Here is a 144,179-nt window from a genome sequence, read left to right on the forward strand (position 1 = left end):
TCAGTTTTATCGATGTTCATCCTAAGATCTTCAGAGCCAATGATCCATTACAGTAGAGATTGTTCCTGTATTTAAACACTTGGCTGAAAAATATATTGGCATCAAAACAGGAAAGAAGAGATACTCCTTTTTTAACCAATCTGAATTAATGTTGGAGGAAAAAGTGGTTCATTGAACTTTCCATGTTAATTTAGAAATAGAATTGTCTTCATTATTTGGACATGTAATTGTTCAGTAAATGATTAGGACCTAAGGTTAGCCAACGAGTCATACAGTTTTCTTACTGTTGATTTCTTACTATCACAGAATTTTCTGAAGGCAATGAAATTGCAATAAAGCAAATGAAATTAAATACAGTAAATTAAAACCAAGATCAACACTCAAGATGTTGTTTCTTTGTTCCTATGCCACCTACAATTGCTAAAATATCTTTAAAATCCTAACCATTTAAATATTCTGGGACTTTAAAAACTAGCACCATGTCTAGCATCCAGCAGGTATTGAATAAATGCTGAATGAGTAAATTAATGAACAACTGAATAACTAAACTCTAGGACATGGAAATTATAAATGTCCACATTTTTCAATGAAGATATTGAAGCACAATAAGTTAAAATAGCTTGTTTGATACCATCCGGCAAATAAATATTGGTATTATGCTTTGAAGTAAAATTACCTGACTATAAATTCACTTGACTAATCTCCACAGCTACTCTAATATATAACATTAGTTAAGTTTATGAAGGTTATTTAGATTTGGGAGGCAACATGGAATACCAGTTGACTCTGTATTCAGGTCTTGAAGTGACAGACATGAGACACAGAACTAGCCTCACAAATTTCAGGAAGGTTAAAGCCAGATCAAGCATATTCTCAGAACAAAATGCTTTGAAATAAAAAACAACTAAAAAAATAAGTTGGAGAAACCTAAATATGTGAGTCAAAGAAAAAATAAAAGAAAAAGTCAAATAGAGACAAATTAGAAAGACAATATGACACATCAAAATTTGAGGAATATATATAAGTTAATATCCAAAATTTATAAAGAACTTAGACAATTCAACACCAAAAAATTCAAACAATGCAATTAAAAACACTTCTTGAAAAAGAATATACAGATGGCCAATTAATAACTAAATTAAATAATTGTGTATGAGTTCTACTTAACTACATGAAGTCATTAGGCAAAGATGTGACAAAACCAAAAAAACTTGGTAGTTTAAAATAAATTTCAACTTAATTTTCCCATCACCACCAAAAGCTTTTAAATTACTTTTAAATTTTAAATATGCATTATACCTCAATTACCAGAAAACTATCATAGTGAGATATTTTTTAAATTAAGTAAAATAAGGAAAGCATTCTTATTGAAATTTTGACTAACATTTAATAATCACAGGGGCATATTTTATATACAAAATTCAATTTAATCTTCAGAACAATTTTATCATGTAGAATTAAAACTACCTTATTTTGTGAATGAGAATGTTGGCACCCAGGTGATTAGTTGTCTATACAACATACAGCTAAATGCAGAAGGGAGTTGGGATTCCAATAAGGTTACCTGGTTTTATCCCACACACATCACTAAACTATTCTATAACAAATAGAATAGTTTTGCATACTTTTCTGACTGCAACTCAAAGACATAATTTACATAACTCAATATATATATAGTATATATATATATATATATATATATATATATATATATCGACATGTACAACCATAAAATATTTCTTGAAAAATATATGTAATGCAATCTGATGTTTTCTTTTTGATTTTTCTCTAACCACTCTTTAAATAATGTTTACAACAATGTAGATTGATAAAACAAATTACTGGGGCTACATCCACACTTCAATAAGTGCTATAATTAAAAAGTACACTAATTAGTTAAGCTATTGGAAACCAATTAGATTTGAGGAGTAAAATAGCACAATGGGAAAAAATTCAGCCCTATCTTAAATATTTGTTCAAACTTAACCAAGTTAATTGACTTCCCTATGATTCTTTTCTTTAAGTAAATTGGCAATAACATAAATACAAGGGTTTATTGTGAGGATTAAATGATGTAATCCACATGAAGTGATTATCACATAGTCTAGTACATAGTAAGGACTCGATAAATTATAGGTCTTAGAAAAGAAAGTATAACAGTTGCTAGCATAGGAAAACTTTTCCTCAACTGAATACATTGAGCACATAAGCATAAATATCTCAATACCTGGATTTATTTTAAGTATAAAGCTATCTGATTTACTATATCCATTTGCCATAAATAAAAAATAGGTTATATAATTTTCTATACATTCCATCTTTGCTAAGCTAATGTATACTGTATTCATACATATTGTTCAGGTAATGGACATAACACCATATACTTACAGAACCCAAAACACCTTGGAGTGTTATCTTACCCTTTAAATATCTAGTTATTCATTAGCTACAAGTAAATTTATTAAACAATTTTTATATTTTGAATAGCTTAAAAGCCTGTTTACAGAACCTTTCAACAAAAAGATATCTAATTTTAAATAAAATTACATCTAGGAAAGAAATATCATATTAAGAAACTATAAATACTATGTTTACTAATTCTCACCCTCCCATCATGAGATCTTTTTTCTTACTTTCAAAATTGAGACATGGCATTTATTTTAACTTTCTCTATATCCCATTTTTCAAAATTCATCTTGCCAAATAAGCTAATTCTTACAGTATTAGTAATTATCAGTTCTGAAACATATGACTAGACAGGAAAAATCTCAGGAACCCACACTACTTTACAGCAATGGTTCTCAAACAAGATTATGTTTTGTGAACACTACAGGGCAGTTTTCAAAATACTGTGCCTGTTTTCTTGTCCAGGTAATTTTAATGTCAAGTTTGAAAACCACTGCACTAGACCATACTGTGTGCTTTCTCAAAGTCTGCTGGACAGTGATTGGATCACAGTTCTGTGGACAAAGTTGCCAAACTGGCAACTGCAACTGTCATTTCTTTGTTTCGGTAAAGAAAACCCAAAAGAGTACCTTCCATCAACCTTTCTCTAGACTCCAATAAAAATCCACTTGAAGATATTTAAGAAGGAAGATCTTTCAGTGCAAGTTCTTTTTCTTCTTGCATTTTCAAACTGTGGCTATGTAAACTGGCTATCTGGCAAAAGTAAGATTATAAACAACAGTTTGGTTTTTCCAAAGAAGAATCTCCAGCCAGGGTATGTATTAGAAATATAGATGTAAAGATTTTGACTTTGAAGTTTAAATTTTTGCTCATATTCTTGTTCTCACATGTGATAAAATATAATGAATATTATTCAGCCTTTAAAAAGAGAAAAATCATTCATTTGCAAGAACACTAAAGAAACAAGGGAGCATTTTGCTAAGGAGAATAAGCCAGGCAGAAGGAGGCAAATATTGCATGCATGCTTTTACTTACATGTAAAATCTAAAATAAAAAAAAAAGTAATCAAACTCTTGGAGGGCAGAAAAGTAGTTGCCAGAGGCTGTAGCTGGGGACATAGAGTTTATTTAGTAAAAGGTACAAATTTCCCCAATTATAATATGAATAAAGTCTGAGAATCTAATGTATAACATAGAGACTGTAGTTGAAAACACAGTATTGTATAATTGAAATTTGCTAAGAGAGTAGAACTGAAATGTTCTTACCTAAAAATACAGGAAAAGAGTAAATATGTGAAGTTATATATGTTAATTAAGTCACTGAAGGTAATCTTTTCACAATATATACAAATATCAACTCACCACATTGTACCCTTTAGATAATCTCACAATTTTATTTGTCAATTATACCTCAGTAAAGCTGAAAAAAAAATAGAAATAGCCATGTTACCTAAAAAAACTTAGGTGAATTTTAAGAAAAAATATTGTGTAAAGATCACCAAATCTTTAACATTTCTGAAAGAGTGTGTCAGGAAGAACAATCATGTTGAATGGTTGCACAATTTGCATCCAGTTTCATAATCTATTCACTCTTTTCTCTGGATATATTTGGTTTCTAAAGCAATTAAACTCATGGGTAGAAGGGTTTTGAAGACACATAAATATAGATATTCATTTTTTCTGTTTTTATTTGAATTGGGTATTTTATGTGTTTTTAAATGCTCTTCCAAGACAGCATATTTTAAAAAGGACTTTTAAGGGGGTGGTCTCATGAGCATGCCCCTAGAGAATCTGTGGACCTCTCTTCTATGTCATTTCCAAAGATGGTGCAGATGATTAAGATGCCATACTGACTCTATGATGGTGATTAAACTTTGCTTTCCCAGAGCACAGGTTACCATGTACTTGTGATAAACATGCTGAAAATTATAACCAAATTAAGGACAAAACCTCTTTTTTTCTTACTTTAGTCACAGGTAGACAATAGTTTGCTTTTGGGAATCACTTGGGATAAATAGGGCAATAGTACTTTAGTAGATTGATGTTAAAGGAAAGATACATGGTGCACAATTCTTTCCCCTGCAGATAAATCTAACTGAGGACTTATATTTTTTCCTTTTAAAAAATATTTTTATTAAAAAATTAGGTTTTATAATAGTTCAGTCACGTTGAAACTATATAGATCATGAATCTACAGAAATCTATAAGTTTTGACTAATTTTAACAAATATTCTCAAAAGAACAACCGAATTAATTATGTCTATTCAAACTGGTTACCATGGGAGTCTACAAGAATTTTCCCAAAAGAAAGCTTTGATTTTTTAAAATAGATTTAAAAAATTATCTGGAATTACCTTCCATAAAATGCAAGTCCCATCATTTTGTTGTAAACAATCTAAAATATAACAATATTACCATGCAGATATGTTTCTTTCTTTCCCCAAGATTCAAGCATATATATTAAGAGAGTGCTGTGTTCTTCTTTTGTATATTATGTAGCATGTACTGGAATCCTTTCTAAATTTTTATTTTAAGTTAAGAAAAATAATGTTATAAATTTCATTAATCACTGGCAATTTTGTCCTACTTTCAGGGGCAACCTTAAAAAATGAAAAACTTCACTTTCATCTTCAGCCTCTTGGCTCTTATTGCATGTTTCATGGTAAGTTCCCCCAGTCCTAAATTTTCTTGATATACTTTGTATTAATTATAACATCAAAGTTTAGATACCAATGATGTCTTCCTTCTTTATATAACTTCTTGATACTATATAACAATATAATAATATAGTGTCAAGATGTCGATAGGTACAGACTTGTTCCTACTTTCTTTTTACTTTCTCTTTTATATATGACTCTGGTCAGTGTTGGGAGCATAGGGGTTTTAGAAAGGTAGAATCTGGGAAAGCTCTCTCTTATCTAAGAACATCTCTTTTTCTTCTTTTCTTTTTCAAAAGCACTACAATCAAATTATCAGAAAAATATTATTGAAGCTTATAAATGTTTTAAGGCAATAAGAAATGGGAAAATAGAAAGTTCAAGATAAATTTTCTGAAAGGAAAAACAATACATCATATCACTGATTGTACAATTATTTTTATTAAAAATATTTGTAAAGACTTAAAAATTAGAAAGCCTTTATGATTTCTAAAAACACACTGGCTACAGTTAACAAGATTTTGTTAATTGAATGAAGAGTAAAGTTCTACTTTACTGTTTATTCTTTATATTTTCACTCAAGGAAAAAGAAAAACTTTAAAAAAAAATAAAAGGTCATTCACTCTAAAAACATTTTCATTGAAACTTTTGAAAAGCATCTGGTAGGCTCCAAAATATATAATTCAAAGAAGGAAGTGATAAGTTCCATAGCCAAAAACATCAATAGATTAATATGAACTTCAGAGAAAGAACAGTTACCCTACTGTATGTTGGTACTGAGGTGGGAGTGAGGAGAGTATATTTTATTTTTAATAATTACTGACAATCCGCAGGGTGCTGACCCTAGTGTTGAATGACACAAAAGGTCCCAATGTTCAGAATTAAGAATTCAGAATTAAGAGCTTCATAGTTTGATTTTCTGAGAGAAAGTGTTTAGGAATTCATCAACATTGCACAATGAACAAATACATGTCAATAGAAACTAGCAATAATAATATAAGTAAATAAAGTAGAATTATTATTCTGGTACATTTAATGACACCTATATAAATATTCTTGGACAAGTGGCTCATTTTCATTGAGCTCAGTTTCTCATCTATTATTTTGAAGTAGAACAATATTTCATTTCACGAGATATCTGTATCAGAAATACCTGACCTAATTATTTAGAATGTATGTTTTCAGTCCATATCCCAAAACAAACAAACAAAACCACCTGGCTTTTGCTTAAGAACCTGCGTTCTAGAATATTCTTAGCATGTCGAAGTTTAAGATCATTCAAATACCTTTTTTCTTAATTAACTTCTTATACTATTTTGTTATAATTACATGAGGTGTATAAAAAATTAAGGTAAATTCAACTGAAATCAATACACTAAAGGAAATTTTTTTTTTATTTTTTATTTTATTTTTTTTTTCTGAAGCTGGAAACGGAGAGAGACAGTCAGACAGACTCCCGCATGCGCCCAACCGGGACCGGCACGCCCACCAGGGGCGATGCTCTGCCCACCAGGGGGCAATGCTCTGCCCCTCTGGGGCGTCGCTCTGCCGCAACCAGAGCCACTCTAGCGCCTGGGGCAGAGGCCAAGGAGCCATCCCCAGCGCCTGGGCCATCTTTGCTCCAATGGAGTCTTGGCTGCGGGAGGGGAAGAGAGAGACAGAGAGGAAGGAGGGGGGGTGGAGAAGCAAATGGGCGCTTCTCCTATGTGCCCTGGCCGGGAATCGAACCCGGGTCCCCCGCCCTCCAGACCGACGCTCTACCGCTGAGCCAACCGGCCAGGGCGAAAAATTATTAGGTCAGTAATTATAATTAATTATCAAATATATCATGCCAAAATGAACTATTTTTTTCACCAATATGTAACAATATGTATAACACATATGTTGTAATAAATATGGCTTCACTGACCTCATCAATAAACTTTGCTTCAGACTTTCTAGAAATGTTGGCATTAGAAGACAAAGGAAGTTTCCTAGACAAACAAACCAAAAATGTTAGGAAAATGTTATCTAACTTTGTTTCGTAGAGCAATTTTCAGAGACAATAACAAGAAAACAGTATTTCTGTTCCCTTCCTACCTTCTGTTTTATATTGACAATAGGCAACATCTAAGGAGCCTTATACAAAGCATCCATCTTGAAGATTCTTATAAATTGATGGCACATTTCTGTTCCAGAAGCCTGAACTGCAAGACTAATAATGCAACTTAAAAAAAAAATTCTTCTGGTTCATAAAATAATAGAATCCCATTTATATAAGAAGCAGAGAGTTTTATGTCATTTAAAAAACCCATAAATTTGGTACGTGGATTTTCTCATATTAGAGTTAAACTTTGCTGAAGGCCTGGCAGGCCAGTGGGGTACTTGGGACGCACCGACACGTAGCACGGAGCAGAAAACGAGGAGCCTCGATAGTGAAGCGCATGAGTGAATGCGCTCCTGTGTAGTTGACCGCATGACTAACGAACAGGTTTCTGACTCATACTGCTAACTCACGCCAGTTTATAAGATATCTAGGTGGGGTAAACTAAGCTCCAAGACAAAGGGTCTGTTTTTAACAAGAGATATCTGCCAGAGCATCGTATTCTGGCCACTAAAGTGCTTGAAAAAAAGCAGTCAGTCTGGCAATTCTAATCTCAAACAAAAAGCAGAAAAAAGTAAAAGACTGTAAGAAAAAAACAGTGATAAAGAATTAGCATAAATGAATCAAAGCCTTAGTCAGAACTGAATACTCTCTAAGCAGTTATCAAATAACATTGGCCAGCTGGTATTTTTAAAATTCCACAAATTCTAACAGGCACACAAATCACCTGAGCGTTTTTATATAAATGCAGATTCTGACCCAATACACTGGCATGACATCCAGGAATTCACATTATTTTTAATAAGCACTCAGGTAATGCTTGATGTTGGTGCTCTTGGTCTCTGCTAACATTTTGAATAGCAAGACTTTGGCCAACAGAAGACATAAAGCCAAACTGAGGGAAAAAATGAGAACTTCTAAGTATTTGATCCTTCCAGATATCCTCAAGGGAAGATCTTTATGCTCCTGACCTTGTGCAAGGAAGGAATTAGCCGTCCATTTGAGTAGGGCATATTTCTGCTTATCACTAATTCATGTAATCCATTCACCTCAAATTATATATTGAACACCTGCTATCTACCAAGCACTATTCTAGATGTTGGATAAATGGCAGTGAGCAAAACACACAAAACCTTAGTAACACCATGGTGCTTATATGCAATGCAGAAAAGGGAAGACGGAGTGTTGAATGTTAAGGAGGACTGGGGGTGGGGAACAGAACAAGTTTGCAATGTTAGATAGGATAGCCAGGTAGACATTTGATGAAAAACCTGAGGAGGTGGGAAAGCAAACCATGCAAGCGGAGAAAGCAGATGTCAAAATCTGGAAGAGGGGCCTGCCTGGCTGGCATGAGGAACAGGTTAGTAGGCCTGGTACAGAGGGAGAGAGGAAGACAGGCTCAGGAAGGAGACCAGAGGGAGGGAGGAAGGCTGGATAGCATAAATTCTCATGAGCCTTTGACTGGCTTGGGCTTTGACTCAGTGATGTGCAAAACCAGTGCCTGAGTCAGAGCACACAGCCTTGGAAAGAGTCTCTCCCCACTCACCCTCACTTCCCATATTCAGTGAGGTTTGTCAAAAATGAACTTCTAAAATATCCTAACAGTACCCATAAATATTTATTTAATGATGCTCATTGATAATGGTGTAATAGTGATATAAAAACTTGATAAATATGATCTCTGACTTCAAAGGGCTTAAATCTGTCTGAGAATATGGGATAAATTGGCAATAACAGTCAGGAGTTCACAAAACTTTTCCAAATATTTCCAGGCAGTAAATACTTTAGACTTTGTGGGCCATACGGTTTTTTCACCAACTAATCAACTCAGCCAGTGGAGAACAAAAGCAGCCACAATAAACAACTGAATATGACTGTGTTCCAGTAAAATGTGTTTTACCAAAGCAAGCAAGCTGCACTTGGCCCAACGGTCTTAGTTTGCCAACTCCTGAGCTACAGAGCCGATTACCAAGGCAACAGGGCGTGTAAACGCCTAAATACTTCATTTATAAAATAGTCATAAGACTAATTAAACATTATTAAGAAGTTTACAAAAAGTAACATTAAGTTTTACTGACAATCAAAATAGGCCCGAGTCTAAGCTAAATTCTTTATGTATTTTCAAGTCAATGCTTATATTTGTAAAACAGATTAAGTTGTGTGATGGGGATAGAGTCCAGATTAAATAACAAATAGGATATTAGGAAGTAGAAACAGAAAATCTACTCTAGCCTTCCCCAATATCTGGCTAAGAATGGAAACCGATGACCTAGTGATAACAGTGCAAGGGTAGACTAGGTGTGGCCAATGGGCGACTTCAGGGTATGAGATGTAAGTTGTTATTACATAGACTGAGATCATAGAGCCAGGAATAAAAAGAGGTTAAAGGGAAAAATAATAATTAAGAGAGGAAAGGCCCTGGTGAGGAAGAGGAGATTGATCCTTACAGAACACAGGTGAAGAAGTTTATTGTAAATGGTGAGCATAGCGGAGCAACCAAACAGTACCGCGATTGGCCCACCATGAAAGCTGGAACGCCCACTAGTGGGCGGGAGGGACCAGGTTGACCAGCACTGCAAAAGTGGGTGGTTTTTATAAAAAGGTTCACCATCACGGTCCTAGGGGGTGAACGGAATAGCGGTAGAGAAGGAGCATGAATGTTTAGAAGATAGCCTTTAGGGGAATTACTGGATATGCACAGATGAGGTATAGCTTTGTGGTATCCTCTAGCAATGTTCACCAGCCTGGAAATAAAAACTGAGAAAATAGTTTGTATACAGTTAACCTAAAAGTTTGATGTTTCCTTAAGTCAATGTGGCTAAAAGACAAAGGCAAGAAGTTGAAGGTTGCAAGAGAGTGACTAGAGTCTTGCACCTTCCTGAAACTTCAGTTCAAACTGGTGCTGTGACTGTTTCTAGAATAAGATTTGTATTTTCCTGACCCTGCTCATTTGCTTACAACATTCATTAATTTGAAATCCTTATTTCTACTCTTTATTTAAGCCACATTTCAAATTCTATCAGTTCTACTAGACAATCTTTAATCTTCTCTTTTTCCAAAAATAAACTTTCCCTCCAAATTGTTATGACATCTGTAATTGTTTGCACATTTGTCAGTTATTTTTTGAACTGCTACCATATCTACAAGCCACATTTTATATACTCAATTGCAGAGTACAAAATAGCTTCAATTTAAATTGAGTCCTTAACCTTATTTATCATGTCTAAGCACGTTACATAGATTATATGTAATCCTATCAACTAATATATAAGATAAGAATTATTTGTAGAACTATTTTAGAAATAAGGAGACATACGCAGAGAGAGTGTAAGCATCTCTGCTAGCTTGCTATTGCAGAAAGATGGCTCTGGCAATTGAGAACTCCAGTGTCATTGTCTTAACCAACACACTTTACTACTTCTTACAGACTTTTTGTTGTATTTCTTTGGATTGTAGTTTGGGATTGGGGGGCGAGTATCATTTCAGCTAGATTTCAAACTTATATAAGGATTTATATCTTAAATATGTTTCCTTTAATCCCTAAAAGATGGGTTGTATATAATACTTTCTCAATGAACATTACATAATTAGTTAATGGTTCAGATCCTGGAATCTCACTGATTTCTTGGAATGAGGAGTTAGAAAGAACATTCCCAGGTAGTTCCATTGCCTTTCAGAACATTTGGTCCTATGCAAAATATCCACAAGGACATTTGGTCCATGCCAAAAGATTTTTGGAATTTAGTTTTGTCCAAACCATCCACACCTAGGGAATGTCCCTGAGTAAAAACAGACCATAAGACCTATTTATACTTTTGGTTTACAGGATTAATACATTTAAAAAGGCTCATGCCTTATTGGTTCAATAATTGTGTTGTGGTTGCATTGCCAACAATAACCTTTCTCATCATGGGAGCCTAGCTGGTCATGGCAAATGGTGTGAGATAGATGGGTCGGCATGGACCAAATGTCTCTGTAGACATGTTGAAGAAAATGAAATGTATGCTAGTCATTTCACTGGAGCATTTATTTCCATTTGAACCAACTTCTAAAGTATCCTTTTTCATTAGGCAATCAAGGTAATTTCGTCCCCTCTAAAACCATTAGGTCAGAGAGTAAGGTGTCTTTTATTTCGTTTTGTTTTTGCATTTCATATAACCCTACTTTTTATTGAGTACTCTGAGTTCCAGAAGGAAAGGAAATATTTAGTATTTTATTCTTTCTTTTAACTTATTTTTAGTGAAATATATGACTGTATGACTTTTTAAAGTACATATACTGTTTGAACTTTAAGAGATCAAATTTAAAACCTTGGTTTTTTGTTTCTCTTTGGTTTTTATCACCACAGTCCAGTGATGGACACAGAGGTCCCAGGAGACCATACGGACCTGTCCAGCTGCCACAACCCCAGCTACCCCACCAAAGGGTTCCACCACACCCAGGATTTATTCTACCACCTCCTCCTTTTCGTCCACCATGGAACGTTCTTCGTCCTTTTCCTCCTCCCTTTCGACCAGGGTTCATTCCATCTCAACCCCTTCCACTGAATCCTCAGAGACCACTCTTTCCAGGTTATCCATACTTTCCTTTCCCACAAGGACCATACCCTCCAAGACCTAATAGTGTGCCAAGACCCTTATATCCTTTCCTTCCTGATCCTTATCACCCCCACTTTAAACCTCCAACTGCAAGTAAAACAACCACCACATCTAAACCCACAACCACTACCACTACAAAACCCACCACCACTACAACAGAATCCACCACAACAGCAGATGACACCACTCTCACAGAATTCACCACCCCTGCAGAACCCACCACCACCACAGCAATCACCACCCCTGAAGCACCCACCACCACCACAGCAATCACCACCCCTGAAGAACGCACCACCACCACAGCAATCACCACCCCTGAAGAACCCACCATCACAGCAATCACCACCCCTGAAGAACCCACCACCACAGCAATCACCACCCCTGAAGAACCCACCATCACAGCAATCACCACCCCTGAAGAACCCACCACCACCACAGCAATCACCACCCCTGAAGAACCCACCACCACCACAGCAATCACCACCCCTGAAGAACCCACCACCACCACAGCAATCACCACCCCTGAAGCACCCACCACCATCACAGCAATCACCACCCCTGAAGAACCCACCACTACCACAGCAATCACCACCCCTGAAGAACCCACCACCACAGCAATCACCACCCCTGAAGAACCCACCACCACCATAGTAATCACTACCCCTGAAGAACCCACCACCACCACAGCAATCACCACCCCCGAAGAACCCACCATCACCAAAGCAATCGCGACCCCTGAAGAACCCACCACCACCACAGCAATCACTACCCCTGAAGAACCCACCACCACCACAGCAATCACCACCCCTGAAGAACCCACCACCACCACAGCAATCACCACCCCTGACGAACCCACCACCACCACAGCAATCACCACTCCTGAAGAACCCACCACCACCACAGCAATCACCACCCCTGAAGAACCCACGACCACCACAGCAATCACCACCCCTGAAGAACCCACCACCACCACAGCAATCACCACCCCCGAAGAACCCACCATCACCAAAGCAATCGCGACCCCTGAAGAACCCACCACCACCACAGCAATCACTACCCCTGAAGAACCCACCACCACCACAGCAATCACCACCCCTGAAGAACCCACCACCACCATAGTAATCACCACCCCTGAAGAACCCACCACCACCACAGCAATCACTACCCCTGAAGAACCCACCACCACAGCAATCACCACCCCTGAAGAACCCACCACCACCACAGCAATCACTACCCCTGAAGAACCCACCACCACCACAGCAATCACCAACCCTGAAGAACCCACCACCACCATAGTAATCACCACCCCTGAAGAACCCACCACCACCACAGCAATCACCACCCCTGAAGAACCCACCACCACCACAGCAATCACTACCCCTGAAGCACCCACCACCACCACAGCAATCACCACCCCTGAAGAACCCACCACCACCACAGCAATCACTACCCCTGAAGAACCCACCACCACAGCAATCACCACCCCTGAAGAACCCACCACCACCACAGCAATCACTACCCCTGAAGAACCCACCACCACCACAGCAATCACCACCCCTGAAGAACCCACCACCACCACAGCAATCACCACCCCTGAAGAACCCACCACCACCACAGCAATCACTACCCCTGAAGAACCCACCACCACCACAGCAATCACCACCCCTGAAGAACCCACCACCACCACAGCAATCACTACCCCTGAAGAACCCACCACCACCACAATAATCACCACCTCTGTAGAACCCACTACCACCACTACTTTTGCCGAACTGTCCACCACCATTTACACAGAAACCACCACCACAACAATCATCACCACCCCTGCAGAACCCACCCCCACAGAAACTGCCACCACCCCTGCAGAAACTACCACATCAACAATCACCACTGCTGCAGAACCCACCACCACAGCAACAATCACCATCACTTCCACAGAACCTACTACAACAAAAAGCATTAACACTTCAGTAGAACCCACCACCACAACAGCAAGCACCACAATTTCCACAGAACTGCCCACAACAGCCACCATCACTTCCACAGAAGTTACCACAATACCCATCACCACTTTCACTGAACCCACTACAGTAGCTACCAGCATCACGCCAAGAGAAGCTACCTCCACAACAGCCATTATCAGTTCCACAGAACCAACTGTGACAACCACCAGCAGCATTTCCACAGAACCAGTCATTACCACGACAGAAGGCACCACCTCCTCAACAGTAGCTACCGCTGCATCAACAGACCTCAGTGCCACAACAACAGCAACAGCCACAGCATCTACAATGGCTACTACTCAAATTACCACTAGCCCTCCCTCCACTGTATTGTTCAGCACCACTATCCAAGTGACAACTCCCAATCAAACCACATCAAGCGGTAGAACTTGGAAGCAACTGTGGGATAGATTCCTTTCAATGTTTGGTTGAATACAAAAGAAATGATATTTTCCAAACTTCTCTGAGCTCTTAGGAAAAATGAATTTCAATTATTTCAATAGAACCACTCCTGATCTAACTAGCATACCAAATCAATAAAGTACTATTTCAGCAACAATATGCACCTATTGTTTCATGATGACTACCATTCTATCTTATATTTTATTACCTACCAACAGCTCATTAGTCAGTTTTCCAGAAGAGAACACAGAAATACTATTTTTTTAAAAAAGATATTTAATACAGAATTTACTTAAAGAGAGTGGGCAGGATTAAGTAAACCTACAGGGAATGTTGAGGCATTCAGGGTCTAGCACAGTGGAGCTGGTACTGTGTCTAGGTTTTCTGGGCAGAAGGATCAAATACCAGTACCAGAGCCTGAATGAGGTTGGGGACAGTGGACAAAAGACTACCCAGTGGGACCTGTGGCTGAGAAGGGATGTAACTACTACAGGATAATGCAGCACGGAGACAGCAGGGTAGAGGCCCTACCTCTCTCCTTCTCCTTCTCCTGCTGCTTTCATCACTGGGCTCCAACCAAAATCTCAAGGCCAGGGAGCCATGGAATTAAGTTTGTGTGGTCGTCCTCCCCTGGTAAACAGTTAAGCAGAAAAGGCTGCATTGCTACTAAGAAACTGGTTCAGCATCTTGAAGCCAAATAAGTAGGCAAGGAAACATATGAGAGTTCCTGGCATCCTGCACAGAAAGGGGAAGGGATGGCAGCAGGATAAACTATGAAATTATATCACTTTTAGTGCCTTTTCCTGGAAATGCACATATCTATGGGGAACTAGGTAATTAAAATATAAACAGAAACATAATACAATTGAAAAGAAATATGAAATAAAGTTTAAATGGAAATAATATATACATAAATAAATCGATATAAAAACAAAATAAACATATATTAAGAACTTTAGAGATGGCCTCTTAAGTATATAGCAGAACAACTAATATAAAACATTAAATACTATCTTAACCCTTTGAGCAGTATGAAAGTTCATGTACGTCCTCATCCTTCCTGACCATCTAGAGTACAATCCATTTATTTTTAAAATGTGCTAGGCAACATTAAAATAAGGCAAATGTATGTTCTTCTTGTTTCTATAAATTAGTTATCAAACATGATTTTAAGTTAATGAAACTGTAATTGGAACTAATTTTATTTTTTGGAAAAAAAACTCACTCCCAGGGGTCAGTGAGCATGAAAAAACTCACTACTCAAAGGGTTAATAAATTGACTATTTTACCTCCTTCAAAATATCTCTCAAATTATATAATCAGTTTGTATAATGATGATGTCATTGATTCATTCATTTCTGGGTAAAAAGTCCATTCTATCTATTCTAGAAATCTAAACATCTGAATGAGGCATGAAGCAGCATTTGATTTACTTTATTAAAGCATAATTAACATGAATTCTGATTATAGCAGAAAATTACTTTTCAGAATGCAACCAGAAAACACAGTTACAGCCTTACTTGTGCATAATCAGCCTAATAATACCAGCCAGGTATGTTTCTGTCACTTCAAAATTTTGTCTCTGACTCTTGTTCTTTGATTCTTTTACACAAAAAGATTGCAGCAACTCTGTATGGCATATAAGAAAAGTCAGAGTTATATGTATTTGTATCTATGTTTATGTGGCCTTTTAAGAAGAGCTCTAAACAGCTCTAAGATACTACATCCCAGATTTCCTCAATGTCCTTGTCAGGTGTCCTCACCATAATCTGGTTTCTAAACTTTTATGCTGCTTACACATTACAAATAAACCCATATGCCGCTAATTTTCCAGCATGAAGCTATCAGAGTTTCTGGCATGATACTGGACTTTTTCTGGATAACATACCAGAACAACGAACAATGCAATCAAACTCTGTGGTTTGATTCCACAAACATCTTCAAAAGTACCAAGGACGTTGTAAGTGATCTCAGCAGTGCCCTACTGAGGATTAACATCTCCCAAATCACAAAAGTTTTGTATGTCTTACAAACCACCCTTGTGCAACTTGGGATATTGTAGCTGCACCCCTGATTAAGCTGCTAAATACCACACTATATATGGGTGGACCAAACATCTGGACCTACTTGGCCAGGTAACAGAACCAAGAATTTTTGCTGCCAAAACCAAACTATAGACCTTCTATACCAGCTCTTCTGCAATCTGTTCTGCTCTCACAGATTGACAGGAAGTATGGATACTGACTAAAATCATGAAATATTTCAGATCCTAGAAATTATAGATTTCACTTTAACCTGGACTATAAACCACACTGGTCTTTTTATTTTATGTGACAATATAGCGTATAAAGGGTTCCCATCTAAATGCTTAGAATGATATGGACTTGGATACCAAGGTCCATCTGTCCCCTAAACACTCTGCCTTAAATGCCACCCAAATTACAAATTTGGGCTCTTTTTTTCCTAAGTTGTGTCACAACAACATGTCTGTCAAGAAATTGTAGAAAATCCACTAGTGAGTTCTTTTCAGCATTGAGGGTCTTATTCCTCAGATTTGGAGATTATGAACCGGAAAAAGTGATCTTGAATCCCTTCATGGTAGTAGAACAAGAGTTCAATACCACTATGGAAATTTGGGTAAGATCCCAACCCAAAGTTAACAGCTTAGCCTTTGTTGTACTCCCATTTCCTCATAGCCTGGATATACTGAGAGCCTAGCAAAGAGGAGCCTGTGCAATCAGGGATGAAGAATGTGGCTTCTGTGTAAACCAAATGGGACCTATAGCATCTAATTCAATAAAAGAATGGATTAATATTTTCCACTCAATAAATAAAGACAAAGACATTGTCTTGGACTGACCTATTCCCAGAAATGGGAGGTGGTTTACTAGGCTACATGAAAATATGTTCCAGTTTGTCCTTTTCTGTTTGTTCATCCTCGTTATATTTTATTTCTCTCTTTGTAGATCTTTTACCAGTCAACTTTTAACCCATTTTCTCTCTCTACAGCCTCCAGCCCAGCTTCTAATAAAGAAAATTTCCAGGGAACTTTTAGAGGAGGAAATTTTTAGGGTTTAAGACAGGCTTCCCCAAATTATCCCATAATGACATATTGATTACTTTAAATTAAAATTCCTTGAGAAGCAGCTGGTGCCAGAAGAGTGTCTTGACCATCCCTTGTTTCATTTAATGAGAGAAATAAACCTCCCACATAAAAGATGTCCTCCCCACACCTGGAAGCCACCCCTTACTACTAGAGTTCGACAGCTCAGAGCTGAAAATTCCTTTTCATCAAATCTTACTGCCTCTTTTCTATTGTGCTACTTGGTTTAAATTCTTCATTAATAAATACCCAAATCTTGCTTAGATTCCTTTCTAATATTCTTTGTCCAATAAATTTCTCAAAAAATTACTGTTTCTTTGTCAAAAAGAATAAAAGTACCTAATTCTCTCATTTCTTTGGACCTCACGCTGTGATCTGAGCATCTTACTGTGATTCCTCCACCCACAGGTATTAAATTGGATTTTCTCCTGTTAATCTAGACTTGTGTCAACTTCATTATTTTATTACTAGTCCAGCCATAAAAACTAAAGAAGGGCTGTGAGGGGGTTCTCCCCCTTCTCAGCATTGGGTACTGAGTCAAAGCATGCCTGCATTCTGTAAAACGGAGCCCCTTCTGAGAGGGTCTGTACTCTCAGCTGGCATCATAAAGTGTTCGGCAAGCCTTTCCACAGTCCTGGTTGACTACCCGCTTCTCTGCCAAGGAGTATGTAGTGAGAAGAATAAATTCAACATGCATGAACTCATTCCATAATCTTTTCCTGGGAAATAAAACATTTTTCTTTTTCTTTCAATTTTATTTTGTCTTGATTTCAGGTATACAGCTTAGTGATTGATTAGACAACCATTTTTTACATAGTATACCCTCGATATATCTAGTATCTCAACTAGCACCATACATAGTTATTACAATATTAATGACTAGAGGGAAATGAAATTTTTGATCTGAGATAAATTGTGGTAGAATACTACTAGAGAATATAGCATCCTGTAAGTCCATAGTTTGGGGCTATAGCAGAAGTATCATGGAAGGAAAGGCAAATTCATATTCAGGGGGGGTGTTGGCTCCAATGCAGGCTTTTCTCCTCAATGGGTAGGGTACAATTTAGTCAATGTGATATGAAGGGTCCAGAAAATGTTTCTCAAAAAGGCATTGGTTATGCCTGATGAAGTGGTGGTGCAGTAGATAGAGTATTGGCCTAGGATGCTGAGGACCCAGGTTTGAAATCTCGAGGTCAGCAGCTTGCGTGCAGGTTCATCCCTTGAGCGCGGGCCCATCAGTTTAAGTGTATGGTCTCTGGCTTGAGCATGAGATCAGACACATGACCTCATGGTTGCGAGGTTGAGGCTAAAGGTTGCTGGCTTGAGCCCAAGGTTACTAGTTTGAGCAAGGGGTCTCTGGCTGTAGCCCCCCAGTCAAGGCACATATGAAAAAGCAATCAATGAATAACTAAGGTGCCGCAACTATGAGTTGATGCTTCTCATCTCTCTCCTTTCCTGTCTGTCTGTTTCTCTCTCTCTTTTTTTTTCCCCCTCTCTCTCTCACACAAAAGTATTGGTCATTTGTACACAGAATCTATTTTCTTCAAGAAATCTAGTTCTCACTATAATTTTGCTGTTGTTTCATAGAATATCTTCATTTGCCACGTTTTTTATCATTGGATCTACTGAATCTTAAAAGGCCCAAGCTACCATCGGCTGGTACTATACTCTGAACTTTCTATAGTTTCTTCTTGTTTTAGCCCCCACTCAGAACTGGCAGCTTGATGTGTTACTTGGTAAACTGAGACCAGGGGCAGCTCATTCAAATATGTGTTGAAATTTTGACAAACATTTACTAATCACATGAGTCAGACTTTAATATGGCAATTTTATTTAATCTTCAGAAAAATTCTATCAAGTAGAATTAGACTATCTTATTCTATAAATGACAGTGTTGACACACATGTGATCGACTAGTTGTCCATACAACATACTGCTAAACAGAGATGGGAGCTGGGATTCCCATCAAGCTACTTTACTTCATTCCACACATACACCACTAAACTACACTATAACAAATGGCTTTATATTTATATTTTCTGACTGCAACTCAAAGACATATCATTTCCATTTAACCAAATTTATCCACATATATAACCATCCAATAATTCTGGAAAAATACCGGCATGTAATACAATCTGATATTTTCTTTTCTATTCTGTCTATTTGTTAAATTCTCTTTGAAACTCTCTAAATTGATATAACAGATTGCTAATGGGTTGCACTATACTTCAGTAAGTGCTATCATAAGAAATGTATGCTAATTTAGTTAAGCTGTTATAATACAGTTGGATTTGAGAAACAAAATAACACAGTGAAAAATTTCAAGCTCTGAATTGTGTCAAATTTAAAGTTAATTCCTATCTTAAGTATTTGGTCAAGCTTAAATACATTAATTGACTTCCTACAGTTCAATTTCTAATCAGTAATCTAGCAATAATACAAACTTCAAGGGTTTTGTAAGAATTAATGATCTAATCCACATGAAGTGATTATCACAGTCTAGGACATGGTAAGAACTCAACAAATTATAGCTGTGAGAGAATAAACGATAACATTAAATACATAGCATAGAATAGTTTTTTTCTCAACTGAATAAAATGGTATTTCTTATATGTGTAAATTTCTCAGTATCTGGATTTATTTAAAATATAGTATTATCTGATTTACTATATCCATTTACCACAAAGTTATGTAATTTTTCATACCTACCATCTTTGATTAGGCTAGTATATATTGGATCCATTCATATTTTTCATATAATGGAGATAACACCACATACTTACAGAATGCACCATATCTTGGAGTATTTTCCTTACCCTTTAAGTAGCTATCCATTAGCTACAAGAAAACTTGTTAAGAATTTCTGTGTTTTATATATTTTAAGTAAATCAAAAGCCTGTTTAAAGTAGCTTTAAATAAAATTATATCTAAATATTAAAATAAGATTAAGAAAATATAAAGACCCTGTTTCCTACTATGAGATCTTTCTTCTTACTTCCAAAATCAAGACAAGGTATTTATTTTAGTTATTTCCTTTCCCATTCTTTAATATCCTTCTTCCCTAATAAGTCAACTTTTACTGTGTACATGTCTGTCCTGACACATACGCCTAGACATGTGGAAACTCCAGAATCCACTCTATTGTATAGCAGTGGTTCTCAAACATGGTTTCATTTTGTGATCACTGCAGGGGAGTTTTAAAAATATATTTACTAGTCTTTCTGCCCAGTAGATTCCATTAAAATGGTCTGAGATAAGGCCTAAGAATTGAGAATTTTATAAAAAGGCTGCCCGGTAATTTTAATATGCAGTCGAGTTTAAAAAACACTGTATTGGACTCCTCTGTGTGCTTTCCCAAAGCCTGTTAGATAGTGATTGGATCACAGTTCTATGGATATAGTTGCCAAACTGGCAACTGCAATGGTCATTTCTTTGTTTAAGTAAAGATAATCAACCCAGAAGAGTACTTTCCCTCAACCATTCTCTTTAACTCCAATAAAAATCCAGACACAGGTATTTAAGAAGGGATTTTTTTTCTGTGCAACTTCCTGAATTTTCAAACTGTGGCTATGTAAACTACCTGGCAAAAGTAAGATTAAATAACAGTTTGATTGTTTCAACGAAGAATCGCCTGCCTGGGTACGTACTTAGAGGTATAGATGTAAAAAATTTTACTTTGAAATTCTAACGTTTGCTCATATTCTCAAATTTGTCATTTTCACAGTATGATATAATAGAATATTATTCAGCATTTAAAAAGAAAGAAATCCTGTCATATGCAACAGTATGTATGAACCTAGAGAGCATTATGCTAGTAAAATAAGCCAAATACTGCATGGTATTACTTATATGTAGAATTAAAACAACAGAGTCAAACTCAGAGAAACAAGGATAGAGAAATGGTTTACAGGGGCTGGGAGTGGGGAAACAGGGAGGGGTTGGTAAAAGGGTACAAATTTTAGTTATAATATGAATAAGGTCTCAGGATCCAATGTATAAATCTATACTACAATGACTATAGTTGATAACACTGTATTGTATAATTGAAATTCACTAAGAAAGTAAAACTTAAATAAAGTTTAAGTAAATCTCACCAAAAAATAAAGAAAAAAGAATAAATAATCTGCTCACAAAAATTAGGGAATGTTTTATAGCTTCATATTCCTTTTGAAATATCCCCTAAGTTTTGTGAGCAGTATATGTGAGGTGATGTATGTGTTAATTAACTCAGAAGAATCTTCTCACAATAGATACATACATCAAGTCATCATAATGGACCTTTGAAATAATCTTACAATATTATTTGCCAATTATACCTCAATAAAGCTGAAGAAAAAAATAGAAAAAGTCATGCTGCCTAAAATACTTGTGTTTTTTTAAGAAAAAAAATATATTGCCAGTAGTAAAGCTCGTCGCATCTATAACATTTCTGAAATTGTATCATGAAGAACATTTGTGTGGACTGGTTGCACAATTTACATCCAATTCCATAATCTAGTGACTCTTTTCTGCTGATATAGTTGAATGGAATCTAAAGTCAATTATGAGTTGAAGAGTCTTAAAGAGGCATAGACTTGCATTTCTGCTGGTTTTGTCTGAGTTGGGTTAATTTTTTATGTGTTTTTAAAAGATCTTCAAAAAGAGCATATTAAAAAAGGCACCTTAAGGGGGTGGCCTTATGAGCATAACACTATAGAATCTGTGAATCTCTTGTCTTATGCTATTTTTAAAGCTAGTACAGATGATTAGACATCACACTGACCCCAAGGTAATCTGTTAGTATGACAGCGCTTGAGCTTTGCTTTCTCTGAGCATAGGTTGCCATGTACTTGTGATATATTGCTGAAATCTATAACCAAATTAAAGACAAAACCTTTTTTTCTTAATTCAGTCATTGATGGAAAACAATTCATTTTTGGGAATCACTTGGGAAAAATAATATCAGGGTAATAATACCTTATTAAATTAATGTTAAAGGAAAGATATATGTTGTACAATTCTTTGTTCTTTAGATAAATCTAACAGAGAAATTACAATTTTTTAAAATAATTTTATCTCATTGTACTTTTGATTTGCATTCCCTAATAGCTACTGAATCAAAGCATCTTTTCACATCTCTATTGGTCATTTGTATGTGTTCTTGGGAGAAGGCTCTGTTCAGGTCTTCTGCCCATTTTTTAACTGGATTGTTTGGTTGGTTGTTTTTTTGTTGTTGTTATTGTGTTGCATGAGTTTTTTATATATTTTAGATATTATCTCTTTATCAAGAATGTTGTTTGCAAACATCTCCTCTCATTTGCTTAGTTGTCTTTTCGTTTTGCAGTTTTTTACTTTGATATAATCCCACTCATTCATTTTTGCTTTTACTTCCTTGAATTATTAGGTCAAATTCATAAAATCTTTTCTAAGACCAAGGTTCATAGCTATTACCTATGTTTTCCTGTGTGTAATTTATTGTTCAGATCTTATATATAGATCTTTGATCCATTTTGTCTTAATTTTTGTGTATGTTCACAAATAGCAGTCTGGTTTCATTCTTTTGTATGTGACTTTTCAGTTTCTTAGCACCATTTATTGGGAGGCTTTCTTTTCCCCACTGTATGTTTATGGTTCCTTTGTTGAAAATTGTTTGCCCGTATACATGTAGATTTATTTCTGGGCTCTGTTTCATTGGTATGCATGTTGGTTTGTATATTAATACTATGTGGGTAAAGGGAGCAAAATATATGATTGCTGAAGGAGATATGATTTTTGGGTAGTGAACACACATATAATATACAAATTATATATTATAGAACTGTACACTTGCAATTGACATAATTTTATTAACCAATGTCACCTTAATAAATCAAAAATAAATAAATAAAATAACTGTCCTGTCAAAAGAAAAGTCATATATTAATAAAGTATTTGAATTTCTCTGGAAAAAAATAATTGTGTTGAGAAGTTACTTTGTACAATGGTACAATCACAGTAACACTATCCAGGTCATTAATTTACAGGGATTTATATAATTTGACTAATTATAACAAACTTATTAAAAGTAACCCAAATAAATTATTTCTCTCCAATGCAGTCACCACTGGAGGCCAAAACTTTTCCATAAATGCTTTTATTTTCAAAATTTATTTGAAAATAATATAGAATTACATTTCATAAATACAAAACAAATCCATTTTGTTATGTCATTTTGTTAGAGAACATCACAAACGTAACAATATTGCTATGCATATATGCTTCTTTCTTTCCCCAAAACTTCAAGAGTATCTTTAAAAAGCTGTTGTGCTTTTCCATTGTCACATTACATAATATGTACTAGAATCCTTTCTAAATTTTTATTTTAAATTAAGAAAAGTAATGTTATCAATTTTACTAACTCTGAGCAATATTGTCCTGCTTTCAGGGGCAACATTAAAAAATGAAAAAAATCGCTTTAATCATCAGTCTGTTGGCATGTTTCATGGTAAGTTCCCAGCCCTAAATATTCTTGATATAATTTTTTTTTGTATTTTTCTTAAGTTGGAAACGGGGAAGCAGTCAGAAAGGAGAGGGGGAGGGGTGGAGAAGCAGGCGCTTCTCCTGTGTGCCCTGGATGGAAATCGAACCCGGGACTCCTGCATGCCAGGCTAACGCTCTACCATTGAGTCAACTGGCCAGGGCAATATAATTTTAATTATAACTTAAAACAGCCTGACCAGGCGGTGGTGCAGTGGATAGAGCGTCAGAATGGGATGTGGAGGATCCAGGTTAGAAATCCCGAGGTCACCATCTTGAGCACTGGCTCATCTCGAATGAACAAGGCTAGCCAGCTTGAGCCCAAGGTCACTGGCTTGAGCAGGGGTCACTTGCTCTGCTATAGCCCCCTGGTCAAGGCACATATGAGAAAGCAACCAATGAACAACTAAGGTGCCACAACGAAGAATTGATGTATCTCATCTCTCTCCCTTCTTGTCTGTCTGTCCCTATCTGTTCCTCTCTGTGTCTCTCTGTCTCTGTGACAAAAGAAAAAAAACACTTCTAACAAAATTTTGATACTAATGATGTCCTCCTTCTTTATGTAACAACATTGTGTCAAGATGTTGATCACTATAGACCTGTTGTTATTTTCCTTTTTCTTTCTCTTTTACATATGACTCTCTGGTCAGCACTGTGGGCATGAAGGGATAGAGTGCAGGTAGAATCAGGGGGAGGTATTTCTAATTAGAAATATCTCTTTCTTTGTTTTCTTTTTCAAAAGAACAGCAGTCAAACTGTCAGAAAAAAATATCATTGAACCATACTACATATTTTAAGGTTACAGGAAATTTAAAAAAAAAGATAAGTTCAATATAAACTTTCTAAAAGGACTGCATGATTCATCAATGTTACACAATCTTGGAAAATACAATCATTTTTATGAAAAGATTTGCAAAAACTTTAAAATTAGATAGCTTGTCTAATGCCTAAAAACACACTGCTTACAGCTAAAGTGTTCCTGTTAACTGGCTGGAGAGTAAAGGATTACTTTACTCCATCCTTTACTTTTTCAGTTAAGAAAAATAAAAACAGAAAGGTCATTCACTCAAGAAATACTTTTATTCAAACTTTTGAAAAGCATCTGGTAGACTCCAAAATATATATTGCAAGGAAGGAAGTAATAAGTTCCATAGCCGAAAATATCAACAGAAAAATACGAATCTCAGAAAAAACTTGTGCCCTAATGTATGTTGATACTGGAGTGGGAGTTAGGAGAGTTTACACTGTGTGCTAGGAGGGTTAGATCACTCGAAAAATCCCAATGTTGAATTCAAAATTGGGCGCTTCATAGGTTAAGCCTTCATTTGATAGTACTTGCCTGAGGGAAAATGTTTAGGAATCCATCTACATTACACAATGAACAAATGTCAACATTTGTCATCAGACACATAAGTAATACAAGCAGATAAAATAGAATTATTATACTAGTTCACTTAATGACATCTGTATAAATATTCGTAGACAAGTGATGTGTTTTCACTGAGCTCATATTCTCATTTATAATATGATGTTGAAGTGGAAAACATTTCATTCCATAAGATATCTGTATCAGAAAGAACGGATTTAATTTTTACAGTGTATATTTTCAGACCCAATTCTAGAACTGAAAAATAATAAAAATCTGGCTTTTTGGTCTGGGGAAACTGCATTCCAGAAGATTCTATGCATGCTGAGGTTTGAGCCCACTCAAATACATTTTCTTGAAATCAATTTCTTATACTATTGTGTTATAATTGCATAAGGTCTATAATAATGATTTCAAGGTAAATTCAACGGAAATCAATACATCAAATGAAAAATACTTATATCAATGATTATAATTATCAAATTTATCATGCTGGAATAAACCACTGTTTTGGAAGCATTCCCCTATATATTGTGCAAAATATGACACTTCTGGCCACATTAATATATTTTGCTTCACACATTACAAACATGTTAATAGATTAGAAGATAAAGTAAGTTCCATGAACAAACAAAGTTGAGAAAGTTAGGTAAAATGTTGTCTAACTTTGTTGACTAGAGCAATTTTCAGAGACAATAATAGAGAAAATGGTATCTTTGTTCCCCCTCCAATGACCTCATATTTCATACTGACAATCTGCACCTTCTAAACAGCCTTATACAAAGCATCTATCTTGATTCTTACAAATTAATGGCACATTTCTGTTCCAGAAGCCTGAATTGGAAGACTAATGCAACTTAAGAAAAATTTTTTCTAGTTCAGAAAATTATAGAATTCCATTTATAAAAGAAGCAGAGGATTCTATGTCTTTTAAAAAAAAAAAAAGCAGTGAATTTAGTACATTGATTTTTCTCACATGAGAGGTAAATCTTGCAAAACCCCTGAAAGGTCAGACAGGTACTTAAGAAGCTCCAACATGGGGCACAGAGCAGCAAACAAGGAGCCTCAATAATGAAATGAATGAGTGAGTGGGCTTCTGTGTAGTTGATTCCTTCACTAACGAATAGGTTCTGATGCCATTTTATTAAAAGAATGCCATGAGACCTTGGGATGGATTATCAGCCACATCGAAGCTCAGGAACAAAGGGTCTATAATTGATTACATGTCTGCCAGGTACACAGACAGGATGGTAAGGGCAGCACCTCTGTCAACAATTGCCCTTCTAACACAGAGAATCCTTTGTTTGCAGCACAATCCGCTCTGGTTAAACTGTCAGCCTGGCAGTTCCTAATCCCTAAGAACAAAGGGTAGAAATTTTTTTAAAAAGTAAGAAGAATTTACTAAAAATATACCAAAACCCTTAGTATAAGTCAAACTGACTGTAAACAGTTATCAAAAAAAACTAGACTAGTCAGTAGTTCTCAAAACTTTAAAAACATAATAGAATTGTATACAAATGAAGATTTGGATCTAATAAATCTGCATGGGCCTAGAAATCTACATTTTTTTACCAGCTCTCCAGTGATACTAAAGCTGCTGGTCTGCAAACAATATTTTGAATAGCAAGGTCCTGGTCAGTGGAGGCCATAAAACCAAACAGCAAAACTAGGACTCAAGTATTCCTTCTGCTCAAATGGCCTCAAGTGAAGAGACTTAGGGTCCTTACCTTGTGCAAGGAAGGAATTAGCTGTCAATTCGAGTTGGGTAATTGCTGTTTATCACTAATTCATTTAATGTATTTAGCTCAAAATATATATTGAACACCTGCTATCTACCAAGCACTATTTTAGATGTTGGATAAATGGCAGTGAGCAAAACACACAAAACCTTAGTAACACCATGGTGCTTATATGCAATGCAGAAAAGGGAAGACGGAATGTTGAATGTTAAGGAGGACTGGGGGTGGGGAACAGAACAAGTTTGCAATGTTAGATAGGATAGCCAGGTAGACATTTGATGAAAGACCTGAGGAGGTGAGAAAGCAAACCATGCAAGCAGAGAAAGCAGATGTCAAAATCTGGAAGAGGGGCCTGCCTGCCTGGCACGAGGAACAGGTTAGTAGGCCTGGTACAGAGGGAGAGGGGGAGACAGGCTCAGGAAGGAGACCAGAGGGAGGGAGGAAGGCTGGATAGCATAAAGTCTCATGAGCCTTTGACTGGCTTGGGCTTTGACTCAGTGATGTGCAAAACCAGTGCCTGAGTCAGAGCACACAGCCTTGGAAAGAGTCTCTCCCCACTCACCCTCACTTCCCATATTCAGTGACGTTTGTCAAAAACAAACTTCTAAAATATCCCAAAAGCATCCAAAAATATTTATTTAATGCTGTCCATTAATAATGGTGTAACAGAGATATACAAAATTGATAAATATGATCTCTGGCTTCCGGGACTTAAATCTGTTTGAAGATACAGGACAGGTTGGTAATAATAACCAGTATGAGGATTAACAAACTTTCTGAACAGTGCCAGATAGTAAATAGTTTAGACTTTGTTGTCCATTATGGTTTCTTCATCAACTGATCAATTCAGCCAATAGAGCTCAAAAGCATCCATAATAAAAAAATAGGTATGGATGGTTGTGTTCCAATAAAACTTTATTTAACAAAGCAAGGAAGCTGCAATTGGCCAACAGCTTTAGTTTATCAACTTCTGAGCTACGGAGGCAATTACCAAGGCAACAGGACATGTAAAAGCCTAAATACTTCTTTTATCAAATAATCATAAGATTAACTCAGCATTATTAAGGAGTTTACAAAAAGTAATATTTAAGGTTCATTGAGTATCTGTATACACCAAATTCTATACTTTCATTCATTCATATAAAAACTTTTTGAGGAGCCTGACCAGGTGGTGATGCAGTGGATAGAGCATTAGACTGGGACATGGAGGACTCAGATTTGAAACCCGAGGTCACTGGCTTGAGCACAGGGTCACTGACTTGAGTGTGGGGTCATAGATATTAACCATGGTAGCTGGCTTGAGCCCAACGGTCAGTGGTTTGAATGAAGCCTTAGGTCACTGGCTTGAAGCCCAAGGTTGCTGGCTTGAGGAAGGGGCCACTCTCTCTGTGATAGCCTTCCCACACTTACATCAAGGCACATATGAGGAAGCAGTCGATGAACAACTAAGGTGCTGCAACAAAGAATTGATGCTTCTCATCTCACTCCCTTTCTGTCTGTTTATTCCTTATCTGTTCCTCTCTCTGTCTCTCTCTCTGTCTTTGTCACACACACAAAAAAAAACACTTATGAGGTAAATATTGTAATGTTTTCTGTTTTATAGATGAAGGAACTAATGAATAGAAAAGTTAAATAATATACCCAAATTCACACATCTTGTGAATGGAGAAGCCAGTCTTTAATCTGCCTTAAACTGGGTCCATATATTCTGCTTTGTGTTTTATTAATTGGATGAACAGAAATCCAGCATGTTATAAAATTAACTGGTGCACTAGATCTTACTTCTTTCTCCTGTGCAAAGAGGTTCTCCCTGCAATTAGCTACTCTAAATATAGTAATAATCAGTTTCTCCCTTTGTCTATTGGTTATCCCCAAACATAAAAACATTGGTAAACTCACCTGCATATTTTGTTTTATTTTGTTTTTAATTCTGCACTGATCTTGTATCACCCACATATTACTATAGAACACCTTGAAAGGGGGTCCTCAGGTTATGACAGCCTTGACATATGTTGTTTTTTCTTTTTCTTTTTATTTTTTTTTGTATTTTTCCAAAATTAGAAGCAGTCAGACAGACTCCCACTGTGCCCGACTGGGATCTACCCGGCATGCTCACCAGTGGGCGATGCTCTGCCCCTCTGGGGCATTGCTCCATTGCGGCCAGAGCCATTCTAGTGCTTGAGGGAGAGGTCATAGAGCCATCCTCAGCACTGGGCCAACTTTGCTCCAGTGGACCCTTGGCTGAGGGAGAGGAAGAGAGAAATAGAGAGAAAGAACTGGGGGAAGAGTGGAGAAGCAGATGGGCGCTTCTCCTGTACGCCCTGACCAGGAATCAAAGCCAGGACTTCCACACGCCAGGCCAATGCTCTACCGCTGAGCCAACAGGCCAGGGCCCTCAACATACGATGTTTTGAGTTTACAACGTTCACTCTCATAAAAACTTAAAAATATTGAGACTTGAGTGTTACAGCTTATGCAGTTAGCATCAATCACACAGACTACGTGGGCAGCCTAGTTTGGTTGCACACAGCAGAAGAAGACACAGTAACGCAGCATATGAGTGAGGAAATTGGCATCCCCCAGTACGCTTACCTATGCCATTTTGGACTGTTAAAAGTACAAGTGTTCCATTTGTATTAGGCTAGGGTGTGTTTCGACTTACACCAAAATTCAGGTTATGTCACTGTCATAGGAATGGAACTGCGTGGTAACCCGAGGATCCCCTGTACATATTTATTTCTTCTCCAATTCTCTCTTAAACTTACTCCATGACAACTTTGCCCACATTTTTTCATTAAACTACTCTTATCAATTTGTATTTCAAATGACCATGCACAATGGTCAGTTTTCAGTCCTCATTAATAGCCATGTTTAAATGCCATTTGGCATGATCACTATCCTACTTAAAAACGAGTTATTTTTACATGATGGAATATTAACGACTGTGAAAAAGAATAGAATCTTACATTTTTCAATGGCCTGGATGGACCTGGAGATTATTATGCTAATAGTTAGATTGCTATAGTAGAAAGATTGGTTCTAGCAATCCAGAGCCGTTGACTTAACCAACACAGTAGACTGCCTCCTGCAGACTTTATATTGTATTGTCTTAGATTGTAATTTGGGAGATTGTAGTTTTCACTAGATTATAGACTATAAAGAAGGGTTTGTATCAAAATCAACCCTTAAAAGTTATGTTGCATATAATAATTTATCAATAAATAGTTACACAATTAATGGTCTGACCCTGCAATCTTTCTGAATTCTTGAAATGGGGAAAAAGAAAGAACATTTTCAAGCTGTTTCTACTGTTTTGCAGGACATTTGGTTCTGTGCAAAACATCCACGCTAAAGATCCTTAAAATTTAGTCCTATCCAAAATATTCATGCTTAGGAAACATCCATAGGTTTAAACATCCACAGTCTTCAAAAAAGGTTATCATATTTTATTGGTTCAATAATTGTGTTGTGGCTGCTTTACCAATAATGAACCTTCTCACCTCAGGAGCTTTTCCGGTTATGGCACATGATGTGGGGTAGATGGGTCAGCATGGAGCAAATGTCTCTGTGGACATGTTGGACAGGACCAAATGTATGCCAGTCATTCTACTGGAGCATTTGTTTCCATTTGAAATTAGTTTCAAAGGTGGATTTTTTTCATTATGCAATCAAGGTAATTTGATACCCTTAAAACCCACAGATTAAAGAGTAAAGTTGTCTTTTTTTTGTTTTTCTTAGTATTTCATACTATCTTACTCTTATTGAGTGCCCAGACTTGCAGAAGGGAAGGAAAATTTTGTACTCCTTTTGTTTTTAACTATCTTTTCAGTGAAATATGTGACTATCAATTTCAAAAGGAGATATACTAATGCTTTAACTTTACATGATCAAATATATATAGATATAGTAAATATAGATATATGATAGAGAAATTATTTTTTGTTTTTTATCTCCATAGTCCGGTGAAAGCAAAGCAGTTTTCCAGAAACAATATCAACGCGGCCAGCTGTTACAAGTCTCTCAGCTGCAAGTGCTAAAAAGGGTTCCACGTTTTCTTCGCAATGGCCCAGGATATAACCCACTACCTCCTATTCCTCCTCCTGTTGGTCCAAAGCACGTTCTTCAAATTAATCCTCGTATTCCACCAGGAGTCAACCGTCGTTGTCCTCTTCAACCCTTTGGCCAAGCGTGTTTTCCATCTCAACCCCTTTCATCAAAAACTATTATAAAAAATAAATACTTTCAAGGCTATCCAAAGCCACCTTTCCAATCAAAACATTACCCTCCAAGACCTAATATAAAGCAAAATCTCTCACATCCAATTATTCCTAATTCTCCTCTTTATCATCCTTTCCCTAAAACTAACCCCTCAATTAAAACAATCACCATTGTAGCAAACAGCCCAGCATCTACAATGGCTACTACTCAAATTACCACTAGCCCTCCCTCCACCGTATTGCCCAGCACCACTATCCAAGTGAGAACTCCCAATCAAACCACATCAAGCAGGAAAACTTTCGGTATTTTTTGGGATAAACTCCTTTCCACATTTGGTCAAAGATGTCCTAAATGATATTTCCTAAAATGCTCTGAGCTCTTAGGAAAAATAACCTTCTGTTATTTCCATAGAACCACTCCTGATCTAACTAGCATACCAAATCAATAAAGTACTATTTCAGCAACAATATGCACCTATTGTTTCATGATGACTACCACTCTATCTTATATTTATTACCTACCAAAAGCTCATCAATCAGTTTCCCAGAAGAAAAAAAAAAAACCATTATTAAATTTAAAAAAAAAACATTTAATAAAGTATCTACTTAAAGAGAGTAAGTAAACCTACAGGGAATGTTGAGGCATTCAGGGTCTAGCACAGTGGAGCTGGTACTGTGTCTAGGTTTTCTGGGCAGAAGGATCAAATACCAATACCAGAGCCTGAATGAGGGTGGGGACAGTGGACAAAAGACTACCCAGTGGGACCTGTGGCTGAGAAGGGATGTAACTACTACAGGATAATGCAGCACGGAGACAGCAGGGTAGAGGCCCTACGTCTCTCCTTCTCCTTCTCCTGCTGCTTTCATCACTGGGCTCCAACCAAAATCTCAAGGCCAGGGAGCCATGGAATTAAGTTTGTGTGGTCGTCCTCCCCTGGTAAACAGTTAAGCAGAAAAGGCTGAATTGCTACTAAGAAACTGGCTCAGCATCTTGAAGCCAAATAAGTAGGCAAGGAAACATATTAGAGTTCCTGGCATCCTGCACAGAAAGGGGGAGGGATGGCAGCAGGATAAACTATGAAATTATATCACTTTTAGTGTCTTTTCCTGGAAATGCACATATCTATGGGGAACTAGGTAATTAAAATATAAACAGAAACATAATATAATTGAAAAGAAAAAGAAGAAAATAAAAATAATACATATAGTAATACATAAATATAAATACATTTTAAAACTTAAAGGTATTCTCTTAAGTACAGTTGCACAACCTATAAATATGAAACAAATGAATATCTTAATACATTGATTACTTTTCATCCCCTAAAACAGTGGTTCTCAACCTTTCTAATGCCGTGGCCCCGCAATACAATTCCTCATGTTGCGGTGACCCCAAACCAAAAAATAATTTTGGTGGCTACTTCATAACTGTAATTTTGCTACAGTTCTGATTTGGAATGTAAATACCTGATATGCATTATGTATTTTCCGATGGCTTTAGGCGACCCCGCTGGGGTCGCAACCCACAGGTTGAGAACCGCTGCCCTAAAAAGATCTCTAAAATTATACAATCACTTTTTATAATGATGGCATCATTGATCTATTCATTCCTGAAAAGAAACGCCAATTCTATCTATTCTAGTAAATCTAAGAGTCTAAATAAACATGAGGCAGTACTTTATTTATTTAATTAAAATAGAAGTGAAATGAATTCTGATTATAGCAGGAAATTACTTTTCAGAATGCAAACAGTAAATACAGTTATACTTACTTCTGCTCAGTTAACCTAATATTATTAGTAAGGTATGTTGTGTCACTTCAAAACTCTATCTGTCTCTGACTCTTGCTTTTTGATCCTTTTACCCAAAAACTTATAGCAATCCTTCATGGCGTGTATGAAAAGTCAGAGTTATATGTGTTTATATCTATGTGTATTTGACCTTTTAAGGACAGCTCTAAACTCCTACCCTAGGACGCTGCAAGCCAGACTTCCCCAATCTCCTTGTCATGTATTATTAACATAAACTGGGTTCTAAACCTCTGTGCTGCTTAAGCATTGCAAATAAATCCACACCCCAGTAATCTTCCAACAAGGGTCCGTCAGAGTCTCTGCACTGTGAGTTCTGCTGCCTCTACTCCTCCCGCTGCCAATAACTGGACAGACTCATGCCAACTCCAGTGTAATCCTCATTTTGAACACCATGTAAGCACTTTACTATGACCTGTGTGCAAACCTAGTCAAAAACATATTTCCTGTCATCAGGAGCTCTTTACCCTTTGATTTTTGACAGTCGTTATCTTACCACCCCACAGAGTTAGTCCTTAATGCAGACAAGGTCTGCCGTTTCTGGCATATGCCCTATTTCAGTTGCCAGGCTAAGCTGGCCACCTAGAGAGACCATTTGCTAAGAAAGCATACCTGTTCATTCTTTTCCATTCCCCTATGAACCCTTAGTAAATGAATTAGCTGAGTCACATCGCACTGACACTCCAATCGAATACAGGCTTATCAGTTTTGCAAGTTGGGCATCAACTTCATTTCACATTCAGCATATACTTTCCCTATTTTAACTTTTTTCCCAATCTTCTGTTTTCCCTAGCCCTGTTAGGAATGACTTTGACCAAGACACAAACTCTCCCACAACCTATTTCCCCTCATTCATGCTACTTCAGCTTATATCGTGCATGTTGTACAGGAAACTGTCAAACAAAATAGCTGTGGCTGCATTGCCTGTCCTGCAATGATTGGAAGCACCGGCTTTGTTACAGACACAACTCAGCAGTCACAGTGGCACAGGGTTGTGGGAGAAAGTGAAAAATGCTTCACTTAAGATGCTTGCATGCAGCCACTCTTTCTCTAGGGAGCACCCCTGAAGCCTTCCCCACCTCCCTCTCCCAGGCATGTTTTCCTTGCCTCTCTCTCTCCTAAGCTCCAAGGGCCCTCCTTTTGCCTCCGTAACTTCTTTCCTGAGCCAATGCCAAGCTGGTTCACTTCCTCTACCTCTGTGAAGTTCTCGATAAACTCTTTTATATGTAGTTTGAGTCTTGGCTCTGAATTGTTTTTGCCAGAACTCAAGTACCAAAGTTGCTGAACTGAGGTCTTGTTTGACGCCAATCACTGGTAACATTCTGGTGCCATTTTTACTGCCAATTTATCTGAAAGGGGCACCTCTTTCATTGGTGGTCAGTGAGAGGAGCACATTAACCATCCCATTAGCCAAAAGCAGGCCCATAGTTCCCATTGAAATACCGGTCAGTTTGTTGATTTAAATTTACTGGTTCTTTATTTTAAATATTGTATTTGTTCCTGTTTTGATTTTTTACTTTAAAATAAGATATGTGTAGCGTGCATAGGGATTTGTTCATAGTTTTTTTTATAGTCCGGCCCTCCAACGGTCTGAGGGACAGTGAACTGGCCCCCTGTGTAAAAAGTTTGGGGACCCCTGCATAAGAGAGTTTAAGATTACTCAAGAGGTGACAACCACTTGAAACTCATTCCACAAGCAGCACACTTCAACCCACAACACAATATTCCTAAAAGTTTGTTCTGATCCTGTACAGAGTTCTAAATGAAACTAAAATCAACATAAAAATCATTCCTCCAGTGTTGGAAACTCCCAGCCTCCAGGCCCCAGTAATACTCCTACAGATATACAATAAATAGGAAGCTTTTACTTGCAAGTGCTTACAGAAATGAGAAGATTTAACTAGAAATGATATCAACTTAAGATGGCCAAAACGCAGTGGTGGGATTCAGCCAGTTTGCACCAGTTTGGCAGAACTGATACTTAAGTTTTTGTTGAGTTCGGCGAACCGGTTGTTAAAATGGCATTTGTAATCAGGATTTTCTTTTAGGTGGGCACCTGGGCAGCTGCCCAATATGGAAATCACAAATTTACATTCTTTACTCTTTTTTAACATTCATCAGTGTAACAGCATATTCTAAGCATCTGTAGTAATGATGTTCATTCTGTCCATAGATGAAAAATATTGCAAATGAGGATGCCAATCAAAAAGAAATATGGAAACATCTTAAATAATAGTTTTATTGTTTTTGTCAGGTATTATTTAATTTTTTTATTAATATTTTTTTAAACTCTTCCTTATAACATAATATAGTTTTGTGTACTTCTTTTATTGTTCCAATTTAAGTTTAAAGGCATTAAATAATAAATTACCTTTTATTATATCATTTTTTATACTTAAAATGGTCATTAGGGCAGAGAACCAATTGTTAAATTATTTCAATCCCACCACTGCCAAAATGTAGATCTTTTGGATGGCTGAATTAATGTTTTTGCATGCAAAATTAGAAAAAGGAGTCTCTAAAATAAACCCAATGAATGTGAAGATTATCTTGATTGGAAGTTAGAAGTTTCTAAGAGGAGCACAGGTGAGTTAGACTCAAAATAGAAAACCAGAAAAGCTGATTTCAGGCAGAGGGGAAATAGTGATTGTATACATTCCTTGTACTAAAACAGAAATAAGGAATTTACCTAAAAATTTCCCTGACTCTCTTCAGAACCCTGATAGGTTCACAAAGAAATTTAATTTAACTGTTAACATGTGATGCTGGCCATTCTGACCTATTCCAATTAATATGCCTACTGGTTTCTGGAGGCAAAACAACAGAATTACTGCTCACAAAAATTAGGGGATATTGGCACTGGCTATTTGGATCAGTGGTAGAGCGTAGGCTCAGAGTGTGGATGTCCTGGGTTCAATTCCCAGTCAGGAGACACAGGAGAAGCACCCATCTGCTTCTCCACCGTTCACCCTCTTCTTTCTCTCTATCTCTATCTTTCCCTCCTGCAGCCAAGGCTCCATTGGAGCAAAAGTGGCCCGGGGGGTTAAGATGGCTCTATGGCCTCGCCTCAAGCACTAGAATGGCTCCAGTTGCAATGGAACAATGTCCCAGATGGGCAGAGCATCGCCCCTTAGTGGGCATGCCAAGTGGATCCCGGTTAGGTACATGCAAGAATCTGTCTCTCTGCCTCCCTGCTTCTCACTTCAGAAAAATACAAACAAACAAACAAAAATTAGGGGATATTTTGGCCCTGGCTGGTTGGCTCAGTGGTAGAGTGTCGGCCTGGCGTGCAGAAGTCCCGGGTTCGATTCCTGGCCAGGGCACATGGGAGAAGCACCCATCTGCTTCTCTGCCCCTCCCCCCTCCTTCCTCTCTGTCTCTCTCTTCCCCTCCCGCAGCGAGGCTCCATTGGAGCAAAGATGGCCCGGGCGCTGGGGATGGCTCCTTGGCCTCTGCCCCAGGCGCTGGAGTGGCTCTGGTCGCGACAGAGCGATGCCCCGGAGAGGCAGAGCATCGCCCCCTGGTGGGTAGAGCGTCGCCCCTGGTGGACGTGCCGGGTGGATCCCGGTCGGGTGCATGCGGGAGTCTGTCTGACTGTCTCTCCCCGTTTCCAGCTTCAGAAAAATACAAAAAACAAATAATTAGGGGATATTTTATCACTTCATATTCATTTTTAAATATCCCTTAAATTTTGTGAGCAGTATAAATAAGGTCTGCAAGAAGACTCCTGTAGATAAATGTGTTTTTATTGTAGAAACCCGGGCCACCTTAAAAAGGGTTATAGAAGGCTAAAATGGGTTTTAAAAAGGGGAAAGAAACAAAAACAAGCATAGGGTTGCTCCAAGGACTGTGAGAGGGTGTTTCTCCTTTTCTTTACAAGTAGTTTAGGAGCATTGAAATTATAAAGGGGGAAAGGGGGAAGCCAGTAAGGCTCTTGTAGATACTGAGGCTACTTTATCTGTTCTTAACTACACCCAACTAGTTAGTTGTCTTCTCTCTGAGTAAGCTTCTATACTAATGGTAGAAATATCTAATCAACCAATGTCTGTTTTTAAATCAGAACCTGTTCACTTTCAAGTAGGAAATGTTATGGAACAATATATATTTTTGCTAATCAAATATGCCTCAATTCACCTCATGGAATGAGATTTTCTTGAAATCAATGATGCCCACATATCCTTTTTTCAGGATTGGTGAAATGTACTTAAAACTAAATGAATCAGATACTCACCCAACTGGTAAAATAATGGTTTTAAAGGAACCTCCATAAGAGGAAACTAATCTAGAAACAGACTGGACATTTATCTTTTCTTCATTATTAATTTCTATGAGTGCTTCAGGGATGTCTTAACAGGGACTCTCCCTTCCCTTTCAGGGGAAGCTGTCCTCTCCTTTCAAGGCTTCCTAAAGGAAAGGGGTTCTTGGGAATATATAAGGCAGGGTAACAGGTCACTAGCCTGACAACTAGAATTCAGAGTTGTTGGATGAGTAATCCATCTGAGGTAATGAAGATATTACGCAGTACCCCTTGTACAGACAGACTTGATGGTGGGACTTCTTGTAAAGTCTAGCCAGAGGCCAATAAGTGGGGACACCTCACTTGAGATGGGCTTCATGTAGAGTCCACCTGTTTAAGCAGAGTAAGTCCAGTTAAGTGTTATGGTCGCCAAAGGAGGGACACTTGCTTCACTCTTACTACCCCTGCTCCCTCCTATAATTATACAGTACTAACATTATTTCTCCTCTTTGGACCCTGTTTTCAGACTTCTATTCAATTTAATTCAGGACCACTTCTGTGCTTTTACCAACTAGTCCATCAAAGAGATGATGTCCTTCAAGCCACCACTCCATACCAAGCCCTAGCATGAACCTCAGAAGACCAATATCGAGAACCAGCCGACTCCCATTTATCTCCTCCCCCTAAATACTTCAATAACCTTAACTACCAGGAAGTAGTTACAGGAGAATAAACCTCTGCGCCTTTTCCTTAAACAACAAAGAGCTGGAATGTTAGGTTCGGGTCCAAGCCCCTTACCAAAAGGCTCAACTAGCCAGGTTGAACTTTAGGTGACCCAGTGCCAGGGCAGTTCTTGTAACTCTCCACCTGAACAGTCCTGACTGATGTTTTACCTCCATCTGACCCTTAGACATTCTGCCAGCTAGTTACACTCCTTCACTTACTGTTGGTTGACCATTGATCACCAACCCCCTCCATTGTTTAACCCTTCCATTGTTCAACTGCCACAGGCAACAGAAGTTTTCCCCTGCAGCAAGAAATACAGCCAAACCCAGCCAAAACTGTATAGGCTGAGGCTTTTCATCCTTTTGCTGCTGACACCACTAGGGTCTCAGTCCATCTGTTTGAAGATACATAAATAAATTTCTTATAAAACCCATCAGGTCTTGTGTGTCCCTCATTTGCTGGCTCAGGAGGGTGACGGGGGAAGAAGTTGGTACAAATCTGTCCCACGACCCCGAGCAGGATTTGGAGATAAGTCTGGGATGAGCTGCCACTGCCTGCTGTTCTCCAAGTTGCAACCCCATGGTCAAGGACTAGAGCCTTGCTCTGGTCCCACCCATACAAGACTTTCCCGGGTTTCAGCACCAAGTGGTAGGTCGCCAAAAGAGGAATTAACCCAAAAAAACCTTTAGGTATCACAGTCAAAGCCTGAAGGCAATTGTGTAGCTTGGCCTCTTCACCCTGAGAAGCTTATTAAATCTCAATCTGGAATTCCTTAGGAGGTTCCAACAAAGCAGATTTAAGAGAACCTATATAATCAATTGCTAGTCTTGTATTTATGCAAATACCATATTTTCCTATGTATAAGACACAACTTTTTTGAAAAATTTAGGGTCTAAAAACTGGGTGCATCTTATACAGTGGTTGTAGATTCTTTTACTTACATTTTCTGCTTTTTCATGTGGATGAGGAGTTGTATGAATTTCATGATGAATAAAACTTGAGTTTTATTCAGATAAAACTTTATTCATTTTTTTTCAAATTTTGGACCCCCAAATTAACATGCATCTTATACATGGGAGCGTTTTATTCATGGGGAAATATGGTAATTAGGCCAAATTGAAACCAGATTTATTGCAGTAAATGAGTTGGTCTTAATTTGGCTCTTTGACAAAAATGGGGGTGATTTTAAAGGGAAAATTTGTGCTTCACTAACGCCATAATACACAGCTGTGTATGTTAGACTCTAATTCAGTTGATTGTTTTCAAAGTTTTGTTTTCACCTATAAACTGAACTGGATCTTGATTTTTTGCAGTTTTCTTAAATATTTGGTTACAACCATACAAATTAATGTTTTATTTTTCTCCCATGCTGGAATTATTGAGAACTAAATTTTTTTCTTTGTACTTGCAAATAATGGCCAAAAGCATAGTTAAATAATATTAGTAACTGATACTGTGTGAACCATGCAGAATTTACCTAAAGATCTGATGTCATCTCCAGAGATATTACATATAGTCAAGGTAAACAACATCCAAAACTAGGCCAACCAGCCTGATCTCCCTCAATATCGGTATCTCCATACTCCCTTTCATCAGCCCATTCATCATAGTTCTTGTCGTTCTAACTTTTGCCCCAATAACATTGAGATTTGTAACACAGTTTGTCTTCACCAGGTTACAAGCCCTACTCATACTCAGGTAATAGCTCCTCTACACACCATTACAACCTCCTTCCATACATAGGCCTCATCACCCCTGTGACAGAGCAAGGCTCTCTTGGCTCTGAAGGAAAACACTGCCTCTCTTCAGCAGGAAGCAGCTACAGAGGAGACCTTGTGCCCTAACCCCATAAATGCTCAATTCATTCTGCTTCTCTCAAGCCAGCTGGACCATTTGCATCTGTGTCAGTCTCCCTATAAAGTCTCACTATATGAATAATAAACCTTTCCATGTCCTCCTGGTGTGTGTGGTGCCATCAGTCTTGACATCCAAACCAACTGACAGATTAGAAGGGCAGGTGGGGCCATTCCCAAAAAGTAAAAAGCCTAGGCAAGTGACTAGCCCTGAAGCTTAACTATAATTAACTTCACTATAAATCTATTTCTATATGTACTTGTACAATTTCTCTCTAAAACCTCCACTCTGATTTAAGACTAGTGCACAAAATTCATATTTTCAAAAGAATGTGAAATAGGAAGTTAGTTCTACACTTACAAACTTTTTATACCTCTTTAAAAGCACCCAGGTCCTGGCCCTGGACGGTTGGCTCAGCGGTAGAGCGTCGGCCTGGCGTGCGGGGAACCCGGGAATTGGGCATATAGGAGAAGCGCCCATTTGCTTCTCCACCCCCCACCCCTTCCTTCCTCTCTGTCTCTCTCTTCCCCTCCCGCAGCGGAGGCTCCATTGGAGCAAAGATGGCCCGGGCGATGGGGATGGCTCCTTGGCCTCTGCCCCAGGCACTAGAGTGGCTCTGGTCGCGGCACAGCGACGCCCCGGAGGGGCAGAGCATCACCCCCTGGTGGGCGTGCCGGGTGGATCCTGGTCGGGCGCATGCGGGAGTCTGTCTGACTGTCTCTCCCCATTTCCAGCTTCAGAAAGAAAAAAAAAAAAAAAAGCACTCAGGTCCTTCTACAAAATGTCTGCTTGTTAATCCAAGTCTAGAATAAACACACTGAATACATCAACGGAGTAAATATATGAAAGGCCAAGAGATAGAGGACACCTTGAAAGGTTCTCTGTCTTTCAGCTGGAAAACAAGCAAGATACTGCCTTATGTTTCATTGCTTTACATCACCAAGCAATTAGATTATTAAAAAAATCTTTTTATTTATATTTCAATAACAGATAATGGGTTTTAATTAACAAACACAAAAGATAATTTTAAATCAACTCACTAACTTTGCAGAGTTTCCATATTCATGTTTCAACAAACTGTACAGTTCTTTTGGAAGAGTAAAAAAACATTTATTTAGACAATCTTTCCTAAATTAGAAAACAAGTCTCAGACACATAATAGTAGTGCCAAAACAAAAATATAATAATAAAAAAACAGAGGTAAATATTTAGTCTTAATTAAACGAAGCATAAGTTCAGACATAAAAAAGGAAGAAGTGTTAGAAAGGAACACCCTGGAGAGCAGTGGCATCCCAGAGCACAAGTCTGGGAAGCACGGACTACAAGGACAGGTAGCCAGACCATCTTTGAAATCAATTGGCAGGAAGAATGGAAACAAATACCTACAGGTGAGCTGACTATTGTTCAGAATAACACATTTAATATAATATGATTGCTCAAATATTTTAGAATTCATAGGGTAAGGATTTTTATATATTTTCCAAAAGAAATTAATTTACATAAGACTAATGTTCTATTCCATCAGAAAGAAATACAAAAATATATGTTTATTATTTCAAAAGTTTAAATAAAAAGCCATTTATAGTAAAATGTGTTGCAGGTTGGCTTTCTTACAAGCTCTTACCCTGGTTCTGTGGAGAGAGGTTGCAAAGAGATATACCCACTTCTGTGGGAGTGATAGGCTTGTGCTGAGCTAGATAACAATTGAGGGCCACGAGAGCACATGAGAGATCAATTTCGACTGGGAATCACTTTAGGAATTATGCAAAAGAGCAATTACAAAGAATCCTTATCAAGAGAATTTAAAAAGCAAACCTCTAATTCAATTAAATCTTGTTGAAAAATGAGATCAATTGATTATCCTGTGCCATCAGTATATAATCATGATTAGTGCCTAATACATAACAGATGCTCAACAGATGTTAAATCAGTAAATGAACATATAAAAAAAGAAAGAAGAAGAAAAGGAGGAAAGAGAACTGAAGGAGGGAAGCAGGGAGAAAGGAAATTCCTTTCATTTCTAAATTTCCTACCAGTCTCAGTGTGGTTTCTTTGGTGGTTCTTGGTTATAGAATCCTCTTAGTTTAGTGCAAAGTTGGTTTTTCAAGATGACTGTTCTTAAAATTAAGTTGTAATCCACTTTGGTTCTGGGAGGTGGGAGTTGCAACGTCTGCCTACTCCATCACCATCTTGCTGTTCCCAGAACAATTATTTCTTAAATAGCCATGTCCCACATAAATGACCATGTCTCATCATTCCTTTCAAACCATTTAATTCTAAATAATATGAGCACAACTGATAAAAAATACAGGATAGCTGATTGTCTGTCCTAACATAATTAGTGAATCTTGGATTATATACTATTTATTCTAGAAATGTAACTATTGATTTATTTTATCTATATTATGGCAAGATTAATATAGATTTTTAAAAATAGGTTGCATTTATGTGTTATTTCACAAATATTAATCTGTAATTAAGAATCTTTCCAGAGGTAAAGTCTTAAAAGTAATAACAGCAAAAATATATTAAAGAGTTGGCCCACAAAAATTATCCTCCCTGTATTACAAAATGTTTCAGGAAAAATATTTCTTCTCAGACTTTTCACCTTTTCAGAATAAAGTCTTAGAAAGTGCTATAGACTTGGTTTCAGAGCCGCACATGCCTGATTCAGATCCTAATACTCTCACATTTTGGGCATTGGGACAATAGCTAAATAATTTAAACTCTTTTGGCTCTGGTTACACCCCTCTCTGTGTGCAAGGTAATATCTCTAAAGCACCTAATAAAGACCCAAGGAGTGGTAGACTATATATAATATATATGATAGAATCATGAATGTTCTACAATAGAAAGGCACGTCTTTTTTTTTTCAGTATTATTATATTTTATTTCTTTTTTTTTTAATAATTTTATTTTTTTAATGGGGCGACATCAATAAATCAGAATACATATATTCAAAGATCAACAAGTCCAGGTTATCTTGTCTTTCAATTATGTTGCATACCCATCACCCAAAGTCAGATTGTCCTCTGTCATCTTCTATCTAGTTTTCTTTGTGCCCCTCCCCCTCCCCCTTTCCCTCTCCCTTTCTCCCCTCCCTCCGTAACCACCACACTCTTATCAATGTCTCTTAGTTTCACTTTTATGTCCCACCTATGTATGGAATAATGCAGTTCCTGGTTTTTTCTGATTTACTTATTTCGCTTCGTATCATGTTATCAAGATCCCACCATTTTGCTGTAAATGATCTGATGTCATCATTTCTTATGGCTGAGTAGTATTCCATAGTGTATATGTGCCACATCTTCTTTATCCAGTCATCTATTGACGGGCTTTTTGGTTGTTTCCATGTCCTGGCCACTGTGAACAGTGCTGCAATGAACATGGGACTGCATGTGTCTTTACGTATCAATGTTTCTGAGTTTTGGGGGTATATACCCAGTAGAGGGATTGCTGGGTCATAAGGTAGTTCTATTTTCAGTTTTTTGAGGAACCACCATACTTTCTCCCATAATGGTTGTACTACTTTACATTCCCACCAACAGTGTATGAGGGTTCCTTTTTCTCCACAGCCTCTCCAACATTTGCTATTACCTGTCTTGTTAATAATAGTTAATCTAACAGGTGTGAGGTGGTATCTCATTACAGTTTTGATTTGCATTTCTCTAATAACTAAAGAAGATGAGCATCTTTTCATATATCTGTTGGCCATTTGTACTTCCTCCTGGGAGAAGTGTCTGTTCATGTCCTCTTCCCATTTTTTTTAATTGGATTGTTTGTTTGTTTGTTGTTGAGTTTTATGAGTTCTTTGTATATTTTGGATATTAGGCCCTTATCTGAGCTGTTGTTTGAAAATATCATTTCCCATTTAGTTGGCTTTCTGTTTATTTTGTTATCAGTTTCTCTTGCTGAGCAAAAACTTCTTAGTCTGATGTAGTCCCATTCATTAATTTTTGCCTTCACTTCTCTTGCCATTGGAGTCAAATTCATAAAATGCTCTTTAAAACCCAGGTCCATGAGTTTAGTACCTGTGTCTTCTTCTATGTACTTTATTGTTTCAGGTCTTATGTTTAGATCTTTGATCCATTTTGAGTTAATTTTAGTACAGGGGGACAAACTAGTCCAGTTTCATTCTTTTGCATGTGGCTGTCCAGTTTTCCCAGCACCATTTATTGAAGAGGCTTTCTTTTCTCCATTGTGTGTTGTTGGCCCCTTTATCAAAAATTATTTGACTATATATATGTGGTTTTATTTCTGGACTTTCTATTCTGTTCCATTGGTCTGAGTGTCTACTTTTCTGCCAATACCATGCTGTTTTGATTGTCGTGGCCCTATAATAGAGTTTGAAGTCAGGTATTGTAATGCCCCCAGCTTCATTCTTTTTCTTTAGGATTGCTTTGGCTATTCGGAGTTTTTTATAGTTCCATATAAATCTGATGATTTTTTGTTCTATTTCTTTAAAAAATGTCATTGGAATTTTGATGGGAATTGCATTAAATTTGTATATTGCTTTGGGTAATATAGCCATCTTGATTATATTTATTCTTCCTAACCAAGAACAAGGAATATTCTTCCATCTCATTATATCTTTTTCGATTTCTCTTAACAATGGTTTATAGTTTTCATTATATAAGTCCTTTACGTTCTTTGTTATGTTTATTCCTAAGTATTTTATTTTTTTTGTTCTTTGTTATGTATATTCCTAAGTATTTTATTTTTTTTGTTGCAATTGTGAAGGGGATTATTCTTTTGAGTTCATTCTCAATTGTTTCATTGTTGGCATATAGAAAGGCTATTGACTTCTGTATGTTAATTTTGTATCCTGCGACCTTACTGTATTGGCTTATTGTTTCTAGCAGTCTTTCTGTGGATTCTTTGGGGTTTTCGATGTATAGGATCATATCATCTACAAAAAGTGATACCTTTACTTCTTCTTTTCCAATATGGATGCCTTTTATTTCTTTGTCTTGTCTGATTGCTCTGGCTAGAACCTCTAGTACCACATTAAATAAGAGTGGAGAGAGTGGACAACCCTGTCTTGTTCCTGATTTAAGGGGGAAAGCCTTCAGTTTTGTGCCATTTAATATGATGTTAGCTGATGGTTTATCATATATGGCCTTTATCATGTTGAGATATTTTCCTTCTATACCCATTTTGTTGAGAGTCTTAAACATCAAATTGTGTTGTATTTTATCGAAAGCCTTTTCTGCGTCTATTGATAAGATCACGTGGTTTTTGTTCTTTGTTTTGTTGATATTGTGTATTACGTTAACTGTTTTACATATGTTGAACCATCCTTGAGATTCTGGGATGAATCCCACTTGATCATGATGTATTATTTTTTTAATATGTTGTTGTATTCGATTTGCTAGTATTTTGTTTAGTATTTTATCATCTGTATTCATTAGAGATATTGGTCTGTAGTTTTCTTTCTTTGTGCCATCCTTGCCTGGTTTTGGTATGAGGGTTATGTTGGCCTCATAAAATGTGTTTGGAAGTATTGCTTCTTCTTCAATTTTTTGGAAGACTTTCAGTAGAATAGGAACCAAGTCTTCTTTGAATTTTTGATAAAATTCGCTGGTATATCTGTCAGGGCCTGGAATTTTATTTTTGGGGAGGTTTTTAATGGCTTTTTCTATTTCTTCTCTACTAATAGGTCTGTTTAGGCTTTCTGCTTCTTCTTGACTCAGTCTAGGAAGGTTGTATTGCTCTAGGAATTTATCCATTTCTTCTAGATTGTTGAATTTAGTGGCATAAAGTTTTTCATAGTATTCTACAATAATTCTTTGTATATCTACGGTGTCCGTGGTGATTTCTCCTCTTTCACTTTGGATTTTGTTTATATGAGTTCTTTCTCTTTTTTCCTTGGTAAGTCTTGCCAAGGGTTTGTCAATTTTGTTGATCTTTTCAAAGAACCAGCTCTTTGTTCTATTAATTTTTTCTATAGTTTTACTGTTCTCTATTTTATTTATTTCTGCTCTGATTTTTATTATCTCCTTTCTTCGGCTGGTTTTGGGTTGTCTTTGTTCTTCTTTTTCTAGTTCCTTAAGGTGTGAAGTTAAGTGGTTCACTTGGGCTCTCTCTTGTTTGGTCATATATGCCTGAACTGATATGAACTTCCCTCTTATCACTGCTTTTGCTGCATCCCATAGATTCTGATATGTCGTATTGTCATTTTCATTAGTCTGTATATATCTTTTGATCTCTACGCTTATTTCTTCTTTGATCCATTCATTTTTTATTTTTTTTTTGTATTTTTTCGAAGCTGGAAATGGGGAGAGACAGTCAGACAGACTCCCGCGTACGCCTGACCAGGATCCACCCAGCACGCCCACCAGGGGCATCGCTCTGCCGTGACCAGAGCCACTCTAGCACCTGGGGCAGAGGCCAAGGAGCCATCCCCAGCGCCCGGGCTATCTTTGCTCCAATGGAGCCTTGGCTGCGGGAGGGAAAGAGAGAGACAGAGAGGAAGGAGGGGGGCGGGGTGGAGAAGCAAATGGGCACATCTCCTATGGGCCCTGGCCAGGAATCGAACCCAGGTCCCCCGCACGCCAGGCCAATGCTCTACCACTGAGCCAACCGGCCAGGGAGACCCATTCACTTTTTTAAAATATGTTGTTTAGTTTCCACATTTTTGTGGGATTTTTTTTCCTCTTTTTTGCAGTTGAATTCTAGTTTCAAGGCTTTATGATCAGAAAATATGCTTGGTACAACTTCGATTTTTCTGAATTTGCTGATGTTGTTTTTGTGGCCCAACATATGGTCAATTCTTGAGAATGATCCATGTACACTGGAGAAAAATGTATACTCAGTCACTTTGGGATGAAATGTCCTGTAGATGTCTATCATATCCAGGTGCTCTAGTGTTTTGTTTAAGGCCAATATATCTTTGTTGATTCTCTGTTTGGATGACCGATCTAGAGCCGTCAGCAGTGTATTGAGGTCTCCAAGTATGATTGTATTTTTGTCAGTTTTTGTTTTAAGGTCAATAAGTAGCTGTCTTATATATTTTGGTGCTCCTTGGTTTGGTGCATATATATTAAGAATTGTTATGTCTTCTTGATTCAGTGTCCCCTTAGCCATTATGAAATGGCCATTTTTGTCTCTGAGTACTTTTGCTGTCTTGTAGTCAGCATTATCAGATATGAGTATTGCTACGCCTGCTTTTTTTTGGATGTTATTTGCTTGGAGTATTGTTTTCCAGCCTTTCACTTTGAATTTGTTTTTATCCTTGTTACTTAGATGAGTTTCCTGTAGGCAGCATACAGTTGGATTTTCTTTTTTAATCCATTCTGCTACTCTGTGCCTTTTTATTGGTGAGTTTAATCCGTTTACATTTAGTATAATTATTGACACTTGAGTGAGTTCCCTATTGCCATTTTATAGATTGCTTTCTGTTAGTTTTGTTTCTTCTTTGATCCTTCTCTTTCGTTTTTCTATCTTTTGTTTTTATTTGGTTGTATTCCATATATCTTTCCTCTGTTTCTATCTTTTTTATCTCATGTGCTTCTGTGGTGGTTTTTTCAATGATGGTTACCTTTAAGTAATGAAAAGGGTTCCCACCCTGTTCATTGTAGCGCACTATTTTGTGAGTACTTTTGCACTCCATCTTCCTTTGCTACTGTTAATTTCCATCCTCTCCTCCCTTTCTTTTTGCTGTTGTCACAGTTTAAATTTGGTTTTATTGTGTTCTTCTTGGAGCTTTTACTTGTGGCTTTATTTTTTTTTTGTTCTTTGTATCTGATTGGAGAACCCCCTTTAGTAATTCCTGGAGTGGGGGTTTTCTGATGATAAATTCCCTCATCTTTTCTGTATCTGTGAATGTTTTTATTTCTCCTTCATATTTGAAGGGTAGCTTTGATGGGTATAGTATTCGTGGCTGAAAGTTCCTCTCTTTCAGGACTTTAAATATTGGGGTCCACTCTCTTCTAGCTTGTAGAGTTTCTGTTGAGAAATCAGATGATAATCTAATAGGCCTTCCTTTATATGTTGTATTCTTCTTTTCCCTGGCTGCCTTGAGAATTTTTTCTTTGCCATTGGTTTGTGCCAATTTTATTATGATGTGCCTTGGAGTAGGTTTGTTGGGGTTAAAAAAACTCAGAGTTCTGTTTGCTTCATGAATTTGAGGCTTTAGTTCTTTCCACAGGCTTGGGATGTTCTCATCTATTATTTGTTTGAGTATGTTCTCCATTCCATTTTCTCTCTCTTCTCCCTCTGATATACCTATTATTCTTATGTTATTCTTTCTGATGGAGTCAGATAATTCTTGTAGGGCTATCTCATTTTTTTTAATTTTTGAGTCTCTTTCTTCTTCTCTCTGTTGTGCCTCAAGTTGCTTGTCTTCTATTTCACTAATCCTCTCTTCTATCTGCCTGTTTTATTAGCTAAGCTTGTTACCTCATTTTTCATCTCGTGAATTGAGTTTTTCATCTCTGTTTGATTTGTTTTTATAGTTTCAATTTCCTTGGACATATATTCTTTGTGTTCATTGAGTTGTTCTCTGAGCTCCCTAAATTGCCTTTCTGTTTTCTTGTATATCTTTGAGTATTTGAGGATTTCTATCTTGAATTCTCTGTCATTTGGCTCCAAGGTTTTCAAAATATATAAATTTTTTCTCCATAGATTTTTCCTCATCTATCTGTGATACCTCTCTTTCTTTTGTATCCATGATATTCGATTTTCTCTTCCTTAATGGCATCTGAGGGTGGTTTTGTTGATAGTATTAATGAGATTTAATAAAGAATAAAAAGTTAAAAAATCGAAAAAAGTTGTGTTTTTTTAAATTAATAATGAAATAAAGAAAAATAAAATAAAATTAAAATTAAAAAAAAGGAAATTATTCCCCCCCTCCTTTTTTCCTCTCCTCTCCTCTCCCCTCTTTCTTGAGAAAAATTTGTGGTGAACTGTGAATTATATTGTATTTAATAGAACAAACAAATCCTGTAATGGAGGGCCTGAATTGGGGAAAAGTAATAAAGGGGCAAGAAAAAAAAATAACAAAAAAAATAAAATAAAATAAAAATAAAAAAATAAAAAAGAGGGGGTATGGACCCACAAAAAGCAAATAATGAAAAAATTTGGATGAAGAATAAAATGATTTGTTTTTAGGTGTTGGTTGACTGAGGGTTATGATGAGAGGAATAAGAGGGAAACAGGAAAATGGGGGGACAAATTAAAAAATTACTATTGTATTTAGTGGAACAAGAGCTTGATAAAATGGAGAGCCAGGGATGGGAGCACTGCTAGTGAGTTAAAAAGGTGAAGTAAAAACCCTCCAAAATGCCACAAACATAAGTTTGAGTCCCAGATAAGATAAGATAATTTGTTCGTTATTGAGGTTTGAATGAGAGGAGACGTAAAGGAGAAAGGAAGAAACTAATATAGAGGGAGAAAAGAAAGAAAGAGAGAGAAAAAAAAGAGGGAACCACTAAAAGAAGAAAAAAGAAGAAAGAGGAGAGAGAGAGAGTTAAGGGTTTTGGAGTGCAACCCTCATAGAGAGAAGGGAAGAGGAAAGAAAAGATAATGGGAGATGTAACACTTATGGGTAGTGTAGTTCAAGGAGAGGAGAAAGTAAGACCGGTAGAGAGTTAAACGACCAAATTGGAGGAGGAAAAAAAAAATCAAGGATGAAGATAAGAGAAACAAACGAACAAATATAATAAAATGGGATAGGTTATAAAGTCTGCGGATTATTCTTGATTTTGAGAGGTTATCTTCTTGCTTTTTCTTTTCTCTCCCTCTTCCTGGTCGGTGACTCTGTACCCCAGGTTCTGCCCCTTTGGCACGCTCAGGTAGAGGTTTGCAGTTGATAAGTCTCTATGGTGATGTCATGTATTGTGCTTCAGTATCGTTGGCAGTGGAGGCTCATTAGCATTTATAGGCTCCGACAGTGAGAGAGTCTGTGTTCCTGGAGCCTCTCTCCTAGTCTTTCCTTCCTCAATTAGTAGCCTGATAATCTAGCTATGGGGTTGCTGCTGCCTCTGCCTGGATAGTAAGAGGCTCAAAGAGCTGGCAACTCCCCACTCTATTCCCACTCAGCACAGGGCTCTGGGTAAGGCTCAGTCAGTCAGAGCTGCTAGCATAATCAGGCAGGGCTTCTGCCCACTCAAAGACCTCTGGCTCTGCCACTCTGTCCAGTAACATGGGCGGGCACCCACTCCCGGGGCGCTTGGAGTAAACTCTCACTCACTATCTGCGCGCGCAGACCAGGATGTCAGGCCGGAAGTCTCGCCCTCTGAGTGAAACCCCCTCGCCCGCACTGAAAAGTTCCAGCCTTGGAATTGGCTCTCACTCCATCCCCGTGTGAGGCTTTTCCAAGGTGCTGGGGCAGCCTGAGATTCCGCTTTCGGCCCACACAAAGGCCCCTGACTCTGCCCCTCTATGGGATATCACGGGCTCCCACTCCTGAGGTGCTGGGAGGAGTCTCTTGCCCACTCTCTGTGCGTGCAGACCAGGATGTCAGGCCGGAAGTCTCGCCCTCTGAGTGAAACCCCTCGCCCGCACTGAAAAGTTCCAGTGTTGGAATTGGCTCTCGCTCCCTTCCCGTGTGCGGCTCCCTCAGGGCACTGGGGCGGCCCGAGATTCCGCTTTTTGGCCCACACAAAGGCCCCTGACTCTGCCACTCTGTGGGATAACATGGGCAGGCACTGCAGAGGCACTCGGAGGAATCTCTCGCTCACTATCTGCATGCGCAGACCAGGATATCAGACCAGTGGCCTCACCCTCTGAGTGAAACCCCCACCCATACGGAAAAGTTCCAGCGTTGGAATTAGTTCTCGCTCCCTCCCCGTGTGCGGCTCTCCCAGGGCGCTGGGGCAGCCCGGAGGCTTTCAGCCCACACAAAGGCCTCTGACTCTGCCTCTCTGTGGGGTAACATGGGCGCACCCTACCGGGGCTTTGGAAGGAATCTCTCGCCCACTATCTGCGCGCGCCGACCAGGGGATCGGGTAAAATGGCTGCCCCGCTTGTCTTTCTTTGTCTGGGGTTGGCGCGAGTGTTAGCTGTATTGCCCGGGTTGTCACAGGAACAGTTTTTCCTCAGCTTGGATCTCCGTGCCACAGCCTGGTTCGGCCGTTTGTGCCGCGGCCTGGATCTATTCACCCCCTTTGCCTGCCTTAGTTTCTATATTCTCAGTTTCCAGTGAAAGCCGCCTGTTTAGGTTAGTGAGGAAGGCGGAGCATTTCTTACTCCCTAATTCCTTCGGGGTTTGGTTATATATTTAGCCAATTTTTCGCTCGATCATACCTTTGGGTGTATTGCAAAACATCTGGAGGCTCCAAGGATAGGTTTTTCTGTTTCTGGTTGAAGATCTTGTTGAGTTTTGGGGGAGATTTATCGGTATCGCTTCCTACCCTGCCATTACTCTGACGCCATCTCCGAAAGGCACGTCTTTACAAGGTCGTGGGAACACAGATAAGAAAGAGCAATTTCTAACAGTCTTCATATCTTTAGTATGATATTTGAAGGGCTTATAAAATGAATAAATTCCAGTTCAATGGGAAACCTGCTTTTATTGTTTAACTATCAATGCTTGAAAACTCATAGGTAGACGTGATAGAGTGATTTAGAAATTTTGATATTCAAAGTTGAAAATAGCTTATTCTGTAATGCACTTTATGTGATATTTGGATGAAAATAGTATCAGAATTTAGGGTTTAACATGATATATATTTTTCATGTGTTTAGCACAGTTTTTGCATTTGAATAATAAAGCAGATGTTTTCCAAAATTGGTAAAGGACTAACTCTAATCTAGTTTTGAAAGTATTTTATTATATATATTTTTGGTATCTGTATCTTTCTCTAATGGGCAAATTCAAATGTTATTTTTTTATTCACTCTGTGTTTCCCTCTGTCACAATCCAAATAGTAATATTTAAAAATTATTCTAAATCATTACTTTTATAAATAAAAGAATTTTATCAGACATATTTTACCTTTAAATAATTCATGATATATATTAGTTAATACTATACATTTATAGACTAGATCATAAGAAGAATAAAACACACATACAAATAACTATGTGATCTAAATTATGATGTAAAATATGAGAAAATAGCCTGTTATGACAATAAGAGAGTTAATAGAAGTATACTTTTAAAAGACTGAAATTGAAGCCAAATATATAAGAAGGACCACAAACATTGATGTTTTTGGTTGAAATTTATTAGTAGTTGTGAAAAGAATGAATAAAATAGCAGCCCTCCTAAAAAGAAAAATCTTCAGTAATTTTTGAAAAAGATATTGGTTCCTTAACAAATACATATGTTTATATTTAGTCCTTAATACATGCATCAGTATGCTAGGGACACCAAAGCATAACAATTTCAAGACAGAGACTAATGGATTGACAGAATTATGTAATGAACAGAATTTATGGGGGAAGAGAAAGGGTGAAAACCACACTAAGTCTATAGGTCTTGTAGACAGGATGTACCTAGGTATAAGACACAGCCTCTCAGCTCTGGCCAATAGGCTCAGCGGTAGAGCATTGGCCCTATTTGTGGAAGTCCGAGGTTCGATTCCTGGTCAAAGCACATAGGAAAAGCACCCATCTGCTTCTCCACCCCTCCCCCTCTCCTTTCTCTTTGTCTCTCTCTTCCCCTCCTGCAGCCAAGGCACCACTGGAGCAAAATTAGCCTGGGCGCTGAGGATGGCTTCATGGCCTCCATCTCAGGTGCTATAATGGCTCCGGTTGCAATGGAGCAATGGCCCAGATGAGCAGAGCATAGCCTCCTGGTGAGCATGCCAGGTGGATTCTAGTCAGACACATGCTGGAGTCTATCTCTCTGCCTTCCCACTTCTCACTTCAGAAAAATACAAAAAAAAAGGAAAGAAAAAGAAAGAAAGAGCCTCCCAAAATATGACAAAATTGTGTCCTTCTATAAATTTTAGTATAGCAAGGTAATAATTTTAAAATGACTTACTTTTTCATTCTTTAATTCTTCTTTTGACACTACAGCCTTTCTCTCTTTGAAATTCTACTATACACATAAGCATTTAGCTGATTATAGGGGGAAAAGAATCAAATTCCTAATTTTTAACTAGTTTACATTTTAAAAAGTTAGTATATTTTTAACATGTTTAGAAACATATGATGTAAAGTTAAAATCTAAGGATTTTATTTATTTCACTGTCCCTGGCATCTAAACATTTTTTTAAAAAAATACTGGAATTAATTGGAGAATTATTTGTTAATAAAATTACATAACTTTCATTCTTTTTTCAAATAATTATACTATAAGGATGCCTAAACCAGCTGAACTCTTTCCTGTCCATGGGTTTTCCTTAGCCTATTCCCAGACATTCAAATATGATATTTCACTTTAGAAAATTTCTCTAAATTGAAGAAATGTGACACCAAAGAAGAACAGAAAAATTATCTTCCCAAAGCCACAAAGGTAGTAAATAGGACAGCTAGGCTTAGACTAGGTAATTTGTTTCCGGGAACTGTGTATTTAACCTCTAGTCTATATGATTTCTCCGTATGCAGGTCTAACAGAGGAGGAATCACAACATGCTCACTAACACTTCTTAGGTAGTGAAATGTCGAATAAGAATGTTATGCATATTTAATGTATTCCCCCATTTCCTTTTTCAGGGCAGGAGGTCACAGAAAAAAACAACGAATGGGTCAAAACACAGACAATAGGTACTTTCCTCTGTTAGAGTAGCTGCTCCATGTCAGCATTCCTCTACCTCCGTTCAAACTCATCACATTCTATTAATTCCAAATCTGTCCACTAGAAAAAGAAAGTTCTCAAGTATCCTATACCTACTTAAGACCTCTTACTTCAAAAATAACCCCTCCAAAAAAAATCTGGTTAAACTCACCCCATGCCACAAAGTCTTCACAAACCTCAAAATCACATGATTTTAGCAGATAAATAATGTTCTAGCATTTCCAAATCTCTGCCAATAAAATCTGTTAAAAAAAATTGCAGAAAGAAATCTAAATAACTCTTACCCCAGGACTAACATTCTGTAAAACCAAAAGTGACCCAAAATTTGTTTTTCTGGTAAAAGGAATGGTCAACAACAAATTAAATTGCAAGCATTAGGTCTACAGAAAATACCAAGTCCATCAAAATGTCACAGAGTTACAACTAAAAAGAAAGAGCCAATCAAATAAAATCTCAAGTTTCACAGCAAGCTAACCAAAGAATCTTTCAAATAATACTGATCAAAACAACCTATTCACTCAACACTTCAGTTAAAATAGACAAAAGAGAATTAAACAGGAAAAATGTCAACTTCGTGAGTCTGGCCAACTGAATTCTAATGAAAATCTCCTGTACAACAAAGGAGTCACCCAGTTAAAACTTACAGAAATGCAACAACTATAAGAAAATCTCACCCTCACCAGTCCCAATATCCAAAACATCACCAAGGAATTCTAACTTGCACTTTAGAAACAATGGTCAGCAAAATTCAAAATAACCCACATCACCTTTAGTTTTAACTGGTAAAAGAAATAGGCTATGCCAACCTATGACACAAGACCTTCAGGAAAGATCTGGATGATGTAAATTTCACCAAAGTACAATCAAGGAAAAAGAAACAGGCAGATAAAATTCCCATAAAAAAGCAAACTGACCAAAAAGAAAATACTACTTTAGTAAAACTATTCAAAACAATGAATGTTCTCAAGTTCAACAGTAAAGATAAATGCACATAAAAGACCTAAACAACCACAGCAACCCCTGGATAAACAGAAAACTTATCTAAATGGGATTGGGCATCATCAATGTGCTTAAACAATTCTTGGTTAAAAATTTCTGGTAGATGCAAAGAGTCAGTCACCCCCAAATCTTAAAAACTCAGGAATGCATAAGAAATGTACCGCAAATACATTTTTTGGTTGAATCTCATTCAACCAAAAGTGGTAAAAAGTTACCAATGAAATCAAAACAACTTCCAGAACCAGTATTCAACAAAATGGCAAATGACCTAAACCACATTCAACCTCAGCTGATAAGAGTAATGGAACAACCCATATCAAGCCACCAGCATTTGGACCACAGAAAACCTCTGGCCAAGTAAAACTTAGTTTCAAAAAGAATATAAAGCAAAATATAGCCAAGCAAAAACTGTCAAAATCAAATTAGTAAAAAAATATATATATCAGGTCAATTTGACTAAACACAAGCAAGCTAGCTGCTCAAAACTGAAGCCAAAAGAATCTATCTGCTTAGCAGAAAAGTAAACCAGCAAAACATCAGAGACCTCTTCCACTATGTCCTCAGCATCCCTTTTCAGGGCAATCAAACCTCAGCCAAAGGTACCTTTCCTTTGACATCCTTCTGAACAGAAATATTCTATTCTACTGTATAGCTATCCATGTAAACCTATTCAGGTATCTGGTACCCAAAAATATCATCAAAGTAAACCCAATAAAAAATCCAAACTTACCTAAACAAATATCTTCCAAAGCCATCAATTTAACCTAAATCATGCTCACATAATCATTATCTTCCAATAGTGTCCCATCTACTTTAACCTGGTGGAAAGACACCACCAAATCCAACACCTTGTAAACCTGTATTCTTTGTGCCAAATCTGATTGCTAGAAACAAATCCTCTATTACTATCAAGACTGTGGCACTTACTACCAAGTTATTCACATCCTCTGTACCTAACACCATCACTACTGACATAACAGCCACTATACTCCTATCAACTAACAAGAATATGAGTGCCACCAACTTCACTATCATCTTCAAACCAGTGGCTGATACCACCAAATCTGTTATTTTATCCACAAACCCCACTACAACCATACAATTTGTCTCCACTACTAGAATTCTGGCCACCAACACAAAAGTTTCTATATCTACCAGGATAGCCTCCAGAAATTCTTTAACATCCTCTATTTATACTACTCCATCAATTGCTCCTAAGGCTACATCCTCTCTTCATATATCATCAAATGCCACAAACAAATTCATTTTCCACCATAGCCTCCCAATCCATGGAAATTGCCACAATCACATCCACTTTCACACATACTACTGGTCATGTTGGAATTAAATTAAAGCTGTTAAGACTATCTAGGCCAGGGGTCCCCAAACTACGGCCCGCACGCCGCATGCGGCCCCCTGAGGCCATTTATCCGGCCCCCACCGCACTTCCGGAAGGGGCACCTCTTTCATTGGTGGTCAGTGAGAGGAGCACATTGACCATCCCATTAGCCAAAAGCAGGCCCATAGTTCCCAATGAAATACTGGTCAGTTTGTTGATTTAAATTTACTTGTTCTTTATTTTAATATTGTATTTGTTCCCGTTTTGTTTTTTTTACTTTAAAATAAGATATGTGCAGTGTGCATAGGGATTTGTTCATAGTTTTTTTTATAGTCCGGCCCTCCAACGGTCTGAGGGACAGTGAACTGGCCCCCTGTGTAAAAAGTTTGGGGACCCCTGTGTTAGAAGAAGCTGATTGATTGGTGCAAAGAGAAAGTGTAGTGGTTTGAGAAGAAGAGGTGGTTGTTTGTAGATGCTGGTGTATAACTGGAGACAGAGGAAACTGTAGGGAGAGCCACTGTCACGGCAGAAAGGACACTGATTGTTGTGGGCTGAGTACTGACAGCTGACATAGTGGAAGCAAAGATTATTGCAGAGGAATCAGACATAGGGGTAGAAAGCATGGTGACTGCAGGAAGTTAAAATATGTCAGCTGGCATAGAATCAGGTGTAGTTATTGAAATAGACACATTATCAGATGAGGTGTTAGCTGCTGTGATGGCATCAGATATGGATGTACCTAGCGTGGTTGGGTCAGTTACAATGGTGGGAATTTCAACTGCTGTGGAAGGGATAGAAGACTTGATGTTGGTCCCAGGCAATGTATTTATTGATGGCAGTCACTAGAGTGGTGGTAGTTTGGAAATAGTGACTTTTGTTGTCTGAAGAGAAAACTTTTTTTAAATTTTATTTATTTATTTATTCATTTTAGAGAGCAGAGAGAGTTAGAGTGAGAGTGAGAGAAAGAGAGAGAGAGAGAGAGGAAGGGGGGAGGAGCAGGAAGCATCAACTCCCATATGTGCCTTGACCAGGCAAGCCCAGGGTTTTGAACTGGTGACCTCAGCATTCCAGGTCAATGCTTTATCCACTGTGCCACCACAGGTCAGGCGAGAAAACTTTTTAATAGTAACAAGTGTTGTGGTGGGTGTGGTGGATGTGCAGCATATATGCTAGTAAGTAGTGATGTCATAGCACATATGGTGGTAGTTGTAACAGTAATAGCAGAAACAGGTGCTGTGCCAGCCGACTCAGATGCTGCTGGAGTGAAGGCTGAAATGAAGAACTAGAAGTATCACCTGACGTGGTGGCTGTGGAAGATTTCAGATTGACAGCTGCGATGACATTTGTGGAAGCAAGTGCCTAACCTATAGTGTATTAGAGTAATACATTTAGAGTACCTATTAAAACCATTTTGTGCCTGACCTGTGGTGGCGCAGTGGTTAAAGCGACAACCCGGAAATGCTGAGGTCGCCGGTTCGAAACCCTGGGCTTGCCTGGTCAAGGCACATATGGAAGTTGATGCTTCCAGCTCCTCCCCCTTCTCTCTCTCTGTCTCTCCTCTCTGTCTCTTTCTCTCCTCTCTAAAATGAATAAATAAAAAAATTTTAAAAAAACAAAAAAAACAAAACCATTTTGTGCATATGTAGCTAAAAATATAAAAGCAAAATTAAAATTTTAAATGCATGTAAGCTAAGGTTCTTAACTGATTGATTATATTTTTATGGTATTTTTCACTGTCTTGGCTTCTGAAAACATTGTGTATACTCTTCTTTTTTTTTTTTTTTTTCTTTACAAGGACAGAGAGAGAGAGTCAGAGAGAGGGATAGCTAGGGACAGAAAGACAAGAACGGAGAGAGATGGGAAGCATCAATCATCAGTTTTTCGTTGCAACAACTTAGTTGTTTATTGATTGCTTTCTCATATGTGCCTTGACCACGGGCCTACAGCAGACCAAGTAACCCCTTGCTTGAGCCAGCGACCTTGGGTCTAAGCTGGTGAGCATTTTTTTATTTTGCTCAAGCCAGATGAGTCCGCGCTCAAGCTGGCAACCTCGGGGTCTCGAACTTCGGTCCTCAGCATCCTAGTCCAACGCTTTATCCACTGCACCACCACCTGGTCAGGCTGTGTATACTCTTCTTAAATAGAACATTATACCTGACAAAGAGTAGTCCGCTCAATGAGTGAAGTTGACGTTTCACCATCCTCCCTGACTCTCCACAGAGTACTTGAAAAGCCCCCTATAAAGTGTAATTCTCTATACCTTTAGCTGATTTTTTATTAAAGAATTATCTCATCATATGTTTTAATCCTTGAGGTCATATGCAAAGAAGGCGAAAGGATTTGTTTGGGTTAACCAGAAGTATTTTATATTTATATTCGAAGCCCACCCTTCCCTTACTGGCTTTAAAGTATTTCTCCAGAGTTCTTCCGGGGGTTGTTATAACCAAAGGTAAATTTTTTCCCACAGATCCTGAATATAGGGATTAGTAAATTTCCCAAAGAAACAAAATTTTAGTCTTGGGTTTGCTCACTATAGCCTTTGTCTCTGGAAGGCAAAGGATGATAGAAAGTGTAGTTAATCAGTAGTCAGGAATTTGATGCCACTCACCAACAACACCAATGCAAAAAGAAGCCATAGTGTGCCTTATGGATATTGTTACTCTAACAATAACAACTTTATGGATAGTTGATTCTCAGAAAATCCTGTGTAGAAAGAAGAGTGTCCCATAGTTGCCCCACACAGAATAATATCTCACCAACTTCATAAGCCAATTATAGTATATGCTCTCATTTATTTCATTTGTATTTTGGTTAGAGGATGACTATCAACAAATTTGAAAACCTGCAAATATGTATTCATTTGCTAACTGCTTATAATGCCATAGTCAGAAATTACAGAATACAATGGCTTCAAAACACATAAGCTACTATATCCAGGTTTCTGCCAAAGTGTAAGAATTACAGAAAAGACAATACACCATAGGGAAAAAGAGAGAGAAAATATGAAATCCTTATTAGGTACATAACAAAGAAAAATCAGTAAAAGGATACAATGCCTATGAATGTCGTCAGGACCATATGTGATTTAAGAGGCTGGAGTAGAGAGTCAGGAAAGGAAAGACTGACCCCAAAGAGTTGTCTATGGAATGAGAAAACTAAAAATGTAATTTAATTAGGAATTTATAATATATCAAAATTAACTTTACATTTTAAAATTAAAGATAAAATTAGCCATGATAAAAATGGAATTATTTTCTTCAACCTAAAATTCATCCTTCCAGTGCATCAAGGCAAAGAACATGACTCCTCCCTCTTTAAATTGCCTTATCCAATCTATCAGTAAATATTGGTGCTAACTGAAAATAAAGCTACACTCTAACCACTTTTGTCACCCTGCATCTACCCATGTCCAGGTCATCACCACCTCTGCCCATCTATTGCATATTACTGGTCCCTGTGCCTCCATCCTTGCCTTTTTCCTGTCATTCTTTTCATATTATAGCCTTTTAGAACAGGAATTAAATTATATCACTGCTCAGCTCAAAATCCTGCAATGGCTCCTTTCTCAACTAAGACCCTACATGATCTGAGCATTTCCTTTGTCATCATCTCTTTCTGCTTCCTCTGTGTCCCCTCTCCCTAAAAAGTACTGGCCCTCTTACTGGTCCTCAACAAAACAGGCACACTTTGATGTCAAGTCCTTCTGCCAAAAATATTCTTCTTCTGGAAACCACATTCATTCTCATACCTTCTTCACACTTTCTTCAATTGTCATTTTTCTCAATGATGCCTTTCATTATCATCTATTTCAATGTCCCCTCTTCTAGCACTTCTAGTTTTCCTTACCTGACTCTATTTTTCCACATAAGTCATCACCTTTAATATATTATATAATTAACTTATTTTATGTCACACACACAATGTAGAAGGAATTCTCTATAGGGCAGGATTCTATTTTTCTTGTTGATGGATGTAACCCAATAGTTACCGCAGTGTCTGAAACATAGCAGGCATTTGATAAATATGAAGAAATATTTTTCATTACTGCAATCTACTAGGTTTTAGTCTGATAAAATACAAATTTTAATCAGTAACTATAGAAGACATTGCTAGCTCTTCACCAAAAATAAAACTATTTCCTCCTCTCTGGACACATAGCTAGACATTTCCCAGCCTCCTATGCTATTAGTTGGTCATGTGACAGAGTTTTACACTATGGAATATGAGCAGAAATGATGCCATTATTTCCAGTCCAAGGCTCTGAGAAGTCTTCTGTCTCTTCCACTGGCTGCATAAACGTGTTGTTGAGGCCTAGTAGATGGTGAGACCACAAAATGAGAGGAGCCTGAGTCCCTGAATCACCACCTGAAATGAAGCTGCCCACTGACCTAAAACAGCAATGCTGAATAAAATAATAATCCTCTCTTGAGAGCTATGGTACATTTGGGTTCTATTTATTCCAGCAGAGAATATCACTCTAAATAATATGTAAAGCATCTATACTTTACTATAAAGCTCTATGCAAAGCGCTACAGAGCTACAGAGGACATGAAGATAAAAATATACACTAGTAGTAAGGGTATACACATAAATTACTAAAAGCAAACTACTGTAATTGTCATTACTGGGGAAACAGGGTTTTTTTATGTGTTTTTTTTAAGAAAGGAAACAATAATATGAGAAGACAGATGAAATTTAATTTTGATAGAGGATATTGGTACTTAATAAACTACTAAAAAGAGGATAAAGTACTTAAAGGATTATATAGCAATGTCTGAAAGAGATAGTATGAAATATCCTTTTAAATATAAAGCTTTGGCCCTGGTCAGTTGGCTCAGCGGTAAAGCGTTGGCCTGGCGTGCGGGGGACTCGGGTTCGATTCCTGGCCAGGGCACATAGGAGAAGTGCACATTTGCTTCTCCACCCCCCCTCCTTCCTCTCTGTCTCTCTCTTCCCCTCCCGCAGCCAAGGCTCCATTGGAGCAGAGATGGCCCCGGGCGCTGGGGATGGCTCTGGTCGCGGCAGAGCGATGCCCCGAAGGGGCAGACCATCGCCCCCTGGTGGGCAGAGCGTTGCCCCTGGTGGGCGTGCCGGGTGGATCCCGGTCAGGCGCATGTGGGAGTCTGTCTGACTGTCTCTCCCCATTTCCAGCTTCAGAAAAATACAAAAAAAAAATACTTAAATTAAATATAAAGCTTTAATCATGAGAGAACAAATTGAAAGAAATGCCATCAGCTAGCATGGCTATGAGAAAATATGACATATACCCAAAGGCTACTAACTGGTCCATAGAAATATGTCAATAAGTGCTTGTTGCATAAATGAAAAGTTTCGTCACTTCTGACAACTTTTAGTGGATTTATAAAAGTTAGATTTCTGCTATTAAGTAATATCCTGAAGCAATTGGATAATTCTATAAGAAGATTGGTCTGATTAATTCAACAATGTCTTCAGAGCAGAGAACAATTGGTAGTAAAGATACTACCAATTGCCTCAAAGTATTAGTCCAGAAAATAAAAGCTTAATGTAAACACAACTTGAATACTCAGCCAGTGTTATCCACTGAGTCACAGCACAGTTCTTTGGGAAGAGTGGATATACAAAGAACAACTTCCAGATTCCATGAGAAACAACTATTTGTCCTTTCTTTGATACAACTATTTGTCCTTTCATTCCAGATACAAATTTCTCTCCCAATGTCTAAATGAATCTACTTAAAAGGATTTTAAGAGCCACTGTTCTCTCATAGCTCCTCACTTGTCTCCTGTAGTTCTCTTTCTCTGGGGCTTGCAGATGCCTGGGTACAGAGGCTGAAGGATCTCCCACTGACAGGTCTAGGAGGAAGGATCTCATTCAGGTAGAACCTTGAGATCCACACAGGAAGTCTTTGAATACAGATCTAAGCTCAGATCCTTAAATGTGTTACTACCAGGGGCTAATAAGCCAGCAATGCTGCAGAGTGTTTTACACTTATATATACATATTAGTGTGAAAGAAAAAAGCACTCAAGAGAAAGGCATTCAAAACCTCATGGGGATATTTACTTACTAAGAAACCCTGCTTCCATTTGTATTAGTCTTCTGGGTCTGCCCTGAAGATGTATCACACACCGGGTAGTTTAAAACAACAAAAATTTATTGTCTCACAGATCCTGAGGCTAGAAGTCCAAACACAAAGGCATTAGCAGAACCATGTTCCCTCTGAAACCTGTAGGGGAAGGATTCTTTCCCTTTTCTAGTTTTTGGTAGCTCCAACCATTCCTGGATTTGTGACGGCATAATTTCAATCTCTACCTATCTTCACATGATGTTGTCCCTATGTCTTCACATAATCATCTTCCTATAAGGACATGAATGATAAGGGCTTAGGAGCTCATCCTACTCTAGTATGCCCTGGTCTTAACTGATTACATCTATATGACCCTATTTCCAAGTAATATCACAGTCTGAGTAACTGAGGGTTAAGACTTCAATATATCTTTTTAGAGGCACACTTCAGTTCATGCTAGCTTCACTTAGCATGCATCTCTGATCACCTGTTTTCTAAAATTCTAAATTCAAATACACTAAATATCGATCACATGTATTATCTGTCCTAAGTAAGAGTTTGCATTTTAGCTAACTGACTAGTAATCATAGATTAAGAAATGGTAACATTAAAACAAGGCAAATCTGTATTCTCAGATAACAAATTTCAGAAGCATAACACCAGAGTTGAAAAATTCCAGAACACAAAGACTTCCCAAATTAAATCTCTGTGCCTTTTGGTAACTGTGAAGCAGTCATGAAAATAGAGGAGAAAATATCAATATCACACTAGATCCTTCACTATTTAGAAAGTAATAGTAAGACGCTCAGATTACAAACCATGGATAATTTTTAGATGCAAAAAAAAAAGGAAAGTATGAAAGATGACTAAATTGTAGGGTACTAAATTAATAAACAATAATCAAAGTTTGGAGATATAAGAGAAAAAAATCTATGATACTGATAATCTCATTGAGGATGGCTTCATAATGGGTAGAATTTGAGAAGCCTTGTTTTAATGAATAAATATCCCAATATTATGTGAAAGGAGCAAAAAGAAGTGAATGGGATACATAGAAGATATAAATAATCTTATTTTAATTGTACATCTAATGTTCCAAATACTCTTCTATATATTTTTAAAATAAAGAGGGTAAAATGTGACCATGTCAACCCTGCCTGAAGTTATATTTTTTTATTTCTAAAGAAAATTATATCTACTGTAGAATATATTAAAAACATTCAGTAAGCAGATTTTAAGTGACTGATTGGCACAATATTTTATGCAAGAAGTTATGGCCAAGCTCCTAGCTTGGAAAATAAGACACCAAAAATGTATAATAAAGTGAGCAAGTCAGACAAATGTCTACATTACTGTAATAAAAGGCATACTCAGGTAGTTGCAAAATAGAACAGTGCAATAGGTTTTATAGAACAAACAAATCAAATAGGCTCCTACCACTAATATTTTATATCATTGTCATGTCTTAAATCTTTGTATTATTCTTTTCTAATTTACACATTACATCTTGGATAAAAATGAGCATACATATTTAGGACTTTTTATTAAGACCATTAGGTATTCTTAAGAATTAAGAAATCTCAGTGTTTTATGACCCCAGTGGTACATAGGTTACCACAACCTCCATAAAACTTAATATAGACATGGAGAAAAACTTGGTGCATTGAAACACAACCCAGCTTCCTCAAGGAGGAAGAGACAATGGTCAAACACTGTAAATGACAACCATTTATTCTTTTGTTTAAACAGAACTCTTCACTTAAATTCAGTCATGGTCTTCCCTTTTAACACAATATATCCTATTTTTAATAAGAAGGAAATAAAAAAACGGTTATAAAAATCATTGTTTTCTCACTGGTTCTTCTTATTTGTGTCCTTAGTTTTCACTTACCCTTGGATGGCGTAGGTGTTCAACCACAGTAACTGAAAAGACTCCTTTGAACTAATTTGACCACATTGGGAAGAAGGGACACAACAAAGGTAGGTACTAGTAATTTTCAATAGAGGCTATAGAAAAAAGACCCAGACTCAGTCCTTTAAACTTAGGATCAGGGGTCCCCAAACTTTTTACACAGGGGGCCAGTTCACTGTCCCTCAGACTGTTGGAGGGCCGCCACATACAGTGCTCCTCTCACTGACCATCAATGAAAGAAGTACCCCTTCTGGAAGTGCGGTGGGGGCCGGATAAATGGCCTCAGGGGGCCACATGCGGCCCACAGGCCGTAGTTTGGGGATGCCTGCTAGGATTTTTTAGATTTAAATTTACAGGCACTCTTACAGGATAAACTTTTGATATACTTTCAATAAAAGTGCAGTCAATGATACTGTTTTTATATACTTGCAAAATATGTAGTAAAGAATATGATAAAGAAAAGTATTCATTACACCCTATTTAGGAAAACCAAGTCCATCTAATAGGCATTTTTAGACTTCTCTTCTAAATTTTTAATATCAAGTAACATTCACTTTCTTTTTTTTTTAATAATTTTATTTTTTTAATGGGGTGACATCAATAAATCAGGATACATATATTCAAAGATAACAAGTCCAGGTTATCTTGTCGTTCAATTATGTTGCATACCCACCACCCAAAGTCAGATTGTCCTCTGTCACCTTCTATCTTGTTTTCTTTGTGCCCCTCCCCCTCCCCCTTTCCCTCTCCCTTTCCCCCCTCCCCCCCTGTAACCACCACACTCTTATCAATGTCTCTTAGTTTCACTTTTATGTCCCACCTACGTATGGAATAATGCAGTTCCTGGTTTTTTCTGATTTACTTATTTCGCTTCGTATCATGTTATCAAGATCCCATCATTTTGCTGTAAATGATCCGATGTCATCATTTCTTATGGCTGAGTAGTATTCCATAGTGTATATGACCCAGCAATCCCTCTACTGGGTATATACCCCAAAAACTCAGAAACATTGATATGTAAAGACACATGCAGCCCCATGTTTATTGCAGCATTGTTCACAGTGGCCAGGACATGGAAACAACCAAAAAGCCTGTCAATAGATGACTGGATAAAGAAGATGTGGCTCTTTCTTGACCATAGGTTTAAATTAATTAAATTCTTGTTTTAATAAAATGACTAAATATTGTAGTTCATATTATTACTACTTACAAATCTAACTGTAGCATCTATTTTTATAGTATGCTAAAGAGTAAATTTTTAAAAAATTTAAATGTGTAATTCCCTCTTATTTCATTATTCTTGCCCTGAAGATTAATTTTCCAGATAAGGGCAAAAAATTAACAAAAATAAGACCATATTAGAGAAGAGATATTCCAAGAAGAAAAGTTTTCTCTTTTTTGTGGAATTTACAAATAATGTAAAAATACATTATTTTAAATTTTTCACAATATGAAGTTAAAGAAAATAGAAGCTTCAGAGTCAGAGAGTCATGTTTTTAAACCCTAGCTTTGTCACTTATCAGCTTTAAGCCATTAAACAAGTTGTTTGAACTTTTACTGAGTTTTTCTATCTATGCAATGAAGGTGGTATTTTTTAATTCCTAGGGTAGTGGCTAGAATTAAGGAAGCAATATAAATAACATGTAGCCCATTTCTTAGAACAGCTCAGTACATGCATGGTAGCTACTCAGTAAAGGGTAGACGTGTTTTCTAGACCTGAGACTGTGTTCTCATGACATATTGTACTTACTGGTCAGACATCATCAGCAACTCTTAAATCCTTTCTAACAAACACATTCCATGACTTTATAAAATGAATTCTCTATATAAGGAAATATGTGATTGAATCATACCATCTCTTGCTACTACATAGTAATAGGGGGCAGCTATAAGCTAAATAACACAAAAATGCAGTTTGTAGCACCATTTGAATAATGATGAAGAGTAATCTGAAATTCAAAATGGTTCAACACTATTTTTTTTCTACATGCTTAATCATTTAAAAAATTTTAAAATGAAAAACTGTTTCCAAGAATAAAAATATGTTAAAGTATTAAATGTAAGACATATTAAAATCAATATTTAATGTCTTGGCATTTGTATTTTTGCCTCTTTAGAAAACAAAGAATGAGTTATCCTTGTTCTTTCAGGAAACAGATGGAAGGATGAAAGAGCTGCATTTGAACCTGGGCCTCTTGGTGCTCATAACCTGCTTCTTGGTAAGTACCACTGAGTCCATTCTGCCTTCATATCTGATTTAAATAAATTAATATACAATTTAAAGTTATTAATATATAACTTGAATTTTTTACATGAATCAACCAGCTACTTTTATTCATTTGAAGGGTGAAACAAACCAGTGTAAAAATCATTTATTCAACAACAAATAATTATTGAGTGCCTATCAAATACCATGTACTATTCTGGACACTGCATACAGTAATAAGCAAAATAAACAATAAATAACTATATGATATTCTAAGGGCAATAAGTGCTAAGGAAGAAAATGTTTAGCAAGGATGGTTGATATATATTAAAATCAACCTAGATTTTTTGGTAGGGTAGTCAGAGAACACCTATGAAAAGGTGGCTTTTAAGGAAAGAGCTGAAGCAAATGAGGGAGCTAAACATGAGGCTCCTTGGAGGAAGAATACTGCAGACAGAGGAAACAACAAGGGCAAAGGCTCTAAGGTGAAAGTGTACCTGCTGTTTTCCAGGAACATCAAGGAGGCCAGTGTGACGGAAGTGGAGTGAATGAAAAGGAAATTAGTATGAGATGATGTCAGAAAGGCTATGAAAACCAGATTACATACTGCCCTAGAGGTCATAGCAAAAAATTCTTTACTCAGTGAAGTGAGCAGCCATTGGAGGGTTTTGAATGAAGAAATGACATAATTTGATTTTAAACCCACTAGATGCTGTGTTGAGAATAATATATCTTTTCTATTGATCTGGCTTATGTTTTAAACATATGAGATATTATGTTGAAAATTAACTCTAATACAACATGATTAGAAGTGGGAAGACTAGTTAGGCAGTTACTACAGTAATTCAGCAAAAGATAATGGCAGCTTGGAACACAATGGTAGCTGTGGAAATAGAAGTCATCAAATTCTGCACACATTATAAAGTAGAGCCAACAGGATGGATTGGATGGGGAGAGAAGGAAGAGAGAGGTCAAATTTGACTCCAAAGTTTGTCCTCAGCAACTAGAATGTGTAAATTGCAATCAACTAAGATGTGGAAAGCTGCACGTAAAGAAGTTTTAAAGATCACAAGTTTTGTTTTGTATATAACAAGTCTAAAATTGTTAATAAACAATTCAAGTCCAGATTTTAAGGAGATAGTTGAATGGAAGATTCTGACATACAGGGTAAGGCAAAGGTAGGTTTTCAGTCGTGAATATGCAAAACACAGTTTATTCTTGTATTGTTATTATTTATTAATTATTGTATTATTTTTCATATAAGCAACTGTAAACCTACTTTTGTCCAACTCTTATGGTGATGGAAGATTTGATTTTGGGTGGTAGAGACTATAATTGTGTATCTTTCACAGAGCATATGTAATAGCAGTAAGCACTAAAAATTTTACTTCAAAGCCTATTACTTAAGCATAATCAAGGTCCTCTTTAATAAACAGTGTGTATTAGCTTTTCCAAACAGAAGTGCTTGTCACTGATGGGAAAGCTACAACAAAGAAAATCTCTTCCTGATTTTCTCTAGATAATAAATGTTTGAAATAACTGGCTTCTTTCATTTATTATTATATAAAGTCTAAGAACCCCTAAGTTTCAATTAAAAAAATACGTAACACAAATTAAGTTCAATGATTATATCTAGCCACATATAAAGCAAAGCACTCAGATCAAACTCCAATGCTTTCTTTATATGTTTATAATACCTTAATCTGGGCAGGTATGTGACTAAAACATATGCCTGAATATAAGACATTGCCCATATCTTCTAAGTAAAATGATAACCAAAAGCTTCTGAATTTGTAAACCCAAATTCTAAAGATGTAAATGAAATTGCCACATTTTGTTTATAATAATTAGAGCTACATATATGTTTTAAAATCACATGTTATGTGGGAAAAGATATTAGTTTTTAATTAATGTTCTTTTTTAGTATCTAATTTCATAAAATAATTTTCCTCAAACACTTCAGATTCATCTGTGATATGCCATGAATTACATATCATATCTTGCATATACTATCCTTGATATTTTAATGCTAGTCATTCAACACTCATATGCCACAACACACAGTTTGAAAAGTACTGCCTTAAAAGTTGTATTCAGACCAGGCTAATAAATTATCCAGTGAGCAAGGGTCACAAACTGCAAGTGCCATTACCAAGAATGTTGAGAATTTAGTTTTCTGAAAGCTTGCTCTCCCCTGATACTCACCTTTCCTTTCCATCTTTATTCTAGTCTTCAAGTCTGATGGTCATGGCCATCCTTCTTCCTTTGCTCTCAGAGCTCTAGATCTTGGCTAAGCAAATCTGACTCCATTTTTCTCTGAGATTGACATAGTACTATAACCATAAAACATATTTTAACTCAATTTCAATTCTAACATTTTTTTTATTGACTGACTTTTTGGAGAGAGGGGAGAGAGAGAGAGAGAAAATGAAAAAGAAGTGTGAGAAGCGGGAAGCATCTACTCATAGTAGTTGCTTCCTGTATGTGCCTTGACCAAGAAAGCCCAGGGTTTTGAACCAGCAGCCTCAGCATTCCAGGTCGCTGCTTTATCCACTTGTGCCACCACAGGTCAGGCCTCAATTCTAACATTTTTATTACAGCCTTTTTAAGTACTATCCTAATCCAAATAGCTTCTTTGTCTCTTGGACTTTAATTAAGCCTGAACAAGCCAAGAGCTTCTTGTAAGACAGTTCAAAAGGGGAAAATCTACTAGAAATTAAGAAACATTTTTTAAATAACCACTGGTACAAAGGAAAAATTAAACCTGTAGTAAGAAATTATCTACAAAGTTAGAAAGAGTTGAACCACTTCTTTCAAAATCAAAGCTATGATCAAAGAAAAATTTAGTATTAAATGTTATGTTATTAGCAAAATTAAATAGGTAAGACTAAATGAAACTAAAAAAGCTTCTATACAGCAAAAGAAACAATGAAAAAATACTGTAGATAAGAGAAAATATTTGCAACACATATATCTGATAAGGGATTAATATCCAAAATATATAAGGAACTCATACAATTCAGTAACACAAATACAAACAATCCAATTTTAAAATGGGCAGAAGAACTGAATAGATGTTTTTCGAAAGAAGACATACAAATGGTCAACAAGCACATGAAAAGATATTCAACATCATTTATCATTATGCAAATGCAAGTCAAAACTACAGTGAGATAGCCCTGGCTGGGTAGCTCAGTTAGTTAGAGCATCATCCCAATATGCCAAGGTTGCAGATTTAATCCCTGGTAGAGCACATACCATAATCAACCAATGAATGCATAATTAAGTGGAATAACAAATCAATGTTTCTCTCTCTCTCTCTCTCTCCTTAAAAATCAATCGATAAATTAAAAAAAATTTAAAACAAAATGAGATATAGCCTTTTACCTGTTAAAATTGTTATAATCAAAAAGATAATCAATTATAAGTGTTGACAAGAATATGAAAAAAAGGGAACCCTAGTGAAGTGTTGGTGAGAATGCAGATTAGTGTAGCCACTATAAAAAAAACAATATAAAGTTTTCTCAAAAAATTACAACTGGAACCACCATACAATCTAACAATCCCACTTCTGGGTATATATCCAAATGAAAAAAATCATTATCATAAAGAGATATCTGTACTCCCATGTTCATTGCATCATATTCACAATAGCCAAGATAGTGCATAACTTAGTATCTGTCAACAGATGGATGGATGAAGAAAATCTGAGCTATAGATATAGGTACACACATACACACACACACACACACACACACACACACTGGAATATTAGTCAGTCATTAAAAAAATTCTTTCATTTAAAACAGCATGGATGAACCAGAAGTGCATTATACTAAGTGAAATAAGCCATAGAAGGACACTTATTTCATGGCATCACTTGTATGTAAAATCTAAGGGAAAAAATTTACTCAAACTTGTAAAAATGGAGTAGAAAAGTGGTTGCCAGGTGCTGGTAGGAAAAATAGAAAGAGACTGGTAAAAGAACAAAAATTTTAAGTTAAAAGAGTAATAATGTCTAAGGATCTAATGTATTACATGGTAGCTTAGTTGATCACACTGTATTGTATAATTAAAATTTGTCAAATGACTTCACACACAAAAAAAAGATAAATGTATGAGGTGGAGGATGTATTATTAATATATGTTAATAAACTACATTAGGAGAAAATTTTACTATGTATAGGTATATCAAATCACCACAAAGTACACTTTTAATATCTTACAATTAAATGTCAATTTTACCTCAATAAAGCTGAAAAAAAAATTTTTTAAATCTCTTTCCAGGTGTGGAGTCCCAATCTCAGCCCAGAATGAGCAAGGCTAATGCTCACACAATTTACTAGATAATGGCTGCTCACATGTAGCTTTCTAGAAATACACTAGGCACCAGAGACACAGAGGTGAATCATAAAGATATGGTCCTGCCCTTTCGAGCTGTGATCTAGTCAGGAAGTTAGCCAGAAAACAAAAGAATTATAGTAAGCTTTCACTACATTGCAATATTCTCTGAAAGCGTAATAGTGGACGTATCCTAGCCTGGAACTATCAGGAAAGGTGTTCCTAAAAGAAGTAATATTTAGGTTGAACCAGGAGAAGAAGTGGGTACAGCAAAGGGAGAAACAGCCTTGCAGGCAGAGGGCACAGTTCCCCAGCTGTCCATCAAGTTGAAGGCTTTCCTAACACATTAAAACACCAAGCAGATTAAAGCTCCCAGGGCCTCTTGAGGAATATCCCCTTGTCACCTCAAAGAGAATGAGAAAGGTACTGAGGAGCCTCTTCATTTTTCTGAGGTCACAGAACCATGAAACAATGAAGAATCCCAGGCACGCTCATCTTTTTCAAAGTCTTCAGTCCATGATGGAGAATCTGATCAGCCTTTTCCCATTGCAAACATAAGCACAGGCAGCAGTATAAATGTAGTGCCACCGTGCCAACTCTGATTGAAAGCTAAACATAGTGGTATTCACATAAGGAAGGAAGTCCTGAAAAACAGAGAAAATTGAAGAGTCCAGCTTTGAGTAGATCACTGTAATTGATAGGATTACTTTAACAACCATATTGTCTGTGATTTAGAACACTGTTTTCTACTAGTGTCTGTGGTTTCAAACACTAGCTAGTCTTCTGGCTAGAAGTCATCCTTCTCAAAGTAAAGATAAATCATGCACTCTCAAAATTAATAAATAAATTAGGCCATTGTTCTCAAGAAGGCATATTCAAACTTGCTCATAGCTAAATTAAAACCTTGAACTTTAACAGTGACTTGAGTATAAAATAGCAACTATTAGCCAGTAAAAGTTGTTGGTTTTATCTTTATTACAATATTTATATTTGAATTAATTAGAGAAACAAAGGAAAAAAAGAATCAAGATAGCCCTGGCCGGTTGGCTCAGCGGTAGAGCATCGGCCTGGCGTGCGGGGCACCCGGGTTCGATTCCCGGCCAGGGCACATAGGAGAAGCGCCCATTTGATTCTCCACCCCCCTCCCTCCTTCCTCTCTGTCTCTCACTTCCCCTCCCACAGCCAAGGCTCCATTGGAGCAAAGATAGCCCAGGCGCTGGGGTTGGCTCCTTGGCCTCTGCCCCAGGCGCTAGAGTGGCTCTGGTCGTGGCAGAGCGACACCCCAGAGGGGCAGAGCATCGCCCCCTGGTGGGCAGAGCGTCGCCCCTGGTGGGCATGCCGGGTGGATCCCGGTCAGGCGCATGCGGGAGTCTGTCTGACCATCTCTCCCCGTTTCCAGCTTCAGAAAAATACAAAAAAAAAAAAAAAAGAATCAAGATAGGTAAACTCCAGATAATTCTTAAGCATCATTTTTTTATCAAATCCTTTCAGTTAATCTGTTTGCTTATTTTTCTATTTTTTGGGAAGAGCAATTTAAAAGGTGGCAGAACGATAGAGGAAATAACAGGAAAAAATGGAAATCAATGGATCAAGGTTCTAATTCAGTTTTAGCCACTAATTAAATTAACATTGTGATTTTGAATAATTAATTTACTCATAAGTAAAAAAGATTGGTTGACTAGTAATTTCTAGGGTGTTCTGCTGCTCTATGATTCTAACCTAATCAAATAGAAATTCACTTCCTTTTTATATCATCTCTTAATTATTAATTAGTTTAAGCAGGATAGCTATTTCCAAAAATATAGCTGACTAGAGAGTCTAATGAACCCTATTACTGAAAACAATAAAAAAAATGCTAAAATAAAAGCACAAAATTACTAATCAGATATATTCAGGCCAAAATCAAGGTGAAAGCAAAAACTCAGGTATAGGCAGAACACTGATGATTTGGCCCCAAGGAAACATTGCTTACCTGTAAAACTTGAGCATCAATTTTCAAAGCTTTCCAGATTTGGGGGAATAATGTGTTGAGGAGAAAGCACTCAAGTAGTTTGCACTACCAAAATACAACAATCTTTAAAATAAGATGAACCAGAATTACCCTACTTTATTTCATCACCGCTACCAGGAAAAGGCAAGAAATTAGACCTTTATCATAAAGAAAGCAGAGTGTAGGGCAGGGGTTGGGAACCTTTTTGGCCGAGAGAGCCACGAATGCCACATATTTTAAAATGTAATTCCATGTGAGCCATACAATATGTTTAACACTAAATACAAGTAAATGTGTGCATTTTATGTAAGATCAACATTTTTTTTTTTTGTATTTTTCCGAAGCTGGAAACGAGGAGGCAGTCAGACAGACTCTTGCATGCACCCGACCAGGATCCACCAGTCATGCCCAATGGGGGGCAATGCTCTGCCCATCTTGGGGCATCGCTCTGTCGCAATCAGAGCCATTCTAGCACCTGAGGCAGAGGCCACAGAGCCATCCTCAGTGCTTGGGCAAACTTTGCTCCAATGGAGCTTTGGCTGTGGGAGGGGAAGAGAGAGACAGAAAGGAAGGAGATGGGGAGGGATGGAGAAGCAGATGGGCGCTTCTCCTGTGTGCCCTGGCCAGGAATCAAACCCGGGACTCCTTCACGCCAGGCCAACGCTTTACCACTGAGCCAACCGGCCAGGGCTGTAAGATCAACACTTTTAAAGTACAATAAGTCTCTGAATTCTTTTTAATAACGTTGTTATGCTGTTGCTAACCAATGATGAATAAAGTACTTCTTACCATTATTAATGTGACTTCTGTTGCTGCATGGTTTTGCTGATGGCTTTGTAGTCTGGTTGATACGTGGTGATAAGCTTCATACAGGCGTTGAGACTTCAATCCATTATACGTGATCATAGGTTGATCTTAACGTTCTTTAGATGTGAGAAAGACTGCTCACATGCATATGTAGAGCCAAACATTGTCAGTACAGCAATACTCACATGCTGCAGTGTGTGGTATGTGACGGGAAGTGTGTTCCAAGTTTTGACAATCAGCTGGTCGTGAGTTGAAGTTTTTTCATTTCTCCCCACTTGTGTTTGCTCACCAACTCTGCTTGCTGTCGTGCAAGTCTTTACAAATCTTCATTCAGTGACTTGAACTTATTCACCCACATGTCTTCAGGTCAGCAGCTTGTAGCTCAAAATCTCTGACAGAGACACAGGGGATGTAACTCAGGTCAGCGCTGTCCACTGCACAGTCGTGTGGATGGGGGATGAACTTAAAAAGATGACTGCACTCATGAAATTCTCCAAAACGTGCTTTGAATGACTGCAGGAGATTTGATATGAAGCCTCCTAGCTGCTGGAGATCAAGATGTTGAGCAGGGTCACTTGCTGTGCATGCATCTTTAAACTCTCCCAGGTTTTCAAAGTGTAGTAAATGACCTGTTTCAATGTAGGTGATGAAGAGTTCCAGCTTGTTTTCAAATGCAAACACTGCTTGTTGAAGGGGTAAGACTGTATTTCCAACACCTTGCATTTTCACATTGAGCTGGTTCAGATGTTCAGTCATGTCCATGAGATAGTAGAACTTCAGGAGCCACTCAGTGTTAGCTAACTCAGAATGCTCGACATTTTTCATTTCAAGAAAAGTCCGGATTTTGCTCAGACAAGCCGCAAAATGGCTGAGCACCTTCCCCCTTGACAACCAACGCACATTGCTGTGCAGAAGCAGATCAGGATAATTATTCCCAACTTCATCCAGCAGTGTTTTAAACTGGTGATCATTTGAAGCTCGGGCAACAATAAAGTTGATCACCCAAATGACCAGCAACATCACCTCACCAAGCTGCTCACCACACATCTGAGCACAAAGCACCTCTTGATGTAGGATGCAGTGAAAACTTAGGATGGGTTTCTTTTTATGTTCATGAAGAAGTGCTACGAATCCTCTGTTTTTCCCCACCATACACAGAGCACCATCAGTACACACTGAAATAAGTTTATCCATCGGTAGATTTTTTTCTTTAGCGAACTCAGTGAAAGACTTGAATAAATCCTCCCCTCTTGTTGTCTCTTTCATAGGCAAAACAGCAAGACTTTCCTCATGTAGTGTGTCACCAACAACATACCTTGCAATCACACTGGCTTACGTCTGTTGACTCATCCAAAGCAAGAGAAAAGAATGGTGCTGCATTTATGTCCTTCACTTGTGTTGCCTCAATTTGATTTGCCATCATGATGGTACGATTGTGAACAGTTCTTGCCAACAGAGGTATGTCTTTTATTTGTTTTATTTTCTTGTCTTTATCCAAAAAATTGTCAAAAAGTTCATTGGCAACATCAAGCATGAATGTTTTGGCATACTCCCCATCTGTGAATGGTTTTCTGTTTCTCACAATTGCTAAAGCACCAGCAAAGCTAGCTGAATTCCAGTCACCTTGTTGGGTCCACACATGGAGTTGCTGCTGACTAGCTTGCACTTTGCACAGTAGCTCTTGACATGTTTTCTTCCTGCTGTCCCTCGCTGGATATTTCGATGCAAATGTAGTATGGCGTGTGTTGAAGCACCACTTTATATTTGACCGTTTCATTGATGCAATTTTATCATTGCATATTAGACACATTGCAGAACCTGCTCTTTCCACAAAGGCAAATTCCTCTGTCCATTTCTGCTGAAAAGTACAATACTCCTCATCTTTTTTTCTTTTAGCCATCTTCTTTGTCAAAAGGGTTTCTGCAATTAGCTAGCTGACTATTTGATTAAAAAGAGGGAAGTTTACTTCCTGACCTCACAATGACCCGTGTACATTAGGTATTATCCAATAAAAATCTGGTGTTGTCCTGGAGGACAGCTGTGATTGGCTCCAGCCACCTGCAACCATTAACATGAGCAGTAGGAAATGAATGGATTGCAATACAGGAGAATGTTTTATATTTTTAATGTTATTATTTTTTTATTAAAGATTTGTCTGTGAGCCAGATGTAGCCATCAAAAGAGCCATATCTGGCTTATGAGCCATAGGTTTTCAACTCCTGATATAGGGGAAAAAAAGACCCCAGAAAATTTTAACAACAAACCATCCTTGCCCATATTAGCAGTCTGAATTCATGCAACTTAGCTGGTCTACAAACATACAAATCTCTCATAAATCAAATGTTTAATAAGGAACATTATGATCAACATTATATCAATAAATTTGACAACTTAAATGAAATATCAGTTTCCTTGAAAAATACAAGCTACCAAAGCTCACACAGGAAAAAAAATATATTCTGAATAGCTCTATACATATTAAAGAAATTGAATTTGTTATTTAAAAAATTTACCACAGAGAAACTACAGGCATAGAATGGCTTCACAGAAGAATTCTACAAAATACGTAAGAACGAATACCAATTCTACACAAACTCTTCCAGAAAACAGAAAAAGAAGAAACACTCCCCAACTCATTTTAGAATGCCAACATTGCCCTAAAATCAGACCAAGACATTATAATAAAAGAACACTCCAGACCATTTTCTTTTCTGAACACAGGGCAAATCAAACAGTAGATTAAGAAAAGAATACTTGCCCTGGCCGGTTGGCTCAGCGGTACAGCGTCGGCCTGGCGTGCGGGGGTCCCGGGTTCGATTCCCAGCCAGGTCACATAGGAGAAGCGCCCATTTGCTTCTCCACCTCCCACCCCTTCCTCTCTGTCTCTTTCTTCCCCTCCTGCAGCCAAGGCTCCATTGGAGCAAAGATGGCCCGGACGCTGGGGATGGCTCCTTGGCCTCTGCCCCAGGTGCTAGAGTGGCTCTGGTCGCGGTAGAGCGACGCCCCAGAGGGGCAGAGCATCGCCCCCTGGTGGGCAGAGCGTCGCCCCTGGTGGGCATGCCGGGTGGATCCTGGTTGGGCGCATGCAGGAGTCTGTCTGACTGTCTCTCCCCATTTCCAGCTTCAAAAAAAAAAAAAATAGAAAAAAAAAAAAGAAAAGAATACTTTATGACCAAATGAGCATCGTCCCAGAAATGCAATGTTGATTTAACATTTAAAATCAACCAATGTAATTCACCATATTGAAAAACTAACATAAAAACTATATGGTCATCTCAATGAATAGAGAAAAAAAGCATCCAATATATCAACATTCATTTGTGACAAAAACTCAGTAAACTAAGAGTACAAGGAACTTTTCTCAAATTAATAAAGAGTATCTACAAACAAAACAGAACAGCCATGCCTAACATAAGAATTATTAGTTTGCAAACTGACCTCCATACATGGAGCACAATGTAAGACCTAAGAGGGACTCAGACCTCTCCAGTTGGTAGGTGTTAGGTTTCATAAGCAAGTGAACTTACTTAGGAGGTGTGTCTTCAGTGGCAGCAAGATGAAGAAATCTCTGCACTCACCAGAATCTGTAAAGTTCCTACATGGAGGCTTTACCTGGGTTCAGTCCAGATGGTCTCAATAACACCTAACTCTCTCGAGGTTCCCCCTTTGAAATAGCTCCCATTAGAGAAACGGTGGGCAAATGTTGCAAGGACAAAGGAGGGGGCGATGAGGCTCAGATTGCCCAGATCCAGCTCAAGGGTCAACCAGCAGGCATATCCCCTCAATGACGTCCTCCAACACTCCCTCCCTTGGCAAATGACTCAGTCTTACATGTGTCCCACACTGTGCTGGAGGGACCGGCAAGGGTTTCAGGAGCATGGAGGTGGCTGGTTGGGCAGCTATCTGGCTGCAATGAAGGCAGATACCACAGGACAACATACAGAGTGCAAGAGAAAACACAGATTAAGGTAATGGTTCTCAAAATCAGTAAAAATATTTTTCCAATAATAGCCCCATGACCCAGACCACTGATTTATTAAGTCCCAAAGGCTGGGGGTCAAATCACTCAGGGTGTTCACCTATATCTTCATGTGGTTTAATAAAAATAGTCTAGGATAAGAACATAAGACTCTTTTTGGATAATGGTATAGGTACTTCCTTTTGAGGCAATAATAGTGTCTAAGGCCATCATATGTTGGAAGACAAGTTTTATCCTTAGAGAGATTTCAGTGTTCAATAAAGAAAAGCTTTGGCAGCTATCATTTAAGGCTTCTTTCAAGCTAATCAGGGGTGAGATGTAACTTATTTCAGTTTTTGCATGTGCAGCTGTTTAAAATTCACTTCATCAGGTATAAGTGAAAAGTGTTAGTTTCTTTGGCAAGCTCTATAAAATATTAGTATTTTTGCTTTATTCAACCTGAAACAGCTTTTTTTTCTTTTGGGTTCTGGGTTCTGCATGTTTCTCTACTTTGAGCTCTGTGCCAAGGTCTCTAGGCAGCTCCAAGTGTAGTCTGTACACCTGTGACAATGTTGTGAGTTAATTTCCACAACCTGGAGTGGGAACATAAATTCTTGAATGGGCTCCAAACTTCCCCATGGGGCAGAAAATGGATGTCGTGGAAAAAACTCCACTTTTATAGCATGGTAAATCTGCTTTCTTTTTTTTTTTTTTTTCTTTAATTTTTTCTGAAGCTAGAAACGGGGAGAGACAGCCAGACAGACTCCCGCATGCGCCCGACAGGGATCCACCCAGCAGGCCCACCAGGGGGCGACGCTCTGCCCACCAGGGGGCGATGCTCCTCCCCTCCGGGGCATCGCTCTGCCGCGACCAGAGCCACTCCAGTGCCTGGGGCAGAGCAAGGAGCCATCCCTAGCGCCGGGGCTGTCCCCGCTCCAATGGAGCCTCAGCTGCGGGAGGGGAAGAGAGAGACAGAGAGGAAGGAGAGGGGGAGGGGTGGAGAAGCAGATGGGCGCTTCTCCTGTGTGCCCTGGACGGGAATCGAACCCGGGACCTCCGCACGCCAGGCCGACGCCCCACCACTGAGCCAACCAGCCAGGGCCAAATCTGCTTTCTTGTTGCCAGAATGTTTGCACTTAACAATTTTACAAATAATAATACCTAACATATATTAGGCATTTACTTTGTGTCTGATATTGCTACACACACAATATTTATCAACACATTTAATCTTCTGGAAAAGCCCATGAGGTAGATCCCATAATCATGTACATGTATCACTAATGAGGAAAACCAGTAACATATTATTAAATCTCAGAAGAGTTAAATAATGTAAGTAATCCAGCTAATAAAATCAAAAGGCAAAGCCCCATAGAACACGAATCACTGCAGAAATACACCAACCTTTTCCAAAATATATTTGTTTTATTTTTAAAGGACTTTTAAAATTAGGCAAACCCAAACATTAATTGGTGAAATAGACTTTCTTTAAAAGGTTTCTCTAGATAAAATAAGAATCAGCAAACTCTTTTTGTAATGGGGCAAGGTACTAAATATTTTAGGCCTTTGTGGGTTTGTTTTTAGTCTTTTAGAAAAGTAAACACCATTCTTTATTTACTGGGTACAAAACTAGGCCAAAAGCCAAATTAAGTCGTATGCTATGGACCTTGCTCTAATAGTACACTGGCTACCATTTACACTAAATCTAAATTATAATACACATTTCATTCTGTAATTGTTTTCACAGTCTTAATTAGACCTTTTTTATTGTTCATTTTCTAAGAGAACAAATTTCTTCCTGAGACATATTAGGATCCATCTTTTTATGACTGCAGATGAACAGCATTAAAATCATGGCAAGTTGCATTTGCCTTTATCAGTATCTTTCCTTTTCTTTTTTGACTGTGCTCAGCTATCAAAGAAAAGATTTATCCACATTCAGAGTTCTTTTCTTGCTTCCTTCCCTATATTTAGTACAAAATAAGAGAAAAAGTATGGATTTCCAATATTTCTATGCAACTTGCCCAATGAATATCTCTTTAATAAGATGTCTCCGTATTGTTTTGTTTTGTTTTGTTTTAACTGAAAAGAAATTCTGAGACTCTCCTTTTGTAATTTTCACTTAATCTGTTCTTAGATTAGGTGGAATTTAAACATAATTTTTTTCTCAGCAATTGCATAGATAAAGAATCACATTTTTTTAAAATATTACATAGAGGTTGAAATTATAATAAAAACATCTTAACATATTCCATAACATCTCTTTTACCTTTTTTACCCCTTTCTTGAAAACAGAAATGAAGTTTAAAGAAAAAAAATATTTTTAAAGCAAGTTTTTTATAAGACTATACAACATTTTAAAAATTATTTTTATCACAGACATGAATTGACCTTCTTTTTGTGCTCAGAAAGTAAGATTGGACCCTTTACAGAAATTCACAGGATTTTAGAATATGCCAGAAAGATTGTTTTCTCTTCATCAACTGTTCTGTTTGTTAAAATCTGCATTAAAATAATAAGGTAATATAATGCAAATGCTGCTAATCCACTTCACAGCTCAACCTGAGCATGGATAAATGCGAGGATCACTCCCCTGTTTTTCCTCTGAATGCCCACTGGTCCTGCTATATTCTATATAGCAGTGGTCCCCAACTCTCAGGCTGTGGACTGCTACCAGTCTGTGGGCCATATGGTACCGGTCTGCAGAGAAAGAATAAATAACTTATATTATTTTCATTTTATTTATATTTAAGTCTGAACAATGTTTTATTTTTTAAAAATGACCAGATTCCCTCTGTTACATCCGTCTAAGACTCACTCTTGACGTTTGTCTCAGTCACGTGTTACATTTATTCGTCCACCCTAAAGGCCGGTCCGTGAAAAGATTTTCTGACATTAAGCCGGTCCGTGGCCCAGAAAAGGTTGGGGACCACAGCTCTATAGAATGACATGTTTCTTTTTCTGCCCTTTCAGTTCAAGACCTTTTTATTCTGTCTTTGTCTCCTATTTCAATACAAAATACTATCTTTAAAGTAGACCTAGAACTCCAGAGGCAGACATGGCAATTACAAAAATAACTAATTTTTCTCAATGAAAAAGAGTCTTATTCAATGGAATGATTTAACCTAGGTTTTGCTGAACCCAAACCAGAAGAAAATAATCAAAATGAAACCTCAAAATCAAAAAAATAAAAATAAAAAAATAAAATAAAATGATGTCCAGGCTAAAAAGGATTAGTTTTGTAAAACTGAAGCCGGAGGCACACAGCTAATACAAAAGGTATGACCATGACAAAGGAAGATTGATGAACTAGCTTACGTGGGAGGAATAGAAAATACCAAATGAGGCATTTTATTGGGAAGTACAAAGTATTTATATAACCTTCCGCTAGTAACATACTTAGACAAGGCAGGATTAAGAAGATTTCAATGTCACCATTGTCTATTGTTAATCCACTGGCTTTGTTATTTATAAAGTAAAATAAGCATCCTCAACAGATTCCCAGAACACTGTATTTATTTCTAATAATTGTTCTAGATCATTGACAATTATGAACTATATGGAAGTACTTTGAAAATGAAAAGGACTGAGGCACATTAAAATATTAGGATCAATAATAGTAGCAAATCAAAAACTAAAGAAGGGGCACATAATTCACTTTTCCTTGCATATACAGACATAAATTAGATTATATAGTCCCTACAAGGGCTAGCTAAAGCTTACACAGGGCTTTCCACCACTTTTCCAGTCAGTTTTTCATTGTGCCACTAACCAATCCCCTTACTCTTAAATCCAGATTACTTCTCTAAACCTGAAAGTGAATTCTATACACTCTCCCATCCTACAAAGGCCTTCTCAAAATGCTAAAGGAAGTTAACTACCAACTTTAGTAAATATAGAAGGTATATTTTAAATTACAAACACAAATTCTAAAATAATATTGATAGAGCTGTCTTTATGCACTGATTGAAATAATTGATGTTCTCCATATTCTAACTAGGTTTTACAAAGGATTAGAAAGCATAAAGTAATTTGAAAAATCCATGGGGGTGGGAATCATGGTAGAAAGAAGGTTGGCAAAAGTCTTCTATTATGAATTCTACTTTAATGGACTTTTCAAAGTACCAACATCTGGCCCCGATTGGATAAGAAACTTCTTTAATTCTTTTTTTTCCAGCTATGAAGCATTTTGGTGTGAAGGTAAGGGTTTAGTGAGGACCACAAAATCAGCTGAATCAGCTGTTGTTTTTTTATTCCAGAAAAGCAGAATTCAATAAACAGTAAGGACACTATAAGGTTATCAACCCCAAGTCACAACACCCAGTGCTAATTTAAAATATATATAGTATCATGGTGATTTATAGTCTGCATGTTAGTAATTTCCATATGTTAGAGCTAAAATGTGTATAATTTACATATGCTATAGCATAATTATGAGTTCCCAAATGCCAGGTGGCTCCAACACTGAGAGAATATTAAAAGGATAAATAATACTCATTTTACTAAAAAACAAAACCCAGAAGGCACTGGATTAAGTTATAATATGTTCAGTTACTCTTATGCTGTTCTAGTATTAAAGAAATTAGAGCCCTGGCCGGTTGGCTCAGCGGTAGCGCATCGGCCTAGCGTGCGGAGGACCCGGGTTCGATTCCCGGCCAGGGCACATAGGAGAAGCTCCCATTTGCTTCTCCACCCCTCCGCCGCGCTTTCCTCTCTGTCTCTCTCTTCCCCTCCCGCAGCCAAGGCTCCATTGGAGCAAAGATGGCCAGGGCGCTGGGCATGGCTCTGTGGCCTCTGCCTCAGGCGCTAGAGTGGCTCTGGTCGCAACATGGCGATGCCCAGGATGGGCAGAGCATTGCCCCCTGGTGGGCAGAGCGTAGCCCCTGGTGGGCGTGCCGGGTGGATCCCGGTCGGGCACATGCGGGAGTCTGTCTGACTGTCTCTCCCTGTTTCCAGCTTCAGAAAAATGAAAAAAAAAAAAAAAAAAGAAATTAGAATCTGTTACCTTGCGTGGGGTGTGAATCAAGACTGGAAAAAAATTAGAAATTGCTGCAAATTCTATTAATTTATTAGGTCATTATAATCAACTAAGTGAACACTAACTTAAGGTGGTTTGAAATTGTTTGAATATAAAGCCATGGACTCAGAAAAAATTGTTTTAAATCAATAAAGTTCTACTCAGTCTATTTTGACCACAGCAAGCACATTTGGAATACATATCACGGGTTACTAGCAGAAAAGAAGAGCTGGGGAAGAAATTGATATTATGACCCATATCTGTTAAGTTAATGCTATATCAAAACTACTACAGGATATGTTGTAAAGTGCCAAAAGCTATAGAATTAATATTAATATTTTAGGAAGTTTAAAGAACATTTTATTAATTTGGGCTAGGCATGCAGAAAGATTTTGTAAGTGTGATTTCTATGCTTGTGTGATTAGCATCAAAACTAAGATGGCCAATGGCATTGTGTTGTAAATGCAGAAAGAGGAAGAAGACTTGGATTCCCTGACCTTCATACCTATGGGGGAAGGGTCAGTGGCTAGCCAGGTGTAATGAGAAAAGAATTAAAATCTCTTCTTATGCTGATGAGCCATTTACAGGCATCTGTCTCTATGGAAATACAATCAAATACCCCTCCCCTCCTGAAAGCATGTAGTTAATGTATGTATCTCTAAATAAAAGGTATAAACTTATGCTGTGATGTCAGGTTTTCTCCCCTTCCATGTATAATTAGGAGTATATAAACAGACCCTGAACTGTTTTTGGGGTCTGCACAATTTGGGTCTGTTGCCCTGTGTCAGCCATATGCGGCCAGTATATTTAATAAATTTCTTCCTTTAATAAAACTTTTCAAAAACTTATTTGGACTATGTGTCTCTATGAACACCCACAGATTTATGGATTTAGTTACTTTACAACAGATATTTATTTTGAATCCTGCTACTTTATGAATTTATTTATCAGTTCTAGTAGTTTTTGATGGAATCTTTAGGGTTCTCTATGTATAGCATCACAGCATCTGCAAATAATGACAATTTTACTTCTTTTCCAATTTAGATGCCTTTTATTTTTTTTCTTCTTGTCTGACTGTTGTAGCTAGGGCTTCGAGTACTATGTGAATAGAAGTGGTTAAAGTGAACATCCCTGTCTTGCTCTTAATCAAGAGTATGATGTTGATTGTATTTGTCATATATGGCCTTTATTACAATGAGGTATGTTCTCTCTATTCTCACTTTGCTAAGAGATTTTATTACAAATGAGTGCTGGACATTATTAAATGTTTTCTGTATTTATTGATATGGTCATGTGGTTTCTAGCCTTCATTTTGTTTACATGGTGTATCACATTTATTGATTCGTGAATATTGTATCCCAGAAATAAATCTCACTTAATCATGGTATATGATCTTTTTAGTGAATTGCTGGCTTCAGTTTGCTAATAACTTATTGAGGATTTTAACATCTATGTCCATCAGGGATTTTAGTCCATAGTTTTCTTTCTTTGTAGTATCTTCATCTAGTTTTGCAATTAGAATACTGCTGTCCAGTAAAATGAGCTTTGGAGTCGTCCCTACTCTTGATTTCTTTGGAATAGTTTGAGAAAGATAGGTGTTAGATTTTCTTTGAATGTTTGATAAAACTCATCTGTGAAACTATCTTAACCAGGACTTTGGTTTGCTGGGAGTTTTATGATTACTGCTTCAATTTCATTAGTTGTAATCAGTCTATTCAGACTCTCATGTTCTTTCTGAATTATTTTTGGAAGATTGTACATTTCTAGGAATTGATTCATTTTATCCAGATTTTCCAATGTGTTGTCATATAGTTGTTGATAATGTTTTCTTAAAATCCTTTATATTTCTTTGGTGTCAGTTATTACTTCTCCTATTTCATTTCTGATTACATTTATTTGGATCATCCTTTTTTCTTGGTGGGTCTGGTTAAAGATTTGTAAATCTTGTTTATCTTTTCAAAGCAGCTCTTTGTTTCATTAATTTTTTATATTTTTAAGACTATTTTCTTTTTTTACTAATAATTATTTCCTTTTTCTCACTTTGTTCTTTTTCTAGTTCCTTTAACTGTAAAGTTAGATTGTTTGAAATTTTTTTCTTGTTTCTTGACGTAAGCCTATAATGCTATGAATTTCCCTTTTAGGACTGCTTTGCTACATCTCATAGATTTGGGGTTGTTAGGTTTTTATTTTCCTTTTTTTTTTCAAGGTATCTTTAGATTTCTTCCTTCATCCCATTGTTTACACATTCATTGTTTAGTCACATGTTATTTAGCCTCCATGTCTTCGAGAATTTTTTGGGTTTTTTCTTGCGATTTATTTTTTATTTTATACCTCTATAGTAAGAGAAGATGCTTGATATGACTTCAGTCTTCTTAAATTTATTGAGACTTGTTATTTTTCCTAACATGTGGTCTATCCTAGAAAATGTTCCATGTGCACTTGAAAAAAATGTATATTCTGTTGTTTTAGGGTAAAATGCTTTGAAGGTATAGTATTAATTAAATCCATCTGATCTAATGAGTCATTTAAGGCTGAAATTTCCTTCTTGATTTTCTGTCTTAAAGATCTTCCATTGATGTCAATGGGGTCTTTCAATACCCTACTGTGACTGTATTACTGTCAGTCTCTCCCTTAATGTTTATCAAGGTTTTGTTTTATATATCATATATTTAGGTGCTCCTATGTTTGGTGCATAAATGTTTACAAGGGTTATATCTTTTTGTTGGCTTGCTCTTTTTATTATTATGTAGTGTCCTTCTTTGTCTCTTACTATAAACTTTGTTTTAAAATCTATTTTTTGGATATAAGTATTGTGACTCCAGCTATTTTTCATGTCGATTTGCATAAATTTTTTTCCATCCCTTTACCTTTAGTTTCTATGTATTTTCTGCTTTGAGGTAGGACCTTGTAGACAGCATATATATGGATCTTGTTTTCTTATCCATTTAGTTACCTTGTCTTTTGGTTGGAGAATTTAAGCCATTTGTGTTTAAAATGATTATTCATAAAAAGTATTTATTGGCATTTTATTCTTCTATGTTACTCAGTTTCTGCTCCTCCTCTTCCTCCTTCTACTAGAAAAGCCTTTAACATTTCTTGTAAATGTTAAACTGGTTTGGTGGTAACATACTCCTTCAGCCTTTTCTTGTTTGGAAAGTTCTTTATTTCTCTTCCAATTTTAAATAATAGCTTAGCTGGGTAAAGTAGTCTTGGTTTTAGGTAATTGTTTTTCATCACTTTGATTATTTTCTACCAATCCCTTTGACCTGAAATATTTCAGTTAAAAAATCAGTTGATAGCCTTATGGAAGTTGCCTTGCTGGTAACTAACTGTCATTTTCTTATACCTATTAAGATTCTCTCTTTAACTTTTGCCATTTTAATTATGATGTACTTTGTTGTGGGCCTCTTTGATTTCATCTTTTTTGGGATTCTCTGTACTTCCTGGACTTGTGTGTCATTTTTCTTCAATAGGTTAGGAATGTGTTTAGTAATCATTTCTTGAAACAGGTTCTTGATCCTTTGCTCTCTCCCTTCTCATACTCCTATGATATTGATGTTATTATGCTTCCTGTTTTCCAATAGGTCCCTTAAACTATTTCATTCTTTTAATTATATTTTTTCTGCTCTGAATGGGTTTGTTTTTGTATGTTGTCTTCCAAATCACTGATTCAATACTCTGCTTCATCCAACCTGTTTATTCCTTCTAGTGTATGCTTTATTTCACATATTATATTCCTCATTTCTGAATGGTTCCTTTTCATGGTTCCTATTACCTTTTTTATGTTTATTATCTCTTTGTTGAAGTTCTTACTATGTTTCTTTTTATAATGAATTAATAAGAATTCATTAAGCATTATAGTATTTAATATTAGTATAGTGTGATATCTGTTTATTTGATATTTACAAACATCATAGAAATTTGAAGTATTTTATTATTAATTTTAATTTATTCCGTTAACATGGACTCAAGTTTCCCACTGAATATAAGACCCTCACCCCCCTCACCTGTGTCCCTATTTACATCCTTATTCCCCCCTCTTCCTAAATCCCTCCCCTCTTCCCTCTGGGATTTGCTGTCCTGTTATCTGCATCTCTGTGTTATGTATATATAATTTCACTAATCCCTTCACCTTCTCTGATCTCATCCCCTCATGCCCCTTCCCTCTGACAGCTGCTCTTCTGCTCCCTGTGACCGCACCTCTGTCTCTATTTCATTTCTTGGTTTACTTTTTTCCTTAGATTCCACATTAAGTGAGATCATATGATATTTGTCTTTCTCTGCCTGCTTATTTTACTTAACATAATAGTTTCCAAGTCCATTTATGCCATCACAAAAGGTAAGGTTTTATTCTTTTTCATGGCCATGTAGTATTCCATTGTGTATATGTACCACTGCTTTTAAATCCACTCGTCCACTGACGGACACTTGGGCTATTTCCAGATCTTAGCTATTATAAACAATGATGCAATAAACATGAAGGTACATATCTTTTTTTGAATCAGTAATTTGGTATTCTTAGGATATATTCCTAAAAGTGGGATAGCTGGGTCAAAGGGTAGCTCCATTTTTAATTTCTTGAGGAAATGCCATACTGTTTTTTACAGTGGCTGCACAAGTCTGCATTCCCACCAGGAGTGCAACAGGGTACCCTTTTTTCCACACCCTTGTCAAAACTTATTATGTGTTGATTTGTTAATGAGTCCCATTCTGACAGTTGTGAGGTGGTATCTTATTGTGGTTTTAATTTGTATTTCTCTGATGATTAGTGATGTTGAACACTTTTTCATATGTATATTGGCCATCTGTATGTCCTCTTTGGAGAAAGAAGTGTCTGTTCAGTTCCTTTGCCCATTTTTAATTGGATATTTTACCTTCCTAATGTTGAGTTTTAGAAGTTTTTTATAAATTTTTGTTATTAACCCCTTATCAGATGTATTGGCCAATATGTTATCCCATTGTGTGGGTTGTCTTTTTAATTTGATAATGTTGTCTTTTGCTGCTCAAAAGCTTTATAGTTTGATATAATCCCATTTGTTTATTTTGTCCTTTATTTCACTTGCTTGTAGAGATGTATCAACAAAAATATTGCTAGGAGAGATATCAGAGAGTTTGCTGCCTATGTTTTTTCTAAGATGTTTATGGTTTCGCAACTTACATTTAAGTCTTTTATCCATCTTGAGTTTTTTTGTGAAGTGTATAAATTGGTGGCCTAGTTTCAGTTTTTTTCATCTACCTGTACAATTTTCCCTACAAAATTTATTAAAGAGACTGTCTTTTTTTTTTATTATTTGATTCTGTGCAATTTAAAGATCTTTCCATTTCAACAATTGGGTGTTTTGTTTTGTTTTGCGAGAGAAAGAGAGAGAGAGACAGACAGAGACAGGAAGGGAAAGAGATGAGAAGCACTTGTAGCTGCAACATCTTAGCTGGTCATCAATTCCCCTCCCATGTGTGCCCTGAGCAGGGGGGGGAGGGTCCCAGACAAGTCAGTGACCCCTTGCTCAAGCCAGAAATCCTGGACTCAAGTTGGAAACCTTGGACTTCAAGCCAGTGACCTCTGAATTCAAGCCAGCGACCATGGGGTCATCTCTATTATCCCATGCTCAAACCAGTGATCATGCATTCAAGCTGATGAGCCCATGCACACACCTGAAAACTTGGGGTTTTAAACCTGAGTCATCAGCATTCCAGGTCAATGCTCTATCCACTGCGCTACCACCTGGTCAGGCTGGAGTCTCTTATATTTGTTCTGTTTAATCAGTTATTTTTGAGGAAAAAAGAAAAAGATGACACACTCCCCCAATTACTTAAACTGGAAAAGATTCATTTAGAAACTAAGAAAGATTTTACTTTTTAAAGACTTAGCCTAACAAATATCATTTTCTTTCAGATGGGAGGTTATTGAACAACTATAGCTTTAAAGGCCTTCTGGCCATAACCAGAGATGAGAAAAACAGCACAGGGGAACTTAGATATTGGCATGGCCTGTGCCTTTCTAATGTTTTGTGTATGTCAGTTTTTTCTGTGTCAGCTCCTTCCACAGAGGAATTGAAGAGTGGGTGTTCCCCACGGTACTGAATCTTTTTTTTTTTTTTTTAATTTTAATGGGATGACATTGATCAATCAGGGTACATGGGTTTAGAGAAAACATTTTCAGGTTATTTTGACATTTGATTATGTTGCATTCCCCTCACTCAAAGTAAAATTGTCTTCTGTCACCTTCTACCTGGTTTTCTTTGTACCCCTCCCCTCTCCCCACCCCTACTGGAAGTCCTAGCCACAGCAATCAGACAAGAAGAGATAAAAGGCATCCAAATTGGAAAAGAATAAGTGAAACTATCCTTATTTGCTGATGACATGATACTGTACATAGAAAATCCTAAAGTTTCAGTCAAAATACTACTGGAGGGCCCTGGCCGGTTGACTCAGTGGTAGAGCGTCGGTCTGGCGTGCAGAAGTCTCGGGTTTGATTCCCGGCCAGGGCACACAGGAGAAGCGCCCATCTGCTTCTCCACCCCTCCCCCTTTCCTTCCTCTCTGTCTCTCTCTTCCCCTCCCGCAGCAAGGCTCCATTAGAGCAAAGATGGCCCGGGCGCTGGGGATGGCTCCTTGGCCCCTGCCCCAGGCGCTAGAGTGGCTCTGGTTGCAACAGAGCGATGCCCCGGAGGGGCAGAGCATCGCCCCCTGGTGGGCAGAGCGTCACCCCCTGGTAGGCGTGCCGGGTGGATCCCAGTTGGGCGCATGCGGGAGTCTGTCTGACTGTCTCTCCCCGTTTCCAGCTTCAGAAAAATACAAAATAAATAAATAAATAAATAAAATACTACTGGATGTGATAAATGAATTCAGTAAGCTGACAAGATATAAGATTAATATTCAGAAATCAGTGGCATTTTTGTACACCAACAATGAACTGTCTGAAAGAGAAATTCAGTAAAGAGACTGTCTTTACTTCATTGTATGCTCTTACATCTTTTATCAAATATAAATTGACCATAAAGGGTGGGTTTATTTCTGGGTTCTCTGTTCTGTTCCATTGATCTGTATGCCTGTTCTTATGCCAGTGCCATGCTGTTTTGATTACAATGAACTTGTATTATAATTTAATATCAGAAAGTGTGATATCTCCCACTTTGTTTGTCATTTTCAAGATTGCTGAGGCTATTCGTGTTCTTTTGTAGTTCCATATGAATTTTTGAAATGTTTGTTTTATATCTTTAAAGAATGCCATTGATATTTTGATAAGAACTGCATTAAATTTATAGATTGCTTTGAGCAATATAGACATTTTAATGATGTTTATTCTTCCTATCCATGAACAGGGTATATGCTTCTACTTGTTTGTGTCTTCCTTGATTTCTTTTATCAATATTTTATAATTTTCTGAGTACAAGTCCTTTACATCCTTGGTTAAATTTACTCCTAGGTACTATATTTTTTTTGTTGCAATAGTGAAGGGGATTGTTTCCTTAATTTCTCTTTCAGACAGTCCATTGTTGGTGTATAAAAATGCCACTGATTTATGAATATTAATTTTATATCTTGTCATTTTACTGAATTCATTTATCACATCCAGTAGTATTTTGACTGAAACTTTAGGGTTTTCTACATACAGTATCATGTCATCAGCAAATAATGTTTTACTTCTTCTTTTCCAATTTGGATGCCTTTTATCTCTTCTTGTCTGATTGCTGTGGCTAGGACTTCCAGAACTACATTGAATAAGAGTGGTGAAAGGGGGCACCCTGTCTTGTTCCTGATTTTAAGGGAATTGCTTTTAATATTTGCCCATTGAGTATAATGTTGGCTGTTGGTTTGTCATAGATGGCCTTTTATTATGTTGAGGTATGTTCCCTGTATTCCCACTTTGCTGAGAATTTTGATCATAAATGGGTGCTGTGTTTTATCAAATGCTTTTTCTGCATTTATTAATATAATCATGTGAATTTTCTTGGAAGTCTTTCCTCCTCTTGAATTGTTTGAAATAGCTTGAAAAGGGTAGGTATTCTTCTCTGAATGTTTGGTAAAATTTGCCTATTAAGCCATCTGGTCCAGGACTTTTGTTTGCTGGGAGTTTTTGGATAACTGTTTTAATTTTGTTTGTTGTAGTCAGTCTGTTTAGGTATTCTGATTATTCCAGATTGAGTTTGGCAGATTATGTTATTAGGAATTTATCCATTTCACCAAGGTTGTCCAATTTTTTGGCATATAGATCATCATAGTATTTTCCTACAATCCTTTGTATTTCTGCAGTGTCAGTTGTTATTTCTCCACTTTCATTTCTAATTTTATTTGAGTCCTCTTTCTTTTTTTCTTGATGAATCTGGTTAAAAGTTTATAAATCTTGTTTACCTTTTCAAAGAACCAGCTCTTGTTTTCATTGATCATTTGTATTTTTATTTTTTAGTCTCTGTGTCCTTTATTTTCTTTCTAATCTTTATTATTTCCTTCCTTCTACTTCCTCTGGGCTTTATTTGTTGTTCTTTTTCTAGTTCTTTTATATTCGGGGTTAAGTTGTTTATTTGAGCCTTTTCTTGTTTCTTAAGGTATGCTTGTAATGCTATAAACTTCCCTCTCAGGACTGCTTTTGCTGTGTAACATAAAGTTTGACTTGGTGTTTCTTCATTTTCATTTGTTTCAAGGACATTTTTTATATCTTCCTTGATCTTGTTGTTAACCCATTCATTGACTAATAACATGCTATTGAGCCTCCAAGTGTTTGAATGCTTTCCTTTTTTTATTGTAGTTGATTTCTAGTTTCAAGCCCTTGTGATCAGAGAAGATACTTGATATGATTTCAATCTTCTTAAATTTATTGAGACTTGTTTTGTGTCCTAACATGTGGTCTATCTTAGAGAATGTACTATGACTACTTGAAAAGAATATATATTCTGCTGTTTTGGGTGAAAGGTTCTGAAGATGTCAATTAAATCCAGTTGATCTAGTGTGTCATTTAGGATGCTGTTTCTTTGTTAATTTCTGTCTGGAGGATCTATCCATTGATGTTAGTGGGGTATTAAAATCCCCTACTATTATAGTACTGCTGTAGATCTCACCCTTTACTTCCATCAAAATCTGCTTTATATGTGTAGGTTCTCCTATATTAGGTGCATAAATATTTACAATAGTTATATCTTCCTGTTGGTTTGCTCCCTTTATCATTATGCAGTGATCTTCTTTATTTCTTCCTGTAACCTTTGTTTTAAAATCTGTTTTGTTAGCTATAAGTATTGCTACCCCAGCTGATTTTTTATTTCCATTTACTTGAAAAACTTTTTTCATCCTTTCAGTTTTAGTCTATCTGTATCGTTTTTCTGAAATTGGTCTCTTGAAGACAGCATATGTATAGGTCCTGTTTTCTTATCTATGCAGCTACCCTATGACTCTTGATTAGAGCATTTATTCCATTTACATTTAAAGTTACTACTGACATGAACTTATTTATTGCCATTTTATTCTTTAAATATACATTTCTCTTTTAAAAAAAATTTTCCCTTTGTTCTTTTCACAGCAGGCTCCTTAACATTTCTTGAAGCACTGCTTTGGCCGTAATGAATTCCTTGAGTCTTTTTTTTTTTTTTTTTTTTTTTTTTTTTTTGTCTGGGAAACATTTTATTTCTCCTTCAATTTTAAATGATAGCCTTGCTGGATAAAGAAGTCTTGGTTGTAGTTTCTTGTTTTGCATCACTTTGAATATTTTTTGCCAATCCCTTTTGGCTTCAAGTGTTTCACTTGAGAAGTCAGATGTCTTTCTTTTGGGATCTCCTCTATAGGTAATTAACTGCTTTTCTCTTGCAGCTTTTAGTATTCTTTCTTTGTCTCTTAACTTTGGCATTTTATATGACATGTCTTGATGTAGGCCTCCTTGGATTTCTCTTTAATGGGACTCTCTGTGCTTCTTGAACTTGTGAGACTTTTTTCTTCATCAATTTAGGGAAGTTTTTAGGTATGATTTCTTCAAACACGTTCTCTATTCTTTGTTCTTTCTCTTTTCCTTCAGGAACCCATATTATGCAGATGTTGTTTCTCTTCAGGTTGTCACAGAGGTCTCTTAGAGTTTCCTCAGTCTTTTTGAGCCTCTTTTTATTTTTCTGCTCTACTTCTGTGCTTATGTTTATCTTGTCTCCTAAATTGCTGATTCGATCCTTTGCTTCATCCAGCCTTCTATTGATTCCTTCTTATGCAGTCTTCATTTATGATATTGTATTTGTCATTTCTGATTGGTTATTTTTTATGATAACCAATCAGAAATTTATATTTTAATGTCCTTTTTTGATGCTTGCTATCTCTTTATCTACATGCTCATATGTTCATTTATTGTTGCTCTAAGATCCTTGAGCATCCTAAAAATTATTATTTTAATCTCAGCATCTAGTAGTTTGGTTACTTCCATTTCATTTATCAATAGTTCTTTTTCTGGAGATTTCTCCTGTTGATTCATTTGCGTCACACTTCTTTGTCCGCCCATTTTGTCTGTGTATAGACTCCTCCTTTTGGCATGCTGCTTGTGTAGCTAGCTGAGTCAAGGGTCAGTGTTGTCTGCCACCAGTTACCAGTTGTGTTGGTTTTAGATCTTCTTAGGTTGGTGTCAGCTGTTGTTTGTAACATACTGTGGTCTACAGCTACTTGTCTACAGCTACTGCTCTTTTTGCTGTTTGTGCCTGCATTTTTCGTGCCTGGTTAGTGTGAGAAGGGCCAACCTGTGTATAAGAATCAGCGTCCTCCTGCTTAGAGGTGACAGCAGCTCCATAAAAACCCCAATCTCCATAAGATTTGCCTCCACTATTCAGCTGCTCCACCTCCACTTGCAGTACTTCCTGAAGTTTTTTGTTAAAAGACTGCAGTGTGGGCCCAGACTAGCTTCACCCAACCACTCTCTCTATAGGTTGCAAGCTTGTTGGGTTAGGGTAGCTAAGGTTGGAAATACAACATTAGTGGAACCCTTACTTCAGGGGTCTCTTGGGCAGTAGCTCAGTACAAGGATTGTGGCCCCTACTCCACAACCTAATCCCTCATCCACTGCTGAATACTCAAATTTTATTTCTCCCCAACAAGGTGAGCAGCAGGTTCAGACCGAGTGTGGCTGACAGTCCCCTCTGCACAAGTTTTTACAGCTGATGAGACCTCCTGGTCTCAAGGAGGAAGAGTGAGAGAATCTTCTCCTGAGAGTGACTGTGCCCCTAGAAAGTGGCTAAGTCCCTCAACCAGATCCAACAATAGACTCACAGGGACCCACACTTTGAATGTCCATGCTCCAAGTATCTCTCCTTTCCCTCTTTGGAGTCTATCCCAACAGGATAGGATATCCAGCACCCAGGCTGGCTGACTGTGAAGCTCCACCCTATCCAGTGCACATGAGCTGCTGTGCCAGTGCTGATCATAGAGAGCAGAACTCACCTGAGCTGGGCCAGGTGTGAGGAGCCCTTCCTTAGGATACCACTCTAGCAAGAGTTGTTTGGTACTGAACTGATGCTCTCTGCTGCTGGCCACTGGATGTGCCAGCCCTCAGCCTCCATGGCAGAAACCAGGTGCAGACCAGTGGGAAACACTACCTGTGACTGACCCTTAGCACCCTTCTTGGGCCTACAAGCAATCCAGAGTTTGTAGCTGCCTCTGCTGGGCCCAGGTGCACATGAAAATACCAGCTTCACACCTAGGCTGGTTTTACCCACTCTGGGCCTGGGGGAAAGTCTTCTTAAAAGGCCGTTTTCTTGAGTCCATCTTACAGTCTCTGTCTGCTGGCTGCTTGTTGGTCTCAGCTGCCAGATAAACCTCTGCTAGAGTCTAGAGCAGGGTTAGTCAACCTTTTTATACCTACCGCCCACTTTTTTATCTCTGTTAGTAGTAAAATTTTCTAACCACCCGCTGGTTCCACAGTAATGGTGATTTATAAAGTAGGGAAATAACTTTACTTCATAAAATTTATAAAGCAGAGTTACAGCAAGTTAAAGCATATAATAATAATTACTTACCAAGTACTTTATGTTGGATTTTTGTTAAGTTTAAATAGATAAATCTTTATAAAAAATAAATCTTTATAAAACAACTTACTATAGTTAAATTTATCCTTTTATTTATTCTTTGCATACATAGAAATTACATTAGTTAATTGAATTATTAGTGGGATCCCTGAGGCTGATGCTGGAAAACTAAATATTGAATATCTGGTTCAATTTTTGTGAGGAACAAAGGAAGGTCTCCCCTTTCGGAAATATTCAGGTGGTTTCTTTCTTTCATCATAATATGATTAACAGCACTAAATCCTGATTCCAAAAGATATGAGGTAGGAAAAAGTATCAATAAACTAAATACCATTTTCCACATATTTGGATATAAGACCGGTATTTTTTTTTATTTTGCCATAGGTTTTCATATCCATCACTGTCAAATTTATGTTTACTTTCTTCATCATATCTAATTTCTAACAGTTCTTCTTGGCAAGTTGTATCTGCCTCTTCAATATTTGCGGTAAAAGGATTTTTCACCCAGTCATATACCTTCAATTTCAAAATATCTTCAAATTGTTTTTCCATGTCCAATTTAAGTTTGTTGAGGCAGCTACTGAATCTGTCAATATCCTCTGGAGTTACACCATCTTTTATAGATGATAATTGAGGAAATTCTCTCTTTAATAGATTATGACAAAGTAGTTCAAGTTTGTCAATAAATAGCTCAATACTTTGGCAATGTATAAGAGTTTTATTAGCTCCTTGAAGCTGCAAATTGACATTGTTAAATCTCTTGAAAATATCTGCCAAGTAAAAGGCATCATTCTTTACTGTTTTTAACTGTTGACACAGATTATCTCTTTCAAAAAATTGTCTGACCTGTGGTGGCACAGGGGATAAAGTGTCAACCTGGAAACGCTGAGGTTGCCGGTTCAAAACCCTGGGCTTGCCTGGTCAAGGCACATATGGGAGTTGATGCTTCCTGCTCCTCCCCCCCTCCCCTCTCTATAATGAATAAATAAAATCTTTTTTAAAAAATTGTATGACACTATCATATAATGCTGCAAATCTAGCCAATGATGTACCTTTGACAGCCACCAAATTTCTGTATGCAAAAGTAACTTAATAAAATCTTCATTCTTATCCTGGCAAAGCTGCCAAAACATTCTATCATTCTTTGCATTGGATTTGATCTTGTTTATGGCTCAAATTATTATAGTTAATGATGAATGGTGACTTGTACTTAGATGTTTTCTTACAAGATGTTGTCTGTGCACCACACAATGAATACATAAAACATTTGGCTCTTCCTGCTTCAAATAAGCAACAAATCCACGATAGTGACCTACGATTGATGGTGCTCCATCAGTAGCACATGCAACAATATTATTCAAAGGAATATTATTTTTTGTAAAGCATGTTCTCACAGTATTAAATATAGATAATCCTTTTGTATCTGTGATGAGATTTATTCAAATAGCATTTCTTCTTGTAATATATTGTTTTCATCAAAATAGCATACATATGCCATCAATAAAGCATCATTATCTGCAATGGTAGATTTGTCCAATTGCATGGAAAATGAAGAGTTTTGGAGAATACTTATAAGTTTATTTTCAACATTAACTGCCATTTCATCAATTCGTCATTTTACTGTGCCATCACTTAAGGGCAACGTTTTTAAAATTTGATGTATATCCTGATGCATTACTGCTTAGATAAATTCTTTTATAGAGGGTATTATTACAGTTTCTCCAATACTTTTTGAATTATTTGTGAAATGTGATAAGTGGCAATTAACCCATCTTTTTATTTGTTATATGTTGTTTCTTAAATGATGCAATGAAAGTTGAATGATTTTGAAATTTTTTATATATTTCCTAAAAATATTCAATGGGATTGTCCTTGTCATTTGGATGCTTTGTAGAGATGTTCTCGCAATCGACTTGGCTTCATTGGCTCATTGGATAATGTTTTATGGCACAATAAACACTTTGGATGTTGTTTTTTTGCAACAGATTCTATGAAACCCATCTTCAGATACTCTGGCGAATAGCCATGTGCGTTTTTTGTTTTTTGTTTGTTTGTTTGTTTGTTTTGAGAAATGGGCTCACGATATTTCACAATATTTTGTTTGAAACTGTAAGCATATGCTTGCTCTCAAAAATCTAACTGCGTACTGACTTTAGTTTCAATTACATAACAATTTAGCTTCACTTTCGTAAAGTGAACAAAACTTATGTGCTTGAAGTCTGTTGCATGGTCGCGACGTTACAAGTGTCGTGGTTGAGTGAGAGTTTGTTGAGATGAGACTAAGTTAGTGAGTATCTGTGGTTGTGCGTTTTATAAAATTTTATGTAGCAGGTATTGGCCAATGGCATCACTTCTTTGCGATCAGGGCAAAGTAGCAAGACATTGGCTAGTTTTGGCAGTCCAAGGGGGGGTTCCTAGAATGTCAGCCTATTACCCTAAAATCCGGGAATTGAGATGAAAATATGAGTTAATTAGTGTCTCCATTGTCCAGAAGTTTCTGTTATAGAAAGAAGTTCTTAGTCTACAGGGTAATAAAACGATGAATTCCTAGGTTTTGGGTGACAATAGCAGTCATAAACTGGCTGCCGGATCAGGTGGCGGGTGTGGATCCGGGGTCAGGTACCTGGCCGCTCGCAGATGCGGGCCAGGTGGTTGCGAAAGAGATCGGGTGCAGTCCCAATACAAATGCACTGTAACAGAGTCTGACTGCTGTCCTGATCTTGACCAGTCAACAGTTAGTCGATTAGTATGTAATTGCAGCGCCATTTGGTTGTTCTGCTACCGCCCACCATGAAAGCAGGAACGCCCACTAGTGGGCGGTAGGGACCAGGTTGACTACCACTGGTCTAGAGCCTACAGCAGTGCAGGGATTAAGAAGGGTGGTGGATGTGGCTCTGACCATCAACCCCAGGTGTCACTCTATCCAGAGTTTTTCACAAACCTCACTCAGTAGAGTGTGGCCCCAGGAGTCTGGTGAGTGAGGCCTTTGAGGCCCAGAGTTGTGGTCTGCTTACCCACATTTTCAAATGAATCTCCTGTGGGGTGGAAGCACCAGTCTTAGACTCAGGAGTTGGGGGGGGGGGGGTAGCTCCAACCTCAGCACCAGAAAACTGAGTCACTGACACGCTCCCTGCTTCCGGACCTCTCAAAACAACCCATCACCATACCTCTAGCAGTGGAGACTCCTGAAGACGGAGCAACTTTTCCCCAGGCTGATGCCACTCAGAGGAGATTGCTCCACCCAAGTAAGATGGCAACTGCAGTATTGTAGAATGACTCAGCACATGGGTTCTGGTGGCCATCCCCTGTGTCTTTCCCTGGGCCTCCAACTCTACACTCTCTTCCTGCAACTCCAGTCCTCTCAACTCTCTGCTGCCAGACCCCCAGGTAAGTGGCTGTGAACAAGATTTTCTTTGTGGGCCCTTTAAGACAGAGCCTGCATCTCAGAAAGCTGTCTCTTTCTTGCAGACAGAAACTCGACTCTTTCCACCACCAAATTCTGTCTGAGTGCCTCTTCTAGGCTCTGGGGCTCTAGGCTGGGGCTCCGGACCTGGAGCTGAGCACCCACACCTCTCAGGGTGACCCTCCATGCAGTGAGAGTCCCTCCAGACCTTCAGCCACTGCTTGCTCTGGGAACGAGGCAGCCCTTTCCCTGTCTCCGTCCTTCCTACCAGTTTGGGTGTGGATTCTGTGATCCTTGGTTATAGATTCCTCTTTATTTAGTCCGAAGTTGGTTTTTCAAGATGATTGTTCTTAAATTAAGTTGTAATCCAATTTGATCCTGGGAGGTGGCAGCTGAAACGTGCCTACTCAGTCACCATTTTGGAATTGAGAAATTACTGTTTCTTGAGCATCTTATAACCATTATTTTGAACTCTAAATCTGGTAAATTGCTTGCCTCCATTTCATTTAGTTCTTTTTCAGGAGATTTTTCCTGTTCTTTCACTTTGGGCATGTTTCTTTGTTCCCCTTTCTTGTCTGCCTCTTTATATTTGTTTCTACTTCTTAGATATGTCTACTATGATTTCCAGTCTTGGTGAAGGTGCCTTTATGTAGTAGGTGTCCTGTGGAACCCAGTGATGCAGCCATCTTGATTACCTGAGCTGGTTGCTCCAGGAATGTTCTCTATGTGGTTATGCCAGCCTTCCTTTTACAATTGAGGCTTGATTTTGATTGCTTGTTTATGCATAGGGTCAACCCTCAGACTGGCTGACTATGAGAATTGACCTGTGCCTCAGTGTGTAAACTGCTGTGCAGGTGCTGACCACATAAACAGAACTCACTTTAGCAGTGTTGAATACCCGCCAAGATCTCCCTTTGGATATGCCATTTGTGAAGCTATTTGGATCCTGCTCTAATGTTGTCTAAAGCTGATCACTGTATGTATTGATTGTGGAGCTTCTTGGAAGGCACTCTTGTGCAGACCAATGTCAGATACAGCATGTGACTGGCCCTGGGCAAGTTGTTTGAAGCTACAAAGCTATCCACAGTGTATAGATGCCTCTGTTGAGCCTGGGTATATATGGAAGTACCGAGCTGTTCACAAAGGCTGGCTTTTACCAGCACATGACCCAGAATCATGTTGGCAAAAATCCCTAGGTACCCCAAGATCTGCTCTGCCTACCTCTGCCTATTGTCTTCCTGTTAGACTCAATCACTGAAAGAGCCATGACTGTACTTGATTTGCATTAGATAGGTTCTGAGTGAGTCACCAAGGAGGGGAAAGTGGTGTTCACCAGATTGATACAGATTAAAATTCAGTGCCAGTGCTGGGTCCGAGACTACTCAGCAAATATCGCAGGGTACATCATATCTTATATTTCATCTGCTGGGTGCTTGTACAAACTTGTAGTGGATCAGGGCCTCAGGTAGTCATCAAGGTGACTACCATGTAAAGGAAGGGCTCTGCACCTGTCAGGTGTGTGAGGAAAAAATGACCCCAATTGTAGAGCCACAGAACTCAATCTATCCCAGCTTCTGCCAGGAGCCTGATCTCAGCAAGGCAGGGCCACTGGGAGTGGGAAGGATGTGGCTAGTGAATCTCTCACGAAGGGGAGTATTGGTCAGGCTTAGGGGAAGGAGGGATATGTCGTCCCCACCCCAGAATCACACAATTTAATCTATCCCAGATTCTTCCCAAACCTCAGCAAGAAGCTGAAGGTTGGGTCCCATGCAGAGGCTGGAAAATAGAGCTAGCAGATCTCCTATAAGGGGAGGTGCCAGACAGTTTCACAGGAAAGTGAGGGCATTGGCCTCAAAGCCACACGACTCATCATGAACACCCTTTGAATCTTTTCAGACCTCTATGCCCTGGTCAAGGCAGCCGACTCCACAGCAGGGCATAAGCTTTGCAGCTTGAGCTCTAGGGAGTCCATAGGATAGAGCTATTACATTACCCCAAGATGATATTGTATGGAGAGGAGTGCTTCACTCAAGATGACACCTTCAGTGTGGGAGTGTGACTCAGCAAAAGTATCCTGGCAATTGTCCCTTCTGCTCTCTTCACTTAGCCACAAACCTCAAGCTATCCTCTCAATACTGTAGTCTGCTCTGTCATCTCTCTGCCAGAGCCCATAGTGTGTGGCTGTGAACAAGATTTTGTGTAGTGGTCTTGAAGGGGGCTCCTGTGTCTCTAGCACACTCCTATTCCCCTGACAAACAGAATGCCCACTGATTTTCACAGCCAGGTGTTATATGGGTGCCTCTTCTTGGTTCTGATGCTCTGGGAAGGGGAATCTGGCTTAGAATTGAGGTCCTAAACTTCTCAGGTAAAACCTTTGCAGCTGCAATATCCTACTAGGACCTCAGCCACCACCCGTGGAAGTGGGGCCAGCCCCTGTTATGTCTCTGCCTTTCCTACCAGTCTCGATGTAGCTTTTTCTGTAAGTCATTATTTATAAGACTTTTCTTGAGCTAGTATTCAGTTGGTTATTCAGGATGATTGGTCTTTAATTAAGTTGTCATTCCAGTTTGTTCCTGGGAGAAGGTGAGTGTAGCTTTCACCTATTCCGCCGCCACCCTGAATCTCAAATCATATTTCTTGACAGAGGAAAAATGGTACTTAATCACAAGAATTGTCAGAGGGAAATCCCTCTGCTTACTCTGAGAGGTCAATAGTAAAGGGTAAAAAATATGTTCCTGCTTGGAAGACCAGAGCCACAGCTGTTTGAATCTACTTATGTGTTATCAATCACTATCACACTTAGATCAATCAAGTGACTTATTCATTGAGAACCTTTTAATGACACGATGTTCATCAGGAAGAAACTGATTCACAAAGGGCTACTGTCAACGTCAGCAAATTATAACTGTCCTTTCTTTGTCTTTGAAATCAAATTCCTTAACAGAAGTGACCTTATTCTAAATCTAATAAATTTCTCATTTCCAAAAACTCAACTGAAAAGATATAAAACCTGAAAATTCTCTTGTGTTTTCTCTTCTCTTGCTTCCAGTTACTATCCTAAAAGGATCAACTGAAGACATTCAATTGGAGAGACCATCTTAAGAAGAAAGAGTCACTCCAGGCCAGGTATATATGCTTAATAAGAAAGCTGCATATCTTTATATAAATATAATTATTTTAGAGGTATTAAGACTAATATATTCTAGTGTAACTAAGAAGCTTTTAATTTATAGACATATTAAGCAATAGCAGTAGTTTGTGCTAATAGTTATTTTCTTCTATTCTTGTGAACTGTTAAACTATGTGATAACAAGCTCAACTCCCATGTTATTAGAAGAAAATATTATCTGTGGGGAATATTGTTTAGTATTGAAAATAAGAGATGACAATCTGATAGGCTATTAGAAACCAAATGAAATAATAACAATTCCTTTCTCCAATTGACTCAGACACTTTTCTACTTGATATATTAGTACTATAATAATTACCACCACTGAGACATGGGCCATATATTATCCTCATTACAATTTGGAAGATATATTATTCCAGTCAATCCTCAGGGAAATCTTACCATGTAAGATTACAACTCACTCAAAGTCACATTGTAAGTGGTGGGGCTGGGAGGTAAATCAAGTATGATTGACTCTAATACCAGTGTAATAATCCACAGTGCTAAATGATGAAGTGTATCTGGTCTGAGAGCCCACCACATTGAGATATGCACACTAATTTACTTTCCCTAATACATACTCTATCTACATAATGATTTAACCTTTATTTTGTTTTCTGAAATCAAGCAAACCTGTACATACAGTATACATGATTGGATAAGAAAAATAATAGGGCACATCTTTTTTTTACTCTCCCTTCCTACATCATTTAGACAAAAGAAAGATTATCTTTTGGAAGTAGTTATTTTCTTAAAAGAATTTTGCTTACATTTTATAAAATGAATGCTAAGAATAATGATATAAAAATGACTGAAACATAATTCCTATTCTTTAGGAATTTAGAAAAAGGGTATCAAACAGAAATATCTTCCTTAGAATGAAATTTCAGGACAAGTCTGTTTGACATGGTTTTTTGCTTGAAGAAATAGCCTCACAACACAGAGACAAGTAACATCTGCCTTGTTTAAAAGAACATCATGAAACATTTACAAAACAATATTTAGTAAATACCAGGTAGCTTGAATAATGATTCATCTAACAAGAAAGCTTCTAGCATTAGGATACAAATAAGAAGAAATTTGTTTTCTTTCTTATTTCTAAACTTCCTAAGATCTTGCCCTTCTTAGGCAATCTTTTGCATCAGTGGAAATTGCTCATGCTATATGTTAATTACAATAAGAATGTCTTGACTCTGTTCTATTGCTTTCTCTCTGAAAGAATTTGTATTACCGTACATTGAAGTAATTTTGCCTCACCACTATGGAGTCAACATATTGTTAGGTCTGCCAAAGGGACGCACAGGCCTGATGAGTTTTATAAGAAGTTTATTTATGCATCTGTGAACAGATGGGCTGAGATCCTAGTGGGCTGAGACCCTAGGGGCATCAGCAGAGAGCTGTGGGAAGGGGTGTCCAATACAGGGACTACTGCAGGCATTTCATGACACAGGGGTTGGTGCACCTGGACATGCCCAGATTAGCATATCCTGGTTTGTGACTTTGGTTACAGGCTGTCTTCTTTTTGCCAACCCTCAGGTCCCAAGTACATTTCCCAGAACCTTCCCAGAGTGGGGGGGAGTTGCTTAAGGGGAGGGGGAGGTTGAGTGAGGGAGATGCGTAATAGGGAAGCAGCCCCAGTGGAGGTTGGTTGAGGGGAAATTGAGTTTAAAAGGGCTCTGGATTTAAAGGAGCCCTGGAACCATACCTATATACATTATTTTCATAAATAATTTCTCTCTTTAAACTGTACACTCTAACAAAAATTAATTATTTACCAAAATGTGTCTCTCTCCCACAATAACATAACTAATAGTGAGTAATTCTTCTGTTTTTCCTAGGAGCCAGTAGAAAGATGAAAACCCTGCCACTGCTAGTGTGTATCTGTTCACTCAGTGCTTTCTTCAAAGTGAGTATCCACCCAAATTAACTTTCATTTTTTTTTAAATTTTTTTATTGATTTTAGAGAGACAAGAAGGGAAAGAGAAAGAAACATAGACCTGTTGCTCCACCCATTCATGCATTTATTGGTTGACTCCTATATGTGCTCTGACCAGATATTGAATCTGCAATGGTGGCATATCGGGATGAAACTCTAACCAATTCAGCTACTTTGCCAGGGCATAACTCTTATTCTTATGTATCAATAACAAACAGTGTCTGTACTTGAGACTTCAAAAGTAAAACATACAATTGCCTGTTTCTAAGAAGTTTGATATCTTTTGTTTTTTGTGAAACATAAAACAACAGATAATTAAAGCACAAGGAAATTATTTGTTTCATCTAATTGATGTTTATGTAGCACCAACTTTTTCCTGTGTGTAGTTAGATCAGATGGCGAGACAGAAGACAGATCCTATAGGACAGGGGTTGGAAATCTATGGCTCGCGAGCCAGATGTGGCTCTTATGATGGCTGCATCTGGCTCACAGACAAATCTGTAATAAAAATAATAATAATAATGTTAAAAATATAAAACATTCTCATGTATTAAAATCCATCCATTTCCTACCGCTCATGTTCATGGTTGCGGGTGGCTGGAGCCAATCATAGCTGTCCTCCAGGACAACACCAAATTTTTATTGGATAATGCATAATGTAAATGGGTCGTTGTATGGCTCTCATGGAATTACATTTAAAATATGTGGTGTTCATGGCTCTCTCAGCCAAAAAGGTTCCTGACCCCTGCTATAGGACCTCACTAGTATAGAATAAGAATTCTAATTCCCAGTATATCAGGAAACCTCAGATGACTAGAGTGTCCACGAGAAAGTGACATGACTCTGGGTGTGGGCAGAAAGGTTGTAGGAGACAAAAGTTGAAGTAAAGAGATCAGTGAAGAAGCTATAACAGTGGTCTATGTCTGTGATTTTGAACCTCCAGTTTTCATACAGTATCTTTTGCTGACTGGCATGCAATTTCTGGTGGACTGGCACTTATCCACCAACAAGCAGTTGAAAACCACTGGCTACATAAAAGACGACTTGCAGTAAATGTCAGCAATTAAAAAACATGAAGGTCCATTTAAGATATATTTTGGTGGTTAAGTCCACCATAACTTCCGCTGAATTTGGTATATAGTAAAAGAAAGAAATGAACAAAAGAGTTATGTTTCAGACCTGTTAAGTTTGAAATGGCTATTAGACTTCTGTGAGGAATGTTAAGAGGCAATTAGATATACAATGTCTGGAATTCAGGAAGAAGTCAAGGGGTGACATCTATATTTAGAACATGTGTTAAGCCATGGGACCTTACAATACCACTTAGAGAAATTGGATATGGGTAGAGAAAATGAAGGAACCACAAAAGGTGAGCAAAAAGTATCATTTCAAAAGCAAAGATCACAAAATGGACTCTGTCTTTAAGATATTTAGGGTAAACTAGGAAAGAAAGATTAAAATTAATAATGATTCAAGGAGATGCATAGTGTAATAAGTAACCATATTTGTCTCTAAGGCTATATACCTTTATGTATTTGTTCACTTTTATTGTGACAAATTTAGAGGAAGGATCAAGAAATAGAATGTAGATTTATTTACTTTTTTTTTTTTTTTTTTTTTTTTTTTCTGAAGCTGGAAACAGGGAGAGACAGTCAGACAGACTCCCGCATGTGCCCGACCGGGATCCACCCGGCACGCCCACCAGGGGCGGTGCTCTGCCCCCCAGGGGGCGATGCTCTGCCCATCCTGGGCGTCGCCATATTGCGACCAGAGCCACTCTAGCGCCTGAGGCAGAGGCCACAGAGCCATGCCCAGCGCCCGGGCCATCTTTGCTCCAATGGAGCCTTGGCTGCGGGAGGGGAAGAGAGAGACAGAGAGGAAAGCGCGGCGGAGGGGTGGAGAAGCAAATGGGCGCTTCTCCTATGTGCCCTGGCCGGGAATCGAACCCGGGTCCTCCGCACGCTAGGTCGACGCTCTACCGCTGAGCCAACCGGCCAGGGCAGAATGTAGATTTATTGAATGAGACTGAATAAAAAAGAAAAGAGGGCAGGAGAACTGATGAGGTAGCTAGAACTTACTCTTAGATACTTTCAAATTCCCCCACTTGCAACATCATACTGCCCCCCAACCTAAAAAAAAAAAAAAAATCTTGATGTTTTCCTGGAGTCTAGTGCTGATTTCTATGATTCTATCAAAAATGCACTGAAATTAGGCTCAGAAGATATGAGCTTAAACTTATCATCTGAATATCCAAATGAACCTATCTATAGGGCTCCAATTGCCCAGTCGAAAAGAGAATAACAGTACATGCTTCATTAGGTAATTGAAAAGTAAGTGAGAATGCATGCATTTATAAATTGTAAAGCACTGCATAGAAGTAAAAATTATGACTATAAAATTGTTATCATTTTAGTTCACATACTAGTTGATTAGGATATAAAATCTGAAGATACCTGGTAATACTAGCTTTTTAATAGGTCAAATTTAACTGATTGCTTTGGTTACCAAACACCTTTAGATGGAAAGAAATGGCATTCTAGTCAACACAGATCATTATGTGGTTGTGGAATGACTAAAGTCAGGTTGTTGTTTTGAGCAGGTTTTTTATGGTACTTTCTATAAATCCATGCACCAAAAAAATTATCCCTTCCACAGTTCAGGATAAATAAAACTCTTTAAACTGCCCAATGCTCAAATGCTTCTAGTAAGAGAAAGAATTTCCAAAAACCTTGAATATGAGGAGGTAGCTCAGGAATACCTTGATTTAGTCCTTAGAAATATGAGATGTATCAGAGAATGTCAACAGCCCACAATCAGAGATCATCCCTGGAGTTCCAAAAATCTACACTGCTTTCATGGAATGATTTTAGGGAGCAGATAGTCTAGTCCCTTTCTCTCAGATGTCCCCAAAAAGACCGATGGAATGTATTCCGAAGTCAGATAGAAGCTCTGTTAAATATAACATCACTTATATATACTGTTTCTTTTGTCTTTGGAAAAGGATTATAGTTTTCAGATGATCATAAAAATAGGCTAGTAACCAAAAAATGAAGACATTTAGTGTGCTTTCTAATTTTAAGTAAGTACCATTTTGACCTTGTTCTCTTCTAGTCCTCCTTCTATTTCTCTATTTCTTTCATGGCTTATTTTTCCCCTCCTCCAACTCCCAAATTTGAGCTTTTCTCTAGTTACTGTAGAAATATTCACCTTGGAAAGTATAAGATTATCTAACTACTGTGCTGTACACCTGAAAGTAATACAAAATAATGTTAAATGTAAACTGTAATTGAAAATAAAATGAAAAAGTACATCTGGAATCTCTTCACACTGTCCTCAGAGACCACCTCAAAAGGGAAGGCTCAGCTGGTGGAATGCAAGGCCCCCAATCCCACTTTAATCAAAGCAGTTTTGTGTTTATCTGGATTGCGTATTGAATCTCTAAGAAATTAGTCTCTTGAACAATTTGACCTATTTATTTTATATTAGGAAACCTACTGCCCTCTAATGGACAGAATCTCCTGAGATCTATGTTTCTATGATCATAGAAACATCCTAGGTTCAGAGTTATAGACTCTGGAATTCTATGCCCATTTAAGAGAGATCTGTACAAAACATCAAAGTTATGTGGATAAGAAGCCTTTATTTTAACTCATGGACATTCTCACTTAGGAATTGAAATATCCTGGATAATTTTAGTTTTTAAACAATTAATGCTTTTTGAAGTTATTTTTTAGTCTGGATATGATTAGTCTCTGAGGAAGCTATCATAGCTGAACAACTCTGCTAGTCTCTCAGAAGTTGCCACATTAATTGTGCTAAATTCTGTCTCTGAAGGCAGCTTTATAATGTGGGACTAAAATGATTTATTTATTTGGTGGTCTAAAAAAGTGTTCTTGTGGAAATTATCAGGAGAAAAAAATACAACCTATTCTTGCATGGAACTTTGGAATGTGCCCCTTTATTCATATGTTTAATTTCTTTCCACCAATTTAAGTTAATATAAGGATAATTGGAAATTCTAATATGAATAAAATATAGTAAAAAAGTATAGACAAATTGCAGTATGTTTAGAGTTAAGAAATAAAACAGTGATGGTATTCTAACTCTAATAATGTCAGCAATGGCTAATGGAACTAAGAGTGTTTATCTTGCAGAATATAGACCCAGATGGAATGATACATAATTTTAAATTTTAAAGGGTTCCAGAATCTTCTCTGTGCTGCCAAAGCATAGAATTAAGACCAAGAATGAAAGTCTAAAGAAATAAGTCTCTATTTAGTTATAAACGAAAATTCCAAGAAACAACTCCCATTCAATATTAAGAACTCTAACAGGCCACCTTGAGATATATGGTAGTAAGTTTCCAATCAGAAGCAGTTGTCAAGCAGAGGCTCAAAAGTCATTCAGAAGGTATATTGGTAAAAAGATCAAGTATCTTATGTACAGTTAGGGAAAATCAGTGTTTTTTGCAGATGTGAACACCTTTGAGAAATCATTAAAGCTTTAGGTTCTCTAGCTAGACAAAATGAACAAGCTTGCAAAATTTTCTACCATATCATAGCTTCATGGACTCATGACTTCCTGTCATTCTAATTTTTATAATGATAAAGTTAAAAGGTAATGGCTAAAGTTCTTTCTCCAATTTAAAAAGGTTAAGCATTAAGTTTCCTGCATTATGGAGGACATTGTTGAGATGGAATATTTGTTAAGGTGGCTGCTTGGGTTTTTGTTGTTTGTTTTCTTTTGTTTTTTGATGGTGGTAGATATGAGGGGTGTAATTAGAAAGGACTCCTGGATCTTAGTTGAATGTTTTTGGCTGAAGTTTGAGGGGTAAAGGACAGCAAACAAGGAGACTTTTTGTTCAGGCCTTAAGCGGTAACTTGACCGTTTTCCACCAGAATGAAAAAAAAAAATGCAAGCATAAAAGGAAAGATCTAGCTCCTCCTCTAGGCTTGAGCTCACAGGAATATATTCATTTTAGTGAGCTAGGAATAAAACATTTGACAAGAGAAAATTTTCTAATAGTAAGTCATCATTGAGATTTGGTGCAATTAGAAGGATAACCACTCAACCCACTGCAGCCCCCCTTCCAATCACAAAATTCCACAAATACTATTCATCACACGTTCATCAGTAATATGCTAGTTGATAAATCAATGCATTCTTTTTCTTTTCCACAGCTCATTGAAGGTCATAAAGAGCACAGGAGAACGCATCACAAAAGAAATAATGACCGTGGATATGTACCATACCACCAACTGCCGTTTCATCCTGCATTTCTACCTGACCAGACACAATTTATTCAAAAGCATCCCTTTATTCTTCAACACAAACCTCAATGGTTTTTATATAAAAATAAGGGAAAAATCAGATACCCAAAATACCACGGGCCACCTAAGTATCCAAATGAATATAACATTGCTGACAATGATAACACTTCAGGGACTACCACCAGAAACCTATTTATACATTCCACACCTACTTCCACCAAAATTGTTCCCCCTCCTGGTGGGACTCTTGCTCAGAGTTCTGTCACCACATCTACAAGAAAAAATACTGTTACCACAGACTCTTTATCTATGCTCTCACCACAACATTCCTCAATTTCACAGGATACAACTGCCCCACCTACATCTTTATCAACTGCACCAGCACCACAACCTTCTTCAGCTTTACCAGAGACTAAAGACACAACTGCCCCACCTACACCTTCCCCGACTGCACCAGCACCACAACCTTCTTCAGCTTTACCAGAGACTAAAGACACAACTGCCCCACCTACACCTTCCCCGACTACACCAGCACCACAACCTTCTTCAGCTTCACTAGAGACTAAAGACACAACTGCCCCACCTGCACCTTCCCCAACTGCACCAGCACCACAACCTTCTTCAGCTTTACCAGAGACTAAAGACACAACTGCCCCACCTACACCTTCCCCAACTGCACCAGCACCACAACCTTCTTCAGCTTCACTAGAGACTAAAGACACAACTGCCCCACCTACACCTTCCCCAACTGCACCAGCACCACAACCTTCTTCAGCTTCACTAGAGACTAAAGACACAACTGCCCCACCTACACCTTCCCCAACTGCACCAGCACCACAACCTTCTTCAGCTTCACTAGAGACCACAGTTTCTCCAGATACCGAACTTGGTCCTACAGCAACCACACTTGCATCCAAAATGACATCTGAATCCACAGCCCAATTTACTAATCCAGCCACTACTCAAACTACTGCTTTTGAACAAACAACTTTATCTCCTGTTCAAAATGTACTTTCTCAATTCTTGCTATATATTAGTAGGCTAGCAAAGCACATGTCTGATATTATAAATGGTGCAAAGCATATTTCTGATATTATAAATAGTGCATAGTACATCATACATTGTAAAGTGTTCTGTCATTAGATATAATTTATGAGTGCAAACTCCCACCTTTACTTTAACCACTATTCTTAAAGTGAAATTATAATATTCCTCAAAATTATAGCATTATTATTAACCTTTGAATCTAACTATTCAACATGTAGAACCCATTAACCAAGAAAACAAACTCTATCTCACAAATCAAGTACATGATTATGATTTAAGATCACTTTGTGAAAAATACAGAAATGGTGCATTGAGAGAAGGAAAGGCCATGAGATAAAAACAAAAAATTGTATGAATCAGCAACCATCTACATTTCCCTAAATGTTGGAAAATGATAAGATCACTATAGCATACCTCCAATCAAAACCCATCTAAATGATCTAACCCTACAAATAGAAAAAGGTAAAATTAGGTCTCTCAAAATGAACAAAAATATCTAATTACTTATAGATAGACCTATCATTGTAGTACTGACTAGTGACAAAAATCCTCTAAACAACCATCTTAAAACCTAAAATTCCATTCCACAAAATGTGAACTAAGAACAGGAGAAGTTGATTTGAAGTAAGTAAAAAAAATCTAACAGCCAAACAAAAAGTAGGACTCCAACACTACACTTTTGATAGCACATAAATTGTTTAGGCTTCGTGATTGACATTTATTACATTATACCCAAATTAATTTGATCTGTTGTGTTTGAATGTAGACTTTGGGAACCATAAAAAGAGTTTTTTGTGTATGCTCACATGGTGCTCACAACATTTTACTATTAATTCAATTTATTACTAATTCAATTAATTTATATTAATTCAATGTGAAATGTATTCAACAGTGGAATATTTTCTAAAACTCTTAGCCATGTATTTAAATGTGTTTTAAAGCCAACCATGTCAAAGTACTACCTTGGTGTCACGTTTGCAAAATTATCTTTGAAAATAAACCCTAATTCTAATCAATAGAAGAAAAGAAATCTACTTGGTATATAGAGATGATGTTAACTTATGATATGGAGGTATTTTTATTTTCTGTCACTACTACTAAGAGTTCTAATGGTTATATTTAACTTTTTGCCCAACTAATAAAGACTTTATGCAGCAACCTGCTTCCACTGTGTGTATTTGGGAGCTCCTGGTCTCTCTTAAATTCTGAAAAACTGCCACTAATTAACCAGTGACCTGGTTAGGGCAATCCATATCTATAAACATCAGGGTGTTTTTGTCATCTTTCAAACAAAGTGGTTAATTTACTTAAATTAACTTAATCTTTAACTTAGTCTTACTTATTAATGTATGTTTCCAACCCAAATTCTGTTTTTGCCCTATGCTTCTCAAATTGACAAAGACCTCCATCCCTCTCATTTAACTCTGTCTTTCCAGTCTCATCTTAGAGTAGCTATGTATCTTTTTTAATTAATTTTTTAAAGAATAATAGCTTTCTCTAGGAATACTCCCGGTTTCAGAATGGCCAGCTATAACACTTAAAGACTAAAGACTTCGCAATTATCAGCATACCCTTTATTTGTATGAACTGAAATTCTAACATATGGAATGGACTGGAACAGAATACAATAAAGAGTTTATTACATTACTCTCAGCAAGAACTGTGTACGTTATAATAAACACTATACCCAATTTCCTTGAGCATTGAGAAAGACAGAGAAAGTGAAGTGGTTAATACTTGCATTAATCAAAAATGGGTAATTTGCCCAAAGGCGTTTTAGTATTAGTTTTCTGGTACATGATTATGCCTTTTCCCTCTTTTGTAGAAAGAGGTTAACATTTCTTTTTACTAACATAGCATGATTAGTTAGAAAGTAAAATGAGGGAGGATTCTATCTCATTGGGAAAAGTGTCTAAAAATGTCACTGTATTTTTTGCAAAAAAGAATATACAGATCAAACATCTTTAAAGTTTGTGACAATTGCAATATGTTAATTTAAACTTAGTAAATTGCCTTTAAAATGATTTACTTTATTCCTGGAAGAAAAGAATGAGATGAAAAATATATAGGTACGGTTAAGCTCCATTGCTAGATCTAGAAGTATAAGTGCTGATAAATTTAATAATTTTTTTACTCTAATCAACAAACTTCAGCTAAAATTTGAGCCCCACTGAGGGTAAAAATCAAAGTATGCAAAATATAACAAAAATGACAGATATGTATTATTCATAATGATATTCTTGAAAATGAAAGCTTAAACTTCCAAATTTAAAGACACTGAAACCTAGCATGCTTTACTTATTAATGAAATTACTAAATATCCTCAAAGAAAGAAAATTGTTAAGTTTAGGCAAAATTTTTAGTTCTCTATCACTGTTAATAAGAAAATGTATTTTATTTAGTTGCATATTATAGAAAGGAGATAAAAGTGATACACTAAAATGCTGCAAAAAATTTCTTTTTACTGTGTATAAATATAGTTTTTATAATTTTTAAAGATAAATCAGCTAATGAATTAAAAACTATCTCTTTTAATGATGATATATGATTCCTTTCTTTTTTTTCTTTTTTTTTTCTTTTTATTTAATCATTTTTGAGAGGAGGAGAGAGAAAGAAAGAGAGAGAGAAAGGGGGAGAGGAGCAGGAAGCATCAATTCCCATATGTGCCTTGACCAGACAAGTGCAGGGTTTCAAACCAGCGACCTCAGCATTCCAAGTTGACACTTTAGCCGTTGCGCCACCATAGGTCAGGCCATATGATTTCTTTCTTATTGGTGCTATGACAAATTATCACAAACACAGTGGCTTAAAGTAATATAAATGTATTGTTTTATGTTCTGCAGGCCAGAATCCCTAAAAATCAAGGTGTTTGCAAGACTGCATTCTTCCTATAGGCTTTAGGGGACAAACTGTGTCCTTGTCATCTTTTCAAGGACACCTTCATTCCGTGATTTATGGCTCTATCCTTTATCTTCAAAGATAAATTCTCTCTCTCTGCTTTTGTCTTCACATGGCCTTTTTGATTCAGACTCTGAGCTATCAACACATGAACGAATAACAAAAATCCTGTCATCTTCAACAACATGGCTGAACATGGAGTGCATTATCTAAGTGAAAGAAGCCAGGCAGAGGACAAGTTCTGCATGGTATTACTTGTATGTGGAATCTTTTTTGTTTTTGTTTTTGTTTTTGTCTTTGACAGAGACAGAGTAAGAGAGAGGAACAGATAGGAACAGACAGAAAGGGAGAGAGATAAGAAGCATCAATTCTTCATTGCGACACCTTAATTGTTCACTGATTACTTTCTCATATGTGCCTTGACCGGGGCAGGGAGGGGTGCTATAGCAGAGTAAGTGACCCTTTGTTCAAGCCAGTGATCTTGGGCTGAAGCTAGCAACCTTGAACTTCAAGCCAGTGACCATGGGGTCATGTCTATGATCCCATGCTCAAGCCAGCAACCCTGCGCTCAAGCTGGATGAGCCCATGCTCAAGCTGCTGACCTCAGGTTTCAAACTTGGGTCCTCTGCTTCCCAGACTGATGCTCTATCACTGTGACACTGCCTGGTCAAACCTTGTATGTGGAATCTTAAACCAAAAAAATAAAAGTTAAACTCATAGAAACAGATGGTAGAAAAGTAGTTACCAGCCTGACCAGGCGATGGTACTGTGGACAGAGCATCAGCCTGGGACATGGAGGACCCAGGTTTGAAATCCCAAAGTTGCCAGCTTGAGCACGGGCTCATCCAAGTTGAGCACAGCCTCACTAGTTTAAGCCCAAAGGTCACTGGCTTGAGCCCAAGGTCACTAGCTTGAGCAAGGGGTCATTCACTCTGCTGTAACACCCTGGTCAAGGCACATATGAGAAAGCAATTTGTGAACAACTAAGGTGCCACAACAAAGATTTAATGCTTCTCATTTCTCTCCCTTCCTGTCTGTCCCTAGCAATCCCGCTCTCTGTCTCTTTCTCTTTGTCTCCCATAAAAAAAAAAAAGTAGTTACCAGAAGCTTCAGGGTGGGAGAAATAGGAAACTATTGGTATAAATTAAAATTCTCACCAAAAAAAAGGTAAATATATAGGTTGATAGTTGTGTTAATAAACTTGGTGAGGAGAATCCTTTCACAATGTGTATGTATACTAAGTCATCATATTATACACTTAAAATATATTTCAGGTTTATTTGTCAGTTATTTTTCCATAAAACTGAAAGAAAATGAATGTGAAAATTCTGTATATTTGACATGGAGATTCAAGATATACAATTAAGTGAAATAAAGCAAGTTACCGAAAAATATGTGTAGTATAATGTATGTATGTGTACATATATATACATATTTGTTTATATTTTTTAAAAACCACTTTATGGTTAAACAAATATCTAATAGAAATAGTTACAAAAAACAGGTAGAGGAAGCATCATGGAAACTAAACTTCTGTGTTTATACCTTTGTGTACTCACATCTGTAAATCTTTTGCCCATCACTGTATTTTACTCAAAGTTAGTGCAAGAGAAAGTAGGGTATATTTTAGTGGCCAATCTTAGAAGTAACACACATTTCTTCTGCTTATGTTCCATTGGCCATAACTGACACAAGGTCCGTAGATACAAGTATGTTTGGAAATTCAATTTGGCTGTGTTTCCAAGAACTAAAAATAGGGTTGGTGGGCATCTAGCCTAGATCTTCCATGCCTATTCTATAAAATAGAACAACACATGGAACTATTCTGTGTGATTTCAAAAGATTTAGTAAATATTTGCCATAGTTCCTGGCTATCTGGAAGGTAAATTAAATATTACAGGTGCAAATATACCATAAACAATTGAGCGTCTTAGTACAGATGGCATTGGGAATCCAATGACCCAAGAGAATTTACATAACTTAATCCTAGGACATAAAATTTACTGCACAAATGTAACTCAAAGAATCACAGTATTCTTCAGTAATGAATAGATATGAAACATGCTGCCAAACATCATAACTACAATTTCATTATATGGATAAAGATTATCAAACAAGAAGCGACTTCCCCTTTCAACAAAACTCTCTGCTATCTCCAATAAATACTGAAGGCTATAAGAGGCAGTATGTTTTTTAAAAGCTTTCTCATTTAATTCAACTGCCTTCCTAAAACGTAAGACTGCGTGCGGCCACCATCGAATTTCACAATCATTTTGGCCTATCCGTGAGAAGCATCCCACTCACTCAGGGTAGGTATGGGAAACTGAATTAGAGCTGCCTGAATTCTACTTTTACTCAGATTCTTTTGCATACAGTTCTTACAGCATTACATTATCTTTTTATTTTTTTACTTTTAAAATATAGAAGTTTTATACTGAAGAAAAAGATTTGCAACAGAATACCAGTGTTCGGTTTAGTAAGAGAAATGGAGATAAAAAATTGATTTTTTTTTTTTTTTGCAGATATGCAAAAAATTCCTAGAAGCAGAATTTCAAACTGCCATGCTTAAGGAAGGGTTAGTCACGCAGCAACATTCCATGAGAAGGAAAGCTTCAGCAGACAAAATGCATCTGAGGCTGTCCTTAGGACAGTGACAAAACATATCTTTGTTACATCTCTCTAATGATTGTGTTTTCTTCTGCTTTTGTTATAAATAATCTTACACATGACTTCTATTTTAGACATTGAGTTCTTTTTGCTTTCTTTTTTTTGTTTTTTTTTTGTTTGTTTGTTTGTTTGTTTTTTTGAGTGGAGGAGAGAGACAGAATCCTGCATGCGCCCCAACAGGGATCCACCCAGCAACCCCTATCTGAGGCAATTCTCAAATCAACCAAGCCATCCTCAGTACCTGAGGCCAGTGCTCTCAGACAAACTGAGCTATCCTCAGTGCAGTGCCTGGGGCCACGCTCAAACCAATTGCTGGCTGTGGGAGGAAATGAGGAGAGAAGGGGAAGAGGAAGGAAGAGAGAAGTAGATGGTTACTTCTCCTGTGTGCCCTGACTGGGAATTGAACCTGGGATGTCAATATGCCAGGGCAACACTCTATCCAATGAGCCAACTGGCCAGGGCCAACACTGAGCTTCTTAGCACAGAAAACATCCTGTAGATAATTCTATATCCCCTACTTTGCTTAGTACAGATCCTGGCCTAGAGAAATTATGCAAAAAAAAATCTCAAATAATCTAAGAAGCTGGAGATTCAGTAATTGAAAAATCTAAAAATGATCAGAATCATAAAAGGGTGTTACACTTGGAAATCACTTTACACCTTTCAAAGTGCTTTCACATTATTAGATCATATACTTTCTTTAGCTACATTTTAAAACTGTAAACTGCATTTTTTCAATTAAATAATTTGACTCTAACCAATATACCTGTCAATATGGCTAATAGAAATAACCATCTGACCATTTTCAGGGCATAACAGGAGAGGATGAACACACTGTTCCTGATTCTCGGGCTTTGGGTTCTGACTGCCAGGTCCTTGGTAAGCCCTATTAATTGCATTCCTTCATCCTTTTGGTTTTATTCAGACCATCTTTACATATCCACAGTGATAATTCTCAATCTCTTTGCATTTTCTAAACTTTCCAATGTAGAGTTTTTGGCAACACACTCAATGAGATTGAATTTTATGTATATATTGAGCTACTCACTTGTCACCCTTCAGTTCATTGTCACTGTTTGAATAAAATTTTTATATCCCTGACCACTCTTCCTTCTCAAGAATTGTCCCAGTGGAGCCCAAACTCTACGTCGATCAGGCATCCCTGATTTGACTTCCCCGTGCAGTGGGACACTCCTGTTTATCAGCCGGGCTGGCAGCCTCTTTGAGACTACTCTTGAGGCGGCTATGAGGATGCTGCTGTTAAGTGCTGACACTAACTGCCACCAGAGGAAAGACACGAGACCAACACAGAGTTAGTTGCAATAATCACACAGGCAATTTATTACAAACAAATCTTTTTGGTGTGCCTAGGTACAGCTTTAAGGGGGCCCCGCCGACGTGCTCCTCTCGGCTGTCTTTAGTCAGAGCTCAGAGCAGCGTGGAGACAGTTCACGTTCACGTTGGAGTCTGGGTGACTACCTCAGCAGGAGGCCCTCAGCTTTAGTACCTTTTCTGGCCAACGCCTTCTAACAGGTGTCAATCTACAGGATTATCACCTCAAACCACCTTTTTGGGAGTTCCTCACAGGGAACTCCTTTTATGTTAATCTACTGAAATGTTACATCAAACCACTTTTTAAGATGTTCTTATTTATGTTAACTTACAAAGTTATGACATCAAGCCACATCTTATCTATGTATAACTTCACACACACAGACTAACTGGGTCCTGCTCGAAAGTCAGAGTCTGTTCATCACATCTGCACCCTATCCAGACAGCATAACTTTATTAAATTTTAATATATATTATATCTGAATTACTTTTATATATCTTCCATATTTTTATATTTCTATATATTTAATTACTATAACATTATATTACTACAACATTCCACCCCTTGATCCCAGCAAGCTATATGCTCGCAGGGATCATTACAAAACTCATTTTTATTCCTTTTTAAACATATATTGCAAATGGGATTACACACCTTTAATCCTAATACAATCAAAACAAACAGGCATATGAGTATTATTATTTCCTTAATTCCAGTTCATATTGATGTAAAGGTATGAATACCTTGTTCAATATAATATACTAGATTTAATAAATTCAATGTTGGTTTACAACTCAGTGTTGAAAATATAAATCCTATAGTCTATAAAATTACATGATTTTTCTGTTGATTGTCACATTCATGGTGTCGGTGATTAGTTTGTGGGTGTCCATTGAGTCGTCTGCAATGTTATTTGTTGTCCAATTCTCTGAGTTCACAGTGTGGTCCCAGTAGATCAGGTTGGTGTTGCAGTATACAAAGGCGAAGTTTCCTAAGATATAAAATGCTTCCCTTGGGGTGGTTTCCACCACAGGTAAATCAAAAGCAGTAATAGCATTATTATTATTGTTAGCATTATTAACATGATACTCTAATATTACATTGACAATCAGGATGAACCAGCTCATGATCATATTGGATGATTTCATTCTGGTTTGGCCAGTTTCTAGGTTGTCTCCTAGGCACTCTATACAGGTGTTCTATATTTTGCTTTCCTACTATTTTCTCCAGAATATCCTGTGGTCTAAAATGCAGAGAGTATTACTATTAATTTGAGAGCAACAAAATATCTGTGTTCCATTGCTCAGGTAATTTCTATTGGCATACCAGGTTATATGTAGAATTATAATCGTATAAAATATGATCATGAGAAAGCAATCAATGAACAACTAAGGTGTTGCAACGTGCAATGAAAAACTGATTGATGCTTCTCATCTCTCTCTGTTCCTGTCTGTCTGTCCCTGTTTATCCCTCTCTCTGACTCACTCTCTGTCTCTGTAGAAAATAAATAAAATTAAATTTTAAAAAAATATATGATCATAAGGAGTACTAGGATCCAGATTAACAATTTTACTAAATTACACATTCTGTCATTTGATGTAAGGTTATGTACTTTGATCTGTTGTATTTGTCCCTGTTTATTTACTGTCCATACGGTGTTGTATCCTGCGTTGCAGATTATTTCCTGTTGGGAGAGAGAGGCATCCTTAGGGAATTTTACTATTATTTTATAGGGTGGATCTTTCTTAATTTTAGGTACACTTCCCATTTTAATTTCTGCTTGTTCTAAATGGGGTTTAATCAGTTCCTTCAGGGGAGAACTTCTGTTTACTCTTGGTCTACTATTTAGGGCAAAGCATGCTTCATTAAGAAGTGCTTGTAAATTGTTAAATTTTCTTTCTATTAATAATGTATGATATTTGGTTTTTATTAGTCCATTATGTCCCTCTATTATTCCTGATGCTGTTGGGTTATATGGCATATGAAAATTTCAATCTATATTATTTATAGCAGCAAAAGATTGTACTTGGCTGGCTGTAAAATGGGTTCCTTGATCTGAATCTATGATTTTAGGAGTTCCAAAAAATGTCTTCCACATATTTAATATCTTAATTGTAGTGGCTGCTGATGGGTGTTTTGCTGCCAAGGCGAACATTATTCCTGTATGTACATCAACCATCGTACATGCATACTTTTGTTGGAAAGGCCATGGCAAGGGTTCAATAAAATCAATTTGGGCTTGAAAATTTGGTATTTGGGGGTCTATCTAACCCTAGTGGCTCTGTTGTCCGGAATGTATATACATTTTTACAGGTTATAAATCTATTAATGCCTCTCTTTATGTCTTCTATTTTTGCCTTTAAATTTCTGGTTCTAAACCATTTTCTCATTACTGTTTGTCCTGGATGCCCTAATTGGATATGAATTTTCTTTATAAACTTTGGTGAGTAATCTAAGTATTCCTCTTGTATTTTATATTTATCCCTTTCCCTTTTTAATTTGATTGTAGGTATTGGAGGTATTTTATATTCTCCTTATCTTCATCTTTTTCTAACTTTAACTTTATCCCATATGTTTTTGTTGTATCCTTAATATTAATTTCTTCGCCTACCTTAATTCTTCGTGCTAGCTTATCTGCTATTTGATTCCCTAGTGTGGTTGGAGAATTATCTGTGGCATGAACTGATATATGGGTTACATAGAGCTTTATGTGTGATGTTAATTCATCTAGTTTTTCCCAGTGCTCTCTGGACCAGAGGTCCTTTCCATTAATTTGCCAATTATTGTGTTTCCATTTTCCTGACCATTCTGTTATTCCCTTATATACTGCCATTGAATCAGCAAAAACATATACTTTGGGTAGCCCCCTCTCCATAGCATATTCCACTGCCAGAAGGACTCCTATTAGCTATGTGTTGAGCCGAATCAGTCTTTCTTCCTTCCCTCGTGAGTGCTGTATTTGTCGGCGATTGAAAGCTGCTGCTCTCCATTTGGTCGAGTCACAGGCTAGTGGGGCAGATCCGTCTATAAACCAGACATTTTTCAGTGAGGGTCTATATTTAGGCCCTACCACCCCTAGATTCTTGGGCACCCTTCGGTTCCTGACAATCTGTCTCGGGGGGTCTATCTCCAGTTTGGAGACTTCCTCTGTGAGAAGGGCTGGTTCGCCGGTGCTCATTATTTCTCTGGAGTTTATGTAACATTTCCATGCCAGTACTTTCTCCTCAATTTGGGCACCTTCCAATTCCTCAGCCAACATTTTAAGCTATGCTTTGAGGGGTAGTGAGGATCTGACTATTATTGGGTTTTGTCCTGTTAGTGGCTCTGTATGGAGAAGCGCTGCATATAGTACCCATATATGTTTCTCATAGTGTGAAATTTATTGTAGCAATATGGGAATCTTTGGGACCAGAAACCTACTAGTATTCTTTATCACTTGGTTCTTTTTATATAGGCCCCAACATCATGAGTTCCAGTGAATATTATATCTAATGTGATTGTGTCTCCTGGTTTTGGTACCACTAATTTTTGATGATGCTCTAACTATTCTTTTAATTGTTCTAAGGCTTCTTGTTGCTCTTTCTCCCATGTAAAATCTATTGCCTTCCTTCTTACTTTATATATGGGCTCTGCTAATACTGAGTAAGTATGGGATGTGATTTCTCCAGTATGCAAATAATCCCATTAATTGTTGAGCTTCCTTTTTATTGCTGGGGGCCTTAATGCTAAGTATTTTGTTTACTACCTTTTCTGGTATTTTCCTACCATCTTAGCTCCATTGAATTCCTAAAAATTTTACTTCTGTCCCTAGGTGTTGTTTTTTTTCTGGATTTATTGTCCATCCTACTCTTTTCAATTGTTCTACTAGTTTGTTTAAACTTTTCTGGAAGTTTTCTTTATTTTCACTATATATTATTATATCATCAATATATGTAATAATTTTGGATTGGTAATCCTTTGGATTTATGCTAGATGCCAATAAATTATGCACAATTGCTGGTGAGTTTTTGTATCCCTGTGGCAGCCTTTTAAATTGATACTGCTTTCCTTGCCACGTGAAGGTTGTAATTGGTCTTGAGTCCTCATGAATGGGTATTGCAAAAAACATATCTGAGAGACCAATTGCTGCCATAAATTTTAGATTGTCTTTTTGTAAAATGTTAATTACTTCTTGTGCATCAGGTAAGGTTCCATCTATACTAGGAGAATTTTTGTTGATTTTTCTATAGTCTATGGTAATTCTATAGGTTCCATCTGGCTTTTTTACTGGCCACACTGGACTATTATATATATATATATGATCTTCCTACCTCAGTTATGTCTTCATCTATTAATTTATGTATGGCCTCTGTCACTTCTTGATGTCCACTTTTTAATGGTATTGTGGGGTAAAAGAGGCTTTTAAAGGTTTTGGTAAAATATGGGTTTTATTTGCACCTGTGATAAATTTGTTTAAAATTTATGTAATCTTGGTGTATATATAAATATTTTTAATTCTAATAAATATGGTAATATATCCATTCCTATAATATTTTGAAATTTTGGGTTTACATAAAAGGTTACTTCCATTGTTAATCCTTTATAATATATAATTCCATCTCTTGCTGCTGCTATTAATGAATCTCCTGTTATTCTTTCAACTCCAATTAATCTTTTTCAATTATATATTCCCCTTAGTAATGAGACTTGGGACCTGTATCTATGAGGAATTGTGTTTGAAATTTTTTACCATTATCTGAAAATTTTACTTCAAGGGTAATATAAGGTCCATTTTCTCCTGGTTTATGTATAATTGTACTGCTCAATTTCTTTGCCATTGCTTGTATTTACCCCCACTGTTGTTCCTCAGGTGCCAGTCGTTTTTTTACTGTTTTTGCTGAATGGGTTATTTATATTTTCATTTTGATCAGAGAAAGGATTGTTATTTTTCTTCCAATTTTGGTTTTGATTTCCCTATTGTTTCCTAAATTGGAAAGGGTTATTTTGATTTTGTTGATTAAATGGATTATTTCTTTTCCAATAAGGTCTTGGTTTTTTAAATAGTTGGGGTTTTCTTGTTTAATAGGGCCCTGTATGGTGATTTAAAGTTATTATTTTCATTATTTATTCTTTTATATTGGAATCTATTTGTGGTTCTTCTCCCTAGGTTTGGCATGGTTGTATAATATGTAAATTGATTTTTCTCATTTAAGTCCTCATGTAATTGTATCCTTTCTCTAAGGTCCTCTACTGTGGATGCCCCTTGTAACAAGTTTTGTAAAGGTATTTTATAATTCTCGGGAGCTCCATGTATGAGTGCTCTGATAATTCCTGATGTACTTTTATTTTCCCATGGATTTTCTAAATCATCCTCATATATACTTAGTAAATATACTAGCTTTCTTAACTGTATCTTTAAATGTCCTATTTCTGTCCATCTAGCTGTTATTGCTCCTGATGTTAGGTCTATTATAGGGTATGGTGCTGTCCATGCTTTCCTAATCCAGTTCCATAATGATGCTATTCTGTCCTTATTTTTGTCTATTAGCAATCCAAGTTGGTGTTTAATTTTGTGGTTTTCAATTGCATCTATAACTGCTTTTAATTCATCTGTAGATAGAAGGGTTGTATGTCCTTCCTTTTATAAATTTTTATTAGCCAGTCTACATCTGTATTATTTCCTTGAATTAATGTTTTTCTTAAATCTGCTAGCTCTGTCCAGGTGTATGGATTAAATTCAATAGTTTCCTCATTATTAGCATCTTCTTGTTTAATAGTTTTCTTTCTTATTACTGCTGGGTCTGCTTTGACTCTTGCTAATACTTTCCCTGCTAATTCCTTGCCTTTGTGTCTATCTGCATCTATTTGTTCGATGGTTTGGAGGAGAATTCCTGTAATTTCCTTTCCTTCTGCCCTCTCTATACTAGGGTTTAAGTTGTTTGGGTTTCTAATGTCTCATATTTTCTGTGACTGAAACCTTAAACCTTTTCCTTAGGGAGTTTTACCCTTGGGTAAAACTTTTTTGGATTAGTATGTGGATATCTGAAACTAGTTTTTACTCTATACCTCCTCCAGCACTCTCTTAGGCCTTAGTTACTTTTAGTTTTAAACAATATAATATTTTCATGAATTTGCTCCAGAGATTATTTTGTAAATCTTCTTTTTAATATTTTTTATAATTTGTGGGCTTTAGAATGGTTTTCTCAGAGTTGTCTTTCAAGAGTGACAACCATCTACTGAGTCCACCTTGAAACATTCGCTCTTCGTAGTATTGGCCAGTCAGTACAAATCCTGACTAGGCTGGACCCAGAGATGGAAGAGGTTTCCCTCAGCTTCCAGCGGATGGTCAATAAACCATATGAAGTTTACAGATTTCCCTTCACTTCTGCCCTCTGGTTTTAAGCCAGAAATTTTCAATTGAAACTGCCTTTCTAAGGCTGAGTGCCAACATGCCAGTTGTCCCAGTAGAGCGCAAGCTCTACATTGATCAGGCATCCCTGATTCAACTTCCCCATGCAGTGGGACACTCCTGCTTATCAGCCGGACTGGCAGCCTCTTCAAGACTACTCTTGAGGCGACTATGAGGATGCTACTGATAAGTGCTAACACTAACTGCCACCAGAGGAAAAACACAACTGACACACAAATTAGTTGAAATAATCACACAGGCAATTTATTATGAACAAATCCTTTTGGCATGCCTGGGTAGGGCTTAAGGGGACCCCATTGGCATGCTCCTCTCGGCTATCTTTGGTCAGAGCTCAGAGCCAAGTGAAGACAGTTCAGGTTCACATTGGAGTCTGGGCAACTACCACAGCTGGGGGCCTCTCAGCTTTAGTACTTTTTCTGGCCAATGCCTTTTAACAAGTGTCAATCTACAGGATTATCACCTCAAACCACCTTTTTGGGAGTTCCTCACAGGAAACCTCTTTTATGGTAATCTACTGAAATGTCATATTAAACCACTTTTTAAGATATTCTTATTTACGTTAACTTACAAGTTATGACATCAGTTATTTCTTATCTATGTATAACTTCACACACATACTAACTGGGCCCTGCTCGAAAGTCAGAGTCTGTTTATCACATCTGCACCCACTATATTAATTCAGCATATTAAAGACAGCATAACTTTATTTAATTTTAATATTATATCTGAATTACTTTTATATATCTTCCATATTTTTATATTTCTATATATTTAATTACTATAACATTATGTTACTACAACAAGAATCAAGAGTATTAATGTTCAAGAAAAAAAATTATCTTCCTTCAGAGCCAGCTTGACATTATGCCATGCCTCCTCTCTTACTAGAATCTAATTGCACCCAGTTCTATATACTATTGTATAACAAAAATGTCAGATTCTTCAGTAATGATCAGAGTTCTCTCAAGGGTTTAGATTATGCCAAAGTGCCAACAGAAAGAATGATTAATCCACAGTGTGATTCTTCTTTAAAATGAAATTGTTTGATCCTAATTTTTATCTTCTTTGCCTTTCTTTATTAAATTACTACCAGACCAAAAGAGGTCCATATGCCTGTGCTCTTCAAAGCCCAATAAGACATAAACAGGAGCTTGCAACAAAGAAAGTAAGGGTTTATTTTTAGGAGATGTCCCAGGCCCAGAGACACAAGTGAGCGAATGCTCAAAGACCTGGTTCCCTAGTGGCTTCTAGGGAATAGGTTGTATAGGGGAGAAAATGACTAATCATGATGACTAAGGGAATTAGGGTCATGGCCTTTTCTGATTAGCCATTGTCAGGGTAGGAGGTCACTGACCAGTGTAGCTGGTCCTGATGTCAGCCATGGTGTTACTTGGTCTGGTTTCACTTTTCTGGGCCTGGAGCTAAAACAAAACTGAGGCTCAGATGTTATGTTTAGTTTGATTGAAACTCTCTCTGTGATCACGAGACCAGACACTTTGTCCCCTAAGGTTATTTGGTGCTGATCCGAACCTCATTGTTTTAAGGGCTTAATGTTTAAGGGACTGGTTGTGCAACAGAGTTGGGGTCAAGTGAGTAATGGTGCTAGATGAGGCCAGTTTGAATCAAAAGGAAAGAAAGAGGAACATGTCATATTAAAGAAATTAAGTTTCAGCACAATTACATAAGTAAAATAGTTGAATCTTAATAATTTAGACATTAGCTTTTCCTTTGATTGTCAAGTCTGAATAGAACTTATCTATAAAAATTGATGAATAATTTGTGTTGATATGCATTTAATCTAGAAAAGTTTTTACAATTTATAATACTGATTGGGTTAGTAACTTCATGTCATTTGTCTTTGCCATATTAATATCTGGTCCCTCAAAAAAGGGTATTGTCATTGTTTACATAAATTTATCAAGCTATCTTATATCATTTAGGCATTTGATTTTGAAATGCTTTCCCTTTTTACCAAAAAAAAAAAAAGGTAATTAATATTCTGGTCAAGTTGTTGCTAGTATATAGCATTAGTAAATTAATAAATTTAAGTCAGTTTTATTTTTTTTAAATAACATTTTTAAAATTAAAGGAAGTAATTGAAGCAAAACAGGTGACCTCTTCACCCAAAAGACACAGAAAGTCCTTAATTTGCTGAGGAAGCCAAGAGGGTTAGAAAAAGATCTAACTGTATGAGATAATCTAGACTCTGTAAATTCTGTAAATTGACCAACAAAAGATTTCTTCCAGAAAAAAAAAGGGGGGGAGAAGCCCTCCAGTGAAAAGAGAGTATTAGGAGTAGTATCTAAACTGAGAAGGAAAGGGACAAGTAGAGGTGTAGAGGCAAGAGAAGAGAATGTGCTAATGAAGGGAGAGGAAAGGAGCAGAGAAAGTGGAGTTAAAAAATGTTGGCCCTGGCTGGTTGGCTCAGTGGTAGAGCGTCAGCCTGGCGTGCGGGGGTTCCGGGTTTGATTCCTGGCTAGGGCACACAGGAGAAGCACCCATCTGCTTCTCCACCTCCCCCCTCTCCTTCCTCTCTGTCTCTCTCTTTCCCTCCCACAGCCGAGGCTCCATTGGAGCAAAGTTGGCCTGGGCGCTGAGGATGGCTCTGCGGCCTCTGCGGCCTCTGCCTCAGGAGCTGGAATGGCTCTGGTTGCAACAGAGCGATGCCCCAGATGGGCAGAGCATTGCCCCCTGGTGGGCCTGCTGGGTGGATACCAGTCAGGCGCATGCGGGAGTCTGTCTGACTGCCTCCGTGTTTCCAGCTTCAGAAAAATACCAAAAAAAAATGTTAAAGCCACAATTTGTTAACATTTCATGATAACCATAAAAATGGAGTCCTAGAGTTGTTAAACTAAGAAATTAATAATGCTTTACATTCTCTTCCATTGGATAAGAAAGTCTAACCAAAATTTGAAAAGAAAGCTTACAAAACTAAGGAAAGAATCATAATAAAAGAAAAAGATCAAATATATGAAACAGATGAACAAATAAATGCAGAAGAGAAATACAAATAAACAGAAAGAAAATATATTTAAATCAAAAAAATAATTTTTTTGGAAAGATTAAAAGATTTAAGAAAAAGTTATAAATAGAAAATAGAATGTAGCCTGACCAGGAGGTGGCGCAGTGGATAGAGCATCTGACTGGGATGTGGAGGACCCAGGTTCGACACCTTGAGGTCGCCAGCTTGAGAGAGGGCTCATCTGGTTTGAGCAAGGCTCACCAGCTTGGACCCAAGGTCGCTGGCTTGAGAAAGGGGTTACTCGGTCTGCTGTAGCCCCACAGTCAAGGTACATATGAGAAAGCAATCAATGAACAACTAAAGTGCCACAGTGAGAAACTGATGATTGATGCTTCTCATCTCTCTCCATTCCTGTCTGTCTGTCCCTATCTATCCCTCTCTCTGACTCTCTGTCTCTGTAAAAAAAAGAAAAGAAAATAGAATGTAGCCGGAAGAGCCAACATATATATCACAGGTGTCCTTGAAGAAGAAAAGCAATGCATCAGAACAAATACTTAAAACTGTAATTCAAGAAACATTTCCTAAATAATAAAAGACTAGAAACTACTGATGAAAAAACATACAACACATGTACTTGGGAAAATTAATCCAGAACAGTCAAGCACTGATATAAATTTTAGTAAAACTATTCACCTTTAATGCTTTTGTGTAATTCCTTTAGGCATCCAGATAAAAATAATAAATTACATATAAAAAAATAAAATTAGGCTGATATAAATCTTTTCAATGATGGTGCTATACAACAACAATGGAGCAAAATATTTAAGATATTTAAAGAATAAAATAATAACCAAAATATATTCAGCCCAATTAATCTCCAAATATAAGGACTGCAGATATACTGTGAGGAAGCTGAGGAACTCAAAGTGTATTGTTCCCATGAGTCTCTCCTGAAGAGACTAGAGAGTGAGCTTGAGAAAAACAAATGTAGACTTCTAGTTCAAAACAGTGATGTAAGAGGTTCATGACCTCACCTCTGCCTAAGGACATATTGATGCTAAAACTATAAACAGAACAATTTTCTCTAAAAGAAATTCAGAAACTAGCTGAACAACTCCTATACATCAGGGGGGAAAATAAAATAAAAAAAGACCCACACAGAATGTGTAGAAGAGGCTGAGACATAATCTCACCATAAACCCCAACTCAGCACACCAACACACAATAGGGGAAGAACTCACAATTCTCATCTTCTCCCTGAGGAGTAAAGGACTTTGGACTCCACATATGGGACAAAAAAATCAGATAAAGACTTTAATAAAATGAAAATAAATGATTTACCTGATGAAGATTTCAAGATAATAATAATAAGGATTCCTACTGAGGTCAAAACAATGCATGAGCAAAGTGAGAATTTCAACAAAGATATAGAAAATATTTTTAATACCAAACAGGGACAGTGGGTTGGGGGGATGAGTCAAAAAAATTAAATGGATTAAGAAGTACAATTAACATAGTAACAGGGATACAAATACATTATAATGAATATAGCCAATAATATTGTAGTAATTATATATAATGTCAGATGAATACTGAACTTACTAGGGAGATCATTTTATAAGTTATATAAATGTTTAATTACTATGTTATAAACCTAAAACTAATATAATATTATGTGTTAACTGTAATCACAAAATTAAAAAATTATTTTAAAAAATGAAAATACTAAACAATCACAAAGCTGAAAAGTATAATAACTGAAATGAAAATAACCAATATAGAGGTTTAACAGCAGATTAAATGAAGCAGAAGGAAAGATTAGCAAACTCAAAAACAGGGCAATGGGAATTATCCAATCGGATGACTAAAATTAAAAAGGAATGAAAATTGTGAAGAGAGTTTAAGGAACTTAAAAAACAACATAAAGAGGAGGAATATTTACATTAGAGGGATACCAGAAGCAAAAGAGAGAAAAGGACAGAAAACTTAACTTGAATAAATAATAGCTGAAAACTACCCAAATCTAGGAAATGTAACAGACATCCAGATCCAGGAAGCTCACAGAGTTTCAAATAATATGAACCATAAAGAAGTAGAAAATATGAACAGACCACTTACTAGTAAGTAGAACAAATCAGTATTGGCATACCTTGGAGATAGTGAAGGTTTAGATCCAGATCAACCACAATAAAGCAAATATCACAATAAAATAAGTTGTATAATTTTTTTGTTTCCCAATGTATATAAAAGTTATATTTACACTACACTATAATCTATTAAGTATACAATAGGATTATGTCTAAAAAACACAAAACTAAGTATTACATTAATTTAAAAATATATTCTTGCTAAAAATTGTTAACAAATAACTGAGCCTTCAGCAAATTTAATCTTTTTGCTGGTAGAAGACTCATGCCTTAGTAACGTCAGTGATCACTGATCACAGATCACCATAACAAATATAAAAAAAGAGGGAAAAGCTGAAAGGTTTTCTTCTAAGTCAGGAACAAAACAAGAATGCCTACACTCACCACTGTTTTCAACATAGTAATAGAAGTTATAACCAGAGCAATTAGACAAAAAAAAAAGAAATTTAAATAAGAAAGGAAGAAGTAAAACTGTCTTTATTTGCAGATGACATGATATTATATATAGAAAACCCTAAAGACTCCAACAAAAAAACTGTTAGAACTAGTGAACAAATTCAGTAAAGTTACAGGCTCAAAATCAATATAACAGAATCAGTTGTCTTTCAATACACTAATAACTAACTATCAGAAAGAGTAATTAAGAAAAAAATTCATTTACCATTGCATCAAAAGAAATAAATACCTAAGAATAAATATTACAAAGAGATTAAAGACCTGTACACTGAAAATTCTAAGACATTGTTGAAAGAAACTGAAGAAAATACAAATAAAGGGAAAGATATTTTGTGTTCATGCATTGGAAGAATTAATGTTATTAAAATGTTTGTACTAAACCAAAGCAATCTACAGATTCAATGCAATAGCTATCAAAATTCCACTGGCATTTTTCACAGAAATAGAAAAAACATTTCTAAAATCTATAGGAGATCACAAAAGATGCTAAAGAGCCAAAGCAATTTTGAAAAAGAAGAACAAAGCTGGAGGCATCACACTTCCTGATTTCAAACAATATTACAAAGCAATAGCAATTTACACAGTATGGTGGTAGCATAAAAACAGACAGAACGGGGAGAGACAGTCAGACAGACTCCCGCATGCGCCCTACAGGGATCCACCCGGCACACCCACCAGGGGCGAGGCTCTGCCCACCAGGGGGCGATGCTCTGCCCCTCCAGGGCGTCGTGACCAGAGCCACTCTAGCGCCTGGGGCAGAGGCCAAGGAGCCATCCCCAGCGCCCGGGCCATCCTTGCTCCAATGGAGCCCCGGCTGCGGGAGGGGAGGAAAGAGACAGAGAGGAAGGAGGAGGTGGGGGTGGAGAAGCAAAATCCAAATTAATTACTCCAACATAAATATTTTAGAAAAATATTGAAGTTTCTAAAATTATAAGCAAATGGGCGCTTCCCCTATATGCCCTGGCCGGGAATCAAACCCGGGTCCCTCGCACGCCAGGCCGATGCTCCACCGCTGAGCCAGGTGACCAGCTCATGACTCTGTGCTTGAATATCACTAAAAGCAAGAGTTAGTCCTGTTTTCAGAGTACTCCAAACCCATTCTTTCTTTGTCTTTTGACCTGACTATTCTATTCCAGTTTTTCTCAGGTCCAGACCCTGTGCTTCTGCTCTTTATGCTTTTGAATGATCTTGATTTGCTCACCTTGACCCATTGCGCCCTCTAAAATACTATGACCGTGTTTAACCCTGTGCCTCTTTGGGCTCCTGGCTGCTTTGGGTATAACACATCACCCTGGTACCTAAGACCTGAACAGCTCTACTTGTACTCCATTTTTCTCCAAGAAAGTATGCAAGTTCCAGATATTATATTTCTACAATACTGACACAAATCAAAGAGCATCATTAAAAAATTTTTTCATTGTTCTAATCAGTGGCTAGTAGCCATATTTTTCAAGGTGGTGAAAAGCATCAAATTAATTTTAATGGGGTGACATTAATCAATCAGGGTAACAACAAATTTTAAAAAAGCATAAAGAAAGAATTAAAGAATTATAAAACCAAAAGTCAGGCATTAAAGAATTAGTATACAATAAAATAAAAATTAATATGACAAATAAGTAAAAAAATAGATTCTTTGAAAACAATTATTTTAAAAAATAAATCTTTTAATAAATAATAAAAATAAACCTTTAAATCTTATGTATAAATAAAGATGAGTAAACACAATTTCACAGAATTGGAAATAACAAGGATAAAATAAAAATCTTTTCTTTTACTTAAGATATTTTATACAAATTCATTTAAATAAATAGATTAAATAGACACTTCACAACATACAAATACAACTTATCAAAATTTGCCCCTTGGAGACAATTTTTAAACAAACTACCATGAAAAATGCATTAAGGGGTTCTCCTACATAAAAGTACATAGTCCCAAATATTTCACAAAGAAAATTTATAAAACTTTAAAAGATTAGACATCTCAAAGCTTATTAAACTATCTGAGAGCACAGAAAAAAAAAATAATCTTCCAAGTTATTTTTATTAAATGAGTATAATATTGAGCCCCCAAACTGATGGAGATTCATTAATAAATAAAAGTCTACAAAATATCAATACAAAGATCTTAAAGACCATATTAGAACTACCCTATATGAATATTATATATTCATATACAAGTAATCTTATATTAATAGAGTTGAGGAGAAATTTATATGGTCATCTCCATAGATATAGAAAAGAATTTGAAAAAATTTAACTCCCATTCATACTTTAAAAATACTTTAAAAATATTAAATAAGGTAGAAATTGATAAATATTCCCTTAATATGATAAAGTCTGTGTACCTTAGCTGAGAGACAGCATTTTTGTTAATGAGAAAGTACAATAGGCTTTGCTGTAAAAGTCAAGACTTAACAAATGGAAAAATAAAATATACAAAGGAAACCAAACTTCATAATAAAACTTCTTAAAACCAAAGATTAAAAAAAAAACCTGTAAACTACCAAAAGGTAAGTGTTGAAGGTAAAATGTAATTGAAAAATAAAATTTAAAATGAATTAAAGACCTATGTAGAAAAACATATAATGTACATGGTTTAGAGGACCTTTTATTATAGAAATATCCTTGTTTCCAAACTAATCTACAGATTCAATACAATCTCAATCAAAAGCCCAAAATATCTTTTGTGGAAATTGACTAGCCAATCTTTAAGCAAATGTAGAAATGCTAAGGTTTAAAAATGGCTAAAATTCTTGGAAGAAAAGAAAAGAAAAAAGGAAGGAAGGTAGAGAAGAAGGGGGGGAGATGGAGCAAGGGAAGAAAGAAATGAAGGAAGGAAGAAAGAAATGAAGGAAGGAAAGAAAACAGAAGAGAAGGGAGGGAGGGAAAAAGTTGGTTTGTGGAATTGCTCTGCTGATTGTTAAGATGATATAAAACCATAGTAATTATGATGCCTGTTTTAGCAAAGCATAAATTAAAAAACCATTGGAACAAAACAGAGAATTGATGCTTCTCATCTCTCTTCTTTTCTGTTTGTTTGTACCTATCTGTCCCTCTCTCTGACTCTCTCTCTCTGTCTCTGTCCCCCCCCAAAAAAAAAGTACTGAATCAATTAGAATCAAAATTGGGGGAAAAAAGAGAGGGGGGGGAGAGAGATGGGGAGAGAGAGACCTGTCCCAAACTCATATCATGCCATTTTTCTCTCTCTCCAAAAACAAAGGACTAATGAATTGTAGATCACAAAAGAAAATGTAACACATTAATGTGTCCAGAAGATAACAGAATATTTTTAAGACCTTGGTTATATTCAAGTAGCCAGTAAATATATGTAAAAAATTCAACCTTCTACATAATGAGATATACAAATATTGACCATAATAGAACAACTACATACTAATTAGAATGATTAAAATTAAATGGTTAAAATTTAAAAGACTTAAAATAGTAAGTGATGTGAAGATTTACACCAATAGATATGTAGAAGGAAGTTCAAAGCATCATTTCTAATAACCAAATACTGAAAACATCCTAAAGGTCCACAAAGTACACAATAGATATTTGTGGTGAATTTACACAAGAGATTAATTTACTTTATGATAACTTTAAAAGGTTAATTACAATTGCAGCAATATGGATGATCTCACAAACACAATATTGAGCAAAAAGAAGCTAGATACAAAGCATGATATACTGCATGATTCTATTAATAAAAAATTCCAAAACAGGTCTACACAAGAGTTAAAAGTAAGGACAGCCCTGGCCGGTTGGCTCAGCGGTAGAGCGTCGGCCTAGCGTGCGGAGGACCCGGGTTCGATTCCCGGCCAGGGCACACAGGAGAAGCGCCCATTTGCTTCTCCACCCCTCCGCCGCGCTTTCCTCTCCGTCTCTCTCTTCCCCTCCCGCAGCCAAGGCTCCATTGGAGCAAAGATGGCCCGGGCGCTGGGGATGGCTCCTCGGCCTCTGCCCCAGGCGCTAGAGTGGCTCTGGTCGCAATATGGCGACGCCCAGGATGGGCAGAGCATCGCCCCCTGGTGGGCAGAGCACGCCCCATGGTGGGCGTGCCGGGTGGATCCGGGTCGGGCGCATGCGGGAGTCTGTCTGACTGTCTCTCCCTGTTTCCAGCTTCAGAAAAATGAAAAAAAAAAAAAAAAAAAAAAAAAAAGTAAGGACAGTGGTTAACTTTAAACAAAAAGGAAGGGTAAAAATTGGGAAAGGGACATAGTGATGTATTGGTATGATGGCAATATTCTATATCTTTTTTTTATCTCTGTGTGGTCACATAGGTATTTGCCTTCCTAACTCACTGAACTATATACAGTATAATTTATGAATATGTATTGTACTCTACCAAAAAATAAAATAGTCTTTTTAGACTTCCAAATCCAAATGTTTGATTCATCTACATTTTAATAATTGTCTTACTCATGAATAATATTCTCCTTTCTCTTTTTACAGCCTACTAATATTAAAGGGAATAAAAAGGTATCCTTTCCATGGAAAACTGGCCCAAAAGCTATCATATCTCTTCCTGAAAAAGAGTATGATTCTAAAAAGACCCAAGTTCACTTTCACATACTCCCACACATGAAGGATAAAGAGAAAAAGAAAATTCCTTCTTTATCAAAACTAAAAACGAAACGCAGAAAGAAACCTCAGAAACGTCAAGTTAAGTGTAAGGGATCAAATCCTCTACGAGGCCCAGATTCTTCCATTTGTTTTCCGGTATCTTTTTTGCGAAAGGTGTTTACAAAAGTGACTACAAAAATTCCTTCAAAGGCACCCACTGCCTTTCTGCCTGGAAAACTGGCTATTAGCACTCTCAGTGAATCTACTAGCTCTCCAAGTGTGACTAAGCCTACTACAGAAGTTTCTTCAATCATCTCTAAACGCAAATCCACCCCCCAACACAGTGCTGAATCTAAAACCACCTCAGATACCACTGCCAAAAAACAAACCATACGAAAGACTACAAAAAAATGCAAATCCAGAAAAAAGAATTCAGCACTCAAAACAACCTCAGTAACATCCATGAACTTCACAACCAGCCCAGAAAGTGCGGTTGAACCCAAACAAACTCTTCAGACCATTTTTGAAATGGAAACCACTCCAGGCACCACTATTAACCCTGATGCCGTTGCTAAAACAACCACCAACACAGAGAACACTGCTGAAACAAAAACAATTTCACTGTCATCCATCAAACTTAAAACGACCCCAAAACCTACCCTCGAAACACAAACTAACCTAGAAATCACTTCCCAACATAAAACAACTCCAGAAGCTAACACTAAGCATAGAGCAACCGCTGAGACAACCTCGGTACAAAAGAACATTGCAAAGATCACCAACAAGCTTGAAATCACCCTGCAAAACACTTTTAAACAGAAACACATGCCTGACACCACTGCTGGAATGGAAACTTCCCCAGAAAACGCTAGTGAAATTGAAAGCACCACACAGGCTACTCCAGGTACTAAAACCAGCTCAGAAACTACTGATGAACCCCATAAAACATCACAAACATCTGTTGAACATGAAATCAAACAAGAGTCTGCCACTGAACCCGGAAGCAATTCAAAGAACACTGCAACATCAGTGACCTCCAACCAATTCAAAACACCCGCAGAAAACACACTTGACATGAAAAACACAGCTAAACCTGAAATTACCACAGAAAACACTCAAGCTTCTGAAGTCATCACACAGCAAACTACAAAATGGGAAACTATTCCAGAAAACACAGCTCAGCAGAAATCCTCCTATGAGACCACAGGTGAACGTGAAACCACACAAGAACGTGAAAATGAACCCAAAACCAAAACACAGCTCACTGCTGAGCCCAATCCAACTTCAGTGACAATACCCATTCTTAAAACAGGCACAATAAATGGTGCTAAAAACAGAACAAGCCAAAGAATCACTATTACACAGAAACCCACTGTACATAACCCCCCTCAACATGAAAATATCAAACCAACATCAACTAAACTTCAAATTCGGACAGATATCATGACAGAAAATCAAAGTACCCCAGAGACCAAAACTGAACTGGACAAAATAAGAGAAAACAACGCTGAACCAGCAACCATCACAGGGGCCACAGCGCAGACCAATAGTGAATACATATCAGAATCTGTCACAACTATCGAGCACACACGCATGCAAGACACTGTCACTGTAGTCAAAACCAAGACAGAAAACAAGTTTGAGCCCAAAGAAAATAGAAACAGCACCGCTGAACCAGAAATCATCCCAGAGGCCACACAAACTTCGGAAACAGTCCCAGAGTCAGTTACAGAAATGGCAACGATCCCAGAAATCATTGATCAAAACAAAACCCACTCAGACAGCATGGGTGAACATGCAACCACACAGGAGCCTTCTGACATACCCCGAGCCAACACACTGGGCACTGCTGAACCCAATGCCCCTTCAGTGACCACCATCACATTTCAATCCAGCCCAGAAAATACTGATGAGATGAAAATCCTTGCAGGCATCACCTTTACAACCAGAGCCTCCACAACCTACACTCTACCACCTGAGCCCTTCCAAACAATCACTACTCAAACAGAACCTCCTTTAAATATCACTGCTAGACACAGTGGCACACCTGTGACCACAGCTGAACCTGAAACAGCACAAGAAAACACTGCTGAACTCAAAATCCTCACAGAGTCCAATGTAGAGAACACTTCTGAATACAACTTACCCTCTGAGGGCACAATTGAACATGAACCCACACAGGAGACTGCCACTCCACCCAGTACCAATGCCGAGAACACTGCTAAGCATAACACTATGTCAGTGACCACCACCAAACTCAAAACCACCACAGAAGCAACACTTCAACACAAACACAGAATAACAAACACTGCTGAACCTGAAATCATCTCAGAGAACACACAAACTTCTAAAACAGTTCCAGAGTCTGTTACAGAAAGGGAAATGATCCCAGGAATCACTGATCAGAACAAACTCCCCACTGACAGGATGGGTGAACGTGCAACCACACTGGAACCGTCCAACAAACCCCAAACCTATACATTGGTCAGTGCTGAACCCAATGCACCTTCAGTGACCACCATCACAATTCAATCCAGGCCAGAAAACACTGATGAAATGAAAATCATCGAAGGCATCACCTTTACAACCAGAGCCTCCAAAACCAACACTCTACCACCTGAGCCCTTCCAAACAATCACCACTCAACCTGAACCTCCTCTAAAAATCACTGCTAGACACAGTGGCATCCCTGTGGCCACAACAGAACCTGAAACAGCACAAGAAAACACTGCTGACCTCAAAACCACCTTAGAGTTCAATGTGGAAAAGACTTCTGAATACAACTTACCCTCTGAGGGCACAATTGAACATGAACCCACACAGGAGACTGCCACTCTATCCAGTACCAATGCCGAGATCACTGCTAAGCATAACACCATGTCAGTGACAACCACCAAACTCAAAATCACCAAAGAAGCAATACTTCAACACAAACACAGAATAACAAACACTACTGAACCAGAAATCATCCCAGAGAACACACAAGTATCTGAAACAGTCCCACAATCTGTTTCAGAACTGGCAATGATTCCAGAAAACATTGATCTGAACAAAACCCCCACTGACAGGATGGGTGAACGTACAACCACACAGGAGCCTTCCAACATACCCCAAACCAACACCCTGGTCACTGCTGAACCCAATGCACCTTCAGTAACCACCATCACAATTCAATCCAGGCCAAACAATACTGATGAAATGGAAATCCTTGAAGGTATCACTTTTACAACCAGAGCCTCCACAACCTACACTCTACCACCTGAGCCCTTCCAAAAAATCACCACTAAACCTGAACCTCCTTTAAATATCACTGCTAGAAACAGTAGTTCCCCTGTGGCCACAAATGAACCTGAAACAACACGAGTAAATGCAGATGAACTGAAAGCCAACTCAGAGCCCAATGTAGAAAACACTTCTGGATACAACTTACCCTCTGAGGGCACGATTGTATATGAACCCACACAGGAGACTGCCACTCCACCCAGTACCAATGCGGAGAACACTGCTAAGCATAACACCATGTCAATGACCACCACCAAACTCAAAACCATCACAAAAGCCACACTTGAACACAAACACAGAATAACAAACACTGCTGAACCTGAAATCATCCCAGAGAACACACAAACTTCTGAAACAGTCCCTGAGTCTGGTACAGAAATGGCATCGATCCCAGAAATCACTGATCTGAACAAAACCCCCACTGACAGGATGGGTGAACGTGCAACCACACAGGAGCCTTCTAATGTACCCCAAACCAACACCCTGGTCACTGCCGAACCCAATGCTCCTTCAGAGACCACCATCACAATGCAATCCCGGCCAAACAATACTGATGAAATGGAAATCCTCAAAGGCATCACCTTTACAACCAGAGCCTCCACAACCTACACTCTACCACCTGAGCCCTTCCAAACAATCACCACTAAACCTGAACCTCCTTTAAATATTACTGCTAGAAACAATGGTTCCCCTGTGGCCACAAATGAACCTGAAACAACACAAGAAAACACTGATGAACTCAAAACCACCCAAGAGTCCAAAGTGGAGAACACTTCAGGATACAGCTTACCCTCTGAGGGCACGATTGAGCATGAACCCACACAGGAGACTGCCACTCCACCCAGTACCAATGCGGAGAACACTGCTAAGCATAACACTATGTCAGTGACAACTACCACCAATCTCAAAACCACCACAGAAGCCACACTTCATCACAAACACAGAATAACAAACACTGCTGAACCTGAAATCATCCCAGAGAACACACAAGCGTCAGAAACTGTCCAAGAGTCTGTTTCAGAACTGGCAACGATCCCAGGAATCACGGATCTGAACAAAACCCCCTCTGACAGGATGGGTGGACGTGCAACCACACAGGAGCCTTCCAACATACCCCAAACCAACACCCTGGTCACTGCTGAACCCAATGCCCCTTCAGTGACCACCATCACAATTCAATCCAGCCCAGAAAATCCTAATGAAATGGAAATCCATGCAGGCATCACCTTTACAACCAGAGCCCCCACACCCTACACTCTACCACCTGAGCCCTTCCAAACAATCACTACTCAAACAGAACCTCCTTTAAATATCACTGCTAGACACAGTGGTTCCCCTGTGGCCACAGCTGAACCTGAAACAGCACGAGAAAACACTGCTGAACTCAAAACCACGTCACAGTTTAATGTGGAGAACACTTCTGAATACAGCTTACCCTCTGAGGGCACGATTGAACATGAACCCACACAGGAGACTGCCACTCTATCCAATATCAATGCAGAGAACACTGCTAAGCAAAACACTATGTCAGTGACCACCACTAAACTCAAAACCATCACAGAAGCCACACTTCAACACAAACACAGGATCACAAACACCGCTGAACCTGAAATCATCCCAGAGACCACTAAAGTTTCTGACACAATCCCAGAATATATTACTCAACAGAATACTACCTCAGAAATCTTTACGCACTACAAAACCTCCTCTGGTACCACAAGTGAGCACACAAGCACACAAGAGCTTGCCAAGGAGCCTACAACCAGCACGAATTTCACTGCTCAATCCAATGGAACCTCAGTGACCATCATGAAACTTGACACCAGCCCTGGAGTCAGTGCTGATCACGAAACAAACCGAACTATCACCACTACACCCAAAATCACCACACACAAGACTCTTCATCCTATAACCATCCAGACAGCCATCACTAATCATAAACCTCCATCAAATATCACTGCTGTGCCCAAAAATGCCTCTGAGACCACAACTGAAACTGAAACATCACGAGAAAACACTGCTGAACTCAAAACCATCCCAGCGTCCACTGCAGAGATCACTGCTGAATACAAAACAGCCTCAGGTATCGCTATCACAGAAGAGACTGTACTCAATACCAATCCAGAGAGCAATGCCGAGCACAAAACAAAGACATTGACCATCACCAAACTCAAAACCACTGCAGAAACCATACTGGAATCCAAGCACACTGTGAGCATCCATGCTGAACCTGAAACTAATCCAGAAGCCCCCCAAGTTTCTGAAGCCTCTTCTGAGTCCACCACTCAACTGAAAATTACCCCAGTAATGACTCATCACCACAAAACCCCCTCAGAGATTGCTGGTGAACTTGAAACTACAGAAGAGCCTGCTACTAAACCCAGACCCACTGTTGTATCCAAAGCAACCTCAGTGACTACCACCACATTGAAAACCATCCCACAAAGCACACTTGAAATCAGACCCCCTATGGAAAGCACTGCTAAACCTGAAACCACCCAAGAAACCCTTGTGAAATCTGAAACCACCCCGGAAATGACTACTGAACATACAGCCAACAAAGAGACCCCCATTAAACCCAAAACCAGTACAGAAAATAACCTTAAACATAAAACAAACTATATAGGTTTCATTAAATTTAACACCACTGCCATAGATTTCTGTTAAACAAAAACATTTGGAGACCACTATTAACAATGAACTACCCAAGAAACACTCCTGAATTCTAATCCATCTTAATCACTCCAATAACTGAAACCATCCCAGATATTACTGCTGAAGTTAAACCCACTCAAGAAACCACCAGTGAACCCCAAGCAATCCCTGAGACACAATGAACTTGAAACCACCCCAATGACCATCACTAAACTTAACTTCCTTAAAAAACTTTACCAAACGTAAAACCATCCCCAGAAACTACTGCTAAATGCAAAACCATTCCATAAATCACTGATTAACGTGAGTACTCTCAATAGATTATCACTGAACCCCAGAACTATCCTGAGATCACCACTCAACCTTAAACCATTCCAATGATGACAGCCAAACTTGAAACCAGCCAAGGAATAATGCTAAATTAAAACCACTTCATAAAACAGTGCTGATTATCAAACCACACCAGAAAACATAACTGAATATAGAACTACCACACAAATCAACAGCAACTGGGAAAACCACTCCAGATACAACTGATGAGCCTGAAACCATCCCAAGAAAAACCCACAAACACCCATCCACCCTAGAAACTTCTGCTTTTCACACAAGCATCCCAAAAACCTCTACTGAACATGAAGTCACCCTTGAGACTACCACTGAAACCAAAACCATTAACAAACCTCATTAATAATTGCTAAGTCTGAAACAACCCCAGTGATCACTGCTATGCTTAAAATCACTCCAGGGCACACCAATCTACCTGAAATCACCTCCCTGACAGACTTGAAAGCATGAGTTTGAGACCCCACTGTCAAACCAAAAATGACCAGTGCTGGAAAGGAAACATCCACTCTCCAAACTGCAATTACTATGACTGCCACTGAACTGGCCATACCACTTCTTTAACTACATGCCCTCCTTCTACAACAAGCACAACTCCAGATCTTACTACTTCAGTTGCCTCTACCACTTCTTCAGTCAATCCACACACACAAGTACACATTCCCACTGTAGAACATCAGCTATCAAAACCTACTCTTTCCCCGACTTAAAGCATTACTATTAACTATCTTTGGTTAAAAATAGTGTTATGACTTCTTTGAGCTTTTAGTAGTAATGATATTTAAGTACAAAGGGCAAACTCCAATTTCTACTATTTCTATCCTAACCAATCATGGAAGTTAAGAATCCATCTATCATGATCACTAAAACAAAAACCACTCACAACTTAGAGTAGTGCCCTCATTGACCTACTATATTTACTGCACCCCCAAACTATATTACCTATAATCACAATTGAATAACTTCTTTCTAGAAAGTCAAACACATCTTTGTGGTAGGAAGCTATTGGGCTAAATTTCAAAAATAAAATTTTAGTTATGAGTCATCATTTAGGACTGTGGACAACTCAAGCCAAAGGACTCACTCCGGAGGAAACCCCTCTGCTTCTCTAATTTCTGGAATGATCCATACAGCATAAAGACCATGAGAAGTATTACTGAATTCTCTCTTGAGTATTTTTAGATTTTTCTATGAATTCATTGATAAATGGCAATGACCAAGAGCAATCTGTTTATAAGGTTGGAATGTTCCATTAGCATTGAAAAATAAAACATGCCTATAGAGAGAAATGGAAATCCATGAAAAAGTAGCTTTATGAATCCTAATTACAGAAGAAATTAGTTAAAATAAGAGGTATATGTTGTCCATAGGCCAATCTTTATTAATCACATCAGATTTTAATCATGTATTATTTTTACCAAAACCATTGATATTGATAATGCTGCAAAAATATTACCACGCAAATTTCCATAGAGTGCTTGCATACCCCCTATGAAACAATCTGTCAATTAATAACAGATTCTACTACAAAATTAATATATTGAGCAATAGAAATTTCTAGTCTCAGAAACATGTAGCTCTAGTAACTAAAATTGTCTTTATACACTCTTTCTCACATGTTCATCAATCCAAAAAATGTACTTTTATAATTTCAGTCTGCCATCAATGTTCTAAAAAGCTAACTTTAAACTATACATCTTGAAGAATAAACGTACTCTTCCTCTGATATGACAAGGACAACAACAAATCTTTTGAAGAATGTTGTCATTATTTTTTCTGTAAACACTTCTGACAGCAATGCAAATCTTAGTTTTAACTGTCCTCTAGCTAATAAATTCTTTAAGAGCATCCTGTGTGTGTATGTGTGTGTGTTTACATTGGTAAATTCAAAACTATAAACAAAGGCATATTAGTATCTCTAAATGACAAAATATCAAACTCTTGGTCCAAGGTTCTCTCAGCTATTAGAGAAGAATCAGTGCAATAAATTAAGTGTAGTACTTAGAATTTTTAGAGGGAAAAAAAAGTTAAGGATAAAAATCAGCCTTAGAACTCCAAGAAAGCGTGACTGGTGCTGAGTTAACGGGATCTATGACAAAACTGGATAGGTGGCTGCAATGTAGCCAGAAAGGCAGCAGGTCTGGAGCCAAGCAGTTCTCAGTTCCATGGAACTGGACCACCTACTATGGACTTTCTCTGTGTCACTGTGTGCAAATTAACTCCCATATTTGTGAAGGCTAAATGAGATGCTTGTAAAATGCATAGCCTGGTTCAGAGTAGTATGCATTAACATTAAATTCTCATACTAGGCCCTGGCCAGTTGTCTCAGTGGTAGAGCATTGGCCCAGAGTGTGGATGTCCCAGGTTCAATTACTGGTCAGGGCATACAAGAGAAGCAACCATTTGCTTCTCTACCCTTCCCCCTCCTCATTCTCTCTCTCTCTCTCTCTCTCTTTCTCTCTCTCTCTCTCTCTCTCTCTTCCCCTCCCACATCCATGGTTCGACTGGCTTGAGTGCATCAGCCTGGGCACTGAGAATGGCTCTGTGGAGCCTCTGCCTTAGGCTCTAAAAATAGTTCAGTTGTGAGCATGGCCCCAGATGGGTAGAGCATAGGCCCAGATGAGGTTGCTGGGTGGATCCTAGTCAGGGAGCATGCAAGAGTCTGTCTCTCTATCTCCCTTCCTCTCATTTGGAAAAGAAGAAAAAGAAATTCTCATACAAGCACTCACAAAGTACTCATTGAATATTAGAGTCCTCTCCTGACCTTTATAGCCAGACAACGTGCACAGTAGCCAGATCAAAAGGCATGTTTGTCAATATTCCAAACACCATTTAAATGAGTGTATTTTTTCCCTCTAGTCAGATGTTTAAGTCTATTTTTCTTTGAAGGATTATAAACAATGAATGATGTTTTTAACAAAAATAAAAATATTCCTCTCCTCTTAAGTCCCTAACATTATCTACACACTCATGTACTGAATAACCATGACCACAAAATAAATATATGGTGATACGGGTTGAATTATGTTTTCCTACCCACCAATTCATATGTTGAAGACCCAACCCCTAGTATCTCAGAATGTAACCACATTTGAAAATGGTCTTTGAATGGTTGATTAATTTAAAATGATGTCATTAGGGTGGAACACTAATTTCCATGATTGATCTCCTTGTAAGAAGAGTGACATCAGGAATGCACACACACAAGGAAAAGACCATGTGAAGACAGTGAGAAGGCTGTTATCTGCAAGCCAAGGATAGAGGCTTATGGAGAAACCAAACCTGCCAACACTTCAGTCTTGGGCTTCCAGCCTCCAAACAGTGAGAAAATAAATCACTGTTGTTTTAAGTCCCTCATTCTGTGGAATTTTGCTGTGATCACTCCAGAAAAAGAATAAACATGGGCATTGAAAAATTTTAAAAATGTAAAAATTCCTGAGGCACAGAGATAACCACTGATAAAAATTTTCTTGTCCATACTTCCAGTGTTTTTTCTATGAAGACATACACCCACAGAAATGAGATTGTAACAGCAGAGTTTGTAGTTTGCTTCGGTCATTTACCAATATGTAAACAACAATTTCAAGGATCATCAAATTTTATTTGACAACAAAACTATTTTATTTTATTTTATTTTATTTTATTTTATTTTATTTTATTTTATTTTATTTTATTTGTGTATATGTTGTATTTACTAACTAGTTCCCAATTTGGAGGTATCAAGTTATTTTTATTTTTTCAATATGACAGTGTTTTCTTGGGTATCCTTGATAAGTCTTTTGACACATTATTACTTCAGGAGGCTCAATTTCCAAAAGTGGAATTACTTTAGATACATATTGTCAAATGGCCCTTTAGGTACTGTCAATTTAGCCTCACACCCACCTGAGTGAGAACATCCACTTCCCACACTCTAGCATTAGTTGTTATAACATCATCATTTTTTAATCTTTAACTGTGTGCCTCTCAAAAAACCCTTTACCATTATGGTTTAATAGGTACTGCCTTGATTACTAAGACAATGAAATTTTCCTATGTGTTAATTGACTATTTGTATTTCTAACTGATGATGTGTAGTTTGTAGCTTTTGCTCACTTTCTTCTTCCAATATTTTCCTTGCTCATTTTCAATATCTAGTTATATAAATATTTTCTTATGTTTTGGAGGGATTTTTATTCAAATAGCGCATTGTAAAATTTGTGTATATTGCAATGGAAAAGCTAACCTTTTTCTGATCAAGAGAAACCCTGTGGCTTTTATTGGAGAAAAAAAAATTCATCTAGTCAACATTTATTTGAATTTCCACCATTATATTACAGTAAATTCTATGGTCTGTTTCTCAGTATGTTTTCCTGACACATAAATATGAGCATATCACTCTTCTGTTTAAAATCCATTTCTGCTTTCCCTTTTAGCTTTGAAAATAATCTCAAAGTAGAAATCTAGAAGCCAAAAGGCAAACACAGCCTATATACATGCTTCCTCGTTAGGTATACACAGTACAGTGGTACCTTGAGATACGAATTTAATTCGTTCTGTAACTGAGTTCGTAAGTCAGTCAACTCGTATATCAAACTGCCAATACTGGACCCGTGTGCCAACGCACCAGCTAGCGGCAGCTTCCCAAATCACGACTCGTATCTCAAAATTTCGCTCGGATTTCGAACAAAAATACGAAGCGAGTCGCAGCTCATATCTTAGGTAGATAGATGATAGATAGATATAGATAGATAGATGATAGATAGATAGATAGATGATAGATAGATAGATAGATAGATAGATAGATAGATAGATAGATAGAAATAAAAATTCATATGTTGGTCTGTTTGTATCTCAAGGTACCACTGTATTTTAAATTGATGGCCAGCATTTAAACATCAGATTTCATATAAACGTAAGACTTCTGGCTCCATGATAAAGTCTGACAACTGAACCAGCATTCCTGCAGGGTTGTCATCTGTTGACTTTGAATAGCATCTCATCTCTCTAGACCAGTGGTAGTCAACCTGGTCCCTACCGCCCACTAGTGGGCGTTCCAGCTTTCATGGTGGGCGGTAGCAGAGCAACAAAAGTATAAATAAAAATATAGATTTAACTATAGTAAGTTGTTTTATAAAGACTTATTCTGCCAAACAGTGAAAATCAGACATAAAGTACTTGATAAGTAATTATTATTATATACTTTAACTTGCTGTAACTCTGCTTTATAAATTTTATAAAGTAAAGTTACTTCCCTACTTTATCAATCACCATTACTGTGAAACCGGTGGCCGGTTAGAAAATTTTACTACTAACAGAGATACAAAAGTGGGTGGTAGGTATAAAAAGGTTGACTACCCCTGCTCTAGAAAATTGGTACCCTCTCCCTCCTGCCACTCTCCCCACCCAGCACACTATACTAATTTACAGTTCCTATTTCTTAACGTCCTGTGGTTATTCGAGTTATCAGTACTTGTTTTACATCATTTGACCCTCCTAACCTCCTGCCACTCCTAAATCCACATTGCTGCAGACATATTCACAAGCCCACATACCTTTATTGTGTACCTATTATGTATCAAGCACTGGAATGGAAATGGTGGTTGCAAACAGTGAGTACAACATAGTCCAGGGGTCAGGAACCTATGGCTTGAGAGCCAGATGTGGCTTTTTTGAT

The 144,179-nt window shown here is 37.5% G+C and overlaps 2 protein-coding genes and 1 long non-coding RNA gene across 3 annotated transcripts; all 3 read left to right on the plus strand.

Moving 5' to 3' along the window:
- Positions 1-3,138: 3,138 nt before the first annotated feature.
- On the plus strand, positions 3,139-11,886 carry LOC136405122 (uncharacterized). Its single transcript, XR_010751469.1, has 3 exons — positions 3,139-3,220; positions 4,999-5,067; positions 11,494-11,886. It is a non-coding gene; the product is annotated as an uncharacterized lncRNA (long non-coding RNA).
- A 34-nt stretch (positions 11,887-11,920) lies between these two features.
- MUC7 (mucin 7, secreted) lies at positions 11,921-115,686 on the plus strand. The gene is made up of 8 exons (XM_066386538.1): positions 11,921-11,973; positions 12,029-12,045; positions 12,098-14,073; positions 15,983-16,167; positions 16,701-16,785; positions 30,813-31,331; positions 107,668-108,765; positions 115,489-115,686. The coding sequence occupies exons 1-8, from the start codon at positions 11,921-11,923 to the stop codon at positions 115,684-115,686; spliced, it is 4,131 nt and encodes a 1,376-aa protein (XP_066242635.1).
- Positions 115,687-132,262: 16,576 nt separating this feature from the next.
- On the plus strand, positions 132,263-138,193 carry LOC136406486 (mucin-2-like). The gene has a single exon (XM_066386540.1). It carries the CDS (start codon positions 132,263-132,265, stop codon positions 138,191-138,193), a length of 5,931 nt encoding a protein of 1,976 aa, XP_066242637.1.
- Positions 138,194-144,179: the final 5,986 nt, after the last annotated feature.

Source organism: Saccopteryx leptura, chromosome 5, assembly GCF_036850995.1.
Source record: "Saccopteryx leptura isolate mSacLep1 chromosome 5, mSacLep1_pri_phased_curated, whole genome shotgun sequence".
Classification (NCBI taxonomy): domain Eukaryota; kingdom Metazoa; phylum Chordata; class Mammalia; order Chiroptera; family Emballonuridae; genus Saccopteryx; species Saccopteryx leptura.

Bases quoted from the DNA above. Each gene is read 5' to 3' on its own strand.
- MUC7 (XM_066386538.1), top strand. From the start codon at position 11,921: ATGACACCACTCTCACAGAATTCACCACCCCTGCAGAACCCACCACCA. The intron at 16,168-16,700 runs GTATGTCTTACA...CTTATTCCTCAG, and splicing joins TCCCAAATCACAAAAGTTTT to ATTTGGAGATTATGAACCGG. The intron at 31,332-107,667 runs GTGAGAACTCCC...TCTTTTCCACAG, and splicing joins TGCCCAGCACCACTATCCAA to CTCATTGAAGGTCATAAAGA.
- LOC136406486 (XM_066386540.1), top strand. From the start codon at position 132,263: ATGAAGGATAAAGAGAAAAAGAAAATTCCTTCTTTATCAAAACTAAAA.